This window comes from Castor canadensis, chromosome 9 (genome assembly GCF_047511655.1).
Source record: "Castor canadensis chromosome 9, mCasCan1.hap1v2, whole genome shotgun sequence".
Taxonomy (NCBI): domain Eukaryota; kingdom Metazoa; phylum Chordata; class Mammalia; order Rodentia; family Castoridae; genus Castor; species Castor canadensis.
This window is the reverse complement of record NC_133394.1, coordinates 65,868,725-66,012,903: the sequence shown is the minus strand read 5'-3', so window position 1 is coordinate 66,012,903 and position 144,179 is coordinate 65,868,725. Positions and strand designations below refer to the sequence as shown.

General features: G+C 34.6%; 1 non-coding gene across 1 annotated transcript; it reads right to left on the bottom strand.

The window, feature by feature from the left end:
- Positions 1 to 4,208: 4,208 nt before the first annotated feature.
- Trnaa-cgc (transfer RNA alanine (anticodon CGC)) lies at positions 4,209 to 4,281 on the bottom strand. The gene has a single exon. It is a non-coding gene; the product is annotated as a tRNA-Ala (tRNA).
- Between the last annotated feature and the right edge of the window lie 139,898 nt (positions 4,282 to 144,179).

Here is a 144,179-nt window from a genome sequence, read left to right as displayed (position 1 = left end):
AAAGTGAGAAAACAACTTTCCAATGGTACAATTTTTCTTATATAATAAAGTGTTAGAATAATCCTAATTTCCATGGATCACTTTGGTTAACATCTGCCAGAATTTAGCATTAAAATTAATAAGTTGTCTTCTTTAAACATTTAAATTACACGATGCTGAGCTCCCACCCTGCTTGCTGGGAAACCACTTTTGACATAATTTTTGTGGAAGGTAAAATAAGAATTTTGGGGGAATAGAGGGTCATTTTTGCATTCATTCTTCCATCCCAATATTTGGGTAACTATTATATGATAAGTAATGTGGTCATGGTGTGAGAGTGAGCCACAGCAATGTAGACTCTTACCTCTTAAACGTGAGTGGTTGCTGGATAAGTTTCCCCTTACCAAATAATCAAACAAAAATACAACTACAATTATAATCCGTGGTGAAAGGAGGAATTCCTGAAACTATAAGGGCACAAAATAGGATGGTGTGGCCTAGTCAAAGGTGTCAGGAAAACCTTTACCTGAGCAGTGATGACTGAATTATCCAAAAGATATCAGAGCTAACAATGTGGAAAAGAGGAAGAAAAACATTCCATACAGGGGGAAAGGCACTTGCAGAAATGGTGTTGAAAGGAAGGCCATGGATGTGTAAATCTATGATTACACAGGAGAGACTGTTGCTGGAGGAGACAGAGAAGATTTAGCATAAGGTCATATGGAAGAATGAGAATTTAGACCTTCCTCCTTCATCTAGTATAACTATCAAGGAGACCGACATCTGAGTCAGTAAGATTTTTCTGTTGGTTTCAATGAATTCTTGCCCTGGAAAATAGACTCTACTCAGTAAGGCCACTTGTTCCCTTGGAAAATTACTGAAAATTAGTCTATTCAAATAAGCAGTTGTTCATCTGGGAATATAGTTCATTGATCAGACGAACACATTGCTTTCTTAGAAAATCAGTTCATTTACCCAGTAATAGTTTAACTCAACTGGTCCTCTAAATACTAAATTCTTATAACACAAAATGTGCCCACTCCTATTAATTTTCCCAGCTTAAAAAATTTTCCTTATGCTATCTGAGTTCAGATTTCAAAATTGGTAAATGTTCTTCCCTGGTTTTCTTGACATTAAAATTGTCAAGATTATCACAATGGACCTAATAAACATTCTTTTGCTTGACCAACAGGCTGTTCTGGTCTGTTTTAGCAGAGGGAATTGCAGGGCAGGGACTTGTCAGCTAGATGAAGGGTGTTTGCTTCCCTCCCACTCTGACCTGTGATGCTTTTGAACCATTTCCAGTGGGGGACAGACAGTGACAGTGAGGTGATAGTGTCCTTAGAGTTGCATTAGCTTTAGCAGAGTAAGCTGATTGGAAGAACCAAAAGAGATTCTGCAGTTCAGAGGTAAATAGAATACTGGGTTTAGAGATGGTGATAACTTGGATTGGGACCATGGTGGTTCATTTGGTAAGAAATAGAGAGGTTCAGAGCACTAAATGGCTCTTAAGGTAAATAATGCACCAAGCAGAAGCAGAGCATCCAAAGTAGATTCTTGATTTGTAGCACTCATAATCCTTATTTTCTAGTTTTTTTCCTGCATGTTACTAAAGAGTATCATTTCTGAAATACTGACAATAAAACAGTGCTGATATCCCAGTACAAACTTCATGGTCTATAGCCTGTTTTAAATTGTGAATGCATGTTGTTAGATATTTGATGGTCAGACAACTCAATGTTATGTTTATCTTTTTTTGATGAAATTATTATAATGAAGACGTTTCCAAAAAAAGAAGAATCAGATGCTTAAGGCATATTTAGGCACTTTTTCCACATAAAAAGATTCTTGCATTTCAGATCTCTCAACTTCTTATAGCCATGCATGTGGCTCAGTCACAATCTGTTTATGAAGCTTGCTATGCAACAGTGCATAGAGGCATTTTCCCTAAGACGACATGGAGATTCAGAGTGAATGGGCCAAAGTGTCCCTAGCTCTGGACTGCATTCTATCTCTATCTGTAACTTCTCATCATTAATACAACCAATCTTTTAGATTTTGAGATATAGACATCTCAGCTCTCTCAACTTTACAAGTGATTCTGTTGGAATTCTAGTGTTGATTTGAATCATTAGGTGGAAATGTTTAATCACACAGGGGTGTTAAAGATAAAAAAGAGTTACTAGTTTCTCTTTTGTGGTATTTTCGGATATTTTAGGAACTGTGTGTTGAAGAACAAGTAGTTGGAAGGGTGACCTTTGGAGGTGGTGAAACTGGTTCCACTGGGAAAGTCCTGGCTTCACATACTGACAGGTCCCCTTGGGACCAGGTAATTAATGTTTTGATTTTGGTCTTAGACTTTGATCACTATTTCTGAAGAAAAATAACTGTTTAATGACATAATATATTATCAATAAAATATTCTGGTTTTCAATAATATTTCTTTATTTTATTATTCATTCATTTTAATTCCATCTCATTCCAAAAATCCTCCCTACACAGTGTCAACCCTTTAATGTTTTAGATTTGAATCCATGTCATTTATGAGTCTCATAAATATGCAGTAATGCTTTGGCCATATATGTATGGTAACTCATAAAATTTTAATTAGGTTCATAGCAACAGTCTATTTCTATATTATTAAGATTTGTCCACATTGTGTATCTACATTTAGTTTCATGCTTATGACTGCATAATAATTTTTATTGTGCATTTCCATTTTATTTATATATTTCTCTATTAAAAAAATCTAGCTTATTTTTACCTTATTCTTATCATAGAATATACTGAGATTTCTTAATAGAATGATGTGTGAATTATACTTGCCTTTGTACATGGAAGGATGGCTGCATGGCTAGGTTGTTAGATTGTGGTTCCTATGCATATGTGTGTATATGTACACAAATTTTATATTTAGGAATGTATGTTGAATTTTACTAAGTACTTGCTTTCTGGGAGGGCAACAGTATTATGTTCTATCAACTATAAAAGAATCAGGAATTCTATTTTCCTACATCTGTCTAAACTCTTGACAATATTCAGTTTTTTAAACTTTTTCAGACTCAGTAGGTGGTTGCAATATTGCATCAGATTCCTAGTGAATTTGCATATCTTTCCATACATTTGTTATCCATTTGAATATGGTCTTACAAAGACAATCATTATCTTCTTTTCCTTCTTTTGGTGGTACTGGGATTTACACTCAGGATTTGACGCTTGCAAAGTGCTCTACCCCTTGAGCCATGCCTCCAGTCCATTTTGTTCTGATTATTTTGGAGATGGGGACAACGGGTCTTGCAAACTGTTTTCCCTGGATGTCCTCTTATGGTGATTCTCCTGATCTCAGCCTCCCAAGTAGCTACGATTATAGGCATAAGCCAAAGGTGCCTGACTGATAATTGTCTTATATAAAGTATCTGTTCGTATTTTTGCCTCTATTTCTGTAGATTGTTTATTTCTATTCATTAAAATTATTTCTTGTAAAGTGTACTAGCTCTCCACAGATTTAGCAGGTATAAACATCATCTTCCAATGTGTCCATTTAATCTTAGCATCCACATATCCACATTAAAGAATTGTCATTACTTCTTACTTGACTTTGTTTTTTAAGATAATTGTAGATTCGTTTATATGTAGCTTTCGTAAGTAATGCAGGGAAGTCTATTTTTCCCTAATGTTAACGTCTTGCAAATCAATACTACAAAATCACAATCAGATTACTGATTTAGAAATCCTCAAAGCATGATGCCATCACCGTAAGGATCTCTGTGTGGTTCTTTCCCCCTTTCCTAGCCACCTGCCATCTGCTTCCATTTCTTTAGCTTTGCCATTTCAGGGATATTGTATAAACCGCATCATAGGATCTGTAACCTTGCAGCATTGTCTTTGTCACTCATCTGATGGTCCTGACATTGATACATGCAGTTGCCTCTATCATTAGTGCATTCTACTCACTCATGAACAATGTCCCATCATATGGGTGTACCTCAGATTATTTAAGCATGCATCCATCGAAGGACATTCAAGCTATTTCGACCTTGGGTTATTTAAGTAAAGATACATTCAACATGAATGTATTGATTTTATATGAATATTAATTTTCATTCCATCAGGATTTCACCTCTTCAGAATGATTGCCTAAGAATGAATTTTTGAGTTATATATAAGAGTTACTAGAAAACTGATACCCAGAGTAAATATACCACATTCCATTCCCATCTGGGTTTTTTTGGCGGTACTGTGGTTTGAACACAGGGCCTCATGCTGGCGAGGCAGGCGCTCTACCACTTGAGCCACTCCACCAACCAATTTCTCTACATTCATGACATCATATATTATTGTCACTTTTTTTAAAATTTTAGCTGTTCTGATGGGTGCACAGTGATTTATCATAATGGTCTAACACTTGCATTTCCCTAATGACTAGTAATCAAAAGCTTGCTTGTGTACTTTTTAACGCTTCTTCGACTTCCATGGTGATAGGTTTTTGTGCCTTTTGTCTCTGTTCTAATTGCTTTCTTTGGTACTTTACACTGAGTATGTTAGTTATTCTAGATGTTTGTCCTTTGTCCAATCTGAGGTTTCCAACATTTTTTCACTGTCAGTAGTTTTATCTTTTCATGCCCTCAACAGAGTCCTTGACAAAGTAAATTTTTTTTCACTGATTTTCTTATTTTTCAATGCTGAGGATTGAATCTGAGCCCTTGAACCTACTAAGCAAACACTACAGCTGAGTGTTTCTCAGCCCTTTTTTTGTATTGTAATGGATCGTGTTCTTTCCTTAATCTTTGACGGACAAGATTCTCTCCTATATTTTTTTCTAAACATTTTATGTGTTACATTTAAATCTGGACCATTTTGACTTGTATTTTGTACAAATATCATGGTTTAAATCAAAATTCATTCTTTGCCTCATCTGGATGGCCAATTTTTCCAACACCTTTTCCTTCCCCCATTGGATTGCTTTTGTTCTTTGTCAAAAATCAGTAGGCTTATTTGCATGCATATGTTTCCAGGTTCTCTGTCTTATTTCAATGTTCTTTGTGCCTCGCCCCATACCTCTACACCCCCTCTTCTTATGATACCAAGTTTGTAGGCCTCAATTTCAGACAGTGAGTCTTCCCATTTCATTCTTCACTACTTTAGAGCTGTCTCAGGGTCTCTGCCTTTTCATGCAGGTTTTAGAATAAACTTGCCGATGCACACACAAAAGGACTTCCTGGAAACTTTGAATCAATTTAGGGTAACAGACATCTGTACTAGGCTGGCTTTCAAAATTTTCTCCATTCACTTAGGCTTTCTTTCATCATCACTTTTAAAAATATATTTACCAGACAGATTCTGTATCATTTTATTAAGTGTATAATTATTTTATTTTTTTGGAGTGATTATAAGTTGTATTTTGTTTAAGGTTTTTTTTTTCACATCATCATTCTATGTGGAAGTATGATTTATTCTTATATGTTCTGCTATGGCTGTAGACGACCATCTACAATTAAGGATTATTTCATATCCTTTTTTTCCAATCTGTGTTCCTTAATTTTTTCCTTGCCTTGTTGCAATGGCTAAAACTTAATAATTTTATATTGGATAAGAGTGGTAAGAACAAAAATTTTTGCCATGGTCAACATTTTTGAGTGAACAAACTCAAGTCATTCACCATTATTATGTTAACTATAGGGTTTCTGTACATGCTTTAAATTGAGTTTAGGTAGTTATTCTGAACTTGGTAAGAGTTCTTAACAATAATGAGTATTGTATTATAACAAATTTTCATTCAAATATTATGGTCAAGAACTTTTTAATTAACTTGTGAATGATATTCATTAACCTTTTAAGTATTAAATTAAATGAGCTTTGCATACCCAGAAAAAAATTTGATTGAGTCATGGCCTTAATTATTTTTGTTCAATACTGGAATTGACTTGCTAATATTTTGTGGAGTAGTTTTATGTCTAAGTTCATTAGAGGTATTTGTTTATAGTTTTTTGTCTTTCTAGTACTGTTTTTACATGGTTTCTGTGTGTGTATGTGATTTTTTAAAAACTTGGGAATTATTCCCTCTTCTATTTTTTCTGGAAGAGATTTTATGCATTTTGCTTTAATTCTTTTAGCCAACTTAAAAAATTTTAATCAATTCCATCTTTTCTTTTCTTCTTATTGCAAACTGTTACAGATCTTATTTAACACATCTTTTCTAACCTCTGTTTCAAAAGGCGATCTATGAAACATAACTTTTAGTACTTGGGTTTTTAATCTGGCATAATTCTTATTTTGTAGGCTGTATTAGTGAATTTTTATTCTTATTTTCTATACAGTTTAATTCCTAGCAAAGAGGCTTTTCTTTCAACATTAATTTGTCATTCTATACCAACATTCGCATGTTCCCACGTAAGTGGGTATATTCCATTGGTCTACTTTTGTGTTTGTAGTATTGTATTTGAAGTGTTATTGTGATGCCTCTCAATCTTCACAAATTTTCCCCTCTGTTCTTTTGTTAAATCTGTCTTAGAAAACTGTCGAATTTTATTCTTTCATTTAAATTTGAAGATTCAGAGCTTCCAAATATTCCCACATGAAAATCTTATTGCCTCAGCATTTAATAGTTTTATTATTCATAATTGAAATATTGATCAATATTTTATGTATTTGTTATACAAATATTCTATTTCCTTTTAGAAAGGTTTAAAAGTATGTCTGCAAAAATTGTCTATAATGAAAGTTTTTCCCTTCTATTTTTTAATTTTATAAAATAGTAAATTTATAGAATCTTTCAAAAATATAATTGAGCAAATCTTGGTTGTTTTCTTTGGTTGTACTGGTATTTGAACTCAGAGCTTTATGCTTATTAGGAAGGCACTCTACCACTTGAGCCACTCTGGCAGTCCTGTTGGTTGTCTTCTTGTGTAAACCATTCACTCAAACTCAAGATTCCTGAAGATTTTTTTCTCTTTTGTTGATAAGTGAAATGGGTAGTACTTGCTTACTAATTTATAAAGTAACTTTTCTAGAATGGAAGTGTTTTTATGGGATATGATCACAAGAAGAAAGGACAGAGATTTGACACAAGGTTGATTGTTACCTGCTCTTTTCCATGGTCTATTGCTTGACACCATTGGGTCAGCCTGTCTATGTCAAGCTGATGCTTGTGGCCAGAGCTAATGCTGCTTTGGATATGATCCTCCTGCACCACAGTAGCCAGACTATTCTCTCCCCTCTCCAAGGGCTTCTCTTCACTTTATGGTCTCTTGCTTTGCTGCTTCTGCTCTTATTCATTTCTTACATCAGTCTTGTTCTGAGAATTTGTACACTCCAAGCCTGCTCCTGTGTTGATGATTTTGGCTCTTTCTCTTCCACTATCTGGAATGATATTGCATGGATACGGTTATTGTTCAATATCCCTTTCCCCCTTCTTATTTCTACCCTGAGGTCCTCTCTCTGGAGGCTTCCTACCCTTATCACCCTTGATTTGCAACCGCCCCTGTGCTCCTTTCGTGCTTTATTTCCAGCTTACAGCTATGACCATGAGTTTTGACTGCTTTTCTCACTAGAATGTAAGCTATGTGAAGGCACGGATGGTATCTATTTCCTTACCAATAGATCTGCGATACGTAGAATAGTTCAGAATATGTGTAAGACAATAAATGTTAGTCATTTTCAAAAGCATATAGTAAAATAATGCTATAGCTTTTCTAGATTCATGCTAGTGTGTAATAAAAACTGATATAAGTGAGTATGTTTCTTTAATAGCAACAAGGAATAAACTGAAGTATATATGCACATAAAGTTTTTTTCCCCTAAGTATATCTTTATGTATAGTTATAGGTAAAATGAGAAAAAAATTACTTATTTTTCAACTGGTATTTGCCATTAGAAAAGAATATGATATTATTATGTACATTTTAGTACAAATATGAACACTGAAAAAATTTCTCTGCAGTAATTCTTATGATCTCTCTCATTTAGTTTTCCTTCACCCAAAACTAAGAACAATTTTTGGTGAAAAATTCTAAGAACATTTATCTACAAAAAAATTGAGAGGTGTAGAAGATATCTTGATAATGGGTAAGCAAATGTGACTGCCTTTCTAGAATTCACATATTATTAGTAGTTATAAAAAAATTAAAAATTACAGGCAATGATTTTCTGGATAACTCTAGACAATTGGGAGTAGTTATTTCAGGAAATTTGGCTTTTGACTATTTCTGATGAACAGATTACTAAGCTTTCCTTTTCTTTAATGCTTTGGCCACATTGTAGCATGGATGTAATTTTTATGCTCTGTACATGCATACATGGGAGACAGATATGTAGGAACGTTGCTCTCTTTTTCTACAGTTTTTCTGGTATTTTGTTTTACAAGACTCAGGTTTGTTATTTGTTTCATAAGAACTTACTTAAGATGCAATCAGACACTTAAAGATTTTCCAAATTCCACCCTGTTTTGTCACCTTTAAGGCTTGGAACAGATTATGAAAGCTTTCTGCTTCTATTAGGGTTCACGGATTTATAATTCACTAACAAAACATTGCCATCTTTAACATTCAGTTGTGACTAGTTGTGTTCATTAGCTGATAAGCTATTTTTCTTTGCTTTTAACGTTCCCTTCTACACAATGGCTTCCTGGGGCTGGACCTCTGTAAACCACAAGGCATTGACAGTGGAATTCCCATTCGATAGAGAAAGAACAAAAGAGAGCTGGAAGGAACGTCAGAAGGCATCCTCTGACTCCCTGCTTCCTCTATGGTGATCACCTTGCTCCTTCCAGTCAGCAGTGGCTGTTCATTTCAAATGCAGCATTTTGGAGTTTTTTCCAATTCTTGCACTGTGACCTGCAATGACACTGGCAAGCAAGAACCTGCCAGGGACCCTCCTTGAGAAGTTTGAGTCCTAGTCTCTTAGAGCTCCTCTTTCAAGCTCTCAGATGATACTGTCAACCTCGGAGGGTGGAGCTCAGCTCAGCAGGAGCACAGTGTCCCTTTCATATTCCCAATGTCTTCCTTCTTCTTTCCACGTTCTAGGGATGATGTCTGCTTCTTACAGTTGCTTCCAACATAATACCTTAATTACCTTTTATAATGTCCCAATTTTTCAAAAATTAGTTACTCATTTTTTTATATTAAGTTCTCTTTGTTAAAAGAACTGGTATGTTTTGTATCTCTTAACTAGCTTGTGACTTCTGCCCTTTAGTCTCTTCACTTACACCTCTTTGGATTTGGCTGAATGCCTCTTTAAGTGATAATTAATACAATAAATTTTAAATAAATAGTGAAACTAAATAACAGGAGAAAATTTGTTTTTTGATTTCTACTCAAAAGGATTTATGTGATCTTCATTTCATTTTAGTCTAGAGAAGTTATATTTGTTTTAAAATTATGAGCTATTTTAAGCATCTTTGCAATTACATTTGTATTAAGTTGATAATAATAAATGAGAATATACCTTCTCACATTAATTGTCTGATTCAATAGTGTTTCAATATTTTATCTCATAATACAAACATTACACATAGTTTTTTTCTTACAACTATACATTGAACTGTATGACTATCTCATTAATGAATATCATTCTGAAGGAACAAAGGTAAGAGTATATATATTGTCTTTGGAACAAACTGGTTTTAATAAAGTAACAAACTTTGAAATTGGGTTTTGCTTTGTCCTAGATCAAACTGCATGAGAATATATTTTCCATTGTTTACCCAAAGGACTTAATTAAAGTCAGAAACATGAAAACAAAAGTATTTTTGACACAAGACTCTGTAATCAAGTGATTAACATCTTTAAAGGAATCTGAAAGCTTACTATGGACCAGCCAAAATAAGACAACAACAGAAAAAAAAAAAAAAAAAAAAAGAGGTTCAAATGTCCCTAACTTCTTTCTGTGAGAGAGTTCATAATTTCATTGTTTCAAAAGCAGTGATACAATTTCAATACTACTTCGCTGGATTAATACACTCAGTAATTTCCAATAAGTAGCTGTATATGTTGAGAGGATTGTCACCAGGGAGTATGAGAATTTTTCTGCCTGCAGAGAATACCTCTGATACATTATAAAAATAAATAGTTCTAATTTTTTAAATTTGCTTGTTTTTTTCATCATTTCTGGTTGAAAGAAATTTGTGCTTAGGAAAACTTATATCAGTCTCAGTCTATAAGTGATTTAACTTCATTTCTCCTTTAATAGTTCAATAAACATTCATTAAGAAAAATGATGGATGTATACCCTTTAAGATCTAGTTTGCATTGGTCATATATTTCAAACAACCCAACAGAAAATACAGTTGCTTAAAGATAAGAACCACAAAACAAATACTTTTGACAATTCAGTTATTCACTGAGGTTGAACCAAGTACACACAAAATACGTACTGGCTGGACCAAGAGTCTTTCCATCCATGCTACTTTCCTAAATGACGTCTTAAAAACATATTTCAATTAATAGGGTAGCAATTAGACATAAACAAGAGATTTTATAAGTCAAATTGGAAAACAAGGGAAGTTTTTTTCTGTGTTCATTTTTAAAGAATATTCTATTTGAACATCTTATTGAGGGTTACAGCAATCAATGCTATTTGAGGAGAAATATTGATTAGGATTGTAGGATACTACCTGACATTCTGAAATGTATTAAAAATAGAAGAACAGGTGTAATGGGCCAGAAAGTGAGAAAATAAATGATTATAGTGCAAGGCATAACACCTCGGCAACTCTGGGAAAGTAAAGTAACCACAGAGGATGAAAAAGACCCTTGGAGAAGCACCAGAAAATGGTGACCAGTTATAGCTAATTGGTCAGAGAGCTGTAGGAAGGAATGATAGTTAGGTATGAAGAGGAATATTTCCAAGGAAACCAAGAGCTATTTATTTAATAATATAACATTATCAGCAGCCTTTATGAAAATCACATGAGGAGAAGTTGTGTCATGCACACTACGTTTGAATAAACAGAAGAAATTAAGATTGAGAATTAAATTTTTTTTGGAAAAAGAAAAAGGATCTCAAACAAAAACATATGTAGATAATGAAAGAACATTGGGTTTAAAAATGACTGCAAAAGAGCACACTGAATGTTTTCCTTAAGATTTTTCCTTTCAATAAATGCATCTAACAATTGAATATTAAGAGAAGTAAATTATTAATAGAACACAGATATCAATAGTCTCAGTCCTTTGGGGGCTCTTTTATTCACCTTCTAGCTTCTTCTAGAAGCTGGAAGAATGATGACAACATGGAGGGTGGTGCTTTTTTAGCTCATAGTATGTAATATCCCAGAGCACTGCAATGCTAAATGTTGTGAAATCTCTCTGGTGTTTTCATTCTGGAATTGGTTACAGAGAAGATGGTTAAAAGTATTAAAAGAACTCTGATTTTTATCTCCCCAAAGAAATATTAAATGGATTTGGTAGAAAAACACACTAAAACTAATGCTTGCTAATTTGGCTATAAACTTATGCCTGGGATCCAAACCCATGCTGAAATTAAATAATTGTATTTGCTGGCTAACCTCATTTTAAATAATAGTTTTTCTTCCCTAAGGGAGACATATATGAAATGTAATCATCCTTTCATTATGAAGTTGCAGGTTTTATGTCTTAGGAATTCTGAGTTTAAGAATTCTAGAGCCCTTTATCTGGGAGAACTAACTGAAATGTTTTTACTCATGATATTTTCCCTTCTCTTCTTAACCTCTTTTCAGTATGGATAGTAAGGATTCCCTTTTGCCCATGCTTGAAAGGATGTCTGCTCTCATATGATTGGTAACTTTGAAAATAACATCAAATTGTCAATCTATTTTATTGTTACCCAGGTTTAAAGTTTGGATTCCTTCTCAAAGAATTGTATTTGAGAATGCTTTGCCTTCTGATCTGTTTGCTTCTTTGTGGTACTCCTGAGTCTTGTGACTGAGAGTTCCTTTATAGCTTTTGTCACACTGACATTTTTCTGCACTTGCCTTTCACTACCACTGGTACAACTTAAGCACAAAGACTGTGAATTATTCCTGTTTGTATCTTTAACAGCTACCACAGGGCCCAAAAAAGGGAAATGTAGAAATAAATTGTAGGTGAAATAGAGCTCTTATTTTTTAAGGAAAATATTGTAAATGATGCTTGTTTTTAAGAAAACATGCAGTCTGAATAAAATGTAGTTTTCCATATCCTAAGAAATATTTTTTAAACACACACACACAGAGTGACTAGCATTTTCCTTAGAGAAGTACAACTATTTGATTTGCATTCTTTTCAGAAAAGTTTTAGTCTTGTTAATTAAACTAACACTGTTTGGAAGGTCACGAGCACAACAATATTGCAATCAACTCTCTAGTCAGATAAACGAAATAACTTGACAATTAATGTGATCATGAATGTGCCAACAAATAAGACTTGTGCAGTAAATGATATTTCTAATTATGATAAAGCCCTCACAGTACCCCTGACAGAGTATCACCAATGCTTTGGCCAGTCCAGGTTCTCAAAAGGAAGCAGGGAAGGTGGAAACCAATTTCTTTTGTGAAGGCTGCTCCTTTTCCTATTTGACCTGGTATGTGAAAGCATGTAATTAACATTCAATTTTCTCTTTTTGTTTTATCAAACACTGACTGAAAGATCAACTGAAAAGCGTGTTTTTAGTTAATCTTCCAATACCTCTAGTGCCCATGCTTTCTACAATTGAATTTTTGGACCAGTATTACCCAATAAGTAATATTATCTTATGTCCAACCTTCAAGGCTTGTAAGATTTAGCATAAAGTCCAGCCAGGCTGTGCTTGTTTCACAGGTGTACTATAGCATTGACTTGTAATTGTGTCTGCAAATTGTAAAATTTAATATCATCCTTAATGTCTTCAGAATGAGCAAGACTCTGATTGCAATAACCTTAAGATTTTTATTATACTCTTATGACATATTAGCTCCACATTTCAGATTATCTGTACCAAATATGCACTGCTGCCATAGTTCCTAGCATACCTAAGACAGCATTGATTGCTTGGTGTGGTAGGTTGTAAGGACTGCCCGAGCACTGAATGAGAAATGTTTTTAGTATGTTTGCAACAAAAGGTTAACTTCTCTAACTTCTCAGATGGATTTCATCTTCATTTTCATTTTCCATGTAATGAAACTTTAAAATAATTCATTAGTTTAAAAATCACTTGGATAAATCTGCTATTTTTCTTTGAGATTCTTTTATATATTTAGTTAGCATAACAAAAAGAAAGCAAGAGAAACAAGAGAAAAACCTAAACTAGCACTATGTTTTAGTTATAGCAATCCAAAAAAATTCCTTCATAAGCAAAAGATCTGAGTAAAATTAGCTTTGACTAAGCAGAGAATTAGGCAGAGAGCACAGCTTTGGTGAACGTAGGAAAATGCATTTTGACTGGAGTTGGAATGTTTTTCTGGGCAATTCTTACAGTTAAGCACATTAAAGTCCTCTTTTTGGTCAAACTTAATTTATACTCCGTTTCCAAAAGCATTTTTATAGTTAAATACAACTTTATGAAAGCTAGTGGCTATTACTTAGTCATTTGTTTTTATATAGAAAATGACTTATTTCAACAACATTGCATTATTCAAAAGTCAGCTATATTCCTTTTTAATTAAGGCATTTTTTTCCATCATAACATGAAAAAGTTCAGACATTATTTGCAAAGCATCTTGAGCTCTGTCTCTAAAGCCTGAAACACCTTGTTCTCCCTCAGATAGCTGGATTATTTTTTTTCAATCCCCCTTCTAGGTACTCATTATTTCAACAGTTAATTGTTCAACTTTCTCTAAATGTTTGCACCATATTCACCCTGCTTGTCTTTCAGTCTTTCTCAGTCTTTCTTGCTTGTCTTTGTCAGTCCTTTCTACTTCTATAAGTGTAGAAATGTCCTCACTAACCTCATACATTTAACTCTATTCTTCACATCTAAGTGACATCTTTTATGCCTCATCAAAGCTTAGTATTCCTCAAGCAAAATTTCTCATTTTTCCCATCCCAAATCCATTCCTTTCATTTCTGACGAAGGTGTTCAGAAAAACGTTTTCACCATTCATGACTGTATTCTGCTAAAAAAGAAATATTAGGCACCTTTGTCAAAAATTAGGTGGGCATAGGTGCATGAATTCATATTTGGGTCTTCTATTCTATTCCACTGGTTGTCATACCTGTTTTTGTGCCAGTACCATGCTGTTTTTATTGCTACGGCTTTGTAATATAGTTTGAAGTAGGGTATTGTGATACCTCCAGCATTGCTCTTTTTGCTGAGTATTGCCTTGGCTATTTGCAGTCTTTTGTGCTTTCAACTGAACTTTAGCATTGATTTTTCAATCTCTGTCATGTATGTCATTGGGATTTTGATGGGAATTGTGTTGAACATGTTTATTGTTTTTAGTAGTATAGCCATTTTCACTAAGTTGATTCTACTAGTCAATGAACATCGGAGAGCTTTCAATCATCTGTAGTCTTCTTCTATTTCTTTATTCAAAGGTTTGCAATTTCCCTTGTAGAGGTCATTTACCTCCTTTGTTAGATTCATTCCTAGGTATTTCATTTGTTTGTGGCTATTGTAAATGGAATTGTTTTCCTATAATCTTTCCGAATCTGTTCATTGTTGGTGTGTAGAAAATATACTCATTTTTGTAAATTGATTTTGTGTCCTGCGATTCTGTTGAATGTGTTTATGATGTCTAGGAGTTTTTGGTGAGGTTTTCTGCATCTTTTAGGTATAAGATCATATCATCTGCAAATAGGGATAATTTGTCATCTTCCTTTTGAAGGCTTTTTCTGCATCTACTAAGATGATCATGTTTTATTTTTGCTTCTGTTAATATGGTATATTAAATTTAATGATTTGCATACATTGAAACCATTCCTGCATCCCTGCGATGAAGCAACTTGGTCATGGGGTATGGTCTTTTTTATATGCTGTTGAATTTGGCTTGCCATTATTTTATTGATGAATTTTCCATCTATGTTTATAAAAGAAATTGGCTTGTAATTCTCTTTTCATGTTATATCCTTGTCCAATTTTGGGATGAGGGTAATACTGGCTTCATAGAATGAGTTAGGCAGTGTTCCTTCCCTTTCTACTTTGTGGAAAAGTTTAAGAGGTGTTGTTATTAGTTCTTCTTTAAAGGTCTGGTAGAATTCAGTGGAGAATCTGTCAGGTCCTGGACTTTGCTGTTTTGCGAGACTTTATTGCTGCTTCAATTTTACTGCTTGTTATAGATCTATTTAGGTGCCTAATATCCTCTTGGTTTAATTTTAGATGGTCATATGTATCTAGAAATTTATCCATTTCTTCCAGATTTTCCAGTTTATTTTATTAAATGTTTTCAAAGTAGTCCCTGATCACCCCCTGGATTCCTTGGTGTTTGTTATCGCTCCCTTTTATGTTTCTGATTTTGCTAATTTTGGCCTTTTCTCTCCTCTTTTTAGTCAGATTTGCCAGGTATTTGTCAACCTTTGTTTATTTTTCAAAGAACCAGCTTTTTGTTTTGTTGATTCTTTGTATTTTTGGTTTTTTTGGTCTGTATTCGTTCTTTTCAACCTGCATTTTTATTTTTTCTCTCCTTCTGGTTGTTTTGGGTTTAGCTTGCTCTTGTTTCTCTAGGTGAGTGAGATATAGCATTAGAATATTTATTTGAGATCTTTCTGTGTTTTTAAAATATGCACTCATGGCTACAACTTTCCTCTTAGGAATACCTTTGCAGTGTCCCATAATTTCTGATAGGTTGTGTTTTCATTTTCATTAAATTCCAGGAACTTTTTAAAATTTCCTCCCTATTTCTTCTATAACCCACTGATCATTGAGCAATGTGTTGTTCAGTCTCTAGATATTTGAGAACTTTTAGCTGCTTTGTTTGTTGTTGAGTTCTAGTTTCATTGCATTGTGGTCAGAAAGTATGCATGGGGTTATTTCCATTTTTTTATGTTTGTTGAACCTTGCTTTGTGCCCTAAGATATGGTCTATTTTGGTGAAAGTTCCATGGGCTGATGAGAAGAATGTATACTGTTCTGATGCAGGATGGAATACTGTGTAGACCCAGACATACCACTGCTAAGGATATACCCAAAGGAATGTGAGTCAGCTTACAATAAAGGCCCTGCACACCCATGTTTATTGCAGCATTATTCATGATAGCCAAGCTATGGAAACAGCCAACATGCCCCACTACTGATGTGGTATTTATATACAACGGAATTTTACTCAGCCACAAAGAAGATTGAAATTTTGTCATTTGCAGGTAAATAGATGGAACTAGAGAACATCATCTTAAGTGAAGTTAGCCAGGCTCAGAAGACTGAAAGCCACATGTTTTCTCTCATATGTGGAATATAGACCTAGCATAAATACAGCAATATTGTGGAACACTGGTCACACTGCGGGGAGGTCACACACAAGAGGGGGAGCATAAAAGAATGAAACTAAGAACTTGAATATGGGTGATATACCTTCTATACAAGTATGAATATAGAAATCTTAAACCAGCTGAAACCACTATAATAACAGACTAAGAAAGAATGTATATAATTAGAGGAGAGAAACCAATTGGGGTTATAATACGTATAGACATGAAAATACCACAAAGAAATTCCATGTGTAGCCATCTTTAAGTAGAACTAGCAAACATGTCATCTTTTAATTTTTCTCTTTTCTCTTTTCTTCTACAAAATCAGTGAACAGGAGGGCAGAACTGGTCCTGCTGGTGCAGTGGGGGAGGATGGAACCAGTAGGAGGGAGAGGTGGCAGGGAAAGGTATTAGGAAAGTGAATGTGTACACATGCATGTAAATGCAAAAATGATACCTGCTGAAACTGTTCCATGAATCAGGGGAGATAAGGAGGAGTGGTGAAAGGGATGAATTCAAGTATGACGTAGTTGATACATTTTAAAAACATTTGTAAATGCCACAATGTACCGCCACCCAGTACAACAATAAAAGAAAAAAGAACATAAACGTTGCACCAGGTATAAAAAGATAAAAAGAAAAATTAGGGATTTTTCTGGCAACTAGTTTTTCTCACTGCACACATCAAATCCATCAGAAATTTCGTGTAATTCTGCCTTTATAATATATCTAGAATTAGATAACTTTCTGTCTTCTCCAGGGTTACTACTCTTGTGCAGACCACCAGGAACCCAATTCAATCAATCAAGGACTTTCTCCTCATAACAAAAAGACCCCGTTATCAGCAGCTCCAGGATCTTCCCGCACTGCACTGTAGGATGCTGGAGACACTCCCTTCTCCAGGAGCTCAGATGCTCAGGTGACTCATTGGGTATGGAGTGTGAACTCTGAAAAGTCTGGCCTTTTCACTTCAATGCAGGATGCTCTGACATGGCACTCAAGGAATTATTAGAATACTGAATAACAAGATGTAAAGTGCCCACTTGAATGTTCTCTGATTTATTCAAATTTTAATGATAGTTAAGTGTATTTTAAAGGTTAATAAATGGCCTAAGGTTATTTTTTTGTTAGATAATTTTTTTGTTAGAAAAGTTATTTAGATGCTTTCACTTATAGTACTTTAAAATTTATCCTAAAATTGTAAAGCAATCAGTCTTCTCTTATTTGTTCTGTAAATTTTCTTTGCTGAAAAAATATTATAACTAAAAGTCTGTCACCTCAGACTTGTAAGGACAAACTATTAAATAAAGCAGTCAGTGCATCTTGTATAAAAGTTTATTTATTCCCTGTAGCTATTTCTTTTAATAACAGAAATGCTTACGTAGAAAAAATATCATTTCAGAAAAAAAATACAAACTATGTTTAAAGTGGGAGAACTTAATGCAAATTTATCTGAGCTGTAAGTGTCTTCTAAACTTGAATTTTAACTGCTAAAATGAAGAGATAAAAAGAGTAATTATAATGACTTGCATGATCTTTTAAAAATATATTACTTTGATGTCTTCATAAGTTCATGTTTTCACTATTAACACTTTCTTCTCATAATTGTAAAATCTATAAATTATTTAGATAAAGCAATTTCTTAAATAAATGAGTATTGACCTTATTGAGCTATGATTACATTGTGACACATGATAAGAATATTTTTCCAATAAATGTTTTTACAGTTATCAGTGATATGATTCACTGCTTTTTAGATCACACCCCTCACACATATATCAATTTAATATTTTCTGCAAATCATTCAAACAAATACTTAATAATATTTTTATCTCTTGCGTTTGGTATAATTGTCAGAGCCTAGCAGGAAGTTAAGAAAGAGGTGACTTTGTTAAGTTTGTTCTTATAAATTTTTGTTTTTGCATTGCTAAGATTCTGATTAACTCATTTACATTCACAAGGGTGAAACCTCCTCAAGGCTACAGTTCTTTGTGTAAAAACCCCAGAGCAGGCTTCGGACAACAAGGGCTGGTAATTGTTCTGTTTTGGCTGTGGTAGGGGTCACTACTACTCCTACCCCACAGTGAGGGTGAGCATTTTTTGTGTGGTCTCTCTTTCCAGTCTATACCCAAGACCTTGGGTTTTTTCTGTAGACAATTCCCCGTCCCTGGGGAAAACTTCAGTTTTTACATCTGTACTTCTAATGGTGTCAAAGAAACAGGTTTGTCTTATCATGAAATGTTAAATTGCTTATTTCTATTCAGCGCTAAGCTCTCAGATGTTTGGGTTTCTAGAAATACAGTTTTCCTTATTAATGACTTCAGTTTCTTTTGTTATCCAGATACTTTGTCATTTACAAAATGGTATCTTGGAAACTGCTGCAGTGAGAGAATAGTTTACTCTTTATATATACAAGGCATAAATCAGAACTAATGATTGTTCTAAACCACTTAAAGAAATGTATCACTAAAAGAAAAAAAACCCACTTCCAAATACTGAAAAGTTAAAAAAAAAAAAAAAAAAGTGTTCTTTCCTTCAAGTGGGGTTGTACAAAAAGACACTTTTAAAACAACACTGATTAAGTCCAGTCAATATGATGTCTATTGATGGTGGGATTTAAATGTGGAAGATATGTACAAAACACAGGTAGCATATGCAGTACTGTGAGCTCATGAACTCAGGTTGGGCATCCTACCCATTTTATTGCCACTTAACTAAAAGATGGAAGATGTCTTCATAGTTATCTTTTTTATTTTATATTTCCAAACCATACTTCATCCAAGTGATAAGTAAATTTTTTCAAAATTATTTTCTGATAATTGAAAACTCTGGATTATAATTCAGGTTCAATTTTAAAGCTTCTATGCAACCTGGCCATAGTGAGCCCCCCCTTATACAAATTCACAGCCTTCTTAGAAACCTGGGTAACTGTCAGGAATTTCTCTTCTATGTAAAGTCCTTCTTTCGTCTCATTCTGTTGGTAGTCATGTGCCTCTCTTGCTACCATATTTAGTATCTTAACACTGCAGTTTTGCCTTTGATTATCAAATTTTGTCTAAGGATTATCCCTTTAAACCCTTAAATTAAACACCATAAAATCTCTTGTTCCTTGTGAACCTTTCCTCGGCATCATTTTCTAGGTGCCAATCACTTGTCTTCTTTCTTATCAGACCAAGAAGTCCTCATAGGGTCTCAGCAGACAGACTACCTCCCACAAACTTGGCCATTCCCATCTGATTTCTCTCTCCTGAATTGGCATCAACTGGAATTTCATTTCCTTTTCTGGTTTGTCTGTCTACATAGGTAAATTCGAATGACTGGGAGAACCCCAAACTCTAGGCCACCTTTGGTGGGTGATGGAGCATTTTCAATGTGTTTACAGAAGAATTTGATTACCAAAAAAAATTCTGCAAACATATTAGGTGTAGTCAAAATGTGATAATGGAAGAGAAATTTGTTCTGACTTCTTTTAACCTCCCTTCAGTTCCTGCAAGTACATTTGAATGAAGGAAGGCCAGATTGAAGAGGAAAAACAATGTGTGATCAACTGAATCTTTGAAAACATTTAAATTTCACTGGGTCCTTAAGACTACAAAACCTCAAGACAGAATTGGAAGGGTCAATACAATTTGCTCTGCTAGCATAATCTAGCCCATTAAAAATAATATTTTGTCTAAATATCTTGTATCTTGAGGATCCTGTGCATCCAGCAGGACTTGCAATTTTTAACTTATTTGAAAAAGCTTGCAGATAGTTTACAAAGTAAAATAACAAAAGTATCACGCAGAGATGTGCACAAAATAACTCCCAAATGAAAAATAGACAGATGTTGCTGAGAAGAGCAATAGAGTAGATGGAGGTCAAAGTTGTAGGGCACCAATGTTCTTTACATAGGAAGCAGAATAAAACTTGCTTTGTGTCACTTATATTCAAAATTACCACTAAATTTTAAGTATAGAGAAATATGAAATCCCATTAGGGGAAAATCTGACTTACTTGAAGATGATCCAATGCAAGTTTTCTTTCAATCTAGCTTCATTATTTTTGTTTAAGTTATGTTTTGATGATGCTGTAGAAGAACCCAGGACCTTGTGCATGTTAGGCTAGAGTTCTATCACTGAGCTAAACCCTTAGGCCCATTTAAAACAACTTTTAGAAATTTAGTTATCTTATCATTCAAGGAATAAAACAATTCCCAGTGCATTTATGAATCAATTTAGAAAACAAAGTTCTTTTACAAGTGGAATTAAAAACTGTTTTCAATAACGAAGGCCCATATTCATCTGGTTCTGTTTCAATCATGCGATCTGCCCTCTAGTTTTCACGGGACAGAGTGTCAGATTTGTGTGTTAAGTTCTGCAATTGGAGCATGTCATATGTGTTCTATGTTACCTCTTAATGTATGGTCTGTTCTACATTGCAGAAGGTTTTCTTTTTAGAATGCCAAGAAGAGTACTGCTAAATCCTATAGTATATTACATGTTAATATTATAGTTAAATCTGGTAGTTAAATCTAGTTTAAATCTGTAGTTTCTTGGCTAAAGTTTGGAAGTAGCAGACTGCATTATCATAACATTTTAAGAGAGTCTGTTTGTTTGTTTTTGTTTTTTGCTTGCATTTAGAAAGAGCTTAATCTTCAAGTGTATTTAAGATTCATGTGTAATCTCTTTCTTTTTTCTCATTACCAGTATTTTATCTAATGAGTTAAATGTTTATAGTTGGTAATTTTATAAAACTACTGTATGCTCTTCACTTACTGGTTTTAACACACTGTGTGGGTGGGCACAATAATATTTTCATGCGGCCACCATGCCAGCTGGCCACCTTGGTGTCTCACGGTGGGTGTTCAGCTTCATTCTGCTGCCACATGACATGAAACAGGGCTCTGACCCTTGCAGCACTTCTGCTTGTAAAAGTGAGCTGGGCTGTAAAAATCATGATGATTTCATCAACAGTGGGTCTTCCAATGATACATTCCATGTTTTGAGTTGCTTACTGTATGTGGTCAGCACACAAATGCCCTGTCAAAGTCACAAGTTTGAAAAATGTTTTATAAAACTGGAAGTCAGTCATGGCAGCTGAAGATTTTCTTCAGACATTGAGCATGAAAGTTATTTATCACATCTTGCAACACACTGTACTTTGACATCATTAGACTCTTTTAGATTTAATGCTTCCTTTCCTTATTGTGGGTAATTTCATCACTAAGTCTGTAGCTATGAACCATACAGGATGCCCACAAGCAGGTATTAGGTACTTAATATCCAGTAGTTGGCCAAGTTTTATAGTCTGAGTTTGGTTTTTATTTATTTATTGACTTTCTATATCATACTTCTAAGCAATGTAAAACTCTGTACTCTGAGTGCTGATGTGGAATTATGCTAATAATTAGAATATTGAGATTCTAGGAATTGATTTGGGATTTTCCTGAAGTACATGTATGGCTCATAAAGAGAGGAAAAACAAGAGAGGAAGATGATGATACTACCTTATTAAACAAAGATTAGTCACCTTTTCAGTTTCAGGATATCTCCAGACAACGGAGATATCCTGTGAACTAAAAACACACACAGAAGGTTCCTTTAGATCAACATGGTACAAAAATCCGTTTAAACACTTTGAAATGTTATTCTAACTTACACGTGGAAAGATTGTGCTAACAGAAGGACACACGTGTGCATTGAGAGAACAGCTTATATGGGTACCTAAGACTGAACTGAGTCAGTGGCAGAATGAGATGAACTTCAACATCCCTTTAAGTGTTGAGTGTCTATTACTCCAGGATTTGATGAGTATAGATTAGATTTTTCACATTTTGATATCAGTCTCAAGAAATTCCTACTCTTTCAGTATTTTAACCATAGTTTTTGAAAACAGTGAGGATGTATTTATTGGCAAACAAGAAACTCCAGAGAAAAATACACTTGCTTGATAATGCTGCATTAGAAAACCTAGTGTTATATTTCCATGTCTTTTCTCCAACACCCATTTTCTCATTATGCTTTTAAGATTAAAATCAATGAAATCTCTATATTTAACTAACAAGTAATTAATTTTCAGGGAGCTGTGTTAGCTTGGGAACTTTTTAAACTTAATCCAATTATTACAGACTTTAATAGACCAGTGAGATTTTAAAAAAATACATTACAAAAATAAAATAAATGCATAAAGGACTGCAGATTTTTATTGTGCTAAGTAAGAATACTAATAAATTTGTCACCTATGTGACTCCATATACAGTGTTCCTATTTGGTTTTGTTTCAGTTCTCTATGGATGAATACAGTAACCAATAAGGAAGTCAGTAGTTGCTTGTGCTTTGTTTCCTTAAACCAATCACAACTTATATAAGGAGAGAATAAACCATCATAGTTGCTATTTTTCAAGGGAAAGTCAAAAATAAGCATATATGAAATGCCCAATCTGGAAATCCTTACCTGCTTGATCCCATTGTAACTATTCTGTGTGTGTTCTAGGCTCTTCAGAGCTCCAGCATGACTAAGAGATTTCTCCGGCCACCCTAGACCAAACGCAGTGCACCAGGGAAATCCTAACCTGACTAGCTTGACAAACATTCTGAGTACCCTTACCTGATGAGGACAGGTTTACACAATCTTCATCTATCCTACAAAAGCATGCATATCTCCTTAAAACATCACTGTTGCTTGAAGATTAGTTCAATAGCTTTGCTGCAAGTATATCTTGGTTTTAAACTTTTATTTAAAATTTTAAAGATACTGCAATGTTACTGAAAAAGAAATAAGACTGAAAACCATGATTGTTTATGGAGTTAATTGCTATCAAATCATCAAAATGTTATTAACATGAGAAAATATGCTCTATAGAATTAGAATGTTGCGATTACTTCAAATAACAACAGCTCGGCCAGTTTTTCAAAATACTTGTTCATTTATAGATATGTATTGAATAAGGGAACACATGTAAAGGCAGTCTTACACTAAAAGGAAGGGTAATATTCAGGAAGGCAAAGGCAAAATATTTAATTGGAAAAAAATGACTAGTCAAATTAAATAATTCTCTTCTATGGTTCAGAGTTGGTGGGATAGGGATGCATGGTGTGACATTGTTCCATAAAGGGATAAAATCAAATACCAGAGTTATCACTTGGGGAGAAAAAGAGCCATAAAGGAAAAATAAAACAATAAACAAACACATAAAAGACCTAAAATCAAACCAAAATAAATAAGTGGGAATCATGAGATGAAGTTTAAAGACACTGTCTAATGCAATAATCTTTCAGACTCTAAAACAGGCAAGAGAAGGACACAAACGTACTGTAGAGAAAGATTTCATTATCTTTAATTCTAGCACCTCCAAATCCCTCACACTTACTAAAGCAGTGCACATCACTGAGGAAGTATAATGACAAGTTTCTTAGAATCAAAATGTCAACCTATTTTAAGTTTGAAAATATTCATTCTATGCTTGTTTAAGGACCAGTGCAGAATAATGAAAATGCTAATAAAATCAATGTGGTCACTCTCAGTGATCAAAACTGATTCACCAGGAGAGGAAAACTTGATGAGAAACAAGATATGTACATAATTCTAAAGTAGTTCTCATATTGTATTTATACATTTTGAAGAAGCACAATCAGTTTACAGTAGTGAAATGCAGATTTCACCAAGTGATCAAATTAATATAACTAATAATGAGACAAGTGAACATCACATGCCCCTGATAAGGTGTACTTTAGGAAAACACAAAATCACTTCTGTAACATTCTATCAAAATATATAATGTGAATATAGTGAGGAAACAGACACAACTAAACAGAGAAGCTTTTTATATTCTCTACAAATAGTGAAAGACAAAGAAAGACTAAACTGCTGTCTAAACTTAAAGGATGAAGAGAACTGACAGTCAAATGCAAAACATAACACTTCTATTAAGTTGGATCCTGGGTCAGGTGATGGACATTGGAGGGCAATTGTCAAAATTCCAGCAATATCCACTGGCTAGGTAATTTTTCATATCAATGATGATTTCCTTATTTCTATAATTGTGCTATGGTTATGTAAGAGAGCCTTTGTTTTTAGGAAATTAAATTTGAAAGGCAGAAAGCATCACTTCTGCAACTTATTTTCAAATGGTCCAAAATTTTTCATAGATAATGTGTGCATATATATGATTAGAGATGTGCACATATCTGTCATATTTCCTGGACCAACTTGAAAATAACTATATTCATATACATATGTATATACATGAAGTGCATGTTTATATATACACATTACATAGGTACATATTTATGTGTGTTTATATTCTATATAGTAATTGGATCACAGTTTGAGAATCTGGGAGGTTAAATGTATGGAGAAATTCTTTCACTATTTTTACGATGTGTCTGCAACAACTTCAAAGTGATATGTTAAGAAAATAAAAACAAAGTCACTCTCAAAATTTATGATATGTGGAAGCTGTTACTGTTTGAGAGGTCCATCCTTTCAAAACTGCTGTAGCTATAGTAGTAATTTGCCCTGATTTTATGCTTTGTCACAAGAAATCCTAAATAATATTTCCTTCAGTCATACGTCACATAGTTATCCAGAAGAACACATTTGTCAAACATTTTCTTAGTCACTTTATCTATAAGTCTTGAAATATTGATGGTTTCAACTGTAGCAGAAATGCTAAGACAAGTTTGGATATATCTGTGAACAATGCAATGTCTTATGAAAAAAATGGCGTAAGGTAATTGTTTTCTGAAATTCTAACAAAATGTCACAACCATTCCTCTGAAAAGTCAAGTGACTTGCAATAGACATTGTTGGACACCATGTGTGTACTATCAGCCCCATCCTTCTAGCCATTTCAGAATACTACAGTGTATATTTAACCTAAAAATATCCAACATATTGGCTAAAGATCAGAATGATATGTTAAAAAAAAATTCACTTTGAGACTTACGTTGCAAGCTCTGGACTGAAGTTTCTTTTAGAGCCAAGGCCTGAAACTGCACCATGAGAAACCTAAAAAGGTCAGGAGAAGCAGAAACTACGAATCAATGAGGGTTCAAATCCCCCAAATGCAGACTGATTAGGAAAGGGAGCAGATGCACAGCAGATTGTTTTTTGCATAAATTTAAGAAAAAGCTAAAAACTTTTGTTCATATGACTGAACAATGAGAACAAAATTACTAAATAAAGTTGATAATATTCTGAAATACCTGTTACATTCTAAAGCTTCTGTGTACTTGAAGTCAAATTTTACGTGGGGCTGAAAGTTAGCTTTGAGGACGGACTCTCAAATAATCATACTTAGATTAAAGTTAAAGAATGGAGGTCTGGTTGGAGGAAATGGGAAGAGGCACTCACAGTACAAGATAACAATAGCAGTAGACTGCTATGCCTAGATCCTTTTCCCTTGGATTATTTATGGAGTAGTAGGAATGCCAGTTTTCACTTCCTCTGAACTACTGCAGCATTTGAAGATTAATGAAGATATATTATTATGACTTTCTCATCTTTTACTTCTTTATAAATATTGGCAGGATTTGAAAAAATGAATAAACAATATCTCTTGCAAACTCTAGTAGCCTAAAATGATTAAAATTATAACTTTGGAGTCTGAGTTTAAATCATAAATTTTACTATTTAATGGAATGAAATTGGAAAGTCACTGACTTCAAGTAAGTCACGTGTTTTGTGAGGATTAAGTAGGACTTTTTATGTGAGAATGAGTTTGTTCTCCTTTGGACTTATAATTACAAGTCTACAAATCACTTTTCTCTGTGGTAATTTGGAGACATTCTAACATGGTTATAGATACTACCTCTGCATCTGTTACATGGTGTTTCTGTCAAGTTACATAAATCCATCTTTAATGAGGGCACAGGAAAATGAGATACACTTGTGCATATAGCTGCCAGCAGTTAACATACACTGATACAACTTGCTGTCACGGTTTGGTTTTTAACAGTCTGAACCGCCCATGTGCTAAGGGATTGGTCGGCAGCCTGAGGAAGGAAATGAGGTCACCTGGAGCATGTCTTTGAAGGTCTTATTTGAACCTCCCTTCCTCTGTCCTTTTACTTCATAGCTACCATGTGCTGAACTGATTTCCTCTTCCATGCACTTCCACCATGATGTTCTACTTTATCACAGGCCCAAAAGCAAAGAGCCAAACAACCGTGGACTGAAATCTCTAAAACCATACATAAAAATAAACCTTTTCTCTCTGAGTTGTTTTACCTCAGATACGGTACCACAGTGACAGGGAGCTTACACACATGCTTACTGAAAACCTCTCCTCAGATGTAAGTTCCAAACATGGGAAAGCTTGTGACTTAGCCAGACTTTGCTTCAGCCTTAGTCCTGGGTCCATCAGTTTTGGACTCAGAAAGGCAGATTCAAGATTTATTGGAAAGGGTCACTGTTCTCAGGCAAAACAGAGTGGGTGAAGTTTGATGGGAAAACAATAGATGTCTGTTTGCTTCTAAGTAATGTGGAAGATATTTAACAGCTTGTGGCAATTCATGGCTATCAATGAGTCAGAAGAGAGGCATGATAAAATTACTCCAGCAAATTTTGGATGCTCCCTGCTGGGCATACACATTTGATTCAGGGTGTCTCCCTCCTCTTCTTCAGGATTTATTAAAATTTCAACTTCTCACTGACTCCTTGCATGACCCCCTTACCTCTATATTTGGTATATTTTCCTTACTAGAAACATCATTAACATCATGTTTAATTAATAAATATTAATGTATGCTTCCCCAACTAGAATGTCATCTTCATAGAGGTCAAGATTTGATTTTGTAATGCTGCATCTCAACAGTCTAGAATACAAATTATACACACTCAGAAAATACTAATTAACTGAATGAGTCAATGCTTTGTTTAGAATATTGATAACATTATTTTATGTCTCAAAATGGCATTGTGCAGATAACTTCATCAATGTGGTATTAGGAAACAGCTAACTCCCATGGGAAACTAAAAATAAATATATCATACACTAAGTAATTTATTTCCATGTGGGGGAATTTATCTTTGTAAATAAAAAATACTGTTTCAGCAGGATCATATTTTGAATTGGATATACATAGATTTGTTTTTCTTCCTCAAACTAATCCTTCAGTCTGAATTCTAGAATTCTAGTCAATAAATAAGAATCTGCACTTTGCAAAGGAGCAAAACTGCCTTCAGGCTTGTCTTTGGATCTGTGAAGAATGTCACTACCGTGGAGATTCCTAGAGTGAGCAGAAAGTTTTCAAGGCAGTTATCTGTAGGTCCTCAGAGACAATGGCCAGGTAGGAAGGCTCAACTCCTAAGGTAGAGACCAGGCTGTAGTTCTACTGTACACTCTGCTACTCAGCTTTCCTGAGCTTAATTCCCTGACAACAGGTGCTAATCTTTCCCAGTTTCAAGCTAATATGACACAACAGGGAAAAGAATTATGTTAGTAGCTTCTTTTTACTTTTCCCCTAACATTTTTCAATTTGTGGTTGAAACGTGGAAATAATCTTTAGTGGAAAGATTTTAAACTAGTCTCTATTTTAGATTGGTAATTTGGGAGGATATAAGTAGAGGAAAAACTACAATTCTTAGATTGAAGTCCAGTACAAGTTTCTGACTAAACTGGACCATCCAACCAGATATATGACTAGTAACTAATCAGCAAGGATTGATGTCTGCATAAATGACAAAACTCAGGGCTTCTTATTTTGTCCCTTTTCATAATATTTGAATCTCTTTTGAATAAAAGGAATTTTAATGTTAATTCAAGAAATATATAATAATGACTAGAAAAGTTCTAAGATAATAATTATGAGAGAAAAGGTAAAAGGGGAAGAAACACGAGAAAATATGCTTTATCAGATATAGTATGATATAAAGCTAAAGTAATTAAAATGTTTGGTCCTGATACAGAAGTATAAACAGTGATAGAAAAGAAACCAGAAATAGATCCAAATCTAAAGTAAAGTGCAATAAAAGAGGTACTTCAAAAATAGCATAGAAATGGTAGAGGAATAACTATAAAATCACTAGAAATGAAGGTTCATGGTTAACAGACTCATTCCTTACATGGTATTTCTAAAATAAAAATTTTAATTGGAAGTAAAGACTTTATAACAGGAAATATGATAGACTTTCATTCCATATCATGACAACACACAGACCTTTGCTTAGAAAGTGCCCAAAAATTCAAAATAGAGAAAATTGATAAACATGGTTATAAAAGTATTTAAAAATTCTTCATGTATCATATCATCCATACATTCAAAATCCTAAAAAATTGAAAAAATTTTATAACATGAGACCAAGAAAGACTAACAACAGTAAAATCTGTTCAGATGCAAAGTCTGAAAATAAGGAAATATATCAACACAGAGCATAAGATGGGCAAAGTATGAATTAGCCTCCCCAGAAAAGGAAGTATAGTTTTTAAATTAATGAAGTGAACATTACTAGTACTTAAGAAATTAAAAAGAATAGCAAATTAAAACTATAATGAGAAAATTTTTCTATATCAATTTGTCATAAAAAGCTTACAAATATTGTTTGGATGGGTGAGAAAGCATTCTTAAACTCAACTTTTTGACCTATCAATTGTACATTATTTTTAGCTTCATTTAAAAATATCAAACTTAAAATGGTATATATATTTTGAACAAGCGGTTTCAATTGTACAATATATTTTAAAGAAGTACTCATCTAAGCACAAATACCAATATGTGTGAATCTGAGAATATTTATTATAGCACTGTTTGATTCTAAAGTAAGGTGCCCCCAAAATAGATACAGAGTTCTTTTTTTTAACTATAGGTTATTAATTAAGAGTTATGAAATAAAATACTGAAATCTATGTTAAGATACATTGATAACTTACAAGAATCAGGGTAAACACCTATATGATTTACCTTTCTTGCAAAAAATAAGTGGAGTATTTGTATGCATATGTGTATGTATCTCACTTATGTAGCACATATACATATATATCATATACATATATACACATACATGTGCCGAAAATTCTCTAAACTGCTCTTCATCTAAGAAAATTCTCACAGTGTTATACATTCAATTGGTTTAAACAGATACATGGTGATATTTATCCATCATGATTAGGTTGTGGAAAATATTTTCCTTCCCCCCACAAATCCCCTACTTACCTTGCCAATGTTTTTCATTCAGCATTTATTATGTGATCACTTTCATTGCCATGAAGTTCCTTTGTACTCTTACTGGAAAGCAAACAGTTGCTTCTTTATTCTATACTTAACATTTAATTCACTGTGTGAAAAGTGGACCCAGTATCTACTTCTACACTGATCCAGCTAGTGTTTCTACCAACAGTGATTAAATGATGGCTTATTACTCTTCAACTTTCTACATGGCACCATCCTTAAGAAGGATGCCTACTAGCATGCTTTAAGGTTTGAGAAGCAAAGCTTCCATTTTGTCTCCTAAACTAAAGCCATCTCTTGTTCCCCGCTCTCTTTCTTAAATTATCACAAATCTTTCAAGTTACATAAAGCATCCAGTTGGAGTGGTGTTATAATACGTCTACATACTAATATCACGTGCTAGCATTCTTTAGAACACAGTTGCGTGTGCGTTATCTAACTTAAGTATCATAATAGTTCCCTCACGCATCATTTGTGCTTTGTAAATGGTGGAATGGTAGCTAAGAATGATGTTCTCAAGATTAGACAACTGGTAAGAAGTGATAGGAGAACTCTCCATTTACTACTTTTCCATTATACCAGGATGTCTTTCATGGGAAAATGCTCATATTTTAAATAGAGCTCCTTCAACACGCTTCTATTTAAGCATCTTCCTTAAATTATCCTATATACTTGTCAAATTTTCTCTAACTGGGTATATTAAATACTCAAATATTTTTTTAAAGTTCTGTCACTGTTGGAGTCTAGAAATGAAATTTTTAAAAGTTGTATATCCAGCAACTTTCTGAATTAGTTTTTTATTATAGTACATTTATATGACAATACAGTAAGAAAGAAAGAATTTTTTTAAAAGCATTGAATTCCCATTGACAACCCACAGCTCAGTGAATAGTCAGTCCTGCCTTATGGTCAGCTGTGTTTAAATTATTGTGTGTTTTCCTGAGTGTCTCCCTGGCCTCAATTTTGTAAAAATGCAATATATGCTTCCCATAAAGCAAAGTAAAAGTAAATGTGCTTACTTAAAGTGAGAAGGTGAAAATATGCTATTTGTTCACAGGCGTCTGTCCTTAGTGGAAGCTGGGTGGTTTGGGGAAAACGGATGAAGTGCTTGAGTACAGACTGAACATTGGATGCTCTCAACATGTACCAAGTTTCCTCAGGGGTGGGCTCTTTGGAGCCAAACACAGGACACCAAGGGCCTACCGCATAGCTTTATCTGATTATAAAGCCATATAAGTGGAAAATATGTTTGTTGACTTCTTTCTACTTAGTTCTCACTTGGGGAATGTTTTCTTTTTGTTTTTAATTGCAATGACACGTTTGTTCAATCATACACAAGTAAACTTGGTGCCAACATCATTTAATTTCTGCTTGAGCAGCGTGTCTTCCATGTTTTCTCAGTATGAATTATGTTGGTTCTTAGTTTTAAATAATTACTTACCACATTATAAGGAGCTTATGAAATCACTATCAAGACAATTAAATCAAGCATGAATGAAAGTTTTAGGAAGTTACTGGAGGCACCATTTCACATCTTTATTATTTTCTTTTGTTTTTGTTGATATCCTGGCTATTTCGCTCTACACCAGCCTTCTAACACTGAGTCATAGCAAATAATTATCTTCGTTTCTGCATCATTTAATAACGTTTTACTTTGCATTTTGCATCTGTTCATAATGAAACCCTTTTTGAAAAGTCTAACTTTTAGTATTGAAGCCATGTTTGCTTCAAATTATGCAATTAGTGGCATATCATATTTCATAATTCATAAATAGATATTGTTTATTCCTTAAACATTTGAAAAATCTCACCAACAAGCCCATGAGAATGGATTCTAACTTGTCAGAAAATTATACTTATTATAATAATCCCCTAAATTTTTTAATGCATCTCATAGGCTATAATTAGTCTCATTTCCAACTTATTCTGTACTTAGTTACTGTAATAGATAAATTTTCTTAGTTTTTAAAATGACCCTTACTTTGGCTTAGACCATCACTTCTTATTCCATCATATTTAGCTACACAATCTTTTGCAACTTTTCTCTGGTTACACTACTTTTCATTTCCATCAGCAATGAATGGGAATTCATAACAGACTTTCGTCTTTCTAATAGGTGTGTAGTGGTATCTTATTTCTTTCATTTGCATTTCCCTGATTCTTGATGACATATAATATGAAGCATATTCATCTTTGTTAATTTTAATCAATAATTCTACCATTATTTTGTAGCTTCCTTAGAATTTTTATGTAAATGATCATATATGTGGTGTCATTTGACTTCTTTCTAATCTTTAGATTTTTTAATTTTTATTTTCTATATCCTTGAGTTTTCTTTTTAATACTATATTTTGCTTCATTTTCTTTATTTTTTGAGTAGGAATTCCAAAAAAGAAAGTTAAGTAAAGCAGGTAATACCATTGAACATGTTTTTCTTCAAAATTAAAAGGGGAACAATCACTGCTTTTTAAAGCTATAGGTCATCATTTGAGGAATGCACGTTACATCCATCATTTACCAATAGTTTTACTGGGAATGGAAGCTGAATTGCATCTATAGAAATGATAACATGGCATTTTGTCCTTTTCAATGTGTCTTGAAACACACTGATAAATTTACAGGTGTTAAGACAGTATTGTATTTTGGGGTAAACCACCATTATGGCATGTTTGTTTTGTTCTGCATATGTATTGCTGAATTTGATTTATTAATGTTTTGTCAAGGATATTTGGGTATCTGTTCATTAGGCTGTTGCTGTATAAATTGCTTTTCCTTTAATGCCTTTATCAGAATTTGATGTTAGAATTTTCCTTACCTTATAAGTACTTGTTGTAAGATATGACTTATATGCTTGATAATTTCTTAAGTAGGTCAAATAGGCCAGTTTCTCTTAGGAAAACGTGGTTTGTTATTGTAATTGGTGGTGGTGCATAGCATGTGTAAGTTCCTCCATTGATATTGAATCTACAGATTCTTTATTATTCACCTTGTGTCTTGTTAGTAAGTTATGTTTTCCAAGGAATTACTCATATTTCATCTAAAATGTAAACTTTATTTCTATAAATTTGTTTATAAAATTCCCTTATTTCTTTTCAATGTCTGCAGTATCTGTAATAATAATATCTTCATCATTCCTTAAAATGACTTTTCATTTTCAAAAATATTTTCAAAGAATCAACATTTGACTTTGTTCATTGTTACTGTTGTTTGTCTGGTTTTTTTCCAGTGAGATTTCCTAGAGTCTTTGCTATTTTCTTTCTTCTTGATGATAGTATTTGGGAGGAGGTATCTCTTTATCTTATTTTTAAAACTAGAATCTTAGATCATTAGTTTTAAATGTTTTTCTTTTCTACAAGAATTTATATTAGTTTCCTAGGAATTCCATAAGAAAGCCCTTCAAGAAGGTGGCTGAAAACATGTTCTCTCACATCTCTGTAGGCCAGAAATCTGAGCAGAAGGTTTTGTCAGGGTTATGGTTCCTTCGCAGATTCCAACGTCCTTCCATGTCTCTTCCAGCTGCTGGTGCCCCAAGCATATCTTGGTTTAAGCTTCTATCTCACATGGCCTTCTTCTCCCAATGTGTCTTTCTTCTCTTTTTGTAAAGATACAGTCATATTATATTAAAGACCCACCCACTTTTGGAGGTTAAGCAACAATTTTATTTTTTCCTTAGAAGTAAAATTTGGTTTAATAAAAAAGAAAGCTTTGTGATGACTTTTCCCTCTGTGACTAAAATGTAATGTAGTATCAGAAGGAAATTACTGATTTATAATTGACAAATGGAGTGTAGAACTATAAATTAATCCATAAATAAATCCTATTACTATAATTAAAATCATAGTTTCAGACATTCATATGTCACAAATAAGGAGTGTAGACCTAGATGTTATCATAGTCAATTTATAAGTGAAGAAATTAAAGATCAGTAACAAATATTCTTGCTTAACTCTAGCCCAATACCTTGCAACTAAGGTGTACTTGTTCTAGTTAAGCTAATAAAAATGTTATAATATCATATATCAATCATGTTAATTATAAATTTGATAGCTGATAATTTAATACAGGACCTGTATCAATTTTATTTTGCTATTCCTTAACCTTCTTTGAAAGGGAGAAATATAAATACAAACAAGGTATGGTGATCTCCTAGAGATTACAATCAGGGTAATTAAAAAGAATTTCAAAACTTTCACTTCTTCTAATATGTCCTATAATATGTATGTCTTATTTACATTTTTAAAGAAATATCAATTAATGATCCACATCTATACTATCATCAATTAAAGAATATTGATTCTTGTTTTCTATTATTTTATTTTTTAAATTTTATTACCACATAATAGTTGTACAGGGGATACATTGTGATATTTACATATGTGCTTACAAAATGTCTTAGGTAGATTCACTTGCTCCATCATTCTTCTTCATCCTCTCCCATCTTTCTTAAAACAATTTCAACAGGTTTCATACTTCTGTTTTCACATATGAATACAAATCCCCCTATTACTTACCCTTTCTATCACCATGCTCCACTAATATTCAACAGCTTATGGTACAGTATGTTATATTATATTCATATATAGATGGATTATTTCAATATTATTCAGGTCATAAGTTTTCCCTCATATGTAGAAGCTAGGCCTATAAGTCAAATGCATATATAAATACATATATTCTCATAAATATTTATAAGCATATATGCAGTGAGAAAGAACAAAATTGTGTTAGTGAGTCTGTTTGAAGTATATTGATTCTTGATGTAAATAACTATTTCTAGATGTTTATTCTATTGATCACAATGTGTTTCAGGCTGATATCATGGAATTTGGTTTCATTTTCTGTATATTCAGGCTCAAAAAAATTGAATAATTTTACTTTGATCAAAATACCTAAGTTAATAGCACTAAATATCTATGGTATTAATTTATAGGTTAAGTGTAAAATCATATTTATCATAAGTTGCTTGTATAAAATCCAAATAACATCTAATAAGTAATTAGAGACTATAGCACATCTGTAAGTTTTGCTGATGTAATATGTGAAAATTATTTGTGATAAAGATTCTATAGGAAATAAACTTCAGCAAATATATTTGCCAAAAATAAGCACTTGTGATATTCTAGACTGGAAATTCTTAACAGTGTATAAACCATGCTGATGAGAGTGAAAATGCTATTTGTTCACTTTGTAACTGGAGACATACATCTTTGTTACTGGAAAGTGGTATTGGATGAAAGATTGAGTGGGTATATATTCCCTTGAGATTCTGTCACAAAGCTGGTATTTCTTTCTAGACCTCCCACACTATGTAAAGATATAGATTTAATAAACAAACCATTTCTGATCTCAGCAAGGAACTTAGCAGGGATTTTGAAAGTCAAACACACAGGAGCCATGCTTGACTGTGGCGGTAAAAGTAACATCTGCCCATGAGTTTAAACAACAGACTTTTCAAATCACTTTTAAAGCCGCAGTAGGGGATGTGACAACCATAAGCAATAGCTCAGCCAGAAGCGGGACATGAAAGCTGGGGGAAGGCAATTGTACTCAAACACTGAAATAACCCTATTAAAGGGAATTCAGAGGAATGAATTAAACTTCCTGTTTATCTCTTATCTACCTAAGTCTTCTGCATCCCATCTAGTTTTTACTAATGAATGTAAACTTTCTTTAAAGAAAGAAAATAATTGTATATTACAGCTGATAAAATGTTAACTTCCCACCATTAAGTTACATTACTGATTGATTTCAACATTACGTTTCACTCCTAATTCAATACTTCTATGTAGGATTTATAGAATATCAAGGAATGTGTACTGTGCTAACTAGTACTCATCATAGAAACAAGGAAGCAGAAAGGGCAGTCACAAGGGAAAAACCAACAAAACTCTGGAAAGCCAATGTGAAATTATAACCTACAGTATATAAGGCATTTGAAATTCAGTTAAATTTGTTGCAGCTTCTCTATTATAGCTGCAAAACAGAAAAGCCTTCTGAAGATTTTATACATACTTCTACTTTATCTGTCTTGTAGTACTAAATATGTGACTGCATAATTCACTTGATTAAAACTGTATAATTAAAACTTAGGGAATGGAGTAGACTCACACGTTATCTTAAAGGAGTCAATAAAATCATTTTTTTTCTTTTGGAATCAATAAACTACATGTTCAAATGGCAAAAAAAGTATGCATAACACAACATTCATTTTTAGTAAAACTAATGGAGATCAATGAAGGAGGATAATTTAACAATGAAAAGAAAAAAGCTAAAGAGAAACCTGTGTCCTTGAATAAATAACAATGCCGTTAGTTTATGCATCCCCTTTATACTCTTTCCTTTTAGAAAATTTAATAATAACACAAGCACTCACAATGGTACCTCATTTAATAATAAGAATGACTGATGTGATGACATACTTAATAATTAATAAAACAGGTTAAAGTGAAAAACTTATTAGGAAGTCATGGTGAAATGTATTTAGTCATTTTCTGTAACTTTTTTTGACTAAAGGATATCCTAAGCTCAATGAACAAAACCAGTAGGTGATTGTTATTGTTAGGACTAGAACCAGTCTTATGATACCAAATTCAGTAATCTTTCTTTTTGTTTTGTTGGTACTGGGGATTGAGCCCACGTTCTTGTGCTTGCTAGGCAGGCACTCTCCTGCTCGAGCTATGTCCTGGCTCCCCCTAAATTTTGTTTTCGTATAGGGTCTTGCTGACTTTGCTTCAGTTGGTCTTGACCTTGTAATCCTACTGCCTCTGCCTGCCCAATAGCTGGAATGATTGGCATGGTCACCACAACCAATCAGTACTATTTCTACTACATCATAGATCATAATTTATTCACTATACTGAAATATCCAAATAATTTAATATATTGATATGAAAATTTTGAGAATTACATAATTATAATATCAATTCAAATATAATTTTTAATCTTTTCCATAGTTTTTATGAATAGATTGATTCAGACATTTGTGAATCCCTAAGAAATATATGTCATTCATTCTTAGAGAAAAATCAACTGATTAAAAACAAAAACTAACTGTAAGGAATATTATAAAGTTTCTATGTAAATTCTTAACACATTTCTTAAAAGTTTAAATTTCACAGTAAATATAAAATCAGAATCATCAGGTAGCCAACCATAATGCATCTCATAATCAAAAGACAGACCCTGGAGCTACATGGGCAGGTGAATTTGGAAGGATCAAGGATCGCCATCCAAGACCACCTTGGGCAAATAGTTCACAAGACACTGTGGAGGGAGTGAATTCAAATATGATATATTTGATACATTGTAAGAACCTTTATAAATGCCACAATGTACCCACACCAAGAACAACAAAAAAAGACCCCATCTCATAATAACCAGAGCAAAATGGACTAGGTTTGGCACAAGTGGGAGAGCACTTGCTTTGCAAGCACAAAGCCCTGAGTTCAAACTCAGGCCTCCCCACAAAAAAATCAGTTCTCTTCATTACTAAATTTTGGTAAGTGAAATAAACATCTGATGATACAAAGTAACCATTTATTTTCATGTACTCTGAGCTTGTCTGGGATCCCTTTAGATGAGGTTAATGTCTTCAGGGAAGTTGAATTTGTTATCGTACATAAATTTTCTTAAGATTGTAATATTTTAGAACAATGTTTAATTTAAAACTTGTCAATTAGGTTAAAAAATAAAGCAAAATCTAGACATGGCAATTCATTTCATGATTGTAAATGTCCTATGCTGACTTTGAAAAGATCACTGAGATCTCATAAAAATTATATGAAAGATTTTTCTCTAGATATAAAACACAAACATAAAACAATAGTTATCCTTGCTCTCCTTACTATGAAAAGTTTCAAAGTTGTCTGAAGCATATCTAATTGTCTGAGAATGCAGAAGTCATTCTGCATCCTGAGAACCTATGACAACATCCAATGATGTAAGATTTGTCAACAGATAACACCTGCATTTATTCAGAATACAAAATAACACACACATTTTTCTTGCTGTCTTTTTACATTTTGTATAGATCTGAAGGACTCAATGATTTTTAATATAAGCATACATTTCATTACAATAATCATTATTTCTATTATATGATACCGAATGTCTCAAACATGTTATCTTGCAAGGATCAACAGATTAGAGTTGATAATTCATAAAAAATGAAATGATGCAAAAGTGTTATTGAATAACATTACCTAAATAATTGTCTGTGTTATCACCTATATTATAGACATTGATAAAACCCATGAAGCACAATAGATTTTAACAACTCCATGAATAATCTCTGTAAGGAAGTGAGCATAAAAAATGATGCAGCTAATTGTTTATTTTAAAAATTATCAATCAATATGTTTGTCTTTATGTAAAATTATTAGTATAAATATTTGATATTGACATGTCTTTATAACACTAAACTCTTGTGTATGATAACTGGACATCGAACAAGAAAAATGAGTAATAAACTGAAAATGTTGTTTTTCAAACATTCTTACCAATATTCTCTTTCATTCAAAAGAACTTTCATACAAAAATTTAACATATGTAATACCAAAGCTTTGCTAGAATATTAGAAAGTCCTCTTAATACTCATGTTATTTACACTGTGTTTAGCACACTGTCAAGTCCTTCTTTGTAAGAGGAGTTTATATTTTCTTGACAATTTGAATTAAGTTTTGGAATGTGAACTTTGATGATTCAAACCCACACTTGCTGTGACAGAGGTGAAAACTGTGAAGTAATCACATACATACTGTCATTTCTTTTAATCTGAAGTCTTATAGAAGCTCCCAGAAAGTAGTAGAATTATCTTGGGTTTTGAAATGGATCAGTTTTTATGGTTGAATACATGTTACATAGATAATGTATTATTTAATAAATAGCCAATGAATATTTTTAGTATATTATGAGCATATCACCTGGAGGACTCAAGATAATGTACTTCTGGTTGCTAAGAGACTGCTGTGGTGTTTTCATGACTATAGTTTGTTGCAAACTTGTAGACTTCCATGTATGATAGAGGAATAAGGAAGAAAGTGCCACCCTTTAGGAAGACTCACTGTGTAAAAATGAAAGAAAAACTGAAAACATGAAAATCCACAATAATGGATAAAATTGAATGGTGTTGGCCACTTTTATTCAAACCATTGCATATGCATCACAGATTTGTTAATGATGATGAAATGAAACAAAAATTTAGGCACAAAAATCTATTAAGTGCTTTGGGGGAGAGTTGGAGCTGAAGCTACAAGGAAATCCCACCTTCACACAACACTTCTTTTATATTTCACGTGCCTATGCAAAACCTAGAAGCACTGCAGCAAACACATCAGTAGAGGTCAATGTGTATGATTTTCATAATACTTTTTATTTTTGGAACCATTTTATGTTCACAACAGAACGGAGTAGAAGGTACAAAGATCTAAGATAGTCTTTGATCCCAAGAGGCAAGCATCCCCCATTTCCCACCGTGATGACCATCTACCAGTAGGATATTGTTACCTAGCAATATCCTAGCAGTAGGATATTGTTACCACTGATGAGCCTACACAGAGCTCATAGTTTCTATTACTGTTCAAGGTGAGCATTCTGAATTTGGACAAATTTATGATGACATCAATCCACATCTATAGAGTCATATTGAGTTGTTTCACATATAATTTATCATGTCTTTATTTTTAAATTTTTTACTATTAAAATAATGAACTCACATATATATGTGTGTATATATACATATACATATGTGTGTGTGTGTGTGTGTGTGTGTGTGATTTATTCAGGGTTAAAGTGACAGGGCTGGGATTTGAACACAGGCTGCCCATTTACTAACCTGTGCTCTTGTCTCCCCTGCTATATCTTTAAAGACCCTTGGGGACATCAGGAATTTCCCCCAGCATGTTCTGCATTTTTAGTTTCAATGTTTATTTTTAAAACAAATGAAAATATTTAAATATATTTTGTTATGATAAATTTTACCTTTTTATTTTGTCTCACATTTTAATTCTGATTTCAAGCTTTGAAAGATTGCTTTTTATAATTGCTGCTTGGGAGGTGTAGTTCTTCAAGTGGTAGTTTCCACATGTAAATATAACAGAACATCACAGTCTTGAAATTTATGAACTTTTATTTTCTACTTAAATTGAGTAAAAAAAAAAAAAAAACATCAGGGATTAGGTAGGCAGCTACAACAGGAAGCCACATCCCAACCCCAATATTTTAATATGACCTATACTCAAAACCCTTGGTTTATGATCTTGTCTAGCATATAAATGTCTAGGCAAACTATACTGTTCACTAGGATAGTTAGAAAGGCCTTTGTGTTTACTGTTTTTAAGTAATTAAGTGACATGTTTAGATTGTAGTTACATGAGTGCACAAATTAGGCCTATATTTTGCTAAAGTAAAACATTGAACTTTTGTTTATTTATGTGATTATTTATTGCAGTACTAGAGATTGAACACTGCTACTCCTGCTTGACAAGCAAATGCCTCCAATCCATCAGCTTTTAGTTTGTTTTTCACAAAGGGTATTGTACTAACTTGGCCTGGACTGGTCTCAAATCATGATCCTCTTTCTTCTGCCTCCAGGCTGGCTGGGATTGCAGGCATGGACCACCACCCAAGTCCTTCATCATTTTTTTGAATCATTTAAACATGAAACATTATTTTGGTTTTCTTATTTTTAAAAAACAATGCATGTTAGAGCTCACCTTGAAGTACATTTTAAAAATAAAAAGCACTGTTAACTGTCAACATTTCCAATACTAACCACTTAACCTATAAAGACTAAGGAACATAAAACTAGGAAGTTCTAGAAAGGAGTAACTGACTAGTGAAAAAAATGACTGAGAAAATTTAAATCAAATAATGTATTCCAATGACACATGAAAATGTTGCCCATTTTTTCCCATAACTCTGATAATAGAAATCCATATAAAATAATTTTGAGATAAGTAAAAAAGAGGAAAATTCAATGGATAAAAACACATTTTAAAAGAGTGTGGTTCATTTTGATAAAATAATAAAAGTAGAAATTTGTAGAAATGATAAGTATAAAGATTAAGAAAATTTAATGCACATGTTTAATCTTTCAATGGAGATCACTAATAGAATCATATTGGTATATCAGCTAAATATTTTCACTTATCTATTTACTTATTTATTGAACTCAGGGCTTCTTACTTGCATAGCAGGAACTCTATCACTTGAGTCCATTTTGCTCTGTTATTTTGGAAATGGGGTCTTGTGAACTATTTGCCTGGGCTGGCCTCAAGCCACAATCCTTCTGATGTCAGTCTTCCAAGTAGCTAAACTTATAGGTGTGAGCCACCAGCACCTGACTGGCAACTTTGATTTTAATAAATTGATCATACTGTGCCTTACTGTCTCACATCTGTTTACACTTAGGGACATTTGCAATCATCACAATATTCACATGGACATTGTCACATGAAATAGGAATACCAAAGACACCACATAGATTCATGGGCAGCCAGGTTTTCGTGGAAGTGCAGGAATATGTCCGAAGGAGAAATAGTTGCCTAAGGATTGATGGCCTAGTAGTGTGGAATTCAGAAATGAGGTTTGGGTGGCAGGCTATCAACCAATTTAAAGTATGATTAACATGACCATTAGGAAATGTGATAGCATGAAAAGAATGACCTCTGCCTTCCAATCAAGTATTAGATCAACATGCACTTTCAAAGGTGATGCAGAGTAAGGCAGGTGGGCCTGGAGATGCTAAAAGTGCAATTTGCTGCCCCAAAATCCTTCCCCAACCTCCTCCCACCTCCTTCTCAGCATTACCGGTTACTTGAAATGACTTCATTTCAGAGAAGGGTGGTGACCTGAACTGAAAAGCAGTTTCCATGAAGTGTTATGAAGCAAAAAGAGGTGGGATACGATATAACAAACAAAAACAGATAGCATGTTTCAATTAGGTGTGTTGTGCTTTAAAATTTCAAAAAAAAAAAGTTTTCCCTAAGCATAAAGTAAACACCAGATGAATTATTTTAAAGGCACTCAAAAATGACACACAATTAATGGGGAAATAAAAGCCCCTGGCTGCTTCTCTTTTCTTTTCTTTTCTTTTCTTTTCATTCTTCTCCCAACAACCAGAAGACAGAGGATCAATCAGAACCAAACCCTGTAACATCCTGGACCACTGGCCCATGGAAAGCCTCCTTATGCAAAATGATGCCATTTCTCCCTGAGAGCTGGCTCCAAAGCTGCCTGTGTGAAACTGCAGAAGATACAGGTGAGCATTATACATAAGCATTATGCACCATGCATGGCTCCTCTACCCACCCACCCCACCCTGGAAAAATAATCCAGCACCCCCCCCAGCAAAACTGAAAGCCATAAACAGAGAACTGTAATCTAACACTGACATGGGCGGGGGTGGAATGCTGAAACCACCCTGGAGGACAGGGGAGGGGCAAAGAGCATCTCTCACTACTTAACTGTCAGGAGAGTGGCAAGGAGCTGAGATCTCAGTGATGAACTCTCAGTAACATGCCATAAAGCAGTAGAAGCTGAGAGTGGAGGCAGGCTGACAAACCAACCACCACAGGAGTTGCAGGAACCCAGCAGAAATCAGGAGATGCATAAAGGCTGAGAGAGGGAGTGAAGCCACAAACTAACCTCAAAAGCAGGACAGGAGTTGGATCCCAGAGCTGATCTCTGGGACAGAAAGCAGCATTCAAAACTGAATTACCCCACCTTGTTGGGGGAGGAGCTGACCAAACACAGCTGCAGCTAAAGAACAACATGGCTGCTGCCTACTGAAAACAGCTCTGAACATCTTGCATGAGCTGGCAATCTTACCTCACCTCACAACTCCAACCAACCTTGTGGACAGAAGGTCAATATACCACTCAAAGCCAGTCACCTAGCAAGAACACATCAGAACTTCTGCTTGAACACCAATACCAGTATTGGACACATAAGGAATAACTCCAGAACTTTTATTACTACACTGAACTACTGAACCTGGTGGGGTCTTTTGTATTTTTTTTTCTTTTTCTTTTTTTATTCCTGTATTATTAACTCCACATCAATATTCTCTTATTCCTATTCTCATCTTCTGCACTCTCCCTCCTTCCCCTGTACTACAATCTATTGTTCTCCCTCCCAAATACTCTTTCTGTTCCTTCTCTTCCACTTTTTCCCATCTCCACTTCCCCCTTCAATCCTCCCCCAACTTGTCACCACACTACCCCTCCCTCCTACACACTCACCATCTGCTGACTAGCCTACTCTACCAACTGCACACAATCCCAGCCCCCTGCAATCCCTGATATAAACACCCTCCACTATAACAACAGAAATATACCTAAACACACACAAGGGCCACAAGACTCAGCAACCCCAATAACTCATAACCCACCCACCCATTCCTTTTCCCACCCTCCCTTTTTTTTAGTGCCAACTTTACCAATTTCCCATAATCTATAACTAGCCTAATAAACTTTACCTCCCACAACTCCAACTGCTTATAGACATCATCAAGGGCTTTTCTATAGAATATGTTAACAATTGGTCTAGCATTGAACCTGTGAACCTGTTAATGCTGCATTACACCCCCGACCAGGGTCAAATAAAGCACTTCAACTTAGCTAACAACCAAATCAGCCAGAAGCACACAAATTAAATGAGGGAAAGAAATCAGGCAACAGATCCACCAACTAGCCTACCAAAAACATAGTGGCACAGCACCAAGTGGAGTGATGGGAAGAATAAAAAGGGATGGAAACAACTCTCCTTGAAAAAATAATGCAATACAAGATTCAGTGGGAAATGAAGAAAATGGATACTCAGTTCCTGACCTCAACAAAACAACAATAAATGTAACTAAGGAACTCAGTGATGCCCACCAAAAAATCCTCAAAGTAGAAATCTGGGAAGAACTCTGAGAAATTCATGGAGAAGATATTAGACATGGTCAACCAGAATGTACAAGCTGCACTCAAGAAATTTCAAGACACCAAAACCAAAGAACATGAGATGACACAGAAACAAATAAAGGAACTCAGAGAGGACTTCAACAAACACCAAAGTGAAACAAAGGACACAATAAAAACAGCAACATATGAATTGCAGAGGACAACACAAATTATAATAGAAGAGTTTAACCAAGGTATGGAAAACCTCAGAAGAAAGAATCAAACAGAAATCCAGGAAATAAGAAGTCCCTATAGTCAAATAAAAGCACAGTGGAAGGTCACTCTTGCAGACTATAACAAGTGGAAGACAGAATTTCAGAACTCAAAGATAAAATAGAAATTAAAGAATAGCTGCAAGGCAAATGGATGCATAATATATTCAATAAAATAATAGTAGAAAATTTCCCAAATCTTGGGAAAGTTTTGCCTATTCAGGTACAGGAAACCTCCTGGACACCAAACAGACTTGACCAAAATAAAACTTCCCCATGGTATATTATCATCAAACCAACAAGCATAGAGAACAGAGAAAGAATATTGAAGGCTGTAAGGGAGAAAAAAAACAACATATAGGTAAACCCATCAAAATCACAGCATATTTCTCAATGGAAACCTTAACAACAAGAAGGGAATATAGTGAGATATTTTGGGCACTGAATGAAAATAACTTCAACCCTAGGATACTCTACCCAGCAAAACTATCATTGAAAATTGATGGAGCAATAAAAATCTTCCATAATAAGCAGAAACTTAAATAGTATACAACCACCAAACCAACACTACAGAAGTTTCTACAAGGAATCCTGAACACAGAAGATCAAAGCAAACACAACCACAAGAGGATGGGAAACATCAAACCACAGGAGAAGAAAAGACATGTAATCAGAGCATAACATTGATTTGACTGCCTACAATCAAACCCTTAAACAACAAAATAGCAGGAATCACCACATACTTATCAATAGTAACACTGAACATTAATGGATTCAACTCTCCAATCAAAAGACACCATTTGGAAAACTGGATTAAAAACAAAGATCTTGTTGTTTACAAGAAACCAATCTTATTGACAGAAATAAACACTGGCTTAGGGTGAAAGACTGGAAGAAGATTTATCAAGCCAATGGCCCCCCAAAACAGGCAAGAGTAGCGATACTTATATCAGAAAAGTAGACTTCAAACTTGGTCAAACAAGATAAGAAGGACACTTCATACTAACATAAAGTGCAATACATCAAAGGGAAATAACAATTATCAACCTATACGCACCCATTGTCAGTGCACCCAATTTCATCAAACATACACTAAAGGTCTTAGAAGCACATATAGGCTACAACACAGTGGTAGTGGGAGACTTTGATACCTATCTTTCACCAATAGATAGGTCATGCAAATACAAAATCAACAAAGAAATCCTAGAACTATATGACACCATAAATCAAATGGACCTAATTGATGTCTACAATATTTCTTTTGTGTGTTTGTGTCATTATGACATTCTTTTTTTTTTTTTAAATTTATTCAAATGTGCATACATTGTTTGGGCTATTTCTACCCCCCCACCCCCCACTGCCTCCTCCACCACCTTCTTCCCTCCCCAGGAAGAACATGTTCTGCTCTCTTCTGCAATTTTGTTGAAGAGAAGGCATAAGCAATAATGAGAAAGACATAGGGCTTTTGCTAGTGTTACATAAGGATAGCTATACAGAGAGATTCCTAGCATTACTTTCATGCATATGTGTATTACAACCTGAATTGATTCATCTCTACCTGACCTCTTCACTACTTCCCAGTCACCTTCCCATTCCCATAGTGATCTCTGTCATTTTAAGGTTACTATATTAACTCCTCTATAGTGGACACATCAAACACTTTCAAGTTTTGAGTTTCCTACCTTTCCCTATACCTCATGTATGTGTTCTCCCCTTAGCATGTGACCCATGTCCAATAATATTAATGCATTTGTTTTAGATCTAAAGTCCACATATGAGGGAGAACATATGATTTTTGGCTTTCTTGAGCCTGGCTAACTTTGCTTAAGATGATGTTCTCCAGTTCCATCCTCTTACTTGTAAATGACAAGATTTCATCCTTCATCATGGCTGAGTAAAACTCCATTGTGTATAAGTACCACATTTTCTTAATCCATTTGTCAATAGTAGGGCATCTTGGCTGTTTCCTTAACTTGGCTATTGTTAATAGTGCTGCAATAAAAATGGTTATGAGGTAGGTGTGGAGTAACTGGAGTCACATTCCTTTGGGTATATCCCTAGTAGTGGGATTGCTGCTGAGTAATGTCTAGAGAATATTCAATCAAACAACAACAAAATGTACATTCTCCTTGGCAGCCTATGGAACTTTCTCTAAAATAGATCATATCTTAGGACACAAAGCAAGCCTCAACAAATATAAGAAAATAGAAGTAACTACCTGCATTTTATCTGATCATAATGCATTAAAACCAGAACTTAACAACAAAAACAACAGCAGAAAACACACAAATAATTGGAGCTAAATTACACATTGCTCAATGATCAGTGGGTCATAGCAGAAATAACAGAGGAAAGAAAATGTTTCCTGGAAGCTAATGAAAATCAAAACACAACTTACCAGAACGTATAAGACACAGCAAAGGCAGTCCAAAGAGGAAAGTTTATAGCCATGAGTGCATATATTAAAAAGACAGAAAGGTCTCAAAGAAATGACCTAATGCTATATCTTAAACTCTTAAGAAAACAAGAGCAAGGAAAACCCAAAACAAGCAGAAGGAGAGAAATAATAAAAATAAGGACCAAAATTAATGAAATAGAGACCAAAAAAATGATACAAAGAATCAACATAACAAAAAACTGGTTGCTTGAAAAAACAAGATTGACAAGCCCTTGGGCAAATCTAACAAAAATGAGGATGGAAAACACCCAAATTAGCAAAAGAGAAATGAAGAAGGAGACATAACAACAAACACCACGGAAATCCAGGGAATCATCATAGACTACTTTGAGAACTTATATTCCAACAACTTGGAAAATCTTGAAGAAATGGACAAATTTCTAGATACCTATGTCCATCCAAAACTGAGCCAAAAATTTATTAATCACCCAAACAGATCTATTTACACTTAATGAAATAGAAGCAGCAATAAAGAGTCTCCCAAAAAAGAAAAGGTCAGGAACTGATGGATTCTCAACTGAATTCTACCAGACATTCAAAGAAGAACTAATATCAACTCTCCTTAAACTTTTCCACGTAATAGAAAGGGAAGGAACAATGTCCAATTCATTCTATGAAGCCAGTATTAAACTCCTTCCAAAACTGGACAAGGATACATGTGAAAAGGAGAACTATAGGCCAATCTTCTTCATGACTTGATGCAAAAATCCTCAATAAAATAATGGAAAACTGAATTCAACAACATATTAGAAAGATCATTCACCATGACCAAGTCGGCATCATCCTAGGGATGCAGGAGAGGCTCAAGATATGCAAATCAATAAATGTAATACAGCACATTAATAGAAGCAAAGACAAAAACCACTTGATCATATCACTAGATGTAGAAAAAACTTTCAAGAACATTCATCACCACTTTATGATAGAAGCTCTAAGCAGACTAGGAATAGAAGGAAAGTACCTCAACATTATAAAGGCTATACATGACAAACCTATAGCCAACATCATACTTAATGGGGTACAAGTGAAACCATTCTCTGTAAAATCAGGAATGAGACAAGGGTGCCCATTCTCCCCACCCCTATTCAACATAGTCCTGGAATTCCTAACCAGAGCAATAAGGCAACAAGATGAAATAAAAGGAAAATAAATAGGTAAAAAAGAGTCAAAATATCCTTATTTGTAGATGACCTGATCCTATACTTCAAAGATCCAAAAATTCTACCCAAAAACTTCGAGACAAACACCCAAAAAAACTACCCCAAAGCTTCTAAACACCATAAGTAGCTTCAGCAATGTAACAGGATACAAAATCAACTTACAAAAATCAGTAGTCTTTCTATACACCAACAATGAACAAATTAAGAAAGAATACAGGAATACAATTACATTTACAATAGCATCAAAAAAATTAAATACCTAGGAGTAACTTAAAAATGATGTAAATGATCTCTTCAAAGAGAACCACAAGCCAATGAAGAAAGAGATCAAAGAAGACTATGAAGATGGAAAGATCTCCCGTGCTCATGGATTGGTAGAATCAACATAGTAAAAGTTGCTATGCTACCAAAAGCAATCTACATATTCAAAACAATTCCCATGAAAATCCTAATGGCATTCATCACAGAGACTGAAAAATCCACCTTAAAGTTCATTTAGAAATACAAAAGACCAATAATGAGCAAAAAGAGCAATGCTGAAGTTATCACAATACCCAACTTTAAACTGTATTACAAAGCAATAAAAACAGCATGGTCCTGGCACAAAAACAGATATGAAGACCAGTGAAACAGAATAGAGGACCCAGATATGAATCCACACAGCTATGCCCACCTTATTTTTGACAAAGGCTCCAAAAACATGCAATGGAGAAAAGACAGTCTCTTCTACAAATGGTGCTGGGAAAAGTGGTTATCTGCCTGCTGAATACGGGTATTAGATTCATGCCTGTCACCCTGTACTAGTATCAACTCAAAGTGGATTAAGAACCTTAATATCAGACCCAAAACCTTGCTATTAGTACATGAAAGAGCAGGGAATAGACTGGAAATAATAGGAATAGGCAAGGACTTTCTCAGTAGAACTCCAACAGCCCAGCAATTCAGAAAAAGGATGGACAAATGGGATTACATGAAATTAAAAGGCTTCTGCACAACAAAAGAAATGATCTCTATATTGAAGAGACCACCCACAAAGTGGGAGAAAATATTTGCAAGCTATACATTAGACAAAGGACTGATAACCAGAATATGCAGAGAGCTCAAAAAACTAAACTCCCCCCAAATCAATGAACCAATAAAGAAGTGGGCAACTGAACTACACAGAAGTTTTTCTAAGGAAGAAATCCAAATGGTGAAAAAATGCTTGCCATCCCTGGCCATAAAGGAAAAGCAAATCAAAACCACACTAATATTCCACCTTACTCCTGTTAGAATAGCTATCATCAAGAACACCATCAACAATAAATGCTGGTGAGGATGAGGGAAAAAGGAACCCTCATATACTGCTTGTGTGACTGGGAGCTAGTACAACCACTTTGGAAAACATAGTGGCTTCTTAAAAAACTAAACATAGATCTGCCATATGATCCAGCAATACCACTCCTGGGCATACACCTGAAGGAAGGCAACTCAAATTATTATAAAGGCAACTGTATACCCATGTTTACTATAGCACTATTCGCAATAGCCAAACTATGAAACAGCCAAGATGCCCCAAAACCCACAAATGGGTCAAGAAAATGTGGTATTTATGCACAATGGAATTTTACTCAGCCACAAAGAAGAATGACATTTTGTTATTCTCCAGTAAATGGATGGAGCTGGAGAACATCCTCTTAAGCAAAGTTAGCCAGGCTCAGAAGACCAAAAATCACATGTTCTCCTTCATATGCAGATTATAGACCTGAAACAAATGTAGTAATATGATTGGACATGGATCACACACTAAGGGGAGTACACACAAGGGAGAAATAGGGAAAGGGAAGGAAACCTAAAACTTGAATGTGGTTGATGTGCTCACTGTACAGGAGTGAATAAAGTAATCTTAATTTGGCAGAGGCCACTATGGGAAGGGAACAGGAAGTAGTGAAGAGCTCTGGTAGAAATGAACTAATGTGGGTTGCAATACACATGTGCATGGAAGTAACTCTAGGAATCTCTCTGTATAGCTATCTTTATCTCAAACTAGCAAAAACAATATGTCTTTCTTATTATCTCTTTTATTTTCTCCTCAACAAAATAGGAGAAGAGGGTGGAAGAGGTTCTGCCTGGAAGAGGAGGTTTGGGGGGCTTGGGGGTTGGGGAAGGAAATGGCACAAACAATGTATACACATGTAAATAAATGTGAAAGTGATAAGATAAAAGGAGAATTTTAAAAGGCACTCAAAAATAACACACAGTTAATGAAAGAAGAAATAGTCACTTTTACCAAAAGGGAATAAAATAGGAATGAGCAGAGCTCTGGAAAACTTTGTAGTAAAATTAAAATTTTTCAAAAATTATTGCCATATCAAAATAAAAATTAGAATAATTTCTTCTGAAACTTGAGGCAGAAACTTAGATAAGAGAAGTCATGTTAAATGAAATAGAAAAGAATCCTGGAGTAAAAGCACAAGACAATAGATACAAAAGTCAAGGGAGACTTAGTCTGTAGAGTTGGCATTTCTGTATCCAAGAACAGAGTTGACAAAAAAAAAATCCTCAAAATATTGCTTTCTTTAAAAAGTATCTAATGTATACTGGGAACGAGCACTGGTGGTCCCACACTTTCATAACTTGATAAGAATTATGAACTTTTAGACAATGACAACAAGATTCAGTCAACGTGAAGTGGCGTCTATGACGAAGAAAAGCAGTTTACGTAAACATTGTTCATTAACTCAAGAAATTGTAACTGTGCCTATCCAGTTTTATGAACAAGAAACATGATGTAGTTTATGTTCTCCTGTAAGGACTCACAGATTACAGCCTCACAAATTGGTTTTGGAAAAACTATTGAACATATAGGCAAAGTGTTAGACAGAAATACTCAGCCAATACAGAGATGAATCAAACATAACCAGGTCATCAAGCATATACACATGAAATGTCACAATGAAATACCCTGCATAGCTATCTTCAACAAATATGTCATTTTTTTAAATAAAAATGGAGAATAGGAAGGCAAAACAGGTCCTGTTTGAAGGGTTGGTTGCAGTGGGAACAAGGAGGATATAAGGAAAGGGTGTAAGAAGGTGAGTATGGTGCAAATACTGTGTACACATGTATGTAAATGGAAAAAATGATACCTGTTGAAACTATTCCAGAAATTGGGGGAGGAAAAAAGAGAATAATGGAAGGGGTGAATTTAACTATGATATATTGTAAGAACTTTTGTAAGTGTCACATTGTACCCCTAGCACAACAATAACTAAAAAAAAGAAAAAGAAGATGAAATTAGGAAGGGAAAGTTACAATTTTTAAAAAGAAATACTGAACACTAATCTTACTAATTAACCCTAACACTAAAAGATTCAAGGAATTATAAAAAGAGTTTTGAAATATCACAAACCCAAATAAGTAAATTTAGATTAAAGAACACAAATTGAAGTAGGTTGAAATACAGGGCTTCAAATTTCTTCCTTTTTCACAGTGCAATTTCTGCCTGTTCATAGTACAAAGCTATTAGTTAAGTCCTAATGAGGACAAATTTGGAAATGTAATTTTAAGTATATTATTAATATTTTTGTGGCATGGGAACTATATTCTAAAGCTATATACAAAAGAAAAAAAACAGAAGAAAGAAACAGAACATCTGCCTAATAGAGAAAACAAGTAATAATGACAATATATGAAATGCAATTTAGAATAGATGGCAAATTAGAAATAACAATAATATTGCTAATGTTAAATACATAAAGGAAAATTTAAATATCTATCTCCAAATTGATAGATGGGAAGATGTGTGATAAACATCAAATAGTTGGAATGTTTATTATACAACCTTGATAATTGGTATATGGGCTTTCAATATAAAAATTTTAAAACTTGTCATATGTTTGAAATTCTTCATACTAATGTACTAAAAAATTCTATTTCATCTATTAAACTGGATGAGGTATGTGAATACGTCTGGCCAAAAGGATGCAGTGAAGGATGGTTGAAAAGGTAAGACGTCATACATGGCACAGAACACAGAAGTCATCCATAAGAATTTCTATTTCAGTTAAAAGAAAAATCTGCATGGGAAAAAGTGAAACAATCAAAACATGACAAAGTACATGCATGTTTTTATAGAGTACATATGTGACATTATCCTCTAAATCAGTAAGGAGAAGACTAACAACTCAGTCATGTCATAAAAAGTTACAGACAGTTCTTTTAAAAATGTGAAAAAGTATATAAACAGAGAAATTCTTAATCTCACTGAAAAGTAAAGAATCACAAATAAAAGTAAGGTTGGAGACTATATTCTCCCTATCAGTTTAGGAAACATTAGAAGCATGATGACGTCAAATGGGGCGAAGGCAGGGAGCCACAGGCCCTGCCATATACTATTGACAGAGTGTAAACTGTTGTATTGACTTTGGCAGAAAATTTGGCAAGAAGTTTTAAATGTAAACTTGCATAAGCTCTTAGGCCCAGAAGTTGCTCTTCTAGAAGTTTACAGTAGAAACATATTATACAATTTTGTAAAGATATACAAAGATATTTATTGTAACACTGTTTACAACAACCTAGTCATAGAGCAATTAAATTTTCCATCAATAGGAGATATGTCATATATCTTTTCTCTAAACAATATAAAGTTAGGAAAATGACTCAAATCTAATATGGTGATATCTATAAGTGATATTATCAATAAAAAAAGCACTGAACAGTGCTTTTCATACTTTGTTAAGTATGACCCGAATTTTGAGAAAAGGGAAGCAAATATTCACACAGCTTTATTTTTATAGTGTTTCCAGGAAAACTGTGTTGTATCACTGACTAAGATTGGTAGCATTTATGAATATTGAATAATTTTCACTCTACCAAGGGATTCTGATTGGCTCAGTGGCTTACATAGATCCATCTAAATCTAAGCATCAGGTAGATTGAGAACAGGCATGAAAAGCACACAAGAAAATATAGGATTCTTTATTAAGCTACCAAAATAGCTAATTTTTTAAAATTATGATAAACATATATGTGTGTTTTGATAAGCATATTTTACTTATTTGTCACAGAAGTGCTTTTATTCCATGTTTATAAATTTATATTATGAATATTTTTAGATCAAGACAGTTCTTATATATTTTTGTGTGAACATGGCAAGTAAATATTATAGCCATCCCTTGCAGATCCCTGAAAAGATGGCCAGCTGTGTCCCATAAGGCATGAGGAGGGAAAAAAAGAAACATGTCCATATTGAGATTTCAGGAGGAAAAATTAGATTGAAGAAACAGAAAATAGGACTCATATAAAGACAGGTAAAAAGATTAAAAATTAAAAAAAACAGGCACAATGAAACAGACTGACACTAGGTCAAAGCTGAGGAGTTTAGGAATAAAATGATCTCAAATTCAGTATCAGATGACTCCCTACTATACTATACTGAGGATCCCAGCCTGAGCCTCAGTTCCTAGGAGTTTCTCTGTGAGCCTGGGAAAGATGCACTCTTGATGAAGGACTGGAACTGTCTCTAGGAACTCTAACCTTTTTAACGTTGATTCTTCTTTGGAAAAGCTGGGAAGTACTGGGATTGAACTCAGGACTTTAGAGCTTTCAGTGGGAATAAGAGGCAGAGGGATTAGAGTAACTGGGATATGTTGGTCAAGTGTATTAAAATTGCATTTATAATCTGAACAAATTCTGGTGACATAAAGAGTAGAGTGGTGTCTATTGTCTCTAATGTTAATATACTCTATTCTTGGAACTTGTTGAGAGTACATCTTAAGTATTTGTACCACACATGGGTAACTATTTGAGGTGATCAATATGTTAGTTAGCTAGCTTTTGGTAATCATCTCACAGATCATATATGTACTGAAACATCACATTATATATTTTGAGCATAAACAAAGTTGAATAAAAAAGAATGGGAACAGTTAATATATAAAAGTTATTAATTACGAGTCTAACAATAATATACTTGATATTCAGACGTCATTCTCATGGTGGAAAAAGCACAACTTCATGATAGCACAGTATTCATGATAGCACAATATTGCCTATATGTTAAATGACTGAAGTTCTTCTGAAAAGTGTGTGTTATTCCTGGCATTGAATTATACTTTATATCATGTGGGTGGATCACTCTGCATATCTGTCTTATTAAGTGATGTAGATTTTGTCAAAGTGCTTTATTGTTTTCATAAAGAGTAGACTATGGTTTCACATTAGTGTAAGACAGGAATTGATTGTGCATGACTAAGTGATCTAGAATTCAGTAGGCAATCCTACATATGTGATTTATTATTTACTGTCTTTGTCTCCTCTGGAGTTCAACAGCTTTCTAGAATTCTTTAGTATTGTTACTTTCTTTATGTCATGATATTTCTGTATAGGTCCAATTAATTTTCATAAGTTCATGTAGTCTGTGTTGATATTTTTTCAATGTAATATCTCACTATACTGTATATTTAAATATTTGTTTAATTGGTTAGTTGTTAATAATTTGCTAATACCCACAGTAGGCTCTACAAAGCCCTTCAGCCCTTCTGGGCTGGTGATGCCTGCTGTGTGCCTGTCTTCCCTGCAAAGCAAAGGTGTGTCCACTGCTCATCCATGGACAACAGGCTGCCTGTTTGAGGAAGACAGTGAAAAACTTTCACAAGCTTTTTCTAAGATCTCTGTAGGATTTCCTCCAGTGAGTGACCAGGAAATAAAAGCCATTTGCATTATTCTGTGATGACACCTTTTTTGGCTTGCTTTTAAAAAACCCATTAGTCTAAATTACTTGTAGTGAACTGCAGGGTTTACTGATTGTGGAAGCAGTGGACCATGCAGCAACAACTGCTGGCTGGCTCTTCTTCCTAGAATGTTTTGTTACTGTTTTTGTTTCAACAGCATCTTAGAAACCAATTCCTTTATACAAGCAGTAAATTATGCAAGATGAATGACATTTCAGCGTGTAAAATGTGGCGATTCACCAGAAGACTTTAGGTAATACCATGTACTTAATTTAAACACACTGGACTTTGTTGATGATCAGTGACACAAAGCAAAGTAGTCAAGACAGGGAGCAGAAGGCTGGTAGGGAGAGGCGCCCTTTGCCTTTCATGGTAATGTTGAGTGAAAGTGGTGAAAAAGTACCTGTGGGCTGTTTTAGACTATGACAGGAGGCAGTTAAACATTTTATTGAACAGGCTGTGATGGTCAAAAAGATATCTGAAGAACCCTGTACCCCTTTTAAGGATATATCATGGCAAGAAAAACAGTTTCAAGAACACCTGGACTATTTTTCATAGGACTTAGAGAAAGTGGTCAGCATTTTACACTATTTGACTTAATAATCTCAAGTAAACAAAATCAAGGTCACATATACCAGAGAAAATTTTGAAAAAAAATGTACCATAATAGTCTCCATATTCAAAGTAATGAGGTAGAGTGATCGCTAACAGAAGAAAAGTAAGTATTTAAAGATCAACAGGCAGTTCAGGCAGATCAACAGAAAGAGTTATTAGGTGATAGGACCCGATTCTTAGCTTTACACACCTAGAACTTCCATACTGCCTGTGAGATATGTTACATTAAACTCAGACAGACTCACAATGGATAAATGTGTAAGACTTTGACAAGGACACAGTTTTAATCTTGCAATGAGGCCAGAATCTGGTGGCTTACACCTAGCTACTTAGGAGGCTGAGATCAGGAGGATTGCAGTTTGAGGCAAGCCTAAGCAGAAAGCTTCACAATAACACATCTCAACAGAGAAACACTAAGTGTGGCATTGTGCATCTGTCATCCCAGTGATAGTGATTGCAGTGCACGTTGGCCTAGGCAAAATGAGACCCTATGTCCAAAATAACCAGAGCACAAAACTGGAGGTGTGACTCAAGCAGCAAAGTGCTTAGTAAGTTCTAAAGCCGTGAGTTCAAATCCTAGTACTTCCAAAAAAGAAAAAGAAAAAGAACCAAATTTGCAATAAGTGACACATGGGGATTTTTGTAATGAAAATAATAGTTTTTAGGAAGGTAATTTAGTGTAACAGAATAAAATTGGAGGGAAATGGAGGAAAAAGGCTGAAACATTTCCAGCTATCACTGGAGTTCACCTAATGTATCTAATGCCAGATGATCTTCCTGTTCCTTTATAATTCTTGAGTTGAATCTCTACCAATGGTTTTCATTCTGTTTCATCCTTTGCTCTGCTCGCTTCCTCAGACATATTAGAGAGTGATGGCGTTGCTCATGTGGAACAATCTTGCCTCCAGCACAAGAGCTATGTTTTACTTTTTTGACATGATTAGTTTTTTACTTCAGTAAAACACTTCAGGGATAAAACTATAAAAAAATAAATACCTCTAAAATTACTTCTACAATACAGTTGATATTATATGATCTACCAGTTACTCAATAGGTTTGTTCTTGGCTATCAAACAAAATGCAAATTGTGTTAAGAAAGGGACCACATTATTTGTTTCTGTACGTATGTCTGTGTGCTAATATACAACCTATTTACTGTGTGTGAATGTATAGCAGGGAGCCATTTTAAACCTTTTTCTTCACCCAAAGATCTTACTTACCACAGGATATTTCAATTTTCTAAAAGCCCTTAGGGGACTGGATATGAACTTGGAATTCTATCTTAGATGGAAAAATTTAGGGGTAGTTCTTTAGGACATACCTGAAGAAGTTTTTAGGTATTTATGGTTGATAAAATTGTAGCAGAGTCAGGTGTTAAAACTATATTTGCATTTGCTTAAATTCAGAAGTGTCATAAATTTTTCCATACTCAGTCATAAATTACTCAAAACATTGGAAGAAACCATCTCCTTCTCATTGTCACTCCAGTATCACAAAGATTTAATCATTCAAAGAGCCAGATTTATTTTCACTTCTAGCTCAGACATCTCTTAACTTCCTGGAACAAACCGTACAGTTAGTTACTAAACTGACTCAAAGAAGTTGGTGGTGACCAAAGCAGTTAATGTAATAAATCTCCTAGATCTTTTCATGTAGCTGTAAAAAAAATTAAATGGATTTGGGTTTTCAAAGTCTTTGTTGACACTAAGTGAAGAATAGTACTTTAACTCTACAATTTACCAGCTCTGTAAACATTGGCAAGTCACCTAACTATTCTTGCCTCGGTTTATTTTTTTTATTTATAAGATAAAAATAATGATACTTATCTCAGAACTGTTATGGAAATCAGAGGAGTTAATGTTTGTAAACCATGATAGAATAATAAATGATATATATGTCTACAGATATATATGTGTGTGTGTGAATTACATTACTACTTTTCGTGAAGTTACCCCCAAATACATTTTTGTTATTTTGTAACTTCAGTAAAATGCCCCATTTAATATACTAGGTACTTGATTTTTCAAAACTCCCTCTTCCTACCAGCTCGTTAACCCCTTACCCCCAAAATGCCAGATTAGAACTAGATAAAAATCTAGTTCATTTTCTAAAAATCAATTTAATTTATACTATTCCATTATAGGAACAAGTGAATATGATAAAATTGGTTGTTAATTGTTTTCAAGAAAGAAAATTCCAATATTTGTTCACTTACCCAAATTAATATATGATTTATATAAGAGATAAAAAATCCCACAGCAAAACACTAAAAGGAAGTGACCCCTGTAGAGCTACAGTTACGTGGTGGACTACAGATGAAACTTAAAAAAACACAAAGCAACTTTGAGAAGACAGACTACATCTAATTCCATGAAATCAAACCTCAGGTTGATTTTTCTTTTTTAGAAGATGAAAAGTTAAGATTGAATTCTGTGTGCTTAGGGTAAAATCTTTCCACCAGGTCTAGGTTTTAAAACAGTTCATCATTCATGGTTTACGTTCACACACACTCATTCCTTATTGAACCCGGATATAATTGTTAGAATTCCTTGTAGCTGATATGTAGTGTAAATTAATTGTGACTTAATTTCACTATTCCTACACAGTAATTGCTATACCACCTAACAATTGTTCTAAGTAAACTACCAAATTTTAAGATGTGCTTTATCCAAACTAAAACTTTTTAACTTCAAGGTTACTGGAGGCAAGTTTAATTTTCTCCTGTGTAGTAGTAAATTAGTAGGCTTTTGTTCTGGATACTGATTCTCAATTATGCTGAGCAAGAGGTTTTGAATTGATGCCATGTACTTCAGCATGTTAAGAATCTTGGATAAAAATCAATTATGACTTTGAGTTCAGATCTACAAGTCAAGCAATTACTCATCAGACAGTATATAATCCAGGTATTAAATTCATCTTGTGATTATGTTTTCAAAGAACTCAAAAAATAACAATTCCCATCTTTCTGCAGCCTGAATTTAGCCATTCTATGCATTCCACTTATTAAAATTAACAACAGGGGCTTTTTTTTTTTTAACATATCTGCACATCAAGACCCCAACATTCTGGAATGTCCTCTGGACAGCATTAAAACCAGATGTTTTCAAATGTCAACATGTGTATACTGAAATGATTATACAATGAGAATTTTTTCCAGACTGTTTCTGTTCAGACAAGAATGCCAGGTTTCATTGATTTGGAGGGCACTTTTATTTCTAATAGCATGAGGTTGTTTTATGGTTTAAAATATAGTTTTTTTTTAGTTAAGTCCAATGTAATGCTAAAATTTGTTTTTTAAAATAGCATAAATTTTATTATAATTCATGTCTCCTGTGTAAATAGGATTATTTGGTATTTAATTTTTATTTATAGGAATTATAATTTTGTCTTGATTTATAACTCCAGGGATTTAACCAATAAAACATGGTAGATTATCACTCCTAGAAATGACGACTTGTCCTTTTTCCTTCCCATTAAGTTATAGAGATTAATGTAGTTTGAGCACTGAACGATATCCAAAAGGAATTGGGTAAACTACTCTTTAGTTATGTGCTCAACTTTATCATACTCAGTGGAATATCATGTTATCCAAATGTTTAGACTGTCACTATCAGCCTAAGTAGGAAAGCAACTAGTTTTGATTTTTCTTTTTGTTATGCATGGACAGTAATCTAATAACTGGTTTTTATACAGCTCACATGTAGCTATGGGTCATTAAAATAGAATGGTGTATAAAATAGGTAAATAAAATTTGTAAGAGTTTGAAATGACTAATGGTCATAGCTACTAGTCATTCTTTTCATAGCAGATCCAACATAAACTAGTCTAAAAGTTAGATGATTTCTACTAATTACGGGTCAAAAAAGTATAAATTTTCTTTCTCTGAGATAAGAATCTGAGTCAAATTTAAACTAGTAGTGAAGAATAAAGGTAATTATTACTTTTGAACAACTGGCCTGCATTTTGAATGCTTCATTGAATGATTAACACTTTGATTACCCATAGAAAAGCATAAAAATAAATGACATAAAGGAAATGATAGAATCACAGTTTGTTTCATTGCATAGAAATTATTGTTATTTTCTAATTGGTTATCTGTAGACGTATCTTTCATTTGTACATGAAAATGTATATGAAATCAATGAGAAAAAATTTTAAATTTAACCTTTGGTTTCTTTTAGTTATTATATCTTAAAGATAAATGTAAATAAAATAATTTTTTACATACTTAGGGAAAATATCCCTAATTCAGGTAAGATTGGAAAGTGTTCACAAAAATAATTCTGAAATCACTTCCAAGATGATCTTCATTGTGAAACTATGCATAGTACTTATTTGGATTCCTTCCTACAATTATTTTCTATTCTAGCAAAACTTATGTGAGTTATTGATGTATACATGATATGCATTGGACAATGACTACAACTGTCTTTGCTGACTCTTCCACAGAAATATTTTATAAATTTTTTATACTACATCCCCCAACTACATTATTTGCAAGCTTCTGTTTATATTTTTCTTTAAAGTAATCAGCATATGAAAATATTATAAATAACTTTTCAAAAACCTATATTTAAAAATAATAATTTGTTTAAGTTTTTCTATAATTGGAACATATTTGTCAAAAGTGAAGTTATTCAAATAATGAGCTCACAAATAATAAATACACCCACAGATTCATATTTGAAATGCATTAGGCATGCTGGAAATTAAGATTGTATTTAATATGAATGATTATGTATTTGTAGTTTAAAAGAGAGCACATTAAAACTATAATATAAATTCATTTGTTTTTCAGCACTGGAATTTGAACTCAGGGCCTCACATTTGTTAAGCAGGTGCTCTTAACCAGTCGTCTTTTGTGATGGGTTTTTTTGAGATAAGGTCTCAGGAACTACTTGCTGGGAGATGACTTTGAACCGTGATCCTCCTGTTCTCTACCTTCTGAGTAGCTAAGATTACAGGCATGAGCCACAAGTGCCCAGCTAATAAATTAATTTTCAAAGGTAAGTTTTCACTTGACTATTTTCAAAGAAAAATAAAAACAATTTGTTTTTGAGAAAAAAATTCATTGACATAGTTTAGTGGAGACGTCCCAAGGACAATTTTTCTTCTCAAAAAATAAAAAATCTTTCGAGGGTCTGAATGGATAAATGGGACAGACTCCCTCTATTAAGATTTTCTTTTTTAATTTGCAATTTCCACTTTTTTATTAGAGTACATATTTTGGCACACCAAAATAAATACAGTCATTAACTTTGATTTGTTTTCATTATAAACTTAATACTGTATCTTATCTCTGATACTATATATTTAATTATTCATTGCAGTTACCGTTTTTAGAATCTATGGTATGCTCATTTTTACAAAATATAAGCTTAACATCATGAGTATAGAGCCCTTCATCTTAATCACTTCCCAACAGGTCCCATTGGCCATTAGGCTCGACATATGAATTTTGAAAGGGAGCATAGCAACCATTGTGCTTCTTTGTAAGAATCTCTTGACATAATCTATTTTAATTTCTGATCTTCCCACTAAACAGCTAAATACAAAATCCCTATTTTTCACTTGGAATGTACCAGATATGATGAGAATGATGACAGTGACAGTTTAAAATACTTCTAAGGACAGTTACTTTGAAGTGAATTACATTTTTCTAATGCACATAACAATATATTAAATGATAAGTCAGGGTGTTTTAGTAAAACAGATGTCTTAATCATGACAAGTGGTTTAGAATGGAAGGAATAAATGTAGGAGATAGATGCCATCTTTAGAGTGGAGATGTTTACATTGTTGACAACTAGAGACATGAAATACCTTGCATGGCCAATCCTTAGAATGTCTGAGAGGGGATTACTAACTTTTCTGAGAGAATGGAATGTAAGAAATTATCACTGCTCTTAATATTTCAGGGCACATCTGTGATTCAGAAATCATTTAAGGGAAAAGATATGCTATTGTTTTTCATATCATTTTTCTAACGTTAATGTTTTAGTGTGAAATCATTATGGTTATTAACAGGACATCAACAAAGTTGGGAAAGTGAAAAAAAACAGACTACAATTGGAGAAGAAAAAGTCTAAGAAAGTTGAAGAGAATTTTCATGATGAAGTCAAAGATTTTTCTCAAGAGAAATATTATCTGCTTTTTCCTTTCTCTTTCCCAGTATTGACTGATTGTTTATAGCTTGTGCTGATTTGGCACAGACCCTTTTGGGGGAGTATTTAGTGGACTTATTTGGATATTGTCTGCAGCATTGTTTCAGCTTACATGCTTGAATTATGTAATTTCTGGCAGGGAAGACAACACATTAGACTTTGCATTCATCTTACTTAAGGCTCAATTTCAGAACTAGGTTAGTATCTCCCAGATAACTGAAGACAAAATGTTTTTGTATGTTTAATTAAAGCTTCTCAAACATGGCTCAAAAGCACATGTAATTTCTACAAGTTTGGCACATTAATTTGCTGGCTTATGCTTTAAAATCTATAGTTTGTATTATGTGCAGAGCTTTATAGTTTTGTGAAAGTGCTTTACAGATATTTAAGAAATTCTGGAAGAAGTAATTTGTTAAATTTTTATTGAAAATGAGATAGAATTACAAGCTTTGTACTAGATTCTACTGTTTCCTTGAATATTTTTGCTAATACTATTAATTAAATGCATCATGTTTGTCATTTTGTCATTATGTGTGTTTGATAAACTATATAATATATAAAGTTCAAATAAGTTATTTGTTTACATTATGGTTTGCAAGGATATTTTTCATATAGAGATATTTGGCAATGTTTTTAAAGAAAAATGTTCATTTTCCATATGCTTCAGACTCTATAGTTTATGATAAGCAGTTGGAAAAAGACAACAAATTATTAACTTGATCATCAATGATGGAACTATTGATGGAGCTAAAGTAATTTTTTAATAGCCTTTTAATCAAAAGTTCAAAAAGTCATATGTTATATGACATTTTATGGGGCAAATGTTGGAATTTGAACCACCACCAATGGAAAGTTTATTTAAACTTAAGGTAGCAGGTAGAATGAATACATTTAAATGACTATACCTTGTAGTTTGTGGTAAAGGGCCTCATTAAATAAGCATTGACGTTTACTGGATCTTATCTTAAATTATGTAGCAGTGAATATGCCAGTTCATCAGAGCTACCTGTGTTCCCTTCTGGGTTCCAAAAATCTGTTTTTTGGGGGGTGTGGGCAGTACTAGGGTTTGAACTCAGGGCCTCACACTTGCTAGACAGGTGCTCCACTGCTTGAGTCACTCCACTAGCCCCTGGGTTACAGAACTCTGAATGATGCCCCTGTTTTGGAATTCCTCTTACTTAGTTGTGGGGATACTTGAAAGATTAATGTGAGCAAGCTATGTTTTTATGACTCTGTGGAACATTTGATAGGTAAGCAGTGTGCTTAGCTCTAATTTTTTCAGACAATTTCCTCTCATCACTCAACTTACTTATTGATACCATGATGAGCAGTGCAGTTAATCTAGTGCCCAGATGAAATTTATAAACATTCAGAAAGACCTATTCAATGGCCATCTGAATTTAGTTTAGTATATTTTGGATAAATTTGCCAAGGAAGAAAGAAACTACCAATACTCAATGGAAGTTAGTGTTCAAATTCTTTAGGGATTCTATGATGAGTTAAGACATATTAAATGGTACAGTCCTTGACACAATGGTATTTGTTCTGGCTATCATAGCCAATATTGGGAATAACTACTCACAAGGTTATATGGACTTTTATTTAACATCTGGAATCTCAGATGCTGAAATGATTCCAAACTGATATTATGTTACTATGACCTTAAGGTGAAAGAAAAAAATAGTATAGAAAATACTGTTTCTAACTGCCAAGCACTTCCAATAAATTAATATTCAGCTTCTTCTTGAACTTTATTCCTCCAAACCATCCTACATATTCCTGATATTAAAATGTTTTAATTTCTGTTTTAAACAAACAAATATGATCTTTCCACTCAAGTACTATTAGAGAATAAAAGAGATTGTGATTGTAATTTTTGCATAAAAAACCTAGAGCCAGATTCAGGCAGAATTTTGATTTGGGAAAGATCTTTCATGATGGCTCTATCTATTGCCTCTTCCAACTCATAATTTATGCTGGTTTGAATAGAAACCCAAGACTTGGAGATTGTTTCCTAAACAAAAGTTAAAGTTTCTATTTTCAGTTATGTCTTATGGGAATTAAAGGAGCAACTAGGTGACTCAACAAGTTAAATGTATAGCAAGAGAGATGCTTACTGTTAAAAGAATAAATCATTATCTTAAACATCTGCAACACATGACATTTTTATTAAATTCATTTGGTAAGTGAGATAATGCAAGAGAGAACATTGAGCACAGGAAAACCTTCATCTTTTCCAACAGTTCTTATGACCAGTTCTTTGTTAAAAACTGATGGAAAAAACCATAAAAAATATTCATATTAATATGTAATGCACAGTACATGGATACATTTATGATTAGTTTTTTAAAAATTTAACTCATTAAATAATGATAAATCTGACTTTTAATAATTTTAAAATGAATAAATTTGATCTCTATATTTGTATTAAAAAATACATTATAAAATTAGATCTATTCACAGGTAACATTCTTCAGCATGTCACTCATTTTTCTCACACAATGTTCAACCAAGTTCTCATGAATTGATTTTGAGCATCTGCATTTGAGAGGATAAGGTACTTGTACGCAGATGTTGGTAATGATTAATCTGGTCCTCTGGTAAATTTTTAACTGAAATACATATGAAGACAGCTATGTAGGTGCTGATTAAGTAGTTGTGAAGGATGACAAACTCAAACGAATGTAAAGAGATAATGGACTGTGTGCCAACTCAGCTCAGATAATGATGAATTCAAGGAAAGAAGGCATGAACATGGTCAGAATTTTAAATGATGGAGAGCAATGGAAAACAATCTCAAGGATATGCAGCAAAAATTTGGGAAAACTCATAGGAAAAATATATAACAATCCAGGTCAAAACAAGCAAAAAACCCAAAACCCTATCAAAAATAAATAAAGCAAAAGGGACTGGAGATGTGGCTTAAATGAAAAAGTGTCAGCCTAGCAAGTACAGGGTCCTGTGTTCAGTAATTCTTTCCAGTAATAAAAGAAAAAATAATAGCCTGATAAGTAAAAAAATAAAATAAAATAAAAATAAAGTATGAACAAAACATACAAGACATCTGGGACACCATTGCAAGACATAATCTATGAATCATAAGCAAAAAGAAGAAAAGATAAAAGTTCAAGCCATAGAAAACTTACTCAATAAAATAAAACAGACAATTCTCCAAGTCTTGGTAAAGTGATGGTCATCCATGTATAGTAGGCTTTTAGAACACCAAACAGACAAACTCAGAAAAGAACTCCTAATCATATTAGAGTTAAAACATTAAGTTTACAGAAAAAAACAAAAGAATACTGAAAACTAAAAGAGAGAAGCACCAAATCACATAAAGGCAAAGCTATCAGAATAAGAGATTTCTCCACAGAAATTCTAAAAGCCAGGAGGGCATGAAATGATGTACTTCAAGTTGTGAAAGAAAGTAACTGCTAATCTAGAAAAAACCTACTGTATTCAGAAAAAGCTATTCACATAATAGAAGGAGAACTTCAGAAGATACTTAGACACAGAAGAAGAAGCTCAACCCAGCCATGAGAATACAGGAACAATAAATCTCACTAGACGAGTAGACAAGCAAATGGATCAGTAAAGAACTAGACTTTACAAACACAAAAATGAAAGAACTACTATGTGCTTTTCAGTAATAGCTTGAATGTTAATGATGTTGATTTTCCAATTAAAAGACACAGACTATCAGATTGGATTTGAAGAAAAAAAAAACTGCTTATTGCCTACAAGAAATGTACCTTACTGGGAATGAAAAACACAGGCTTAACACAAAAGGATGGGGAAATTATAAGCAAATGGAACCTAAAAGAAAGCAGAAGTAGCTATACTCATGTTTAAAAAAGCAGATCTTAATGAAAAATTACTCAGAAGAGACAATGAAGGTCACTTTATATCAATAAAAGGAATAAATCCCCAAATGGGTATATAACAATTATAAAGATACAGACCTCAAACATCAGCACACCCAATTTCATAAAACAAGTAATGCTGGACATAAGACCTCAGACAGGTCCCAAAACAATAATAGCATATGACTTCCTTATTTCATTCTCACCAGTAGATAAGTCATCCAGACAAAAATAAGAAAGAAACTTCAAAATTGACACTACAGATCAAATGGACTTAACAGACATCTATACAATAATGCACCCAAAAGTCACAGAATATAAATTGTCAACAGCCCAAGGAACTTTCTCCAAAACAGACCATATTTCAGTATATAAAGGAAGCTTTAACAAACACAAGGAAATTGAAATAGCTTCTTATATTTTATCAGAGCACAATGGGAAAAACTGGAAATCAGCAGTGAGACCAACTACAGAAAATATTCAAAGACACAGAAACTGAGAAATGCACTCTTAAATGATTAGTGGTTTGTTGAAGACATAAGGGAGGGAATAAAAATCTAGAAGCAAATGCAAACCAATGGGATACAATGAAAGTAGTATAGAGAGTGAAACCTATGAGTGCCTACATTAAAAAATCGGAGATCTTGAATAAATAAATTAATGGTTCACCTCAGATTGTTGGAAAACCAAGAATAAGCCAGTCCCAAATTAGTAGATGGAAAGAAATAATAAATATCAGAGCTGAAATTAACAACAGAGAAACTCAATAATAATAATGAAACAAAGAGTTGGTCCTTTGAAAGAATAAGCAAAATTGACAAATCCTTAGCTAAAAAAAAAAAAAAGAAAGAACCTGAATCAATTCAAAGAGAATACAAATAAGCACTTGAAAGAAATAAGAAAGACAATGTAGCATATTAAAAAGGAATTCAATAAATATATAGAAATCCTGAAAAAAATCAAATTGAAATCCTAGAAAAGAAAAGTTCAGTAAGAGGGCTGAGTGAAGATTCAAATTGATAAAATTTGAGATGAAGAAGGTGACATTACAACAGATACAACTGAAGTCAAAAGGATCAATAGGGAAAAAAGTTGAAAACTTATACTCAAATAAATTTGAATATTAGGAAGCAATGCATAAACTTCTAGACCATCTTTACAAACCAATTCAACAACATATTTAAAAAAGATCATATGTCATGACTGCCTTGGCTTCATTACAGGAATGCAAGGATGGTTTAACATAAGCAATTTGATAAATAAGACGTAACATAAGACAGAAGCAAGGATAAGAATCACATAATCTTCAGCCTGGAAGCAGGGCATTGGTGAGGGGGAGGTGGCACAAACAATGTATACTTATGTAAGTAAATGTAAAAATGATAAAATAAAAGGAGGGAAAAAAGAATCACGTAATCATCTCAATAGATGTAGAGAAAGTCTTTGGAAAAAAATCTTTCATGAAAAAGCCTAAAGAAACTAGGAGTAGAAGGCACACTCCTCATCATAATAAAGGCTATGTATATCAGAACTATAACCAAAAATATACAGAATGAGGAAATACTGAAATATTTCCTCTAAAATCAGGAATGATCTCCACTCTTATTCAATGTAGTGCTTGAATTCTTAACCAGAGAAATAAGATAAGAGAAAGAAATAAAAATGGTAAATGGGAGAGAAAGAAATCAAACTATCCTCACAGATGATGTGATTCTATACTTAAAAGACCCAAAAGATTCCACAAAAAGATGCTCAGATCTGGTTTGCACTTTCAACAAAGTAGCAGTATACAAAATCAACATATAAAAATAACTAGCTCTTCTACATGTTAAAAACAAACCTTCTGAAGAAGCAGTAAGGAAAGCATTCACATTCACAACAAACACAAGGAATAAAATCAAAATCAAAACAAAACACCTAGGCATAAACTTAGTCAAAGATATTAAAGACTTCTACAATGAAAATTATAGTACTAAAAAGAAGACACTAGAAAGGTCTGCCATGTTCTTGGAATGACAGAATAAATATTGTTAAAATGGCCATACTGTAAAAAGCAATACACATATACAATGCAATTTCCATCAAAATTCCAAGGACATTCTTTACTGAAATAGAAAAAAGAACCCTAACTTCATATGGAAACTCAAAAAACCCTGAAGGGCCAAAGCAATCCTGGCATAAAGAACAATGTTGTTATCACAATATCTCACTTCAAAGTGCACCACAGAGCCAAGTCACAAAAACAGGATGGCACTGGCACAAAAAGACAGACACAGTGACCAATAAGACCAAATAGGTCCTGACATCTCATTCTTAAGAAAGGTGTCAAAAACACATGTCAGAAAAGATACATCCTATTAAATAAGCAGTGCTGACAATACTGGATATTCATATGTTGGAAACTAAAACTATATCCCTGTCTGTCACCTTATACAAAAGACCCTCAAAATGAATCAAAGGCCTTGATGTGAAACCTGCCACTTTGAAACTACTAGAGAAAAACATAACAGACATATGTCAAGATAGAAATAAAAATTCAACAGCTTAGGAAATCAGAGCAAGAATTGCAGATGATATTGCAACATTATTTTAAAGACTTATGCACAGCAAAAGAAACAATCAATGGGTGAAAATTCTACATAATAGGAGAATATCTTCACTAGGCATTCATCCAATGTGGGATTAATATCCAGAATATGTAAAGATCTAAAAATTTTAAAACCAAAATAATAAATAATCCAATCAACAAATGGCAAAATGAATTGAGTAGACACTCTTCAATAAAAAAAAGTCCAAATGGTCAATAAAATATATGAAAATACATTCAACATTTTCAGCCATTAGGGAAATGCAAATCAAATATACATTGAGGTTCTACCTCACACCAGTCAGCATGACTGGCATCAAGAAAACAATAATAACAAATGATGGTGAGAATGTGGAGGAAAAGGAAATCTTATTCACTGCTGATAGGAAGGTATATGAGATCATCTACCACATAAATCATATGGATGGTCCTCAAAAAATGAAAAATATAACTCCCATATGACTTAGCCATAATGCTTCTGGGAATATATTGAAAGAATAAAGTTCAGCTTATTATAGAGATGCCTTTTTACCCGTGTTTCACAATAGCCAAATTATGGAATCATCCTAGATATCATCCTTTGATACTGATCAATGGATAATAAAAATGTGGCAGTTATACACAATGAAGTTTTACTCATCCATGAAGAAGAATGGAATTGTGTCATTTTCTGGAAAATGTGTACAATTGGAAATCATCATGTTAAGTGAAGTGAGCCAGTCTCAAGGAGACAAGTATCATCTTATGCTTCCTTGTCATTTGTGGAAGCTAAGGGGAAGCAAAGCAAAGCATCCAAGTTTATGAATTTAAAGGGAGGTAGAAGGGGAAGGGAAAAGGAAGAGAGAGGACAGGAATGAGGAAGAGCAGTAGAAAAGTTAGCCAGGCTCAGAAGGCGAAAAATCATGTTCTCCCTCATATGTGGATTATAGACTCCAAACAAAAGCAGTAATGTTATTGGACATGGGTCACACACTAAGGGGAGAACGCACATGGGAAGAGTAGGGAAAGGAAAGGAAATGTGGTTGATGTGCTCACTGTAGAGGAGTGAATATAGTAATCTTAAACTGGCAGAGGCCACTATGGGAAGGGGACTAGGAAGTAGTGAAGAGGTCTGGAAGAGATGAGCCAATGTGGGCTGCAGTACACAAGTGCATGGAAGCGACACTAGGAATCTCTCTGTATAGCTATCTTCATCCCAAACTAGCAAAAACGGTATGTCTTTCTTATTATCTCTTACGTTTTCTCTTCAGCAACATACAGAAGAGGAAGGCAGAACAGGTTCTAGCTGGAAGCGGATAGGAGCACAAACAATGTATACACATGTAAGTAAATGTAAAACCCGTAAGATAAAAGGAGATAAGAAAGAGCAGTAGAAGGGGGTGCATGTGATTATGGCATGCTATGTGCATGTATGAAAGTGTCATAATGAACTATATACACTTTAATACATGCTGATAAAATAATAATAGATAATAAAATAAAAATGCAGAATATAACTGAACCACTTTGAAGCATTATGAATATTAATAACGAACTTATATATTTTATGAATATATATTTGGATTTCTATTATTTTTAACTAAAGTTTCCAAAAATAATTAGCATATTCATATACAAAAGATAAATCAATGCCATTTCAGGAAAACATAAATATTTTAATGTGTTTCATTAGAATTATCAAGTGCATTGTGAACACGTATAGGTAATTACATCTAACAAAGTAACATTTGCTGTTTATTCAACAAGGAACATTCAGATATATTGGGAAAAGCATGTGATTTGTTAAGAGTTGAAACTAAATCATTTGCAATGAAATATTTGATTCTCAATTTTTTTTTTAAATACAGTATATCTGGCTACCATTTCTTGAGAAGTTCTATGTACCCTGGATTTCACATATGCTGATACATTTAACTTTTGAAGCAATTAATGACAGAGGTGCCATCATCCTTATTTTGAGGATGAAGAATCATGTTCAGACAGGTTAAGTAACTTCTGAAAGTTTCCACAGACTTTAAGTGGTAGAATGTGCATTTGCAACAAAATTTTTGTGAAGTTCAGTAATATACCATTAATCTTTAAATTGCACAAAATGCTGTGTGAATTTGAATAATGTGCTCTGTTCAGTGCCATCTTTTTGTGCTTGTTTGTTTTATTGGTTTGCTGGAGTTTGTACCTAGTCCTGTAAAGACAATGTAGCATAACCATCCAGGCTCACACTCCATAGCCTCTTGATCTGGACCTCAATGTCAGACCTGTGTTTACATCTGCATGCCTTAACAGAATACTTAAGTTTTCTATGTCTCAGTTTCCTTACTTGCAAAATGTGGGTAATAATACACTACATGAAGACAGTATGTGAGGAAGGAAATACTTATTTTTTAAATCCTTAAAAAAGTTTTTGGAGCATAGTAAGAACTCTTAGACTCATTAGCTATTATCTTAAAAATTCCAGGACCAATGCCTACTTTATTTAATTCACAGGATTGTGGATATAAATAAATGAGTTAGTGGTAGCAAATGTGTCTCATACAATGGAGAGTGTTTTACAAATTTAAGATGTGGCTATATGGCTTGCTAATATTTATGTCCCAATTGTAAGTCATTTAAATTTGATCAGATGTATTCAATATTTCTCTTGGGGAAAAAAAAGATCTTTTGCGAATTTTTTAAATTGATTGCCTTTCAGTAAGACAAGCTGAATAATATAGAAATTATTTCCTTATTATGGAAAATAAATTTTAAAAATTAGTATTATTTAATTTTTCTGATACAAAATCAGAAATGAAAATAATAAAAAGTAGAGAGCTCCGTGTATATATCTCACCAGATACTTCTTTATTTTACCCTTCTTAAAGGCTCTTGAGAATTTATTGCTTACACTCATGTAAGATTTTATTTGTACATGTATGTATGGAGTATACAGAAACTCCTCTACTCACACTTCATTTCAACCGTCTAATGGATTGTGGAAATGAGCGCTTGGCACACAGTTGAAAATAATTTTCTTAACGAGAACCATCGGGTGTTTAGTGGCTTGCAGTGGAGGCACTGACTACAGCTGCCTACGGTGCTTCATGTTGACAAGGATGCAGGCAGATAAAATATGCTTGGATTTCCCCAAAGCAAATTATTTGGTTTCATAGGCATCTCTCTGAAAGGTAAGAATACTTCCAGTTTAGGCACACACACTTAATCTGTGTTTATTTTAACATTTATAAATGAATAGGTACAGTTCAACCAACCTAAAATCCAAAAGGCAGGACATGGACTCAGAGAAAGTGGAGGTAGGGGAGAATTAAATTGGAGACTGCCCACTTCAGAATCTCCTGTACCTGGCTCTTCCGTGTCTGCGACCACCAACAGCGTTTCCTCCTCAGCAGCCGTCTGGCTTGAACGTGTCTGGTGAGCATTTTAGCTGACCTGAGAGCTCTGGAAAAGAGATTCATCTGCTGAACGACACAGAGCCTGCCAGATTCAACACACGACCGTCTAAGTGTGCAGCACCATAAGCTGCCAGTGCCAGGTTATTTGATTTCTTTTCCTTTTCGTCTTTTCTTTTGAGGATGTTCCAAGAATATTGATTACCAGCGTTGAAAATGTGCTCTCCACGGAGAATTTTACTGCTTCTCTCCCACTAGTGATTGTATATGTGCAACTGAGACCTCTGTAATAAATAGCTACAGTAGAGCTGTGGGTTTGAATGAAATAGATTTTCTCATGAATCAATTGCCCATTGTTTTCAGTGATTTGTTGGCATTTTGGTTAAGAATAATGAACCTAAAACATCTGTTGAAGAATCAGCGTTGTGTGAGGAAATTTGCATTATGTGATACATAGTAAGTGCCAGAGAATTTGTTTCGGATATTACATATTCATCTTTACATTTATTTTCTCCAAAATCTTACAAAATGAGGAAAATAACAATATGAGAGTCTAGGCATTTGTGAATAATGGGCTTTAGATTGTAAAATTCTGTGTGCTTATTTTTGCCTTGTTTGATTTTTTTTTTTAGCAAATATTCTATTTTTAAAGAACTTTAGATGTACAGAAACTTTGTGAAGACAATACAAAGTGTTCGGCTGTACTCCACCCCCATGTTGTATTAACAAGCATTCATATTGTAACGTTGACCCAGAAAAAGAATCCATGAAGCTCAAACTCCATGCTTCATTGAGATTTCTTGGGTTTTACCCAGTCCTCTGATTTGGGTTTGGAATCCTGTGTGAGAACCATAGTGCACTTGGACATCAGCTTTCAGCTGCGGTACCCAGAGAGTTCACAAGCCCTTCATGCGTTTGCTGACCTTGGCTGCTCTGACTACAGACCAAGTGTTTTGTAGGGCGCACATGGATGGGAGTTTGTGAATATTTTCTCATGACGTGTGGCATTATTACCAAGGATGAAAGGGACCTCACCAGCCAGCTGGCTGGCACACTCTTTGTCAAGCATCTCCACCATAAATTACTCTTTCCCTCTCCTTCCACGCGGTTCTGATTGGAAGGAACTCCCTGTGCAGGGACCGCAAGCAGGGAAGGGGTGGTTGTGTTTGTTCTGTCTGGGAGCGTGGTGATGGTTCATTTTCTCTGTCAACTTGACTGGTCCATAGTGCCCAGGTATTTGGTCAAGTGTTATTCTAGATTTTTCTGTGGTGTCTATTGGATGAAATTTACCTTTAAATCAGCAGATTGCCTCCATAACATGAGTAGACCCTATCCAGTCAGTTGATGGCCCTATAAGGATAAAGACCTCCCCTGAGCAAGAAGGAACTCTGCAGCAAATGACCTGAAATCCACAGCACCTTACCTCCGGACTGCAGCATGCCAGAAAAACATGGGCTTTTCTCTCTCTCTCTCTCTCTCTCTCTCTCTCTCTCTCTCTCTCTCTTTCTGTGCACACCTTCAACATAGACACAAATACATCTTGCTGGTCTTGCTTCTCTGGAGAACAGTAACACAGAAAGATACTATCTACCTAAATTGTTCTTTATAAGAATTTTTTTCCTCTTCCTCATTGTTTTTTTTTTTACTCAATGACTTGTTTAGATCAGTTTGTATTAGTGGATACTTATTTACTTTAGACTTTGAGTTATAATCTAATAGTCATTTTTTAATTCTTCCAAATTTGGATATTGGGGTCCAGTATTCTTTTTGAGAGATGGCAGGACTGGGATTTGAACTCAGAGCCTCACACTTGGAGGGCAAGCACTTTACCACTTGAGCCATGACTTTAGTCCTTCTTGTTTTAGTTATTTTTCAGATATGGCCTTGCATGTTTTGACCAGACCATCCTGGACCTTAATCCTCCTACCTGTCTGTGCAGCTGTGATTATAGATATATGCCACCACACCCAGATTGTTGGTTGAGATGGGGCTCTTTAACTTTTTGACTAGGCTAGCATAAACTGGGATATTCCCTATTATTATCTCCTAAGCAGCTAGGATACAGGTGTATGCCATCATGTCCCATCTCCAGTGTTCATTTTACTTGTCTCTTGTGTCCTTTTAATGTGACCCAATCTGTGTGGTTGTGATTGTTATGATGGCTGAGGTTGAAATTGGTTTTCCAGCCTCTTTCTCTTTGACTTCAAATCTTCCTATTTGAGAACTGCATCAAGTTTGGGGGCTTTTAGGGGAGGGGTGTCAGGAGTGGATGGTTGTGAGATAGAAGAGCCCCATTAACTAGGTGACTAGTTAAAAGCAGCACCATTCGTTATTATGCAGAGAGAGCTGGCATGAAAGGGTAATGTTGTCACCATTTGTTTGCATGACTTTTGGGAAATCAAAGCGTAATACTGTAGAAAAGAATATCTCCTTTCAGGATACCCCTGCTTCTGCACAGCTTGGGAACCAAGGGCAGAGGAGGCCTGAGCACTAGCACCGGCATCCATCCCTTGCAAGGGAGAGGAGGATGTCAGCCGCACAGTCAGGACAGCCTGTGGACAAGAGCATCCTGAACACAGACAGCACTCGAGCAAAGCCCTAGATATTGCATGATATGATGATGGGTAGAGGGCCTTTATTAATGGGTGGGGAAACCAGCCAGTGGTATTTGAATTCTCACTTAATCATCTACATATAATATTTTAAGTCCCTAAGAAATCCACATGGTGAATTTAAAGTCTGTATTATTTCAAACTCCACACACCTCCAGCCACACTACCAAGAAAATAAAGGCATGTGTGCATGCATGTATTCAGTAACCTGAGATGCACAATTTGAATTGTTATTCCATGAGATTGGGGATCATTTTGATAGAAGGACAGATGTGAAACTCTGAAGAACAATACAGTTGGAGTGCATAGTGGTAATGCAGTGACACGGGAACATTGCACTATAGGGCTGGCTGTGAAGGAGAGTCAAGTGGAAATCTGAGGGAAAGAGAACTGGTAGAGCTGGGGCTGAACAGGCAAAGTGCAAATAATAATAACAACAATAATAAGACATTTCATTTTTAAAACCTGAAAGACTTGAAATCCAGCAAAAATAATTTGGACATTTAGCCTGTCAGACGGGTGCATTCTCGGCACATTTTAGCTTCTCAGGCTGCAGAGAGAGTGTCACTTATATTGTTAGCAGTGGCCCTGCTGTACATAGGATGACAAAAGTCATCCCTCTTGGAATACTGCTGGTCATCAAGCCTTTTTCCTTGTTCCAAAGCTTTCTACATTGGGCTGGTATAATTACTTTCCTTAAGCACATCATTGTTCTCAACATCCCTGAAATCAGAGCTAAGAACTACCACAGCTTCCTCTGTTACTGTAACATATATATGTATATGACATACAGTCTACAGGATATATGTGGATATATAACTACCATATTTTGGTCCAGGCTTTGTGATTCATCCCTGTAATCTCATCTACCTAAGAGATGGAGATAGAAGAATTGAGGTTCAAGGCTAGCCCAGGCAAAATTAACCTGACCCTATCTCAAAAAAAAAAAGCTGGGCATACTGGTGCATGCCTGCAATCCTAGTTATTTGGAGGGAAGAGGTAAGAAGATCAAGATCTGAGGTCAGTCTGGCAAAAAACAATTCTATCAAAAACAAACTAAAGCAAAAAGGGCGGAGGCATGGCTCAAATGGTAGAGTGCCTGCCTAATAAGCACAAGGCCCTTAGTTCAAACCCCAGGATAACCAAAAAAAGAAAAACAAAAGTTCTCTTTTTCCACCTTATTTCAAAAATGACTCAAACAGTTGATGATATAAAAATATCATTTTTTATGTCTAAACTTTCCATTTACTTTTATGTTACAAGTGCTACAATGTTGTCTTTAGTATAAATCTTAAAATAAATGGGACTTTATGTTTCATAATGAAATCAGCTTATAATATTTCTGAATTTCATACAAATCAGTTTGGGACATGTACTAATGCCAACTTTTTTTTTCTATTTTTATATAACAAGAACTAACATAAGGAAATATTTAATGTGCCAACAATAAGAAAAAAATTAAATTACTATTATCATTAAAGAAATAAAAGCAATGCTACCAGTACCATTTTCCCAAATAGTAGATTGACCTTCTTGGCTCAAATCCAAGCCTTGAAGTTGTGACAAATCTTGTAAGCCTCTTGATGAGAGGCTGTTGACAACAATGATATAGCCAAGTAATTCTGATGAGAAATGAACATCTCACAGCCAACATAGACAGGCTTCAAAATCTAAAAAGTACTTTACATTTCTGACAAAAATTATTCAAAATAAGTGCAACAAAGAGATAAAGTTATCTTTCCGATTTTGACTTGATAGCCAGTGCTTCCTCTGCGGAAACATGAAAGATCATCTGATTCCTGGGTGCACCTTAGCCAAAGCAGTGAGGCTCTCCTGTAGTTGGGGGTCACACATTAAATTTCTGTTTCTGGTTTGTTTTATGTTTTGAAGCTCCCAGAAGACTGTTTAGGACTGAGAGTTTGGCTTGTCACAGCTCAGAACTCTGCACAGATCTTGCCTCCCTTCCAGGACCTGTTCCTCTAGTGTCCTGCATGCATCAGCCATCACACTCACGGGGCTTGATCCTAATAATGTGCTTAATTGCTATCTCTAGCTTAAGCGACAGTATGATTCTTGAAGACAAGGAGCTTGTTTGTTTTTGCTTTACCTTTCTCAATCTCCTGTTTATAGTACAAAACATGACATCAGTGCAACTCTATTTCTAAAAAAATGCATGCAGGAAAGAATGGAGCTCAAACATGTCCTGAAACCATTCCTTCCATACTACTGGCCTCTCTTGTGAGAATCCTGCAGCATTTCACATCTGCTTCCTTACAAATGAATGCAACTAGAAAGTGAAATGCAAATAAGAAGTAAATACTGAATCATAGAAGGGGATTTGTTTAAGAGAAGTTAAGTGAATAGAGATCTTTAGGTCATTAGTTCTTACGAGTTCTGTAAAGTGTTACTCTTAGTTTTAAAAATAAATTTCCCTCTACTGACAACACTAATCTATACAGAAGAGATGTCATTTTATAGCATTGATATTATATTTATTTTTATATACATAAATGTAAGGTGGGTAATATCTCCCTGAATAAATATGCAGCTGTGTATAGAGTAATGAGAGAGGGAGTCCTGTGAACATATTAAGTTCTCTGAGGTTAAAGAAAGTAGATTTACACGTGCTTTTCCTACTGCTTCTAGATCAGCACAATAGGGACACTTACATTCTAAACTGCAGCAAGAAAATATTGAACATAGTTTCTATCAGGCTTCCTCCTCCTGCTTTAACCCATGAGTGCTTGCTGTGGCAGTGCTGCTCATCTTGCAGAATGAGACCTTGGCCAGAAAAGTGGCAGCCTGCTAGCTATTTAACAAATGTCTTGTACTTGAGCCAGCAGGAAAGGGAGATGCTGTAAATGGCTATATGCCATCGGAAATGTCATATGAGTGTTCATACTAAGCTCCAAAATGACTACTGAAATAAGGAAAGAAAAAAGTCCACCCCATTAAAACCCTGAAACAGTTAGATGGTTGACCTACTTCTTTCTAGGTTTATAACAACTTCAAGCTCAACACATTCAAATGTCCCATTGCCTCTTGTGTTAGATGAATATAAAACATGAGAGGAAAATCAGCAGCATATATTTTGTTTAAAAACAAAGGCACCACTTAGGGTGAAAAATTACAATTCATTTAAATATTGATGTTATTTACCTTGACTTTATTGAAGTTAAGTCATGTTGAACATGTTAATTATCTTTAAATCCAACAGAGAATTTAATGTTTGGTTATCAAATACACCAGCAAATGAGAGAATATTACTAAGTAAACATCTGTCCTAGTTGTATAATAAGCATCAGCCTTACTTTTAAAATTTAGAATATTTGATTAATTTAAAGCAGGTTCACTTCACAATGTCAACATTTTCCCTTTCCTCTCTGGAATCTCATTGGACCAACCTGACTTCCAGAGGTGTGCTGTAAGTCAGATGGGAGAAGACTTCATCCCCTTCTATGGATTATTCCCTCACTGGGTTTTGGAATGTGTAAATGTGGAGCTGAGCAGCAATAATGAAAATGGAAATAACTGATGAAAATAGCATCACATGAATTAGCACTGAAAAAATTTAATTTTCTTCCCGATTTTGCTTGCCTCCCTTGAGTGGAATTCACCTTTGAAACAGTCTACTCAATTTGAAGTCATTCTTCCTACTTATGACGTGAAGCAAATAATCATAATATTTTACCTGTATTACCCTTCTGATTTTGTAGATCAGAGCCTCATTTATTCATTAAGACAGCATTCTATCTAGACAGAGTAGACATTATTACACACACTAGTGGGGGAACTGTGTTCTCAGGTTACCCTGTCATCATGTTTTCAGTCTAATGGAAGAATGGAATTATCATTTTGATAAGGTTTTATTAAAAATTAGATATCACTTTAGCACAGTTTTACCCCAATGCATAGGTCTTTCACTGCAATGGTACCCTCTGCTTTGTATCAGAATGGACTATGTGCCTGTCTTACCAGTGGGAAGTGAGGTCATTTTATTTTTCCTTGCATATTAATTTCTGCATACTGAGTACTACTTTTGTACATGTAGTGATAAGTCCCTTTTTCTATATTTGATGATAACATTATTAGAATTATAGTAGGAGTTAACATTGTTTTATTGAGAAAACTAGTTTTAGCAGCTCAGCTCTTGGTCAAACTCACATAGCAAGTAAATGGAAGATTTGGGATTTGAATTCAAGGCTCTTTCTCTCAAAGCACCTAGCCTTGAGCCACACTACTTACTGGTTCCCAAACTAAAAGGTGAGAACATGAATAAAACAAACATTAAAGCATGTAAAACAAAGAAATAAAGAATAAACATCTGTTTAAATGACCCACTCACACCCCACTTGAAGTCTTCTCCTTCTTTACCACTCCTGGGTGGCTGATGGTAAGATTTTAATTAGGGCTTGCCAGAAAGGGAAAGTCACATTAAGACAGTCAGTTTGGGCCACACACTTCACATATATTTGGGTCTCAGAAACTTATTTTGTTGTAACTACCTTAGAATCCTCTTGAGGAGTAATTGATGATGACTTCCTAGATGAGTGTCATTTTATGTCACTCCAAATGCCCCATTACTTAGAATGCATTTACCAGTTTTTTAATTCAAGATTAGACCATTCCACCTGTTCAAATAGTCTTAAAGTCTGATATTCACTTTCCTTTAAATTCTACTTTTCATAGGTCCCAGATTACCATCAATCAATATTCAGATTAGATAGAAATTTTGGCTTTCTACAAATGAAAGATGAAAGAGGTATATCCACCACAAAAGTCAAATTTTGCTTTGCCAGTGGCAGTGCTAGAGATTAAACAAAACCATTTCATAATCTCCATCCTTTCATCTTGACAAGAAATTTTTCCCCGTTTCATGCTAAGTGCTGTGCACCTGAAGCTCCCTCTCACCTCTTCTGACCATTTGCTCACCCTCGTGATCGTGCTTTTCATAAATTATCAAGTCTCCACTATTCAGTGTGTAAGGTAGGTCACATCTTCCCACACTTTACCCTCAGTCATGGTTCTCCAAGCCAGCCATGGCCTGAGATCTCTGCTGTAGCACTCTTTCATCTGTATTTCTTCTTATTCTCTCAAAAAATCTAACTGTGGACTTCCTAAATCTGCTTAGAAAATCTTCATGTCTAGGAACAAGAGTTCAGCAGCAGCACATGTTCTTGGCAGTTCTGCTTGCTGAAGATCCAGACTTCAGGCTACTAGTTTTCTCATAATGCCCCTTTTTGGATGAATGTTATTTAAAGAGTTTCCTTTCGATTGTTTTGTGTTTTTTTTTTTTGACCCACATTAATACTACCTCCGTCCATGAAATACATGCTACAAAAGAAACAAAAGGAGAGATGAAGTTCTCAGTTTCAATCTGTTTTCACACAAGCCTGGAAATAAAAACAAGAATGTAGACAGGGTATGTGTGTGTGGGGGGGGCGGGGGGATCAGTGGATTTCAGCCATGGCATTAGGTGAGAGGGGAGAAGGAGGTAGGGAAGGGAGGGAGAGCGGACAGAAGTGGAAGAGAGAGCGGGAGGGGGGAAGAGAAAGAGAGAGGTGGGGGAGAGGGAGAGGAAGAAGAGAGGAGGAGGAGGAGAAAGGAATGAAAAGAAAAGAAAAAGAAGTTGAAGCCCCAAGGCTTTTCAAGAAGTTTGGTGAGTTTAAGGTAAATGTAATTACATTTCACAGTTCTGCAAATGAAAACGAAAGACTTGGGAAAATTTCTCTCAGAATAAAGATTTGTGAGGGCTGGAAACATGGCTCAGGTGGTAGAGTGCCTGCCTACCAAGTGCAATGCCTAGAGTTCAAACCCCAGTCCCGCCAAAAACAAAAAATATATATTTGTGATTAAGCGGAATGGGTTTTCAATCACTAGAGACTAAAACTCCTAACAAAATTTAAATAATTCTCAATATTCCATAAAACTAAGTTCCAGTTTTTTTAACTATGTCAACTTTGAAATGGTGTTCATAAGTCATAATTATATTTTTATTAGCAAATTGGTAGAAATTCATTAATGTTTCTAATTCCCTTATCTTCCCTCCACATATCCACTAGCTATTTTCTCTCATGGGTGGAAGCAGATTGAACCAATCACAGATAGTACATTTTTTACTTCTCAGTAATATTTAACACTAAAATCTTTTCCTTTAGAAAGCTAAACTCCTTTTAAACACCAAGTTTCAGGAGATACTGCAAACATCCCAAGGTCACACAATTCTCATATAAGGTAGGAACTGAAATCTGCATCACTTTGTCTTGATTATCTGCTTCTTACCACCATGATTCAAGTCTGTGGATGCCAGAATAGTCTTCCAAATTGATCCAGATTAAGATGGTCTGTTTTAAAAATAGTGCGAGCACACAGTATAAGGAAACTTAAATAAATGCAACGACCATTAACAGAAAAACAAGTCACTGGTAAGAAAAATACAATAGAAATTATAATGTTACAGTAATTATTATCCAATTTATCAAGTCGACTTCTACTCGTTAGCATATTGTTTGCAGGTTATATCTATATTATAGTATGTATGAATAACTCATTTCTTTTTATCACTGAATGATATTCATTAATATGGATATGGTATACTTAATTTACCTATTGATGAACATTTGGGTTGTTTCTACTTTTGGGTTTTTAAGAAACTCTTACATGAATTTTGTCATACAAGATTTCATGGGTGCATGTATTTTTATTTCTCCTGAGTCTATCTCTATGAGTGAAATTGCTGGATCATTGGTAATTCTGTGAGAAACCATTTGAGGAAGTACCAGGCTATTTTCCACAGTGGCTGGGCCATTTCACACTTCCCCAGGGAGTGAAGGCTCCATTCTCCACATTCTCAGCACACTTTCTGGTATCTGTCCTTTTCATTATGGCCTAGTAGCTCTGAAATGGTATCTCAAAATTTTGAGCTGCATTTCTCTGATTGCTAATTTATTTTGAGCATATTTTCATGTGTCTCTTTTCCATTTATATATTTTCTTTCAAAAATCATCTATACAGATCCTTAGTTGTACAGGGGGATACATTGTGATATTTACATATGGGCTTACAATATATCTTGTTGAATTTACCCTGTCCATCATTCTCCCTCTTTTATTTTATTCATTTATTCATATGTGCATACATTGTTTGGGCCATTCCTCCCCCTGCCCCCCACCCACTCCCTTTCCCCCTACCCCCTCACTTCCAGGCAGAACTTGTTCTGCCCTTTTCTCCAATTTTGTTGAAGAGTAGACATAAGCAATATTAAGAAAGACATAGCGTTTTGGTATTTGAGATAAGGATAGCTATACAGAGAGATTCCTAGCATTGCTTCCATGTACAAGTGTATTATAACCCAAATTGATTCATCTCTACTTGACTTTTGCACTATTTATTCTGGTCACCTTCCCATATTGAACTCTGTCATTTTAAGGTTACTGTATTAGCTCCTCTGCAGTGGGGACATCAAACACTTTCAAGTTTTGGGTTTCTACCTTTCCGTATTCTTCCTGTATGTGTTCTCACCTTAGGGTGTGACCCATTTGTTTTAGATCTAAAGTCTACATATGAGGGAGAACATAACAATTTCTGAGTTTCTAAGCCTGGCTAACTTCACTTAAGATGTTGCTCTCCAGTTCCATCTATTTACTTGTGAATGATAACATTTCATTCTTCTTCATGGCTGAGTAAAATTCTATTGTGTATAAATACCACATTTTCTTAATCCAGTTGTCAGTTGTGGAGCATCTTGGCTGTTTCCATAACTTGGCTACTGTGAATAGTGCTGCAATAAACATGGTTGTGAGTGAGTCTGGAGTAACCCGAGTCGCATTCCTTTAGACATATCCTTAGGAGTGGGATTGCAGGATCATATGGCAGATCTACATTTAGTTTTTTAAGAAGTCTCCATATTGTTTTCCAGGGTGGTTGCACTAGCTTGCATTCCTACTAACAATGTACGAGGGATCCTTTTTCCCCAAATCCTCACCAACACATGTTGGTGGTGGTGTTTTTGGTGATGGCTATTCTAACGGGGGTGAGGTGGAATCTTCGTGTGGTTTTGATTTCATTTCCTTTATGGCTATAGTTGGTGAGCATTTTTTCATGTGCTTTTTGGCCATTTGAATATTTTCTTTTGAGAAAATTCTGTTTAGTTCAGTTGCCCATTTCTTTGTTGGTTCATTGATTTTGGGAGAGTTTAGTTTTTGAGCTCCCTGTATATTCTGATTATCAGATATATAACTGGCAAATGTTTTCTCCCACTCTGTGGGTGGTCTCTTCAGTTTAGAGACCATTTCTTTTGTTGTGCAGAAGCTTTTTAGTTTTATGAAGTCCCATTCATCCATCCTTTCTCTTAGTTGCTGAGTTGCTGGGGTTCTATTGAGAAAGTCTTTACCTATACCTATTGCTTCCAGAGTATTTCCTGCTCTTTCTTGTAGTAACTTCAGAGTTTTGGGTCTGATATTAAGGTCCTTGATGCATTTTGAGTTGATACTACCACAGGATGATAAACATGGATCTAGTTTTAGTATACAGCAGGCAGATAACCACTTTTCCCAGCACCATTTGTTGAAGAGGCTGTCTTTTCTCCACCATATATTTTTGGCGACTTTGTCAAAAATAAGGTGGTCATAGCTGTGTAGATTCATATTTGAGTCCTCTATTTATCATTTTCCCTCTTCCCCCATTCCCCACTCTTAGAACAATTTCAACAGGTTTCATTCTTCTATTCTTATATGCGGCTACAAAATATGTTTACCATATACACCCTCATTCCTTCTTTCTTTCTCTCTTTTTTTTGGTGACAGTGTGATGTTCTTAATTAAGAGGGACTATTGTTTTTTAGAATACCCATTGTCTGTCTTGAAATTCGCATGCTCTTTTTCCCCTTTGGAGTAAACTCTGTGTGTGTGTGTGTGTGTGTGTGTGTGTGTGTGTGTGTGTGTGTGTGTTTCCTTATGGACTGCCTCTTTCCTCTTACCCAAAATCTAGCCAAAATATCTGATCCACTATTTTCTGCATTCAGTGGGGCTGCACTGTTTGGGCTTCTCTGTATGCTTCTCCTAGCCTGGAATCTCCATCTTATAAAGGAACTGGGAAAAAACAATTAAATTTCCATTATTCCTGATCTGCTAAGCCTCTTGGGAGAGTCCACAGATAGAATAGAGCATTTATACCCAAAGGTAAATAAGGGAGAGTCTCTTCTTGAATATAGAGGTTGGATTGAGGAGTGTTCAAAAGAAAATTAGCCTCTTCAAAGTGGAGTTGGAAGAGTTGAAAACTACTGGCAGCCCTTGGTGAAGGGGGAGTTGTGAGTAAATTGTGGGTTCTGAGTTCAGCTACCACAAACTCATACTGTTCCTTCTAAATACAGACTTGTCTTGAATCATTGTTTCTTAATTTGGTATTCAACATTGCTTGAGTCTTTTTTCTGTGAGTATTTATTGTCCTGCAGTTGTAATCAGTTTTGTTTGTGTCACTGTGGACTGGTTTCTTAGGACTTGTGCTGCAATCCTGGATGTCACCATTCTCTCAAACTTCAAGATAACAAAATAAAGTTTAACCCTGTCTTATTAGTCATTAAGAATTTCAGTTCAAACTGGGCACCAAAGGCTCACACCTGTAATCCTAGCTACTCTGGAGGCAGAAGTCAAGAGGATTATGGTTCAAAGTCAGCCTGGGCAAATAGTTTGTGAGACCCTATCTCAAAAATACCCAACGCAAAACAGGATCGGCAGAATGGCTCAAGTGGTAGAGTGCCTGCCAAACAAGTGTGAGGCCCTGAGTTCAGACTCTAATACCATCCAAAAAAAAAAAAATTCAGTTCATGTGGTAGTAAGTACATGCATGAACTGTGTGTATAATTTCTCAAGTACTAAAAGTGACAGCCAGAAGACACTGGCCCACCATGCTGGGATTTAGTACATACTAACAGATGTACATACAGAAAAGATGTTTAAACAGAACCAAAATATATTTTTGATTATTTCTATGTTTTGCATTTTCACTAGAGTAAATAGTGATGTTACTCATTAAACAGCAAATCTTGGAAGGAGATCACATAGGAGACTGTGTATCAGAAGTGTGAGTGTATTAAAGAATTCAGTGAAGCGATGCATGGGAAGGTCTTAGTAGAGAAAGATTATCTTTCTCCAGGTGGCTATTAAAAGTATGAGTCAGAATGAGATAGCCATGGGCCTGGGGCTGACCTTGACGAATACCAATATCTGGCTTTATAGAGAAAGAGGGAGCAAGAGAAGAAATAGTAAGAAAGTCAGAAGGAAAGCCAAAAGATGAGTGTGTTTGCTGACCCAAGTTAAACAAACAAACATGTCAACATGCTGTAGAAGGGAGTTAGGAAAGGGTTGAGATAATGCTGGTTCATGTTACTGAGAGGGTAATTTAGAAAAAAGCGTAAGTCCTATTGTATGTATTTTTGTGGATTTCATTGGTTCATTAATTGATGTAGTGGACTAACAGGGAAAAGTTAAAATGTCTTGAAGAGTGGGTGGAAATTTGGAGATTATTCAATTTGGCTAAATTCTAGAATTTCTAAATTCAAAATCCATCTTTAGAACAAAAGATTAATTTATATTATTGCCTGAAATATAACAAATGCAAGGCAGAATCAGTATTATATTATCAAAAATGTACGCAATATCTAAGGCTTATTTATAAATATTAAATGTTTTAATAAGAAACACCAAAAATGCAGTATACTCTTCTCTTAACATGATCACAGCACACACTCCTTTAAAGTTAATAATACCAAGAGGATAATATAACTCTAATTCTGGCCATTTGTGACAGATTTCTTGTGGTTATTTATTACATGATCAAATGAAAATGTGACGGTGTCATAGAGGACCAAGGTTGGAACTGAGTGTGCACTCCAGCTTCAGAGTTATGGCACTTCTTTTAATAGCCTGCACAACAGTTCTGTGTGCAGCCAAACCCCTGTAGGGACTTAACTGAAAAATATGGTTTTAATAAACAACACACTTTTCTAGTTTTCGAACACAACTAACCCACTTTAAAACCAGTGGACTATGATGACTTTTTTTTTTACTGTTTTGAGTGTTTTATCAAGTGAAAATGATTATCTCTGTAGACTGTAAATTTAGATTGAGGTTTTCCAATGATAGAGGCGTCATGGGCTCTAGGGACAGTTTGAAGACAGTTGTTATAGATGGAGCAAACATGTAGGTGGTCAGTTGTGACCCTTCTGTCTTACAGATCAGGAAAAAATACTAGGACCCTAAACACTCAAAAAAGTGTGTCCACAATTCCAGTTATTTTCTAATCAATTGTCAAGTCTGCAAAGCTTTTGGTTGTCTTTCTCCTAATGTCAAGTCACATGTTTGAGCATCTGTGAATTACTGCATTTTTGTGCATGAGTGGAGTCTCTTCTAGATTAGTATTTAAACACTACTTTTAAAGATGCAGTGCAATTATAGTCTGTCCTGTTTAAACACCACTAACAACAAAATATCTCTTTAAAATACTGCAAAGAATTCATTTCTCAAAAATATATTCCAGAACAAAGTGTGCATGAGTACAAAATCAAAAGAGAAAACAGATCACACGAGAAGCAGTTAAGAAAATGACTGAGAATTTTACTTTGTAGGGTAAAACTTCATTTCATGCTGACAGGTTACTTAACTTTGACAGCATTTAGTCCCTTTTTCTCCATTCTCTTATTTATAAAATCTGGATACTAATTTTAACAACAACATATCAATATTATCAAAAATAAATATGATATCTGGAAAAAAACAAGATAATTCTTGGGATGCAGTAAAAACAAAATAGTTACTGGATATTAATATACTTAGTTCAAGTATAAATATATCTAGCTATTCAAATATTTTGGGTCCCTTAATTTGAATTGAAAGATTTCAGGTAATGAGTATTGTGGTAAACATCTGTATATTCAAAAATATATAGATAGATGTCAAATAATATGTTTCCATTATATCTAAATTTGATAAAGGCTCAAATTTGAAGACAATGTACAATAAGTACAGACTAAATGAGAGTTTGTAAAGCTGTCTAGTATGTCTTCATTCAGAGTTTGCAGGGTTCTTAGAAAATATGTTTTACAAAGTCCTTCTTTATGTTTAAAAATATGGGCCAATGTAAAATGTGTGGATTTATTGATGATGACTTAAAATAATGGGTACTTAAATACTCTATGTCCAAGGAATGCATGAAAAGAACCTTCTCATGTGCCTGGACACCATCTCTTTCAAGTCCAAGGACCTCCTCTCTGTGCCCTTTATTTTCAAAGGCATGGCTGGTGACTAATCTTACATCCCCTGCTGTGAGTAGCAAGGCAGTTGCCACTCACAATGCCATGGCTCACTGGAACCCAGTTGTAGGAAAGCAGTTCACCTCTTCTTGCTTTTGTAGTTCCTTTGTAACCTTTATTTGATACTGCCAACGTCCTTAATCATGACACTGCCTCCACTTTCTAACAGCCAAGGAACAGAAGCTTCCAACAACTTCCATGACTGTTGTGCTTTATTGATTATTCCCAAAGTTCAGCCTTAACCAAAGAATGCATGAAAGAATGAGGAACAGTTTACTTTCATATTATCTTAAATATTCGGAGTATCATAGGATTAAGTTTAGAGTATTAATATCAACCTATTATGACTTCTCTTGAACTCATTAGACCATAATTACTACATTCTTAAAATGTGATTTCTTTTCATGTTAACCACACAACTGGCTTCTACCCAAGACCATTGGGGTGAATAGTCAGGGTACCACAGGCAGAAGTCCCACTAATGCAAAGAATGCCCAACTCTCATCAAAGCATGAGGGGATATAGTCCAGAAATTTTTGTTGATATGGCAAAGAAAGTCTTGAAGAAGTTCAGAAGAGAAGGCCAAAGCCATTCCTAGTGGACTTCCCGACACACGGAGTCTTCAGTGCTCTAATTGCCTTGGATGCTGTAGACTAGAAGCAGCGCCATTATCACAACAGAGGCATTCAGGGCTATTGCTCAGTCCTCATGTGGCTCAAAACCAAAAAGTAGAAGGACCTGGAAGTCCAGATTCCTGAATCCTTCCTGTGTCTTGTGTGACAGCATCACCTACAATCAGTATGCCTGCAATGGGGATGGGGTCTGGAGATAGTCTTGAGGGAGGTACTTCCAGAAACTGGAATTCTCAGGAAACTAGTTCTGAGCTTGGAGTGGCCTTGCCAGATGGGCAAGCACTGTGTGCTCTACCCAGTGCTAGGGACATGGGATATGTTGAGAAACACACCACAAGGCATAGGACTTCCCTCCCTATCCTAAGCTCTATGCCTAGGCAGAGTCCAGGCTACATCTTAGCAACAAGACTAGAGATGTACCAAGTTAAAATTCATTGAGGAAATTCAAAGGAAAGGAGGTTCTGCTTCCATCTACCTTAAGCTAAGTGAGGATAGTACCATAGTAAGCCCTCAGAGGAGACTGGGAGGTGGATGGGTGAAGAGAAGCCTGAAGCTTCCCTCCTCAGAGAGTTCCCACGGTGATCTGATTCATGCTTAAGTTTGAGAACTATGGAGGACAAGGAGGCTGTGACTCCCAGGCTCAAAGACTTGCATTCCACAAATTAATATTCCAAAGAAAGAGATGTTCTCATAATGACAAAATAAATTTTTATTCTCTTTCTCTGATTCCATGTTTTCCCAGCTCGCTCTGCCTCCATTTGGTTATCGTATCATTTAAGAAGCCACAAACTAATTTAATAGAAATTCCATTTCAAATAGAATGAAGAAGAAGGTATCATCATAAAAAAGGATGGAAGGAAGGAAGGAAGGAAGGAAGGAAGGAAGGAAGGAAGGAAGGAAGGAAGGAAGGGAGATTGGTTAATGCAATATAACAGTATAAAGGACCAAAGTTCTTCCAGCTTTCCTCTTCCATTCTTGCCTTTGTGTTTTCCAGGTTGGTTGCAGCCTCACAAGCATCAAATGTAAATACAAAAGAATCCTTGCACATATTTTTAAGGAAATTTACAACCGACTTCTTAGATTTGCTTGGTTGGAATTGTATCAGAAAGCCAAGCCTCACAAAATTACAAGCAGGGCCACCACAATCAGCTTAAAACAATTGGGACACCTCTTTGATCTGTGTTGGACAAGTGAAAAAACAGTCAGCAGAAAAACTATTTCTTGAATAAATGTCTCATTTTCTACTGGTTTTGTTCCTCTTGCTGAAACTTCACTGTGATACTCTGTGTGGTGAAATAAGTGCTTTTCTTTTATTATAAATTACATTGTAAGGACCTTCCACAGTAACTTACGCTTCAAGATATGATTCCATTCATATCAAATCTGAGACTATCATGCTATTGTATAAATTTAGCTATATCATAAATTGGAAAGTGATTAAATTAGTTAATCTGCACAATGGGCTTTTCACACCAAACCAATATTGTTGGCTGGATCCTTTGATTCATATGTGATAAACATCCTCTGCATGCCTGTAACCCCCAAGAAACATGAGAATGGAAGATGAATTTCACTTGATTTCAATTAAAAGACAAAGCATTGTACTGATATTTGATTAAAGTATTTTCAATCTTCTTCCTTATACTGAGATATGATAATTTATATGTAGCTGTATTAATAAATGTCCATTAGCAGAGAATTATTTATTTTGCAGTTTCAGAAATTCACTGCTGGAAGTCACAAAGCTATCTTTTGAAGTTTTTATTGGGCAACTTTATTATGCCAAATACTAACAAAGAATAACTTAAACACATTACTTAATGTTTAGAATTATATCTATAAAAGGATTTCACTTCCAAAATTTTACTAAATAGTTTATAAAAATAAATTAACTTGCTAATTCACTGCAGGATTCATAAAATTCTTACATGTATTTCTAATAGGTACATTTATTGTAATACAGCAAATACACACTAAACAAAATGCCCAAGACACCAGGATTTTGTGGGAAATTAAAAATCATAGTAAAAAAAATCTGTGTAATTACTGTCTTTCAGTGCATTTTAAAACACATATAAAACTTTGAAGAGATATTCCAAATGTCCTTGATAAGAACATACATCACAGTTTGCAGACAGAGACCTCTGTAGAGCTATATGAATAAAAGTATGTGGTTTTACTTAAATTTTCATTTCATAAAGTAAATTACTCATCATGAATAAAATCTGTTAGGAAAGGATATATAATTGGTTCCAAAATACCTGGCTTAAAACATTTTATAAGCATATTAAAAAATAGTAGTTTCATGTGGCAATGTATCATACCATATAAGCAGGGTGGTCCGCATCTCCCCTGCAGATGAGCTAAAAATGGCCATGAAAAAGTTCTGCAATGTAGTGTATGCAACACCAGATCAGAGAAATTTCAAAGTGGTGCACAGTCTGGAAAATGTATCCCTCCAACTCTGTATATTCAGACCATAATCTCATGTAGAGATTCTAGCAACATCACTTATTGCAAAATGACTGAAAAGTAGTTAGGTCAGATAAAAAAATATAAAAACATTGTATAAAATATTTAAGATTTGGAATTATACAATGTAATCTCTTAAGGGCAAAATAGTTTCTGCCAGGCATGGGGGGGAAACCAATGTAATCTCTTTAAGATGATTTCTTGTTTTCTCTTAAGGTTTCTGAATTTGCAGACTTTTATTTTTTTATTTAATCCTTTCTTGCTATCCACTACTTAGTTAAAACCTGCCTTTGATTATTGTTTTGTTTCCTTAGAATGCCTTCCTATCGTTAATTTCTGTACTTCATAGAATTTAAAATTATATGTTGAAAAATATTTGATGACTCTAAACATGGGCAAATGAATAAGGAAGAAGAAAATAAATGCCTAATTTGAAATTTTCCACACATACGTGAGTATAATTTTGATTTTATCTACAATCCTTGAAAAAGTGAGGATCATGTTTGGAGACCACCAATCAAAAAAAAATAAACAGTAATACAAGTTAATCTGCTGTGGATTTTTACTAACTACCTTTTGTAAATCATTTGATATCATTTCTATTTTTTGTTATGCATGTAAGTGTCATGGAGAGGACAATTAATCGAAGTTATGGCTAAATCTGAAGTGGATACTAACAGAAACCCTGAAAGGACTCCTTTGCTTCTGTACTATGTAGGAATTGATTCCTGGATGATGTGATGATGATCTGATGGACAGTGATGATGGTGGTGGTGGTGGTGATTGTGATGATGATGAAATACAAAGGGAATGACTTTTCCTTTATAAAATGCCCAGTTGTTTTTGTAAGGTAGCAAGAAGTGTTTCAGATTACCCAATCTGAGCAGACTTAAATTAGTAAATTAAATTTGTACCTTAGATCACAATAAGGAGTTAAATGAACAAAGGAGATAAAACTCAAGTAATGAGGAGGTACTCATGATTTTCAGAAGTTAATCCGAGACTGGTTCACACTATACTTTGCTTTTCAGTAATGCAAAGGTCACATTTATTCTCTTTTCTCTGCTTCTCTCCAGATTTGAATCATTTCCCAAGAAGTTCAATGGTAACTTTGATGGTTTCACACTTTTTTCTTGTTTGCACAGGATTAGAGAAGACAGAATGCCTGGCTTATGGAATCTAATAACTATTTATCTAAGGCTGATTTGGACCTGATTTAGAAGTCTTTACTCTGCTCATCAAGATAAAAAAAGCTTGGAGACTTTTGGCTACAGATCTTTTTTTTTTTCTTTAGCAAATGCCTATAATCATGTTTCAATGACCTTTTCTTAAACCTGCTTATCTACTTGCATGTGAAATTGCTAGAACCGAAGGTTGAGATTTTTCCATTCCATTTCTTAAGACTTGTATAATTCCCATTGTGACCCAAAACTGTGTGTGCTTATGATCATCTAAACATATCAAAATGAACAATTATTTTGTATAATTGCACAATTCTAATTTTTATCCACTCTTGTCTCCTCAACATTAATTGGAAAAAAAATAACATGCCCAAACAACATATTTTCTTCTCTTTTCCACTGGTGAAATATGATGAATAAATAAAATAAATACAAAAAATATGATTGATGTAAAAATTGATATGTAATAAAATTCATATTTTATTAAAAAATATATTAATTTACTGCTTGATACTTGAACTAATATAGTTCCAATCTCAAAGTGAACAATATACCAATCTTAATGTCAACTGTATGATAATATGACATTGATTTCTTTCTTAAAATCAAATGCTTCAAATGAATACTTCTATCACAGTCCATTTAAAAGCAAGTATCACTTTGAAACAAAGGTAAAATCTTTAAATTTATCTGTATATTTAATATTGGATAATGTTATCCCTATTTTAAGCATGTGAAATGGATCATTGATCTAATTTAATAATGTGATCATTGTAATATTTCTCATTTACTTTGAACAATTTCTCTATCATAAATAATGGCAAAACTGTAAGGTGCATATATTAAGGACAGTGTGTATTAAAGAGTTGGGGAAGTATGACTTTAGGGTGAAACCTACAGCCTATAAAAGTATGAATCTCTTCACTGTATGAGAAGGCTAAATATTCTGTTAGGTCAGACTCTCTAAGCAAACTCTCAAATATTCAAATTTTATTAATTCTTTGAAGCCAGTTTAGACCCTGTGATTAGGCAGCAGATATGCAGAGCTTTGAATTCTTGCTGGCAAAACCACTAGTTTTGTTTATTTTTAAAATAAAACAACCATTTTCTTCATTTTAAGTGGCCTTCCTTTCTCAAGTATTGCTCATTTCTCCTCTGTCCTCCACCTAGGCCCTTTATTGATCTACCGAAGATACAAACACTTCACGAAAAGTTATGAGGATATAAATTCTATGCTTAAAATGCTCTAATGACTCCTATTAAGTGACCAGTGCTTTTTTGACAAACTGTCGTGTCCCAAAATGCAGTAGACACTGAATTTAAATGTTTGGGTATAAGAGTCTGTTCCTGTTGAGGAATATTTTACATCCAGTGAGATGAACACAGTGTACAATTCAACATGTTTTGAAAAATTCCTTTACCTGAGGAGTTAAGACACCTATCAAAATTAAGACTATTTCCACCATTTAAGAAATATTCCTTATGCTTCTCCCCAAATTCCACACTTATCCCCATTCCACTTGTCAAGAAAAAACCAGTGCTGTCATTTGCTTCCTTATAATTTGACTGTAATAGAACTTCAAATGACACTAAAGTGTCTAACATATTTTAACAGCAAAATAGTTGTCATTATTTGTATGACAAGTCAGTGCCTTATTCCTTTGTTTGTTTCAATATCCTAAAAGTTATCCCAATGTGAGGATATGCAAACATGTCTAGGCACTCTCTAGTTGATAGGTCTTTAATGTTTATTGTCTTGAGCAACTAAGCTTAAATCCTTGGGTCTTTTCTGTGTAGTTATGTTTTCATGTCTCTTTAAATATCAAGGCATGAAATACATTAATAATTTTTAAATCTATTCATTTTCAACTTTAACAAAAAGAATGAGGCTAGTTCTAGAACAATTTCTGTAATTCCATCTTTCCACTACTGATGTCCACATTCAGACCAACATTGAATATTGTCAGACTTTATAAATTCTAGGGGGATGGAATCATAGTACTGAGGAATTATGCTGCATTTCTTCAGTGAGTGATATTGGTAAATACTTGTTTGTGTGGAGATTTGGTGTATGTGTATCTTGCTCTGTGATTTCTTTTTAAGGTGTTTTGACTGTATAGATATTTTTATTATTGAAATATAGAAAGTACTTATTTATTGCAGATGTAAGTTCTTTTTCAAATGAATTATAGGTATGTTTCTTCAGACTATATCTCATTTCTTGTATTCTCCAAATAAATGAATAAATTCATATATACACATATAAATTGAATTTTGGTACTCTAAGGCTAAGAGTTTTCTCAAAGAAATTTATATTTTTAGTGTGTGGGTGGCCTCAAAGTAACTTCTACGTATGATGTGAAGTTTGAAGTAAAGATCAAATTAGTATATTTTTTACCAACTAGAGAGAAAGTTCTTCTAGCACCATATGTTATAAAGATTTTCACACCCTTATTACATTATTTTGGTGCCCTCATTGAAAATAAATGATTCACCTAACTCTAAGCCAATATCTGGACCCGATTCTGTTCCATTAACTTGTCAGTCTATCTTTCCCCAATATAATACTAAATACCTTGGTATGTATAAATATATACAAAGTTTTAATTTCAGATGGTATAAGTCTTCCAGCATTATTTCTTAATTTGCAAAAATAAAACTCCCTCTGGGAAGTTTAAAATTTAGTCAAAATTAATGTCTTCTAAAGATTTTTATCTTGTTTTTTAAATTTGTGCAAAAGTGCATTATAATGCAATAAAAAAATTTAAGTATTATTTTAACTCCATTTTGAAACTTAATTTCACCTCCTAAATTCCTTTTAAAATCAGAAAATGTAGGGAGGAGATCTAAATCTAGCACTGAAATTCTATCTGATGGCCTTACTACCAAAGTTAATCACCAATGCCAAATTTTATGTACCAATGACACCAAACAGCAGGCAGAATATGCATTCTTTTTGTGTGTCTGCTCAACTGTGTTTGATGTCTTAGTCAAGGACCATGTTTTAAATTCTCAGAAAGTTCTGTGGGAACTGTATTTACTGTTTACTAAGTAATAAATAATTCCTTAGCATGAATAAGCTTTCCTCAATTTTGTATTTTTTTTTGCGAATGTATTATTACCCTGAGTAGTTCCTGGAAAATGTAAATCTTTAAAAAAGTATTCTTTGTGTTAATTTTTATTTACAGAAAGAAATATTATCAGTCATAACTGAGTGTGGATTAATTCTTTATAGCAAAAACTATAAGAGAAGCAAAATTCTGAACACAAGTTAGCTTCATAATCATACAATCATACAGATTGTCATTAACCTATCATTTCTAGAATAATCAAATTTCATTGAAATAAAATAAATTCCAATTCAATTAGACACAAAATTTGCTGCTTAGGGTATTTAATCTTAGAAATCATGCTGGCTTATATTCATTGAATATAAAAGATATAAGGCATTTTAGAGTTTACTCAGTCCATAATTTTCACTTATTCTATGAAGAAATTGGTATCTAAGTTATATCTATATAGTTACTAGTTTGCTCAATGATTCTCTTATTTACAACTTCCATAATTGAAAAAAAACTCTAAACGAAGAAGCAAATTCATATTCATTCATACTCATTTGTAGTATATGTTTAGAACTTTTTTATCCATCTACCAAGTACATGTGGTGAAATTTTTCTTCATATTTAGCCTCTAGATTACATTAAAGATGCAAATAATAGGGTTTGACGTGCTCACCACATCTGGAAGGGAAATACTACATGCAGGGAAAAAACTAAGTTTTTTAGGAGTAGAGTAGGGAGGTAGAGACAATAACAATTAAATTAACCATCCTTCACGGTAGAGAAACAATACATAGATAAAAGGATGATACATCAATCAATAAACGTATATTCATACTGTTATGTCCTAAAAGTAACCTCAAGAAAATGGAAACATTGGTAAGTATATTTCTGGAAAAAGAGATGAGCAGAGGAAAAGACTGCTCATTTTGAGGCCTTTGTAGAAACAAAGGTCTATAAGCCACATTTCTATATTTTAAAAGAAGAAAATGATGCTTGGTATTACTCATACAATCATGGACTTTTATTTTAAATTCTCCATCGTTCAGGATGTAACTGGGATGAAAAGGATAGGATAGTTGAATTTCTGTTCCTAATCTTTGTGGAATGGAGTAATTTACTATTGTCATTCCTTCTGTTGGTATATCTGGTGCGACTGCTTCAAATTTTGTGTGCACTCAAATAAAATACACTCTGATTAATGACAGCATTCTTTATACAACTGTCTCTATTTCATTAAAACCAGATTTCCTTGCTCTAATTTCTCCTGGGTCCAATTTAAAGGTAGATGACAATAATGAGCAAATTAAGCAGATAGCAATTTATGTAAATGTTACCAAGTAGAAATCAAAGAAAGTGGTAACAATATAAGTAACTATTATCAAAAGCACTTGAATAAATCCACGTTTTGTCTTTGGGAATTTCAATATGAACTAGTCTAAGAAAATTTTACTATTATAGGTTATTTTAGAAAATTTACAGCTTTAGAAAAAATACTACTATATTTTATTTAATAATTTTATTTTACTATAGTTTTATTTACTTTTTTATTGTTGCACTGGGAGTGCATGGTGATATTTACGAAAGTTCTTATAATATCTCATAGTTGGGTCATCCTCTACACCATTCTCCATTACCTCCCCTCCCCCATTCCTAGAATAGTTTCAACAGGTCTCATTTTTCTGCTTTCATACATGAGTACTTAATGTTTCCACTACGCTCATCCTCCTTCACCCTTTCCTTATATCCTCCCCTTTCCCACAGGTTCCCACAGGTACCAACCCCCCACAGGACCTGTTTTACTTTCTTGATCTCCATTTTTGAAAAAAAAAAGGCATTTTTGTTTGTTTAAGATAGCTATACAGAGAATTTCCCTGTGACATGTGCATGTATATATGTATTATAATTTGAATTGGTTCATGACCTCCATTTTTCTCCTTTCTACATTAGATCCCTTCTTTTGGTGATTTCACAGGTTTAAAAATTCTGTGTTTATTCTTGTGTAGAAAATACATCACCCATATTCATCTTCTTAACTTTATTCTTTCACACTTGCTCTCCTATTAGTGACCTCCCTTTAGAGTAACCTGTTTTTCATAATATTGCTTATATTTGTTTTGTGTCTATCTCCCACATATAAGAGAAAACATGTGGCCTTTGTCTTTCTAAGGCTGGTTACTTCACTTAAAATTTCCTCCAATTTAACCCACTTGTTTTCAAAGCACATGGTTTCATTCTTCCTTATGGCTGAATAAAACTCCATTATATATATATAATATATATATAATGTAATATATACGTAATATACAATATACAATATACAATGTTACATTTTCTTCATCTATTCATCAGTTGTAGGGCATCTGGGTTGTTTTCATAGTTTGATTATTGTAAATAGTGCTGCAATAAAAATCGGTGTGCAAGTGTCTTTATTGTGTCTTGATTTATATTCCTTTGGGTGTATCCCTAGCAGTGGAATTGCTGGATCATGCCACACCCCGATTTTTAGTTTTTGAGGAAACTCCATACTGTTTTCCATAGTAGTTGTACTAATTTAGAGTCCCACCAGCAGTGTATGAGCATTTCTTTCCTCCTACCTCCACATCCTTGCCAACATTTGTTGGTGGTGGTGTTCTTGATGATTGCCAATCTAATAGGAGTCAGGTGAAACCTCAGTGTGATTTTAATTTGCATTTCCTTTCTGGCCAGGTATGTTGAACATTTCCTCATGTGTTTTTTGCCATTTGGACCTCTGCTTTTGAAAAAGCTCTTTTTAGTTTATTTGCCCATTTCTTCATTGGGTCATTGATTTTTCTGGGAGTTTAGTTTTTTGAGCTCTCTTTATATTCTGGTTATTAATCCCTTGTCAGATGTATAGGTAGAAAAGATTTTCTCCCACTGATTTTCTCTCTGATCTGTCTTTTCTGAAAGAATCTGCTCTACAAAACGAAAGCATTCATAGATTTCATGTTCATTGTCTCTCCTTACCATATTAAGTAAGCCTTAAATTATGAGATAGTTATTCTTATGTCCACTCTTTTATGTTATTAAATGAGGAATATCAGAAGCATCGAGCGTAATACACATAGAATCCTGGGGTTGGGTTTTAAGCAGATTCAAAGTCAAGTGTTGACTTTTTCATGTGAATTGTAGCCAGACTGTATTAAAAATTGAGATTAAGCATATCTTGTTATGCAAATATTTGCCTTACTTCTTACCTTGTTGCACTGCACCATTTGATGACCATTACTTTCTGTAACTGTGATGTGTATGCCTGCCCATGCTTTAGTAATTCTCAAAATCTTTACTACTCAAGCATGCTTCCCCTTGTTCTCTCAACCCACAGGAAATTCTGTTTTTTTTCTTTTTCTGTACTGGGGAGTGAACCTAGGGCCTTTCATGTGCTAGGTAAGTGCTCCAACACTAAGCCACATCCCCAGTCTTTTTAAAACTTTTATTTTGAAACAGGGTCATGCTAAGTTGCCCAAGCTGACCATGACTTCTTCCAGTTGCTCAAGAAGCCTTTAACACCTGATTCTCTTGCCTTATGTTCCCAAGAAGCTGGGGTTATAGGTGTGCTCCAAAAAAGTGACAGGAATTTAAATTATTATGTTAGCTACATTTTCATTGCTGTGAGAAATACCTGAGGGAAACATTTTAAAGAAAGATTAACTTTGCTCATAGTTACAGAAGTTTCTGTTCTTAGTCATCTGGCTTCATTGCTTCTGGGCTGAGGTAAAGCCAAACACCTTCCTCCATGGCAGAAGGATAAGATATGATAGAGCAAGTTTGCTCACCTCATGGTAGCCCAGAAACAGAAAAAACACAGGTAAAGGAGTCAGAGACCAGATATACCTCCAGTGAGGCACTTTTCCATCTAGGCCCTATATCTTAAAAGTCTCATTACCTCCAAAAATAGCATCACTAGCTGGTCAACAAGCCTCAACACATGAGCCTGTGGGTGGTGGGGGACACTTCATATTCAAATATAGCATTCTGCTCCCTGATCAACAAAGGCTCATGTTCATCTCATAATGCTAAAGGCATTCATTTCAAATCCAAGAGTCCCCAGAGTCTCAATATTTCCAACATTGTCTAGAAGTTCAAATCCAATTCTCCTCTGAAACTCAAGACAAACTCTTAGTTTTGAGCCTTTGTAAAATTTGAAACGTAAATTCTTCTAACACACAATATCAGAGAGTAAACATACCATTTCAAAAGGAAGGAATGAAAGTATAGAAAGAATGAATGGAACAAAGCAAGAAAAAACCCAGCAGGACAAACACTAACTCCTGTAGCTCCATGTCTGGATCCAGGGTGTGGTGGAAGTATGAGAATTCCAAAGAGCTTGGGCACTCTGCCCTGTGACCTTGCTGGCTGCATCTCACACGTCCTCTCTCCTAGGCTGGCTCTGTTCATAGCCTGCAGATATTCCATTTTCCTGCTATCTCCAACTTCCTGGGGTCTCCACTGCAGTTTAGGCCTCACAGCTTCATGCACTGCCCTTTTCAAGGGCTGCCTGCAGGAAAATCTGACCCTACTGCACATTGCCTGCCCCCACCTGCCCCCTGGCTTTCCTTTGAAATCTGTGTGGAATCTCTTGCATTCTCCATGCCTGCAAAACCAGCAACACATGGACAATGCTAAGGTCTGCTGACATATTAACTTGTAGCTAGGTCCCCTTGGACCACAGTGTGTGTGTGTGTGTGTGTGTGTGTGTATGGTCAAACCATGTTTTATGTGTTTGTGAAAGTGATAAAATAAATATAAAACTGCTTATATTGATACAATTAAGTAATAAATAGAAGGTTTTTTCCATGTATTTTTGATGTGGTCTTTACAAGCTTTTTTAAAATTTTGATGATATTAACATGACTCATAAAAGTAATCATCAATCCTTCTTTTTTTTTTGAGGTGATGAAGAGTGGGCTTTTCTTAAGAGGCTTCGCCTCTCCTGGAGGAAGTGACATAAATTTTCAGGGTCTTCTGTGAATTACCTTGATGGCAATATTATTTTTCACAATTATGGTTTTTCTTAGTGTTTCCATCTTTGCTCTTCAACAATATATGTTCAAATATTTGAAAGTTCCAATTCCTTCCTCAAGGAATATGAAACAAAATAATTCTCTAAGATGGCCCATGGGATTTTACAAAACATCCTTATTGCTCTGATTCTTCAGGATAGATTATTTTGTCACCATAAATAATTAAGGCAGAGTTTTCTATTGTTACAGTTAAATGATTTATCCCATTTGTAAATTTGACTAAAAGCAAATTTACCAGCAAACACCTAAAATCTGTTTCTTCTGCTTGGTCCTTCTATAGCTTAAAAACATTTTGAGTATGTCTGCTATGAGTTCATGTGGAAACATGATCTCCAGTGTGGTGATGTTAAAGTCTGGTCATGTTTTAGGAAGTGGGGCTTAGTGATAGGTCATTGGGGAAGGGTTGTCCTGGAAAGGAACTGACATAGCATTTATGAGACCTCATTAGTTCTTGTGAAAGGGGTGTTATAAAAGAGCAAGACTGGTGCTCCCCAGTCTCTGACTTCCTATCTTGCTGTTTGATCTCTCCCTCTCAATGGGCTTCTGTCATGATGACAAATGTTATGATGTGACAAAGTCAAGGGAACCTTCACCAGAGACTCCAACATGCTACTTGGATTTTCAACTAAATAAACCTCTTTTCTTTATAAAGTACCCGTTCTCAGGATTTTGTTATAGCAATGGAAAATGGACTGAAGAAATTCAATTGTGGTTCTCTTTTTCTTGTTTAAGTGCTCTGTGGGATTATTTGATGGTTGTTATCAAAGGATGCTATAAAATAAAACAGTAGTCAAGTGAGAAGTGTATATGACAAAAAACAAAGATGATAACCTTAATCTAGCTGGAGTTATTATACGAGTCAGACTAGACTATAACTCTGAGTTTGCAAATGAATGTTTAAAATGTAATAGTATTTTTTCTAAAACTGTAAATTTTTTAAAATAACCCATAATAGTAAAATTTTCCTGCAGAACTTGATATTCAAATTCCCGAATGACAAAAGGTGTATTTATTCAAATGTTTTTGATAATAGTTATTTATATTGTTGCCACTTTCTTTGATTTCTACTCAATAATGTTTATATAAATTGCTATCTGCTTAGTTTGCTCATTATCATCATCTGCTTTTAAATTGGACCCAGGAGAAATTAGAGCAAGGATTAATCCATTGAATAGATTAAAGCCTATATGAATCAATCTCTTCTCAAAAGCCCCACCTCTCAATATTGCATTAAGGACAAACCTTCCACACGTCAGCTTTCAGGAACTTTTCATACACAAACCCTAACAAACAGCTTACTGTTACTTTATTGCTGTGAGTGACAATGATACTGGTAAATTAATGACAATATCAGAATTACCAACATTTCAAAGGCAGCATTGCCTTTGACTTGAAGCTGAGACATCCCTGTAATGTTGTTTTCTCTATAAACAGCATCTCATGAGGACCTCTAAGCTGATCTGGTTCCATATTGTTCTGAACACATCTTGCAGACCTCTGGTGAACTGCTTAACACACTGCACTAAAAGAATCTGCATTTCTCCTGACTCTAAGAATGGGTGCATCCCTCAGTGGTGTCATAAAGACATTTGTTCAAGTCTATTCCTGTAGCCTTCGACTTGAATGTCAAGTAAGAAACAAGGTGATGGAAATGCTAGTTGATTCTTGAATGAGAAGATGTGTCAGTGGCACCAACCACAAGTATAGGGTTGGGGTGGGAGGAATGACAGGAAGTTGACACATTAGAAAAGGATCAGGATACAAGTACTGTGATAATCCTCACAGGTTACTAAAAAAGGTACAATTTGAATACAAAACAGGACAGTTATACAATTACTTCTTAGGCCTACTAGAGTCTGTGATCTAACCTAATTAGCCAAGCACCAGTCGCTCAATGGGATGATGTGATTGTGGGAAACTACTGAAAAAGCCTTTCCTTTTCACCAGGACCTAAGTTAAGAACAGATCAGATAGTTTTTTTATAATGTCCTGCATCTGGAGGCATACCTAGGCCCATGACACGTACCTACTTGATTTCTTACCTGGCTCCATTTGAAGCTTTCCAGGAACACAAATTTACACAATATGCTATATAAAATAGTAAACTAGACTAGAAAAATTATTAGGTACTCTGGGTTTTGGCAGGAAGAAGACAGGTTGGCCCAGAAAATATTTATGCTACACAATTGATAATGCCAAGTCTATCTATGATCATCTGAAAGAAAAAATGATTATTTTGAAAACATTATACTTGTGCTCATTGAAGGATGATGCTTCTTGGAAGGTATTTTCAGGATTAGAATGTGTTTTTAAAGTTGAAAAAGTAGATAGAATAAATTACAGGGAAGAAGTTGCTATGGGAAATATACAAAAAAAAAGATATGACTGACAAAGAATTGTTCTTGGAGACAGAATTATCCAGTAAACAAGGAAAATGGAGAGGATTCTTCAGGAGAATTTTCAGGATGCATTAAATTGCATGACTATGATGTTTGATTTTGAGACAATTTTTCTAACTTACCTAATAGGGTAGGAAAATTAGTTTCTGTGGTGTAAATGATTAAATTCAAAGATTTCTTTTACTGATGTACAAAGCTGTGTGAGTAATAATATGAAGTTTTGAGGAAACTAAAGAAAAAAGATGCTAATTTTTATAGAAAATGAGGGGAATATTAGTTGGGTGCCACACAATTCCCAAAGTCAGTGAAAAGAAAGAGGAACTCACTAACCAGACCTACTGGATCCTCCTTGTAGGCTCCTCTGTAATATAAATCAGAATTTTACATGCCATCAGTTTAGTCTAGAGAATTACATATAGGTTAAGAACCTCAAGCTGTTCCCAACTTTCCTTAATGATGGTCTGTCCAGACTGTGCCCCTGGCAAAAATCCACCGAACTCTGTGATTTCTGAAAGCATAGTCATTTTGAGTGTACATGCAATAAATTCATTTGGGGTCCTAAATACATCTTTGTTTTATAAACTGATGATTTTTATATTAATCAAGCTAGAGCAGTTAACTTAATGGTCAGATAATGAAAGTTTATGCGTGCGCAAGGGTAAGATTAAATGAATCCAGCCCGATTCCTTCCCATTGCTTTCCTTGGAGTAACTCCATAGATCCAGGAGACATTAGTATTGATCCTCATAGGCCACCATCTCTGCCATATGCAAAGAGAGTTACTTAATTTAATGGAGATGATGAAGCCCTAAGCAAGTCTAGTGTTAGATTAGAATTCCTCTTGTTCTGATAGCTCTGCGTTTGTCTTCATAGACGTAGATCATGAGATGAATGGCAGAAATCAAATGGGTTTTCAAAATAGTAAAGACTGCCATAGTTAGCCATTGATGCCCCTTTTGGACACATAGTATCAGGAATCCCTTCATATGGAATAATTCCCTACATTATTAACTTTAAAGGGAAGCAGAAATGGCCTCTCACTATGGAAGTTCAGAAGGCCAGGATCTGTGTCATTGAAGTTTCAAGGTGTCACCATGGCTGGCTCCTATGGAGAATCTGAGAGGAGGACCTATTTCCATGACCTTTACTTTCTCTAGTGGCTTCCTGTGCTCCTTGGCTTATTGCTCCTTCCTCCATCATCAAAGCACATCACCAAATATTAAAATACATCACATCTGTGTAGGAGTAAGACACAATGAAATGCACTGAAACTGTTGAACAATACAGGGTAGTGGGAAAAGCGTAAGGTAGAGAAATAGAGGGGGCTGACTATTTAAAGTACATATATTTACAAGTAAAATATCAAGGCAAAACCCCAGCAAACCATGAAAGACACTTAAACAATGAAGAACAGGAATGTAAAACACATCATGTGAAGGGGAAGGTAATAATGGGGTGGAGGGTAAATGAAGAGGGTAAAGGAGGGTGAATATGGTTGAGGTACTTTCTACACATGTATGAATATGGAACATTGAAATCTGTCGAAGTCATTCTAAAAAGGGGTTTAGGCAAGGGGAGAACAATGGAGGGAATGAACCAAACCAGGGTACAACAGTATAACATATATATATATATATATATATATATATATATATATATATATATATATATGGAAATGTCACAGTAAAACCCCCTGTATAACTATTATAGTCTAATAAAAACATTTTAAAAATAAAAATGAAAATGTTTTGCTATGGCAAAAAAAAAAAAAAGCACATGACCCCATCTCTGTGCCAAACACCACATCATCAGTAGACCTCTGCTGAGACCCTTGAGATTATAGTGGGCCCACACTGATGAGCTGAGATAATCTCATTTCAAAATCCTTGCCCTATCTGCAAAGTCCCTTTTGTCATATATGGCAACATTTGTAGTCTCTGAGGATTAGGATGTGAACATGTTGGGGCCTACTCAGCCTACTACAAATGACAGTTTCTACTTAGAAGTAAAAATTTCTTAATCACCAATCTTCTTTCTCTTTCTTTCTTTCTTGTGTGTGTGTGTGTGTGTGGTACTAGGGTTTGCTTGTTCAGCAATGCTCTACCACTTGACCCATGTCCCAGCTCTTTTTGCTTTAGTTAGTTTACAGATAGAGTCTCACACTTTTATGCCTGGGCAGTGTGGATTGTGATCCTCTTACCTATGCCTCCCACATAAATGAGATTACAAGTGTGAGCAATGCCATCAACCAGCAATTTTGCTTTGGACTTGAAAGCAACAAAACTACAGTTGGCATTAGCAAGATATATTCTCTATAATGAGCTACATACAACATAAACAGATTGAGTTCTTCCTAATGGGCCAGAGAGTTTGCAAGGGATCACTTGCACTCTTCATTTAGGCTGTAAAGTTGGCACCATGGGCTGCCCTTTTTTCTGTAGTTCTAATAGTCTCCACTTTGTAAAACACACAAAAGAGTGAATAAGTGCAAATACACTTTATGGCAGACATCTTGAGAATTGCTCGATCGGGGAGGGGGAATGGGAAACAACTAGGCGTGCATTTTATGCCACCCGAGGCATAAAATTTAGGAGGAACATGATTGCCAAGACATTTCCTGGCTTGAGGGAAGAAAGTGGGAAGAGCTAGTCAGCTGTGATTTCAAAGGAGTATTTATTCATCTTTCCACTAAATTTGGGGGATTGCTATTTAGCTTTGGTCAGCCATTCACTTTTAAAAATTAGACATTGAAAGTGAGCATGAAATTGCTTGATCTTATTTTGAGCATCAAATTTTGGTAGTATTCCCACAAAACCTGAGTTGTATGTACTTCCTTTGTTTGGGAAGAGTAGGAAATGAAAACAATATCTTACAATGCAAGGATATCCTGACAAATTCCAAAGTCAGCATATCAGACAAAACTTGTGTATGATGTATAAATTTCTCTTGGAAATCTGTTTTTTGTCAGTAGGTACAGAATTTGGTAATTAAAGTATTCAAGTGTTTTCCAGGTTGGAAGATACATGCAGAGTTCTGGATATCTTTGCTTTAGAAGTACAATTTTGCCTGTTTTTTTTTCTTTCTCATTTTCTAGTCTCCCTGTATATATTAGTTAACTATTTAGTGGCTCTTCATGCAGTGGAAATCCCTCCTTAAAACTGATTCCATGAATAATACCTCTGTTTCTTTGCCACTGATCACCAAGTCATCCACTTGTTATTTCCATAGGTTCAACTGTGTCCATTGAGTTGTACATGAAGGGGAAAGAGAGGGATGGGACAAGCAATGACAGATTATCATCTTTTCTGTCTTGTTTACTCTGTGTTTGACCTATGCACATATCCCACACCATTTAAAAGGTTATATTCCCCTCACATATTCTTCTAATCAAAAAATTATATTTGAATTTTAGCTATTGAATAAGTTTATATTTTGGATTAAAATGTTAATCACAAAGCACAACCTGGGACAGGTCTATATTTTTAAAAAATTCTTTGAGCATATCCAATTTGAAAATGTTTAAATAAAATGCAATAACAAATTGTACATACAAAATTTATTACATAGCTTGGCAAGGTCACCTTGACACTGAAGGGCATTAATGTTCAATTTTCAGTAGTTTTAGAGTGAACCTGCCTCTGGACACCAAATTAAAAAAAATAGTCATTACTTAGGGTAATGTAATCACATTGGTATTGAAATGGAAAAAGGAATTGCAGAATTTAGTGATAGATTAGCAGTCCTTAAAAATTGAGAATTAAAAATGACTCCAAGTGTCCAGTAGACACTAAAGAGATAGGAGATGGGAAGACTGAGCTGACAAGTGGAAGGAGTGGACAAAGAAAAAAGGTCAAGTTATAATTCTGATTTTCAGTATTTTAAGATTTAGTTGTGGGGTGAAAAGGAAGAGTAAACCAAAAAGAAAGTTGAGAATGCAAACCCGCTGTTTGGTAGTCTGTCCTGATGGTGCTTAAAATTATGCAGATTCATAATAAATACATCTATCTATTATTGTTCTCTTTCATCAGTGTATGATTTTCCTTTTAATTTACTAAAATTTGAGAAACAATTATTATATTTACACAATAAGTGTATTTAAACATCTCCATTACCAAATTGCTTTCAAAACTAGCCAGTCTGATGGATCTCAATCTATATACCCCTAATGACTAATATTATTTATTTTAAAGATATGATTTAAAAAATAATTATACTGTTTTACTCTTAATAAAAAGGTAAGTAACTAGCCTAGCAAGCATGAATCCTTGAGTTCAAACTCTAGTACTGCAAAAAATAAATGCAAGTAAACTAATTTTACCATTGTAAGTTTACAATAATTACTCATAAAGAAAATGAAAAACTTACAATAAAAGATTATTTTCCAGGTTTTTACATCCATTCCTTCATAAAATTGTCATAAGCTTGGAAAACAAGCAACTTCTTGTTAGAAATTTAAGGATGAGAGGAGGAGCCAAGATGGATACTAAGGCACAGAAGCAAACACCAACAAATGAACTCATAGGAGCCCTAAATAAACACCAAAGTGAAACAGAGAACACTATAAATAGAGAGATAAATGAATTAAAGATGAAAATAGACAACATTAAAGAGAAAGTGATCCATGACATGGAAAACCTCAGAAAAAAGAATGAAACAAATACAAAACACAGTGGAAAGCCACTCCAGCAGACTAGAACAAGCAGAAGACAGGATCTCAGAACTTGAAGATAAAATGGAAATTCAAGGAAAAACTAAAGAGCTATTAGTCAGACAACTCAAGACCTGTGAAAGGAATATGCAAGAACTCACCAACTCCATCAAAAGACCAAACCTGAGAATCATGTGCATTGAAGAAGAAGAGGTAGAAACAAAAGGGATTCATAATATATTCAACAAGATAATAACTGAAAATTTCCTGAATCTAGAGAAAGCTATGCTCATTCAGGTACAGGAAGGCTCCAGGACACCAAACAGACTTGACCAAAACAGAACTACCCCACAACATATCATTATTAAAACAACAAGCACAGATAATAGAGAAAGAATATTGAAGGCAGTTAGAGAGAAAGAAACAAACAACATACAAAGATAAAGCCATCAAAATCACAGCAGATTTCTCAACAGGAATCTTAAATGCAAGAAGAGCATGAAGTGAAGTATTCTGGCACTGAATGAAAATAACTTCAACCCTAGGATACTCTACTCAGTGAAACTGTCATTCAAAATAGATGGAGCAATAGAAGTCTTCCATTATAAGCAGAACCTAAAACAATATATGACCACCAAGCCACCATTACAAAAGATTCTTCAAGGAATTCTGCACACAGATAATGAAAGCAAAGAAAACCATGAGAGGACAGGCAGTACCAAACCACAGGAGAAGAAAAGACAAGGAATCAAAGAGTAACATTGATTCAGCTGCACACAATCAAACCCTTAAACAACAAAAACAACTACATGACAGGAATCAACATATACCTATTAATATTAATGCTGAATGTTAACAGACTTAACTTCACCATCAAAAGACACTGTCTGGCAAACTGGATTAAAAAGGAAGATCCAACAATCTGTTGCTTACAGGAGACGCATCTCATCAAAAGAAACAAACACTGGCTTAAGGTGAGAGGCTGGAAGAAGATTTACCAAGCCAATGGCCCTGGTAAACAGGCAGGAGCAGTAATATTCGTCTTGGACAAAGTAGACTTCAAACTTACATTGCTCAAACCAGATAAAGAAGGACACTCCACACTAATAAAAGGATAAATACACCAAAAGGAAATAACAATTATCAACCTATATGCACCCAACATCAGTGAACCCAATTTCATCAAACATACTCTGATGGACCTAAAAGAATATATAGACACCAACATAGTGGTAGTGGTAAACTTTACACTCCCCTACCACCAACAGATAGGTCATCCAAACAACAAATCACCAAAGAAATCCTAGAACTAAATCACCACAGATCAAATGGACATAGCTGATGTCTACAGAACATTTCATCCAACTTCTGCACAATACACATTCTCAGCAGCCCATGGAACCTTCTCCAAAATTGATCATATCCTAGGGCACAAAGCAAGCCTCAGCAAATATAAGAAAATAGAACTAATCCCATGCATTCTGTCTGATCACAATGCATTAAAACTAGAAGTAAACAACAGTAGAAAACATGCACACAATTGAAATCTGAACAACATATTTCTCAACAGCCAGTGGGTCATTGGTGAAATAAAGAGGAAATTAAAAGTTTCCTGGAAGTTAATGAAAATGAAAACATGACCTACCAGAACCTATGGGACACAGCAAAGGAAGTCCTAAGAGGAAAGTTTATAGCCATGAGTGCATATGTTAAAAGGACAGAAAGATCTCAAATCAATGACCTAATGCTACATCTCAAACTCCTAGAAAAACAAGAACAAGTAAATACCAAAACAAGCAGGAGAGAAATAATAAAAATAAAGGCCAAAATTAATGAAATAGAAACAAAAAAATCCACACAAAGAATCAATGAAACAAAAAGCTGTTTCTTTGAAAAAATCAAGAAGATTGACAGACCCTTGCCAAACCTGATTAAAATGAGGAGAGAAAAAACTCAAATCAGTAAAATCAGTAATGCAAAAGGGGAGATAACAACAAACACCATATAAATCCAGAAAATTATTGAGAACCTATATTCCAATAAATTTGAAAATCTTGAAGAAATGGAACAAATTTCTAGATACTTATGACCATCCAAAATTGAACCAAGAGGATATTAGCCACCTGAATAGATCCATAACACAAAATGAAATTGAAGCAGCAATAAAGAGTCTCCCAAAAAAGAAAAGTCCAGGACCTGATGGAATCTCAGCTGAATTCTATCACACCTTTAAAAAAGAAATAATACTAACTCTTCTTAAACTTTTCAACAAAATAGAAAGGGAAGGAACCCTGCTAACTCATTTTATGAAGCCAATATTACTCTCATCCCAAAAGCAGACAAAGACACATCCAAAAAGTAGAACTATACACCAATCTCCTTAATCAATATCGATGCAAAACTCCTCAATAAAATTATGGCAAACCAAATCCAACAACATATCAGAAAGATCATTTACTACGATCAAGTTGGCTTCCTCCCAGGGATGCAGGGGTGGTTCAACATAAGCAAATCTATAAAGTAATATAGCCCATTAATAGAAGCAAAGACAAAAACCATTTGATAATCTCAATAGGTGCAGAAAAAGCCTTTGATAAGATCCAATACCACTTCATGATAAAAGTTCTCAGAAAACTAGGAATAGAAGAAATGCACCTCAACATTGTAAAGGCTATATATGACAAACTTATATCCAATATCATACTTCATGGAGAAAAACTAAAACTACTTCCCCTAAACTCAGGAATGAGAAAAGGGTGCCCACTGTCCCCACTCCTCTTCAGCATAGTCCTGGAATTCCTAGTCAGAGCAATAAAGCAAGAAGAAGAAATAAAGGAATACTAATAGGTAAAGAAACTGTCAAAATATCCCTATGTTTAGATGACATTTGTATCCCTATCATGTCATCTACAAATCTCTACTTAAAAACTCCTAGACAACATAACCAGCTTCAGTAAGGTGGCAGCATACAAAATCAACTTACAAAAATCATTAGCTTTTCTATAAACCAACAATGAACAAATTGAGAAAGAATATATGAAAAAAATTCCACTTACAATAGCCTAAAGAAGAAATCAAATACCTAGGATTAGGTAAACTTAACAAAGGATGTGAATGACCTCTACAAGGAGAACTACAAACACCTGAAGAAAGAGATTGAGGAAGACTACAGAAGGTGGAAAGATCTCCCATGCTCATGAATTGGTAGAATCAACATAGTAAAAATGGCTATACTACCAAAAGCAATCTACATGTTTATTGCAATTCCCATCAAAGTCCCAATGACATTCATCACAGAGATTGAAAAATCTACCCTAAAGTTCATTTGGAAACACAAGAGACAGCATATAAAAAGGCAATACTTAGCAAAAAGAGCAATGCTGGAGGTATTACAATACCCAACTTCAAACTATATTACAAAGCAATAGCAATAAAAACACCATTGTACTGGCACAAAAACTGACATGAAGACCAGTGGAACAGAATAGAGGACCAGGATATGAATCCACACAACTATGCCCACCTTATTTTTGACAAAGGTGTCAAAAACATACAATGGAGAAAAGACAGCCTCTTCAACAAATGTTGGTGGGAAAAGTGGTTACCTGTCTGCAACACACTGAAACTAGATCCATATCTATCACCCTGTACTAGTATCAACTCAAAATGGATCAAGGACCTTAATATCATACCAGAAACTCTGAAGTTAGTTGAGGAAAGAGCAGGGAACACTTTAGAAGTAATAGGTATAGGCAAGGACTTCCTCAATAGAACCCCAGCTGCACAGCAACTAAGGGAAAGGATGGACAAATAGGATTACATGAAATTAAAAAGCTTCTGCACAACAAAAGAAATGGTCTCTAAACTGAAGAGAACACCCACAGAGTGGAAGAAAATATTTGCTAGCCATACATCAGACAGAGGACTGATAACCAGAATATGCAGGGAGCTGAAAAAGTGAAACTCCCCCCAAATCAATGTACCAATAAATAAATGGGCAACAGAACTTTCTCAGAAGAAGAAATTCAAATGGCCAAAAAACACATGAAAAAATGCTCACCATCTCTAGCCATAAAGGAAATGCAAATCAAAACCACACTAAGATTCTACCTCATCCTGGTATACTAGCCATCATCCAAAGCACCACCACCAACAGGTGTTGGTGAAGATGTAGGGGAAAAGGACTCCTTATGCACTGCTGGTGGGAATGCAAGCTAGTGCAACCACTCTGGAAAACAATATGGAGACTTCTGAAAAATCTAAACATAGATCTGCCATATGATCCAGCAATCCCACCCCTAGGTATATACTCAAAGGAATGAGATTCATGTTACTGCAGAGGCACCTGCACACTCATGTTTATTGCAACACTATTCACAATAGCCAAGTTATGGAAGCAGCCAAGATGCCCCACTATTGACGAACGGATTAAGAAAATGTGGTATTTACACACAATCTTACTTTACTCAGCCATGAAGAAGAATGAAATCTTATCATTCACAAGTAAATGGATGGAACTGGAGAACATCATTCTGAGCGAGGTCAGCCAAGCTCAGAAAACCAAAAATCATAGGTTCTCCCTCATATGCAGACTTTAGATCTAGGGCAAATACAGCAATGTGGTTGGACTTGGGTCACACGCTAAGGGGAGAAGACATATGGGATGAATGGGGATAGGTAGGAAACCCAAAACGTGAAAGTATTTGATGTCCCCACTGCAGAGGAACTAATACAGAAAACTTAAGACAACAGAGGTCAGGTAGAGATGAATCAATTCGGGTTGTAATACACTTGTGAATGGAAGCAATGCTAGGAATCTCTCTGTATAGTTATCCTTATCTCAGCTAGCAAAATCACTTTGTCTTTCTTATTATTGCTTATGTCTATTCTTCAACAAAATTGGAGTAAAGGGCAGAACAGGGTGGTGGGAGGTGAGAGGGAGAAGACAGGGGACAGGGGAGAGAAATGACCCAAACAATGTATGCACATATGAAATAAATGAATAAAAAAAAAAGAAATTTAAGGATGATTAGAAGATAGCCAATAAAAATTCAAATTAAAATATCATTTGTTTATAACTTATGGATAACACATTTAAATATTTCATGTGTGATATTTTACAACTTAAATGTATTAACTTTCCAATATATGATTATGGCTAAATATATTAAATACAAAGCATTAGGGACTAATTATTTTTCAAAATCTGTCACATCCATGGATTATGTAAATATGACAAATTATAATAGGCAGTACTTGCATGAATATTTGGAATGTAAAAAGCAATATTAAAAGTTACTTGCACATATGAGAATTCTAAATGGAAACAGGGATTCCTGGTATGCATGTAAATCTTCTAATAATGCAACAGAAGTAGGTAGCAGTTAATAATGAATACCTTTTAATAACCTATATCTAAATATTTTAAATAATTATGAAATCCATAAGCACACAGTTAAGAGGAACAAGTTAGAAAAAAAATTAAAACACAAGTGAGACTGAGAAGCCTGTTGTTCATATATTGAAAATTGAATGAAGCATGGAGATGTAAGTTGGAATATCAGCCCTTATTCACAATCTATTCTATCATGGAAAATTTGTAATTTCATTCCAATTCGTTCAAGATATTCTGTCAGTTGTTGGGAGATGTAAACTAGAGTTATAGATTGAATTTAGTGAAGTAGATAAGATGGTTTGTGCTCCAGGCTCAGCATTTCTGGAATGAAATTAGCTGGATTGTTGACGGCAAGTTGCATGTTTTACAACTCAATTTTCTTATGAAAGAGAGATATAAATGATGCCTGTCTCACAGAATTCTTGTGTACATTATTTACTTTAATACATTAATATGTTTAGAATGTTGCCTAGGATTTATAGTAAATCCTTGATCAATATTAACTTTTATTGTAGAAATGTATTAGGAGCAGTCATTTTATTTTTTAACAGAAATTTTCACTTTCACCAGTTGTTTCCAGATATTATGGTGATTACAGTTTTGGAAGGTTATGTACTATTGTCTTTGTGCCATATCTTTCCTTATGCTTCTTTAGGACAATTTCTCATCTTCAAACTGCTTTCATGTTGATTTTCAAAGCATTACTCCAGTCAGGGTTTCAGAAATTCATAGAATTCCCTTAACTCTGCTATGTGATGTTCTTTCAGTTATGAATGGATGAGAACTTGCTATTTTGTGCTTTTCATATTCTCTTAAATTATTGATTTTTAGAGTAATAATATTTCAATAACAATAATACTAATTCTTATATGTCTCTTTTTTTCACAATGTCTGACCTCATTCTTTTTGATGAATAGGTAAATGACAGAATAGTTTATTAGCAAAATCAATCTTCATGTAATACTTTAATGTTCCCTAATTGTCTCTGTAAATTGCAACTTTCTGTATAATTCATACTTTTTATTTCAATAAATATAACTGGTACAACATAAATAAAATACTAACCAAACATAATTGCAAAATGTTTGTTATATATAAAATAGCATTTTTTATTCTAGTGTATGTAGATTATTGAAGTAAACATTATGGAATTTATAAAGAAAGCTGAAAAATCTGAATCAATAATTTTAAAGGCAAAAAAAATCTGTGCAGGCTTGGTTCTCGCAAACCAGCAGCAGCACCACTGAACTTCCTCCTGGAAACCTGGGCTGGCAATTGAGTCCATGAATTCCTGCTGCCTTTAAGCTTGTTTCCCCTGTGCCTGCAATAGCTACCATGGCTCCTGGTAGCCTGAACTGTCAAGTAGGCCTCGGGGCTTCTGCTACCTGAAGGCTTGGTTCCCCCATGCCTGCAGTACTACTGCACTGCACTCCTGGAGCCGATGCTTGGAAAGCAGGCCCCAGAAGCCCTGCTCTTCAAAGGCTTGGTTCCCCCATGCCTGCAGCTGTTCCCATGGCTCCTGGAAGTCAGATACCAGCAAGCAGGCCTTAGGGTTCTCACTGCCTGCAGACTTGGGTCCCTATTCCTGCAGCTGCCATGGCTCCTGGAAGCCCATGTCCCAACACAAGTAGACCCCAGGGTCTCTGATGCCTTGTGGGCACCAGACAATTCAAGCCCATGGCTTTTTGCCCCATGAGTACCCTCAACTTGCTACTCAGTGCCAGGAGACTGCTCCACACCTAAGTGAACCCCATATTCCAGGTTTTGCTATTCTGCTGGTGCCAGGAGGCTTCCCTCCCCATAAAGCACAGAGGCCACCACTCCCCACTGTCCCTGACAGTAAGAGAACACTTGCACCCCTGTCAAAGAACAAGAATGCCAGAGTCCCCACTAAGGGGAGGAAAGCTATAACCTGCTACTCTGCAGGCAGCACCAGACACCCTGTTTCCCCAAGGTACACAGAAGCCCAGTGCTAAATACTGCACCTCCCTGCAGGAGATCCACATCTCTCCTGTCCAAGAACTAGAATCAATCAGAAGACACAATGAAGGTCACCTCACATTAATGAAAGGAACAATTCCTCAATAGAAAATATCAATCCTTAACATATATGCACCAAACACAGGGGCACCTATCTACATTAAAAAACTAATGGCCTTAAGAGCAAAGATAGATGCTAACACAGTGATAGTTGGAGACTTGAATACCCCACTGTCACCAATAGCTACATCATCCAGACAAAAGATCAACAAAGAAACTTCAGAGCTACTCTACACATTAGACCAAATAGACATGGTTGATATCTACAGAGTATTTCACCCAACAACTAGGCAATATACATTCTTTTCTATAGCTCATGGAACTTTCTCCAAAATAGACCATAATTGAGAAAACAAAGCAAGTCTCAACAAATTAAAGAAAATTGAAATAATCTCCTCCATCATATCAGATCACAACAGAGAAAATTAGACCTCAACAACAAAGGACACCACAGAAAATATTCAAACACATTGATGAAAAACCACTGGGTAACTGAATTAATAAGGGAAGAAATCAAAAAGTTCCTAGAATACAAAGAAAATGAAAATATAACCTACCAGAACCTGTGGGACACAGCAAAGGCCATGCTGAGGGGAAATTTAAAGCTGTGAGTGCCTACATTAAAAAAACAGAGACCTCTCAAATAAACAATCTGTGATGCACCTTAAGCTCCTATAAAAACAAGAACAAACCAACCCCAAAACAAGCAGAAGGAGAGAAATAACAAAGATCAGGGCAGAGATCAATGAGATCAAAACCAAAAAAAAAAAAAAAAAAACTATACAAAGAATCAATGTAGCAAAAAGTTGGTTCGTTGAAAAGATTAACAAACCCTTAGCCAATATGACAAAATGAAGGAGGGAGAAGACCCAAATTAAAAAAATCAGAGATGAAAAAGGGGACATAACCACAAATAGTATTGAAATCCAGAGAATCATTAGAAAGTACTTTGAAAATTTATGTTCAAGTAAACTGGAAAACCTAGATGAAATGGATAAATATATATATGCATATATAGATGCATCTGCATATATCCAACCAAAATTGAACCAAGAAGATATTAACCACTTAAATATTCCTTTTACATACAATGAAATTGAAGTAGTGACAGTCTCCCTACAAAGAAAAGCACAGGACCTGGTGGATTAATGGCTGAATTTTACCAAACCTTTAAAGAAGAACTAACACTAATACTCCTCAAACTTTTGTAGGAAATAGAAAGGGAAGGAACACTACCAAACTCCTTCTATGAATCCAGTGTTACACTAATTCTGAAACCCAGGAAAGATGTAATCAGAAAAGAGAATTATAAACCAATATCTTTAATGAATATAGATGCAAAGATTTGCAAAAAATACTAGCAAACAGAATTTAACAAGTCAAAAAGATCATACAACATGACCAAGTTGATTTGATTCCAGGGATGTAAGGATGGTTCAACAAGCATAAATCCATAAACACAATATAGCATATAAACAGAAGCAAGGGTAAAAACAATAAGATCCTCTCAATTGATGCAGAAAAAAGTCTTTGACAAAATCCAATACATTTTCATGATAAAACCCCTGAAGAGAATAGGAATAGAAGGAGTGTTCACCAACAAAATAAAGACTATATATGATAAACATATAGCCAACATCATACTAAATGGAGATCAACTGAAACTGTTCCCCTTAAAGTCAGGAATGAGACAGGGTTGTGTGCTTTCTCCACTCCTATTCAATATAGTTTTGGAATTCTTAGCCAGAGCAATAAGACACAAGTAAGAAATAAAAGGGATTCAAATAGGGAAGGAAGAAGTCAAACTCTCCATATTTGACTATACCTAAAAGGCCCCAAAAACTCTACCAAATAACTATTAGAAATCATAAACTCTTTTGACAAAATAGCAGGATACAAAATTAGCATACAGAAATCACTGGCTTTTCTAAATACCAACAATGAACAGATAGAAAAAGAAATCAGGGAAACAATCCCATTTACGAGAGCCTCAAGAAAAAAAAAGTACCTTGGAATAAATTTATCAAAAGAAACCAAAGACACTTTTACTTGAAAACTACATACCACTGAAGAAAGAATTTCAAGAAGACATCAGAAGATGGAAAGAACTTCCATGCTCGTGGATAGGTAGAATCAACATTGTGAAAATAGCTGTACTTCCAAAAGCAATCTATATGTTCAATGCAATCCCTATCAAAATTCCAATGACATTTTACACAGATAGAAAAAATAATTGTGAAATGCATATAGAAACACAAAAAAACCTCAAATAGCCAAGGCATTTCTGAGCAAAAAGAACAATGCTGGAGGCATCATAATACTGACTTCAAACTATACTACAGAGCCATAACAATAAAAACACATGGTATAGGCACAAAAACAGACAGGAAGACCAATGGATCAGAATAGAAGACCCGGACATAAATCCATGCATCTATAGTCAGCTAATCTTCTACAAAGGAGTCCAAAACACATGAATGAAGAAAAGACAGCTTCTTCAACAAATGCTGCTGGGAAAACTGGATATTCACATGTAGAAGACTGAAACTAGATCCTTGTCTTTCACCCTGCACCAAAATCAACTTGAACTGGATCAAAGACCTTAATATAAGGCCTAAAACTTTGAAACAACTCCAAGAAGCAGTAGGAAATACTCTGGAACAGATAAGTATAGGGAATGACTACCTAAAAAGAACACAAAAGGCTCAGTATCTAAGAGAAACAATGACCAAATGGGACTGCATCAAACTAAAGAGCTTCTGCACAGCAAAGGAAACAGTCACCAGACTCAACAGACAGCCCACAGGATGGGAGAAAATATTTGCCAGGTACTTATCTGATAAAGGATCTACAGAGAATTAAAAAACTTAGTCTTCAAAGAATGAATACCTCAGTGAAGAAATTGGCACATTAATTAAGCAGGGAATTCTCAAAGGAAGAGGTGCAAATGGCCAGTGAACACATGAAGAAGTGTTTAATTCTCTGGATATAAAAGAGATGCAAAATCTAAACTACACTAATCCTCACCCCAGTTAGAATGGCCATAATCATAAACTGGTGAGGATGTGGCAAAACAGGAACCCTTATACACTGCTAGGGGGAATAAAATTAGTACAACCACTATGGAAATCAGTATGGAGATTCCTCAAAAAACTAGAAATAGAACTGCCATATGATCCAGTGATACTGCTCCTGGGAATCTACTCAAGAGAACATAAGACGGGATACAATAGAGACAGCTATACACCAATGTTCGTTGCAACAGTATTCACAGTAGCCAAGCTCTGGAAACAAACCAGATGCCCTACAACTGATGAATGGATCAAGAAATTGTGATATTTATACACAATGGAGTATTATTCAGCCACAAGGAATAATGACATTTGCTTTGTAAGCAAATGGGTGCAATTGGAGGATATCATGTTAAATGAAGTTAGCCAAGATCAGAAACTCAAAAGCTGCATATTTTCTCTCAGATGTTGAAGACAAATCTGAAGATAAACATACACAAAAACCAGCATAATCATATACAAACTCAGATGTAGAATATGTTTGTAACAGTAGAACTACTCTGTGGAACACAGGGTAAGAGGGAAAGGAAGAAAGAATGATAGAGCATCAGTAATACTGCATAACATAAGATGTGAAGTTAGAGGATATAAGGATGCTTATTGAATTTTGTTGAAAAATGGGGAGGGAGGTAAATGGGTAAGGAAGAGCAATCATAGGGATTGAACAGGCCAAAGTAAAGCCCTCCCTCAGTGGGCATATATTGAGACACCCTTTGAATGTCAGCTTAAATATTAATAATGAAAACAAGAAATGTAAAATAGATACAGTGTGTGTGTGCTGGTGGGAGGGGTATTAACGCAAGGAGGGAGTGAGGGAAGGAGATTAAAGTCACAGTATATGGTTGATGGACTTCATATAACTACACGAAACAGAACTAAAAAACCTCTTATAATTGCTTTATGTGGGGTGGGGAGGGGACTGAGGAGGAGAGACAATGGGGGAAATGTAAATATTATACAATATAAGTCAGATTTGAATTGTCACTTCTAATCACCCCCTGAAAAAACATTAATAATTTTCAAGGCAAAAAAAAATCTGGAAATAATTCTTAATTGCTGGTGCCATTCTGTCTAGGATAAAAAATTGAGTAGAGAACAGTTGGCATCAAACTGCAAATAAAAAATCCAGCCAGAAAAAAAAATGCAGATCAAAAAATAGATCAAAAATGGAGAAAAATAAATTCTATCAAGCTAAGAAGAGATCAGAAAATATCTTAGTAAATTAAAGTCTCCATAGAGACAGCAGGTCTCTGGAAGATCATAGGTTTTGACTTGGAAAAGTTATAGTAGAAGACTGCAGGTGGCTGTCATTTTAAAAAATCATACAAAATATAAGACACTAGTGGTTTTGATAAATGAGTTCCGTTTCTATCAAATAGCATCAATAGTATCTAAAAAATTACACTGACATGAGACGAGCTATGTTAACATGGAAACAGAGCTTCATTCTTCTGTAAGGAAGTACCACCTATTTCTCTTAGGAACACATGTGTGGAAATCCATGTAAATATACTTAACTTATGCATAACCTACTCTACTGTAATACAATGTTAACTTAGTTTTGTGACTAAGAAGAATTATTGGGTGCATTATTTCATATTGATCCATTGTGTGCATAGGGAAAATATGTCATTTTTAATGAAAACTCACATGACCATTCTTCAGCCTCTTTTTTCATTTTTTGTTGAATTTATTTTTAATTGATGTACACATTCATGGTACAGGGTTCAATATTTGTGTACATGTATACATTGTGTAAGGTTACCCATCACCTAAAACAATTGTCACTTCTTTGTGATGAGAACTTTGGAATGCTAGCTTTTTCTAGCTCTTTTGATTTATACAATCAGTGGTGTTTTGAAAGAATTTTGCTAATCAACTTCCTAACAGATAGCTACATTCAAACAAGGAAGTTTGGAAACAGGCTAGTACCGAATCTCAGAACTACCATCATTCTCCATCTTTCCGACCATTTTAAGTAAAGTAACAAAGAAAAACCTTAGCTTGCTTTATTATTAGAAAAAAAAAGTCAGTTCATGTATTATCAGTGTAAATGGCTACATCAGTTAATACCATAACATCTGGATCTAATGAAGACATTCAGAGCCAAAAACACTGGTAGAGTTTAAATGAGGTCATTCTTGTATTTTTGAACAGAGATTTCCCTCTCCCATCCCAAATGGAAAAGTAGTGTTTGATAAAGACATTACTTTCAAACTGTATCAGTCAATGAAACCACCCCAATTCTGTGACCAATAAAAGACGTGGGTGAAGAACAAGACTGAACGTTCAGCAGATGATAATGCCTGAATCCGGAATGATTAAGGAGTGGTTTCTTCCTGTTACAGACAGCATCTTTGCATTCCTAGAAACTAGTACTTACAATTAAAAAATAGTTCAATCTCAGGGCAGTGATCTCTGGTTAATCCTTTCAAAGGTTACAAATTCAATGAACATTATAGTGAAAAATGTAATCAATTTTGGTATTAAGAGTAAAATTAGCTACCAATTAGAAAGAAATAAGGAAAAATAATAGCATATTCTACAATGAGTACTCAAATATGAACATTTGTGCTTCATTTTTGTGTGTGTGACACATTTCTTTATGAAACTTCAGCGTTCTAACATGTGGCTGCCGCACAGTGGAAGAGGACCATGGCCCCCCATGGAATTCAGAGGAAGGAGGAGTCGCTGAAGTGCTGAGTGAAGGAAAGCACAGTGTGGTAGCTGGCACAGGATGTGTGAAGGAAACAGGATTTTTCAGACTCAAATATCCTCTCTCAAAGTGGGAGAAAAAAAGGCTATCAAAGATCTACTGGGTTTCTGATGAGATGATAAATACTATAATTTCTGTATTTCTTTTGACAATTTTTTGTACATCAGGAAGGGTAAGCTTTGCCATTATCTAGCTATCAGGAACAGTAATGTCAGTCTAAAGCAAACCAAACAAAACTAGATTGATCCAGAGGAAATAAAGTGGATCTAAGAAACTACTAGCTTTTGTGATATTCTGTGGTTTTGGTCATATTACTATTTTTTTAAAGCCATACAAACATAAAAGAATAGAGAAATAATGAACTAAGTGACTTCCAGAATCGTCACTATCTTAAATTCGCTAAACAAAGTTTGAAAAAGCCCTCGGCAGTGGTCTTTGCCACTACTTTTAGTTAATTTTTTTTTTAACTCTTTAGCATTCTCTTAAGCCAAATTTTAATTTATTTTTTTTGGAAACCAGCCACAAGTCATTTTGAGTTGCCTGTTAAATGGACTTTAGTGTAAGACTGCTGAATGTTTTACAACGTAACACTCGACACTTGGGTAGAGTTTTGTTTCTGTTAATTTTGTGGTGTCTGCTAATTATCGTCTCTATGAAGTGGCATAATGAAACCTATGAACAGTTCAGATTCCTGAGCAGTTTAAAAGCTGCTCACTTTAAACAGTAAGATTACTTTAATGACCAAAACCTTCAGTTCTCAAACAGGGGCCAATTCTTTACAGCATTGTCAGTCTGTCTGTAATGCAGAATTTGACTGCTTGACATTAATTAATGTCATATATTGTAACTTCAGTTTACAGTCAATATAGACTGAAGGTCTTAAAAACTGAAGCAGAAATTTTCTGAAACTCATTTATCATTTCAATTTTTAAAACTTAGCATCTCCTATAATTTAACTCATTTTAAATTATGTCTACCATTAATCCTATATTCTGAATTAACTGAAAAATAAACATTTAATAAAATTTTCATTTGAGAAGGATAGAAATTTCATTTAACTTTTGAATAACAATTCATGAAATAAGCCAATAGGAAATGATACACAGATTCTTTTATAGGAATAGAACAATCAGAACTGGCAAGAAGAACACTGGCTTGAGGATTTGGGAGTATATGAAACGAAACCTTTTTACACAAGCATTGTAGGGTAAGTGCGACAGATCCTAATGGTTATTTTTGAGTACTTTAGGAACTCACCACTCCAAACCTTCAAGTACCTCAAGTCAAACATTTTCATGTCAATTTTCCAGTGATATCATTTTTCTGTGGCATCTTTTCCCTTTCTATGTGCTTGAGACTAAAACTCAGTCTAACCTGCTTATGTCTTTAAAGTTAGTGAGCAAATAGATTTAAAATTAGTTCAACAAAGTACACATTATTTCTTCTTTCCAACAGTATTTCTGTTTCACAGCACTATTTACATTCATGAATCCCAGTTCCAATTCTAACATGACACATGGTCATGTGAAGCACTGTTCTGACGTGCTTTGGCATGTGAATAGGCCTGTTGTATGATATGAGGGACAGCACAGAACATGGAAAAACCTAGAAAGACAAAGCTGCAGTTATCTTTCACATTTCTCACCTCTTCCGCTGTTTCTTGTCAGCAGTGACCTTCAATGACAGTATTTTGTTGTATTTGCTATTTTGTGGCAAGACACAGGTAGATTAAAATAGTTTGCTATAGATATCAATTCAACAAGAATTTCATTTATGTGTACAATTATGCAAACTGTATAGGGCCCTTGGAGACTATGAAGGATCTATAAAATATAAGATCTAGTCTCACAAAGTTAAGAGTACTTCCTCAGGAGGTCAAGCACACCGTGTGAAGCAGAAAGCTCTGCCCATGTGGCCTTTCCATAACCTCTACAGAATAATGCCATTAAAGGTTGAAACTTCTTATAATTCACTTGTTTATTATACACACAGTGATGGAGAGGAAGGTCAATACAGCACATGTAAATTAAAAAATACTTAAAAATTTTTAAGGGCCAGGGATGGTGGCACATACCTGTAATCCCAGCTATGGTTGAAGCAGAGATAGGATAGATACTAGTAAGAAACCGGCCCATGGGAAAAAGTTAATGAGACCTTATCTCAGAAAAACAAGCTGGATTTCGTTTACATGCCTATAAAATCCCAGCTAGGAGGGAGGCAGAGGTAGGAAGATCATAGCCTAAGGCCTTTCCCAGGCAAAATAGCAAGACCTGATCTTAAAAGTAAACTGAAACAAAAAGAGCTGGGGGCATGGCTCAAGTGTCTGCATAGAAAATGCAACATCCTGAGTTCAAATACCAGTACTGACAAAAAAAAAATTAATGAGAAGCACATAGCAACTTTTCTGTTAATAATTAAAATAGTTTTATTTTACAAGAGGTTGAAAATAGAAGTGCCCAAATGCAGCAGTGGTTTTGACAGTGATGGCCAAGTCTTCTCAAAGAGATGGAGCTAGAGCTGGATGTCTGATGAGTTGGCAGGAAACTCTGTAGACACCACCACAGAACACCATAAGGTGGTCGCTCACCACTTGAGGCTGGCTCTCAGTGGATGCCTGTAACCCTCTGAGCACATCAGCTGCCTTCGCTTTTCAATTCACAGCAACTTCTAATATTTGGCTGAGGACTGACCTTTTACAGGCTACTGACTAGCCATCCCGAGCCATGGCACATCTTATACGGCCAAGATCACGATCTTTAGAGGCAGACAAACCTGGCTCTGAGATTGGGCTTTAATAATGTGTCATAGATATCTTTCATTCATTCCTGTAAGTCTTGCTTTTCTAGACATAAAATAGTGTAGAATTATGATTATTTGACAATAGTGGGGTTTAGAACTCAGGGCCTCGTATTTGCCAGGCAGACATCTGCCATGTGCACTAAGCCCCAGTCCTTTTTGCTTTAGGTTATTTTTGAGTCTCATATTATTGCCCAGGATGGTCTCAGGACTGCTGTCCTCCCACTTATGCCTCCTGCATAGCTAAGATTATGGGTATATACCACCACGCCTGGCCCTGTAGAATTATTTTTTAAATATATATATTTATTACATTTTATAGCTATTTTTAAATTTGCAGAACTGGGGTTTGAACTCAGGGCCTTGCATGCTTGCTGGGAAGGTGATCTACCACTTGAGGAATAGTCCAGCCCTTAAAAATAGTTCCGTTAGATGAACTGTCGTATTTGAAATATTAAGTTGAGCTCCTGGTGTATAACAGTGATTTAAATTCAAATCTATGTTTCTGGATAAGATTATTAACTACGGGTTCTTTATTCAAGCTTGAAATTAAACAGAGGAAAGGCTGATGATATACTGAAACATTTAGAGAGATACATGCACTCAAGTCATTGCACAAGGAAAATAATGAAGAACTTCATAGATTCATTCATCGTTTCCTTATCTACTCCAGGCAATGATTTTAGGTCACCTATATTAAGATTATATTATACCTGCTCAGATGAAAAGGTAGTAGCTGATATTACCTATCTGCCCCTTAGAACATCTTAGAGGTAAGGGACCTTTCCTATAGAGAAATAGAGGCTACTTACACACGTGACCTAGTAAATATCCCCTCTTGCATCATTTGCTGATAAGTTAGAAGACAGGAAAATATTCATCAGTACCCAATAAAAGGAGCCCAAATTACATACATGAGAAATGCCAGTGAGAACAATAAGATGAAAGAAAACTCCTGAATTTTACTTTGATTTCCCAGGACGCAGTCTTTCATCCATCACTTTTTGACATTCCATAAAGTCTTGAGATTAAAGCCCCATGGGTCTCTCTTATTTCTACATCTGCTATGAGCAGAAGCACTAACTGCTTTTTTTTGAATCACATTTTCAAGAATGTTTGAATAGTAAGAAACCTTGGGAAATAGAAATATTATCTCCCTCTCAACAAAGCAGCTAATATGCTTGTATCCCATTACCTGAGATTCTGGTTCTTGAAACCTCTGCTTATGCCATGCATGAAAGAACAGCATGTGCAGTAGTTACCCAGTCCTCCTCATGGCATCTTGTGGTTATTCAGGCTCAAGGAATGTATGCAAGACAATGCTCACAAGCTGACTATTGGCACTGGCACAAGGATGTTCTTGTCTATTTGCCAGGAGTCCTGTGTCTTCTGCCAGAAGGAGAGTGCAGCAGGCCAGCATGGACGTTTGCTCGATGCTATGCTATAATCTCGGACACCATTGTTGCTATTTATAAATTTTAACCCTATGTCGTGACATTTGTCCTTAAGAATGAAATGCAATCTCATAATAGTTTAAAAGACAGCCAATAGGAAAAGGGGACCAGGAACTAGAGAAAAGGTTAGATCAAAAAGAATTAACCTAGTAAGTAACACATGTGTATAGGAAAACAATGCGAGTCAGCTCCCTGTATAGCTATCCTTATCTCAACTAGCAAAAACCCTTGTTCCTTCCTATTATTACTTATACTCTCTCTACAACAAAATTAGAAATAAGGGCAAAATAGTTTCTGCTGGGTATTGAGGGGGTGGGGGGAGAGGGAGGGGGCGGAGTGGGTGGTAAGGGAGGAGGTGGGGGCAGGGGGGAGAAATGACCCAAGCCTTGTATGCACATATGAATAATAAAACAATAAAAAAATAAATTAATTAAAAAAATAAAAGACAGCTACACAAATTTTGGGTTAAGAAAATATTTTTATTATTTTGTTTTATGCTAAAAATACACAGTAAAACCATACAAATTCTCTCTCCTTGGTACATACACAAATGAATGTTCCTCCACTAAGAATTCAGGCAAAAATTTACATCTTAACTGAAAATGCTTGTGTAACTTGTCCTACTAGGAAAAGAAAACATAAGAGTGGTATGAAGCCTCTGCATTGTCATAGCAGTTTATTATATCTAGAATATTATATTCTGCTTTTATTTCACTTCTGTAAAATGGTTAATATAAGCTTTTAAAAGTGCAAGAGGAAAGATAAATATATGTGACTTTAAAGGACCTAAACTGGAATTTTCCTTATCTCAAGTACAAGAAGACTTTCTTTTCTGGGGGAGAGAAAGGGTTTGAACCAAATATTTATTGTGTATTTAAGTCATATGAAGAAGTCATTAATTCAATATTCATCTCTTAATGAGCAAATATTTATTTATTTTATTTTTAATTTTTTGTCTTTCACTATCTTTATTAAACTAAGAAAAGTTTTTAATTTAATCTTACCTAATTGATAATCTTTTCCTTCAATATTTAGGTCTGTTTTACATCTAAACTTCTTTTTTTTAAGACTTTTTTATTGTTGTGCTGGGGGTACACTGTGGCATTTACAAAAGATCTTATAATATATCAAATATATCATAGTTGAATTCACCTCCTCCATCATTCTCCTGGAATGGTTTCTACAGGTCTTATTTTTCCATTTATAAGCCTGTGTACACAATATTTGCACTATATTCACCCTCTCACACCCTTTCCCCACTTCCTCCCTCCTCAATGGAACCAACCCCCCCAGGCAGGAACTGTTCACCCTCCTCTCCACTTTTGTAAAAAAAAAAAATGACTATTTTGTTTGTTTAAGATAGCTATACAGGGAGTCTCATTGTGACATTTCCATTTGTATATGTATTATAACCTGAATTGGTTCATCTCTTCTACTTTTCTTTTTTTCTGTCTTACTCTGCTTTTTATGGTGATTTCAACAGATTAAAAAATTCTATATTCATTCTTGCATAGAAAGTACCTCAACCATATTCACCTTCTTAACTTCCTTCTTTTATCCTCCTTCTCTCATACATGACCTTCACTTAGCATGACCTGTCTTTCATAATATTGCTGAATTGGTATTAGATCTATGTTCCACATTTGAGAGAAAATATGTGGCTTTGGTCTTATGAACCTGGCTAACTTCACTTAAGATGATGGTTTTCCAGTTCCATCCATTTGCCTGCAAATGACAAAATTTCATTCTTCTTTGTGGCTGAATAAAATTCCATTGTGTATAAATACCACATTTTCTTAATTCATTCATCAGTAGGGGGGCATTTTTGCTGTTTCTGCAACTTAGTTATTGTGGCTAATGCTACAAGAAGCATGGGTGTGGAGGTGCCTTTACTGTAACTTGACTCACATTCCTTCGAGTATATCCCTAGAAATGGAATTGCTGGCTTATATGGCAGTTCTCTCTTTTTGTTTTTGAGGAGCTTCCATACTGTTTTCCATAGTGGTTGTACTAATTTACATTCCCACCAGCAGTGCATTAGAGTTCCTTTTACCCCATGTCCTCACTAACATTTGCTGTAGGTTGTGTTCTTGATGGTAGCCGTTCTAACATGAATAAGGTGGACTCTTAACATTGTTTTGATTTGCATTTCCTTTACTGCCAGGGATGTTGAGCATTTCTTCATGTGTTTTTTAGCCATTTGGACTTCATCCTTTAAAAAGAGCTCTGTTCAGTTCATTTGCCCATTTCTTCATTGGGTCATTGATTATTGGGGAGTTTAATTTTTTGAGCTCCCTGTATATTCTGGATATTAATCACTTGTCAGATACATAGCTGGCAAAGATTTTCTCCCATTCTGTGGCCAGTCTTTTCAGTTTGGAAGAATTTCTTAATCAAACCCAAAGCTACTAACCGTGAAGATTAATCAATGAAATGTTATTAACATTAAAGCCTTCCTTAATCAAACACATCAACAGAGTGACAAGGAAACAGTTTGTATCACAAGAATCTAACAAAGGGCAGTAACATCATTATAAGACAACAGCAAATAGAGAATAGCTCAACAGGAAGAGTCCAAAGTAAGAAAGGAAAATTCAGCCAGTTAGAGTGGCACTTAAATTTTTCCAAAGTTGTGGAACCAATGTATGACTGTTTGACTTTGTGATTACCCTCACGAGCCTGCCATTTCATTTTCACACCTTTGTTCAGCCTCCTCTCCTGCAGTGTAAGACATACAACTTACACAATAGGCTGTGCCATTGTTATGAGATATCACTCATGATTATACTGCTACATAAGATGTAATACAGCATTCTATATTCCTGGTCGATTTGTTATAAAGACTTTCTTCCCTTCTGACTTAGAAAAACCAAGTGGTCCTAACAAGAATACTAATGTACAAATACTTCTTCAAAACCTGGATTTCAGTTCTTTGCAGCATATCCCCAGAAGAGAAATTGCTGGATCATATGGTGTTTCTATTTTTATTTTTTAAGGGACTTCCACACTGTTGTAGTAGTTTATATTCTACACAAGGAATTCCAAAAAGGTTTCAATTTCTACACATCTTTGCCAATACCTGCTACTTTCTGCTCTTTTAAATATACATAGTATACATTCTAGTGGGTGTGAGGTGGTTTCACATTATAATTCTAATTTTCATTTCCCTAATGTTAAGCTCTGTTAAAAAACATTTTCCTGTCCTTATAAATCATTTGTACATTATTTTTGAGAAATGTCTACTCAAGTCCTTTGCCCACTTCTGAATGAGGTAGTAATTTTTATTATTGATGTTGTTGTCATTTTGTTATTTTTTAGTTTTAGGAGTTGTCTCTATATTCTGGATATTAATACCGTATTAGAGATATGATCTATAAATATGTTTTCCTATTCTATGAGTTGTTTTCTTAATGTTCTGGTACTGAATTTTGATATTATATCATATATTAATATAAATATGATTAATATATATTAGTTTTCATGAAGTCCAGCTAACCTATTTTTCCTTAGTGCACTGCTTTTGCTCTTATATCCAAGAAATCTTTGTCCAAATTGAAGGTTGTGAGGATTTTGACTTATATTTTTTCCTGAGTATTATAGTTTATGTATCATACTTAGGTTTCTGTCCATTTTAAGTTAACTACAATGTATGGTTTTATTAAGGGTCCATACAAATATGTAGTATTTTATATGTGGATGTACAGTTTTACCAAAATCAATTACTAAAAAGGATGCCCTTTACCCATTGGGCAGTCTTGGAACCTCTCAAAAATCAGCTGACTGATATATTTCTTTTCTTCCTATCCTATTCCATTGGTTGTACTTATTTTTCTTGCAGCACCGTACTGTTTTGATTACTATTACTTCGTAGTAGTTTTGGAGTCAGTAAGTGCAAGTCTTTGGGGTTGATTTTAAAGACTGTCTACCTGGGCTTGCCTGAGAAACTATGTAAATTTCAGAAAGGTTTTAATTCCTGAAAAATGTCATTGGAATTTTGATGGGAATTGTAGTAATCAGTAGATTTCTTGGGAAGTATAGAAATCTTTTTAAATCAAATACTTTAGAGTACAAATATAATAAATGCACATGCATTTTAGTTACACACTCACAACAAAATCACTATGTAGATATTGTAGTGTCTCCCTATTTCAATCATTTCATTTTAATCAAATTTAATTCACCATTTCATTTTAATCAAACCTACAGTGTTTATTGAAATGAACATATCTAGAAAAGCCACAGACCTGGATGAATCAGCACCCATGCTATACTACTTACACAGTAAATATGGAAACTTGAGATGTAGACATGAAGACATTATGTCAATCATTCATCTAGGGAAGGACCCACATATATTATCCTTGTCTAAGAACTAGAATGATACACATCTGAGGAGTTTATACCCTAAATGGTGTGCTTGCATCACACAGTAAAGCCCTCTACCGAGGAAAACGTCTTGATGATACTAAGTCTTCCAACACATCAACATGGATGTGTTTCTACTTATGTATATTTCCTTCAATTTCTTCCATCAATGTTTTTAGTTTTTCAGAGAACTGTACTCTCACCCTCTTGGTTAGAATAATTCCTAAGTAGGTTATTCTGACTGATGATATTGAAAATGAAAGAACTTTTTGTTTTCTTAATTTCCTTTTTGTGAGGATCATTATCAGTTGATAGAAATGCAACTGATTTTTGTGTGTTGACTTTACATCCTACCTTATTGATAAATTATTACTTATAATAGTTCGCATGGAACTAATTTTTGCTTTATTTTTTAGATAGGTTATCACATTTTTGCCCAAGCCTAGACTCATACCACAGTCTTCCTCAATACACCTCCCAAATAGCTGAGATGACAGGCCAGTGCCATCAAGGCCACCTTATTGCTTGAGAAAGGTTCTTGCTAACTTTTTGCCTGGACTGGCCTCAAACCTTGATCCCACCTCCCATAAAGCTAGAATTACTGGTGTGAATTACCACTCAGCTAGGAATGCTTTCTTTAAGAGTACACATGGATGGAACTAGACAGCATTATCTTAAGTGAAGTTAGGTTCAGAAAACAAACAAATAAAATCCATGTTTTCTCTCATATGTGAAATATAGAACCAATATAAATATAAGCGATATTGTGAAAAGCAAAGGGAAATCACATAAGAGAGAGGGAAGGCAAAAGAAGTAAGTTAAGAAAGTGAACATGGTTGATGTACTTTCTACATAAAGAATGAATACAGAGTTTTTAAAACTACTGAAATCACCATGAAAAGGGACTAAGGTAGAAAGGAGAAAAATAGAGGGGTTGAACAAATTTGGGTTATAATACTTATATACATGGAAATGTGACAATGAAACAGCTTGTATATCTATCTTAAACAAACAAAAATGTCATTTTTTTTTACAAAAATGGAGTATAGAGAGGCTAAACAGGTCCCATCTGAAGAGCTGGTACCAGGGGGAGGGGATGTAGGAGAGTGAATATGGTAGAAATGTTCTGTACACATGTATGTAAATGGAAAAATGATACCTGTTAAAACTATTCCAGGGATGGGGGAGGGGACATAAAGGAGAATGATGGAGGAGATGAAATCAACTATGATATATTGTAAGAACTTTTGTAAATGTCACAATGTATCCCCAGTACAAAAATAATAAACTTTAAAAATAAATAAAATTTTAAAAAAAGCACAAATGAAAGTTTTCTATAAATTTTGCAATGTTTTAAAAGAAAACATAAAGCTGACAATCCGCTTTAACTGTATATAAGTGACTGTAAAACAAAAAAGAAATAAAATTGGAGCTTGGAACTGGTGGCTTACGCCTATAATCCTAGCCACTCAAGGGACAGAGATCAGCAGTTCGAAGCCAGCCCAGGCAAATAGGATGGGAGACCCTATCTCGAAAAAGCCCAACACAAAAAAGGGCTTGAGTGGCTCAAGGTGTAGGCCCTGAGTTCAAGCCCCACTACCATAAAAAAAAAGTGTGTGTTAATTTCTATAAATTTGTGAATTTTCCAGTTTTATTTTTGTTACTGATTTATAATTTTAATGTTATAATTGGGGAAGATACTTTTTATACTATCTGTATTTTAAATCTATCAATACTTAATTTATAGACTACCATACGATCCATCTTCAAAACTGTCCCACGAGCATTTGAAAAGAATTTGTATGCTGCTGTCTGGGTATGTTACTCTTTACAAGTCTGTTAGATGTGTGTGGAGATTGAACCCGGACTCACACAGGCAGACATCTCCAGCACTGAGCTGTACCCTCAGCCCCAGTCTGTTAGCAGCTGTGACCTTAGATGTCTCATAAGTTACCTTCTGCCTGGCTGTTCTATTCATTGTTAAGGGAAGGGTGTTGAAGGCTCCTGGAGAACCATTTCTCCCTTTCATTCTACCAGTTTTTCTTCACGTACTTCGAGGATCTGTCAATGTATGTAAATATTCATAATTGTTTTGTCTTCTTTCTGTATTGAAACTTTTTTTAGAATATAATGAGTAGACTTCTTCCTCTCTTGTAATTTCTTTTTTTAATTTAAAAGCTTTTTTATGTCACATCTCTTCTTTGGTTACTATTTGCATAGAGTATCCTTTTCCATCCTTTTACTTTCAACATGCTTGTGTCTTTGTAACCTAGCTTATTTTCTTGTAGAACCATGTCATTGGGTCATATGTTCTTATTCATTGTGCCAATTCTGTCTTTGGATTAGAGAGTTTTTAATCCATTAACATGGAAGGTAGTATAATTTAATTACTGATAAGGAGACACTTACTTTTGATATTTTGCTATTTGTTCTACATACATGTGGCTTATGGCGTAGAGCTTTCCTTGTTCTCACTTGTGTTTATTTGATTATTCATAGTGAAATATTTAAATTCCTTTCTCATCTTATTTTGTGTATATCCCATAGCTTTTTTTCTGTGGTTACCATTGCATGGACAAATGAAAATATCTATACTTAGGTCATACTAATTTGAATCTATATTAGCAAAACTTCAAAAACACGTAAAACTGATCCTCTAAGATCTGGATCCATTTACTTTGTTTGCATATGGCACAAAATTATACCTTTATGTACTGAGTGCCTAATTCATGAACCAAAAATTATTTAAAATGCATTAGTCATTTAATCTACCTTAGAAAACAAAACTTGAAGTAATAGCTATATTACAATAACACTAGTTTTAATAATTACCTTTACCGTGATCTTTATTTCTTTATATGGCTTCAAGTTATGATGTAATGTCTTTTCATTTTACTCTGTGAGACACCACTGTACATTTCTTGCAAAAGTATAGTGGGAACAGACCCCCTCAGTTTTTGTTTATCTCTCCCTTTTTAACAATAGTTTTCAAAATACATTATTGTTGATCAACTAATTTTTCTTTTTAGGGTGCTCAAATTTTGAGGCCAAAATTTTCAAAGAAACAGCCACTGATAATCTTGAGAATCTCCTGTATGTGTTAAGCTACTCCTTTTTGTTACTGCTTTTGGCTTTTGGAAGTTTGATCATAATTTGTCTCTTTAAGTTCAATTTGCTTGAGTACATTGAGGTTCTTGAATACTTATATTTGTGTATTTCAGTTGTCAGAATATTCATAGTACTTCCTCAGATATTTTCTTTTCCCTTCCTCTCTTCTTTCTTTGAGACTCCTACAGTGTGTGTGTGTGTGTGTGACTAATAGGTCTTTCGGGATGTGATACTTTTCTTCAACTGTTTTTTGTGTCAGTTCATTTGAATGAAGTTCTACATTCTCCATTGTCCTGTCCTCAAGTTTGTCATCTTCTGTTTGTTCAAATCTATCTTTAAATCCCTCTCCTACTGTTTTACTTTCAGATATTGTGCTTTTCAGTTCCAGAATTATTTTTTTATTTTGTTTGTTTAGATTTTTTTCTATCTTTTAATAAATGTAGACATTTTGTTCCCACTTCATTTTCTTTACCTTTTTCCGTATCTTCCTTTAGTTCTTTGGACATCTTTAACACAGCTGTTTTAAAATCTTCCTCTATTAGATCTGCCATCAGGTTTTCTAGAGAAACTTACTACTGATCTTTGTGCTTCCTTTGAATGTGCTATACTTTCCAATTTTTTTATGAGTATACTCTTAAAGTTTTGTTGAAAATATGGTAATTGAATCTAGTAATATGATAACTCTGGAAATCATTTCTCCCTTTCTGTTAGGATTTCCTGTTATTTTTTTCATTGCTTTTAATGATCATATTTTCATTATTTTTTTATTATATGCTTTCCTTGTGCTGAGAAACAACCTGAGGTGTGAACTCAAGGTCTTTTTGCATCTCTTCTGAGTTTTTCCTGAACATGAGTGGTAGGTTTCTAATTTCTCCCATATATGCAATTTTTGTTGTTTTCTTTTCTTAAGTGCTTTAGCTTTTCAATATCTAGCTTCCAGAAAGGGAAAGAGAAGATAAACTTGGGAGGAGTGCTGTCCCTTTAAGTCCCTGGGATATCATGTTAGGTAATGGAGGGAGCTGACAATGGAGAGAGATTCAGTAAGAGTGACTGCCTGCCTTTGTGCTATACCTCTGTAATCAAGAACAGCAACCTGGTCCAGGAATTTAGGCACAGAGGCCTGCCATATGGCAAGGGGTAGGGGAATGAGAGGAGGCTACTGTGTTGAGAGCTGAAATTAAATACAATTTACTTTCCAAGCTGTTCCCCTGGATGTTACTAGTCTAATAGTTTTATCAGCTATGCTCTGTGCAACTGCTGTCTAGGTAAGAAGACAGAGTTCCCATGCTTCCTTCCCTGCCATCTACCAAACATTTTCTCTGTAAACAGTACCTTCTCGTCTTTGTTTTTCAGAGCCTGTGCCCCTAGAATCTCATTCTCACAATTAAAAGGTTTTCAAAGCATTTTCTTAACAAAGACAGGTTCCTCATAAAAGGAGCTCATGTCCTAGTTGTTAGGAATAAATATATGTAAGCATAAATTTCTTCTCACCCTGGGGAATATATACGCACAACACTCTGAAACATGTTTTCCACATGAGACAACCTTCATCCCATATTCTCATACTTAAGAACTAAGAGTGGTAAAATTTAGCATCAAATCTGTTCATTATTCCTGAATATCAACACTTTTATCTTATTTTTTCCATTTTAATGCCTATGAGCTTTTGAGTGTTAGGATTTGTGAGTTCTGGAGGTTACTACCCCATCGTCCTTCTGTACCTTACTCAATCAACCTGAATTTCATCAGAAATCCCCCTTCAGTAGCTCCAACCCACAAATAACCATCTCTTTTGCCATTGCACAGTTCAGTAGGTTCTAATTCTGTTTTCTATTGCTTTTTCAATTACTATTCAATGAGAATAAAAATTTCTTTTCCAAAGTTTCTATCCTCTCATATAGTGTGCCTTTAAAAAAATTTTGTCTTCTAAGAAGTATGACTTGTAATATATTTTTATTTTATGTATTTAGATTACAAATAATAGTTCAAGGATTTGAATAGATGAGTCCAAATTTTTAAATATATATTACTTTAAGCATTTTTTCCTACTTGAAGTAAGTTGAAAAATAAAAACCATCAAATAATATAGTTTCCTTGTAGAATCATATATACACACTCACAAATGTGTGCATGCACAAACACACACACACACACACATACAAATATACATTTCACCTAAATAAATTCATTTGACATCTTTTTTGACCAGACCACAGTAAGTTTATTCTTTGCCATCCTCCAGGGACAGTGGGTAGCTCATAACAGAGGGAGTATGAATGTTTTACCCTTGCAATTTTATCTTGCAAAATGGATAAAAATAATATATTTTCTACTGCTAATTCCAAAATGAAATATAACCCAAGAGAGTGGTATGAGCTATCCTAAATGTCAGAACTTTGAAAGAATGGCAGTACATACAATTTTAATACCATATAAACAGTACTGAACTTTTAACCATTCAAAACACCCAGTTTCTTACATGAGAAACTAACTATGGGTGACGGCAATCCCTGAAGTGGCCAAACTGACTTCTTTCTGTAGTGAACGGTGATGAAGAGGGTGATAGCAAACTTGATCTGTGAACATCTGGAATTCAACAATAGATTGAGCCAGATCTGATCATGTTTCACGTCTGAAGGTGGAAGAGAAATATTGCAGGTCATACTAACACATATATCATGTGTGGCTCTTTGTTGTATCAACAGCACAAGGTTTGGACCACATATTCACTCTGAAGTTATCATAACAAGAGGTTCATATAACAGGAAAGTATAAAGTACTTTTTTTTTTACCAAGAAACTTAACTTAGTTTGATTCCTATCTGGTCACCAATCAGGTAGTTGCAGCAAAATGCAAGTAAATACCATTAACTATATATTTTGCTAAAACAAATATAGAGAAGTGCATGCCTATGGTAATGGAACCACACATATGCATACTGGAAATGTAGAACATGAATCTTGGCAATTCTTCATTCTCAAATCTCCTAGAATCTCTAATTCAATGTAAGCCCATAGAAATGAATGTTCAGAAAATACTTTTAAATGTGAGAATTTATCACACAACATGTTTGGCAGGGGCTCCATAAACTGTCATTTGGTTGTAATTATCCTCTTCCTTGTGACAATATAAATAATGCTAAAAAAGAAACAGACTGTGGAAAAATACCCAAAATAATGTACATCTGCTAAAACTTTAAATGAGATGGTATACATGAGACTAAAACAAAAACCCCTAGTCTATGGTATTGTGTTTGTCAGACCTTGCAGAAGGTTCTTCTTACCATGTGTTCAATGGTGATGGAAGCTTCAGAAACACTGTGTGATAGGATTGATTGGGCCTGAAGTTGTATTTTTTGATGGGTTTTCTAAGAAAAAGTTACCAGTTTTTTCTAAATTTTAAAACTGATTAAACTTATTGTTAATGTGCATTGTTAAGAATTTAACGCCTTTGTGACTTTTGTGATAGCCTATTTTTCATCCAAGAATTTTTTTTTTTTTTGTAGTACTGAGAGTAAAACCCAAGGCCTTTCACATGCTGGTCAAGTATCTACCACCAAGCCATATCACCAACCCACATTTCAGAATATTCTACACATGTGTTGTGTGTTTCTTATGTGTTTGCTGTCTGTTGGGTGTTTTATATATATTTATTTTTTACATATTATAGTTTTTAAAGGAACAGCCTTTTAACTTTCCTACCCTATCATATCTTTGTTTTCTATTTGTGTTAATTTAATTTCATATCTTTAAATTTTATTGGAAGGATGATACTAATTGAGATGGAGAAATCGTAGGAGAAATTGATAAGCAAGGGGAAATTAAGGGTTGATTTTTATCTCATCTTAATTTTGACATATATATTACTTATCCAAGTGACATTAATATAGGAATGAGAATTGAGAGGTGTGAAGTAAACTAGAAGTGTGCAGTTTCCCTTTGTCTGTCTATAGCAGGTATTTATAGTCATTGAGTGTGGGAGAATGCACAGGAATGGAAAGAGGTTATACCCCAGCACTGAGGCGCTCCTGTGTTAAAAGGCTGAGAAGGGGAGAAGGATCCAGCAGAGGAGACCTAGAAGGAGCAGCAATGAAATGGAATTAAAATGAGAATACAGTGTGCCATATAAGGGCAAAAATGTTTCAAGGAGTAATAACTAGCTGCATCAAAACACACTGTTGTTGGTTTACATAGCATAAGAGTTGAGAACCTTTAGGGAAAAGTGTGAGTGAAAACCTGCTCAAATGGGTTCATATAATGCATAGATTGGAATAAAATGATCAGGCTGTTGAAGAGTTGTAGTGCCATGGAGAAGAAATGGACAATAACTAGAGGACAAACTAGAACTAACAAAGGACTTTCTTAGCAGGAAAACACATATTTTTGTTTTGATAGCAAAGATCCAGTAGAGAAATAATCAGTGTGCTGGAGAAAGAAAAGGAAATTATTAATACACAATAACCTTAAGATGTGGGAGAGATGAGTACTAGGACTATACCCATTATATTTGGGTGCAGAGGCTCACAAGTGTGTGGAGTAGTGCATGTAAGCTCGTCCTGGTCATCAGAATGAATGCCAGGCATCACTGACATCCCCACTGAATTTAATAATTATGACCTGAAAATGAGAGAGAAGGAATTATTTTCATTTCTCTTTAGGAATGCTAAGCTGCATTATTTTGAATTTAATCAGAAACTTCTATTTTTACATACAGATATATTGAACTGAGAAATAGCTGGTTAAAAGTGTATAATATATGTTTATATATATTTGTACAAATAATTTGAATTAAACTTGGAGTTTGACATGGTTGAAGAAAGGAATAAACAGGAAATAGCCATGAGATGCAATAGTCTCTGTGAACTGGAAAAGTAACTTCTAGAGGAACCGAGTTGGAACGAGAGATCCGGAGACTAAGAGTGGGATGAGAATGATGATAGAATCTAGGGTTTGACTTTGTGAATTGAGTGATTAAAGGAATATGGAAGTTGAAGTCTCTGGAAGAGCACAGATAGATAAATGAAAGCGACAAGAGTTGGGAAAAACATGGCTCAGGATTTTGAAATTGCCAGTGATCATAAAGAAGAATGTGCTATAGAGAGTGAATATTAGTCAGGAGTTACAGTATAGGCGAGCATGTAAGTTGACCACAGAAATGAACACTGATGTTTTTTCTCATCAGAAGAGATTCACTGCTAAGGGGTTTCTGAAAACAACAAAAAGGAAGACACAGCAGAGGCACTTAAAAAAAAAAAACTACAGAAAACATAGGGAAGTGCCAGGTTTTAGGCAGAGCCAGTGGAGGAGAACATGCAAGTAACAGATGAAGCACCTGGCAGTCACTGGGGATGGGGATGGGGACAGTGAGCTTGTAAGGATGCTGGTGCAGGGTTTGTGGAACAGAAGAAGACGACAGGGTAGGAGTGGGGCTGTTACACAGTGTCATCAAGATGGCCTTGGAGATCTGGGCTACTGGGAGATAACCCTATATTTATTCAATAAATCCTCAACTTATGGAAATATCTTTGTTTTCAGTTAGGCATTTAAGAATAGGTTTCCTCGTAAAAGTCTAAGTTATAAGAATCCCATGTGATGTATTAAAGGCAGACTGTTAGTATTTTACATTACATTTGATGTTTGTTTGCTTGGCTATGTAAAATGTTTATAACATATACCAAATACTTTAATATTTGGCATGTTATTCTTCAAATATCTTTATATGGACAAATAATCTGAAATTTATTAACATCAACTGCATAAATAGTAAGTCATGTGATCTCTTTTCTTTTCTTAATTAGGTTTATGTTTTGATATATGTGGTGGCAATAGAGATTGATGGTTTATAAATCAGTATGGATATATTATTTATAGGATTATTTTTCTTTTCCAAAACTATTTCTCTTATAGACATAGCCTGTTATTTCTCTGTAAAAGCTTCAGGAAAGGCACCTTTATTGTTTGAGCTGCTGTTGGGACCTTGTAGTCAGTGTCAGCTGAGTGAGTTTTTGCCCCTCATACATCACCACCCTGGTTTTTAGAACTGAAAGTCTTTTTAGTTGTAGCCTAACGCCTCCAGGAGTACATTAACTGGTGATCCATTCACCACAAGTATTTTCTCATCATTGTTATTTCTTGTGACGGCCTGATACAGTTATACTTTTTTCCTGTGTTTCTGAATTTTTGTGCATGCTTTTCTCAATTTACCACCAAATGCTATAAGAAAGGTAGCATTTTACTTATGTTTTTCTAAAAAGTAAGCTTTTATTTTTAGAAGAACACTTTGATTGGTGCCAATAGGCCTTTAAGACATCTCTATTTACTACTCCTGACATTGAAAGTCATCGGGAAATTGGGTGTATACCACGGACAGTTAAGAATTGATGACTATGAGGTGGATGTGTTGGTGATAAAACGTAGTAGAACTTAAAAGATGGGAAGCCTTCATCAGAGGCTGTACTTAGATTGTACAGTGGAATAGGTATGATTTGGGTAGGAAAAAAATAAGGTAAAAGACATTCAAGATCATAAGCACCAAAGTTATTAATTATGTCAAATGTCATTTTATTTTTCATCTTAAATATATGCAAATTGTGAGCAATGCCAGGTTTAGGATTTTAATTTATTGTTAGTTATCTTCCAACACTTTAAAGTAACTTATAAGTTCAAATGTTTTTATTTTGTTGTATTTTTAATAGTACTCACATGTATAATATTAAAAAATTATAAGCAAATGTATTACAAAATACACATTCTCATTCTATTAACCATTCTTTTTTCCTCGTAAGGGACAGATACAAGAATTTTTTTGTGTATTCTTCAGTAATTCAATGCATATACTAGGAGTAATACAAATAAACATTCATTATTTCCTTCTTTTTAAACCTGTGCTCACTGTTCTAAATTTATTTTACTCCTAAAATAAGTATCACTGAGTTTGTTCCATATCACTAAACAGCTTTTGGTTTTTCTTTTTAGATGTACTGTTACCTTATTTAGATGTAAAATATTTTAGAATCAGTCACCTACTTGTGGATATTTAAGCTGTTGACAAACTTTTCCAATAAAAAAAAAGCTCCCATCTAAATACACGTACATGCTGTCATCTTCAGCTATGTAAGGATAACCGAAAATAAGTGTGCATACAGATGTAGTTATTGCCAGAGGGTATACCAGCAGCATGTGAGCCTGCTACTTTTCTTACTTTTTGTCAATGAGGCATGTTCTCACATTCGTGGCTGCTTACTAATATGGTAGGTGGAAAGAGTTGACTTTGGTATTTTCCTTTCTTATTTGTAGTGAAGAAGAACATCATTTGGCATCTCTAAAAGACATTTATATTTGCTATATTCTGCAATGTCTTATCATACATTTTGGCATTACATTGGTACTTTTTAAATTGACATGTTCGATTTATTCATGTGTTATAATTTGTCAGTGTTCTGAGATTTGAATTGTCATAATTTTTCTCTGGCTGTTTTTTATCTTGTTTGTGGTTATTTTAACATGCACAATATTTAAGGGTATATGTGTCGAACATTTCTTGACTTTTCTGGTGTGCATGCTTTTAAAATAATTCTTAGAATGTGCTTCTACACTGTGATTTTATACAAAAGATCTTCTATAAATTATTTCAGTTTTATAATTTCCTTGAATCACTTATAATATATGAAGCATTTGTTTTGATGTTTTATCAGGTATCAATCACGTTTCAGTTTCAAATCAATTCTTCTTTGTCTACTTTGTGATACACAAGCTGGACTCTGCCTGTGTAGAATCAGGAAAGAGATGACAGGGCCGTGGCAGAAGAGACAGTCTTCTCATCTTGATACGGGTTGGATGGTTTTTGGTGTATCTATAAGTTGTGAATGAAACTGCAGAAGTCAGTTATGGTTCACATTTTCCTGCAGTTTTCTCAGCCAATCTGTTGGGTTATAGATGACCTTTGGCTAACTTGCACCTCTGGCAAGTTTCTTAACCCTTCCATAGGTGATTTCTTAAAGAACAGCACTGGGCTGCCCATATGCTCCGGTAAATTCGCCAGTCATGGTACCATAAACACCACAGTAAATGCCTCTGTAAGGTGTGTCAGCTCCTCGATCTAGCCTGCTTGCACATACCGGCAGGTTCTCAGCTGCCCAGATACCTGCGCCAGAACACTGATTGCCCTCCATCGTCAGCAGGTTGGATGTACCTGTGGCAACCATGCTGTCACCAGTTCCATCTGAATATCAGCCTGGGGTGGGGTGCTGAATCTCTTCTAGGTTCTTTATTCCTTCCCTTCATTGGTCGCTTTCCTTCATCCTAAATGTAATGGGTTTTTAGAGAGTTTTTGTTTTGTTTTGTTTTTCATTTTCTGTTTCTATGTAGCTTACTGTCTGCTCTGTCCTTTTAGTCTGTAACCACATTTTCTAGGTGACACTTTTTAAACTTTAATTTTCACTGCTGAAATTAGTGACGCATTTTCTTTCTCCTCATTGGAACCTGTCTGATATGCAAATCTCAACAAAATCTAGTTCTTTTCATTTGAGAATTTATTCATGCACTATGGTGTTTTATGGATTAGGCTTTTTTTCTCCTCAGAAATGTTCTGTCTACATTTCCTATCTGTTTATTCTTCAGTTAAACCACCTGTCAATTTTATTGTCATCACATTAAATTCATAGATTATACATATATACAAATTAATAAAGTGATAGAAGAGAACAGTTTCCTCTCTCATTTGTTTGTAACTTCTTTTTAATTTTATTTATTTTATTAATTTTTTTTGGTGGGACTGGAGTTTGAACTCAGGGCTTTACCCATACAAAGCAGGCGCTCTACTGCTTCAGCCATACCTCTAGTCCATTTTGTTCTAATTATTTTGGAAACGGGATCTCAAGAACTATTTCCCTAGTCTGGCCTGGAACTGTGATCCTCTTGACCTCAGCCTCCCAAGTAGCTTGGATTACAGGTGTGCACCACCAGCCCCTGGCTAGCTTCGTTTTTAAATGAATGAGGCTCTTTTCAAACAAATTTGTGAAATTTCTTGGTATTTATAATATTTTCGTTTTCTTCTAGCTATTATAAATAAAGTCATTTCACCATTAGGACTTTAGACTTTTCATACTTATATTCTCTCTAACCAAATTCTTCAGTCTTTTGCAAAGGACATTTGAGTAAACACCACGCCTCCTTTTGAGTAGTTTCCAGTTACTGTTTTCATTGCTGTAATTACTAATTTTCAGCCTCTGCTACTTGTTATTTTACTCATTCTCTGCAAACTGTTTTTGTGACTCCTAATAGCATCCCTAGCTTCTAAACGCAGCGTTTCAATGTGCTGCTTCTTTACCTGGTTTCTTACCTGTTTTATTAGAAATCAGCAGTACAGCAGTTTCTCCTTACTTAGTTTTGTTTTCCACAGTTTTAATTACCTATGGTCAAGTGCAATCTGAAAATTCTAGAAATTTACAATCCATGAGTTTTAAGTTGTTACTAATTGTATTTTAAGTGACAGAATGAAATCTTGTGGCATCCTGTGCTATCCTGCCTAGGCCATGAATCATCTTGCTGTTCAGGATATCCATGTGGAGTATGCTATCTGGCCATTAGTCACATAGTCACCATCTTGGTTGTAAGATCAACTATCATGGTATCAACTGTTTGTGTGGAAGTAATCCTTATTTTGTGTTGTCCCCAAACACAGAGTAGTAATGTTGGTGTGCCAAAAATGTCAAAGAAAATCCATAAGTGAAATGTTGAAATTTTTGGATACTAGAACAGAAAAAAAATGTATGCCTCAGTTGCTAAGATCTATGCTAAGAACAAATTCATCTATGAAATTGTGAAGGGTAAAATTTGTGCTACTTTTGCTGTCTCATTTCAAGCTGCCAAAGTATGACAGTGTGTGATGTGCTTAATTGAGACAAAAAACATCAAATTTCAGGGTTCAATCCAATTTGTGGTTTCAAGTACTCACTGGAGATAATGGATAAGAAGTGAGCACTATAGTCTCTTCTTTATTAAAACTATTATTTTTCCTCTGATGTTCATCACATTCAAAACTCTCTCCTATTTGTTATCCCACCATTGCGTGTAGTGTTTCTCATTAACTTCTGCTAATTTCTCTTTTTCTATCTCATAATTCTAATTTTTCTAGTAATTCTTGGAATCTTCTTAAGTACTTTCTGATTGGTTTCACTAACTCCATCATTTTTTTAACCCTCTGTACCTGCAAAGACTTTCTTGCCTATGTATGACTTTATTTACATTTATCAAGTATTTACTATGTGCTAGACATTATGATATGTGTTTTACCTATATTACCTCATTTGAATCTTCAAAACACATACAAGCTATGTACTTTTATTATTTACAACTGTGGTGATGACACTATGAACTTTATGCAGTTCACTGGAGTGCAGTTGGAAATCAAATATGGACCATCTGGCTGTAGAATCTCTAAGCTGATAACCTCTTTCCTGCATTACCTCCTCATGTCCTCTTGAGCTCAGTAAATCTTGATGAGGAAATAGCAAAGTTAATAACCAAAGTAAAATGTATAATGGGATTTCTTGTTTCACAATTCCTTCCCTCCTTATTTATGCTTTAATGAGGTTATACCAAAACTGAAAACAATAGCTCCTCATGGCTGCCTCAACATCAGACTCCACAATATAATGATGCCCTTTCCCAGAACATCTCTGCCATCTTACATCTACTATTGCTACATAAATTTAGACACCATTTACACTTCAGTAAGACAAGAGTCCTTTGTAATAGTCTCCTGATCTAGCTTTCCTCCCAGATCTAGTTCATTAGCCAAATAATGCACAATTACTGTCATGTGCTCATCCTTGACACTAGGATTATGTGAGTTAAATACTTAAATCTTAAGTAACAAAGTCCTGTATTAAACATTCTCAGTAGGCAGGGGGTATAGTTCTAGTAGAAGAGCTCCTGCTAACTTAAACAAGGCCCTGAGCTCAAGTCTAATACTGCCCAAAACAAAGAAATAAACAAGTGAACAAAAAACAAAACCATGTCTAGCAATGAGTAGTCTACCTTTACATCTACTTTTGTTTTTCTGTGTATATTGAATTTAGAATTTCTGCTAAATTTATGTGTAATTATACCACTGGTATCATTTTCAAAGACGGTTTCTTTTGCCTAAAATTACTCTCCTTTTCCCTTTTTTGGCAATCCAAGGAATTGTTTTTCTAAATGCAGCCAAATGCTCAAATCTACTTATATATTCATAAATGTAAGCATTCACTTTTCATTATGCGATATCACCACAACTTTGCTAAATAGAAAAATTTTCTCGCAGAAATTGGTAGAAATTTGATAGATTTTTACTCATTAGAAGAGGAAATCCTTGTAAATTCATGTCACCCTACCTGGAAAAGAATTAATATAATGCTTCTTAGTTATATAAATTCTTAAAAATAGTACTATTGTTTGGGTTTCTGTCATATTAATTTCATATTTTTTTTTCTTGATTAGTCTGACTAGGTGTTTATCAATTTACTTGACTTTTTTTGGTACTGGAGTTTGAACTCAGGGCCTTATGCTTGCTAGGTAGGTGCTCTACTACTTGAGTCACTCCACCTTAGTTGACCTTTTCAAAGAACCAACTTTTGCTTCTGGTAATATTCTACATCATCTACCTGTTTTCAGCTTCATTGATTTAGGCTCTAATCTTTATTATTTCTTTTATCTACTGGTATGTTAAAATTGCTCTTCATTCTTTAGCTTCCTAAGATGAAAGCTTAGTTAATTAATTCTGGTCTGTTATAGTCTCATATATGCATTCAATGCTAGCCTGCATTGCAACCCTGCTCTTGCTTTTTCTCTCATGTTTATGAGTTGCATTTTCATTTTCATTTAGCTCAAAATATTTCCTCAAGAAGATTTCTTCATTGACTGATGTGTTAATTAAAATTGTTCTACTCAACTTCATGTAAGAATTTTCCAACTATCTTTCTCTTTGACTTTTAACTTAATTCCATTTTGATCTGAAAACAGTTTAAATGATTTTTATTCTTTTAAATCTGTTAAGGTTTGTATTATGGCCCAGAATAAATTTTATCTTGGAGAATATTCCTTGAGAACTTGAAAAGAATGCAAATTTTCCTTTGCTTTTATTGAGTAAAGTGTTCTGTGAGCAATTAGACCAGGTTGAACAGCAGTGCTGCTTAGGTCACCTACACAATCAACTAGATGGAGGGACACTGAGGTCTTCAACCACAATAGCATATACATCAACTTGCTTTTGGAGTTCTTTCAGAGTTTTACACTGATAAACTCATCTTTCATGCATCCACAGTTAGACTCATTACTGTAGAGAACTGGCTTTTTAAAAATCATTGTGTAATTTCCCCTTTTCCCTCAAAATCTTCTGAGTGATGAAGTTTGCTTTACCTGAAATTAATATAACTACTCCATCTTCTTTAAACTAGAGATAGTACAGTTAATCTTTCTCCATTTCTTTTCTTTAAATCTGAGTCTGTATACATGATTTGGGTTTCTTGTAAGTAACAGATATTTTGGTCTCATTTCTTTGTCTACTCTGACTCTGTCTTTTAATGATTGCATTAGACCCTTAAAACTTAAAATGATTATTGATATAGCTGGATTAATATAGATCATGTATGCAACTATTTTCTAGTCTTTGTATTGGTGCTTTGTTTTATGCTTATTGTTTTTATCATCTTTTTCTCCTTTTCTGGTTTTTTTTTTTTTTTTTTGAGACAGGGTTGTACTATGCAGCCCAAAATTGGCTAGAACTCATGATCCCCCTGCCTCAACTTCCCACATGCTAGGATTATAGGCCAGTACCACCATACCTTGCCTCATTTTCTGGTTTTAATTGAGTATTTTATTTGGTTACATTGTTCTCAGCACTTTTAGTATACCAATTGTATTCCTTTATTTCTTTCTTGTAAGTGGTTTTCCTATAGCTTGCAGTCTACAAGTATTCTGTCATCTTCAAATAACGATCTAGTATTTCATGGTAGTGCAGATAACTTAAGGAATTTGCATTTCCTTTTTCCCATGCTTTATACTATTTTGACATTCCTTTCACTTACCCATATACTATAAAACACCCAATACAAGGGTGTTGTTATTACTCTTATCTATTACATCAGATAGAATTAAGAAAAATATTCAACTGTGCCTTGCTTTATTCCTTCTCTGATGTTCTTTTATGTTTCCTACCTTTATTTTTTTCCTTCTCTCTAAAGAAATTTTTTTAATATTTACTTTAAAGTAGTTCTAGAGGCTACAAGTTTACTCAGTTTTCAGCAATCAAAAATTCTCTGTTTTCCCTTACTTTTGAAGGATCATTTAATTGGATACAACATTCTAAGTAGGTGGATATCTTTGTGCATAAAATAAAAGAAAATTGAAAGAAGACACAGACTTTCTATTTGGAGAAAGCAGGTCATTGGGGATAAGTCCTTCATGGGGAAATTGGGACAAACCCTGGTCTTTTTCTCTTTGTCTGCTTCCTAGTTGTCATGAGATAAGCAACATTCCTCTTCTACATACTTCCACCATGATTTGCTGCCTTACCTGAGGTCCAAAAGCAACAGCACCAAGCAATTGTGGGCTGAATTGGAGGTCCCAATGATGAAAGATGACAGAATTTAAGCCACGAGATTTATAAAGTAGCATTAGATTACAACCCAACATATAAAATGGATATTCATGAATCTAAAATGATATAAATAATTGAAAAAATAAATAAGGAAGGTTAATAAAATGTGTACACAAAGAAATTCCAAATAATATTTGCAGATACGTCACTCTTAGAACCTGAAGCACAACTCCACATTCCTTAAAAGTGAGCTCTGCATACAAAGTTTTTGGCAAGGAGTACATAATGATAACACTGAGGAGCAGGTAGATGAAAACCTACTTTATATTGGAGAAGTATGGGCTGGTAATAAAGAGTAAGACATGTTGATTATATGTACCCTTGAAATTTTGAAATATGGCACTTTAACCTTATGATTTTCCTATGAGATCCCTGCACCATGGTCTAATAATGAGTAAAACACCAGATAAATATTAAGCATCATACAAAATGTTTATCAGCTATCATACAAAATTCCTAATCAGTATACTTCAAAATGTGACAATCTTAAAAAATAAGAAAACTCTGAGAAAGTGTCATAGACAAGATGGCTGCCAGGATGTAAGACAACTAAACATAGTATTCCAAGGGACTGTCACATGACAACAAGGAAGCATGCATGAGGCATAGACGACAGTTAACAATGATGAGCCAATATTTTTATAAGTTTTGTAAAGTACTCCAAAATAATGTGGGAT